Source organism: Microcebus murinus, chromosome 5 (assembly GCF_040939455.1).
Source record: "Microcebus murinus isolate Inina chromosome 5, M.murinus_Inina_mat1.0, whole genome shotgun sequence".
In the NCBI taxonomy this organism is placed as follows: Eukaryota; Metazoa; Chordata; class Mammalia; order Primates; family Cheirogaleidae; genus Microcebus; species Microcebus murinus.
Window position 1 is genome coordinate 28,373,803 of NC_134108.1, and position 144,179 is coordinate 28,517,981.

Here is a 144,179-nt window from a genome sequence, read left to right on the forward strand (position 1 = left end):
TGGCCTTTAGGGCCCAAGGACACCTGGGAAGACATAGATACAGTATGAATACGCAGCTAACAAGGGCCACAAAAACTGCACAGAGAATTGATAAGAGAAACTTCCACGATTCAAGTGGCTCCCTCTCTCCTTCCAACAGACCTGGAAGCAACTCCTATGGTTTCCCTCCTCTGTCCATTGCAACCGTAAACCTGCTTTTCCTTCCATCTATCGAAAGGGGGCAGCAGAGAAGAGAAAATTCAAGTTCGTGGCTTGAGCAAAACCACCCTACTCCCACGGATATCTTAATGCAGATTACTCAAACTGTGTCCTTTTAAAAGTTAATTTTTTGTGCGTGGGGAAATTAAGGATCCAAAATTCAATAGTGTGAGGAACTCTACGTTAGAACTGTTTACACATCTATAATGCAAGATTTCTTAGACATAAAATGTTTTTATGATGTCCCAAGAACAGCATAGAATTTCTCAAGCTTTTTGGACAATGAAGCAGCCCCTTCATTATTTAATTCCTCAAAATACCTATTAACATCTTGAGGGGCATGCAAGCTCTGCAGAAGACAAGTCCAGAGGGGCTGTCCTAGCAAATCCATTGCCATTTTTATGCTGAAATTGATTCTCTCAGTTTTCAGGTATCAACTCTGTTTGCCAACAGGGATAGGAGGATTGCACATTTGATCAGTACTGTTTCATTGAGTAGACTGTCCAAAGATGGAGCTTGAAAATGTAGCGATACCCCAATCCTTTACACTTGCCCTTTCCCTTCCTTTCTCTTCCTCACCAATCCTGGGAGGTAAGGCCAGCCCCCACATTTTTACCTGAGAGTTAAAGATGTTACCAGGGTCCTCCCCCTTGGGTATGCGGCTCTACGTCAGTTCATGCTATTGTAAAGACTGGAGATTCGTGGACCTTTCTGGTTTTTCACCACTGTATCTGTTGCCAGTCTACTGTCACATGCTGAGGACATCCTTATTTAGAAAGAGAGCATGGTTTGAATGGATAAACCGATAGACTAAGCATTAACTCGATTCTCTTCTACAGTTGCTATACTGCTGTTGCCTTGGTGAACGAACAGTTTATATTTATAAACTATCTCAACAGTTTTTAAGATGTTTTCAAATACTTTAAGTGATTATATATTAACTAAAATCCTTTGAGATTTTATGTTAGGGGATCTTTGGACTTTGGGTAGCACTAGCCAAAAATGAATGTGTTTCTTGGCCTTAGGGTGGTTCATAGAACTAAAGGGAAAAAATAGAAAGGACAAAGTCTTGGAAAGAACCAGGATAGTTCAGGAGAAACAGGTAATAAAAACTAGTAGATGGTCTTTTCTGAGTTCTGCCATTGGGAATGACTGTTCCACTCAGGTGTAGCCTTGTCCCACCTCAACACTCACATTTCAGAGACAGAATATCTAATTGTCATAGCAGGCAGGCACAAGCCTACCCCTTGGCTAGGAAGTGGTGTATTAATACATTCATTAGGTCTGTGATATGGGCACACAATTCCTCCAAACACACCACACACACACACATACACACACACACAATATTACAAAAATATTGCCAAAAGGAGAGAATTTGGCTTTTGGGCAAGCAGTTAGTAACTTTACTGAAGGCAAGTATATGTTTCCCTGTCTTAAGAGATAAAGAAACTGAGGTCGAGCGTGGTGACTCACGCCTGTAATCCTATCACTCTGGGAGGCCGAGGCAGGAGGATCGCTTGAGGTCAGGAGTTCAAGACCAGCCTGAATAAGAGCCAGATCCCATCTCTACTAAAAATAGAAAGAAATTAATTGGACAACTAAAACACACACACACACACACACACACACACACACACATATATATATATACAATTAGCCAGGCATGGTGGTGCATGCCTGTAGTCCCAGCTACTTGGGAGGCTGGGGCAGGAGGATCACCTGAGCCCAGAAGTTTGAGGTTGTTGTGAGCTAGGCTGACGCCACGGCACTCTAGCCTGGGCAACAGAGCAAGACTGTCTAAAAAAAAAAAAGGAAAGAAAAGAAACTGAACCTAGAGGGATTATTAGACTTGCCCAAAGCCATGTGGATTATAAAGATCCAACATTAGAATTTATATTCTCTTACTCCTGAACCAATATTTTTTCTATTATTACTTTATACTTCTATGGAGTCTCTTGGATGCAACAACAGCAGCTATCATTTATTAGGATGACTGTGGTCAGATACTTTTTAAAATGCTTTTTGTGCATTAATTCGTTTAATCCTCACAGAACCCCATGAGATGGGTGCTATTGTTATTTCATTTCAGAGATAAGGAAACTGGGGCACCAAGAGCTTCCAAAGCTGGTAAGTGGTACAGCCATAATTAAAACCAACGAGTACTAGAACCTACTTTCAAAATGCTGCTGCAATGAAACAGCACAAGATTGATGTGAAGCTCTGTGATTTATACCCTCTTCTCCTCCACCTTTTCCCCTTGTATTTCTTTCAGTAAATATTTAGTGAGCAATTCAAGATTTCAGACGTCGTGCCAGACTCTGGAGGAGTGTGAACAAGGTGGCTGTGACCTTGCCCTCACAGTGTTTACAGGCGAATGGGGAAAACAGATTGGTAAATTACTACCGCACTCTCTGCTTAATGCTCTGTCAGCCCTGGCAGGGTGTGTTCTGGAAGCAGAGAGGACCTACCTGGCCCAGCCCCGGGGAAGGGAGGCCAGAGAGGACCAAAGTGCCTGGCGAATGGGCCCGGGTAGGGAGTGGGGAGGGATGGAAAAGAGGAGCTCACCCAGACCCTCAAGTGTAGAAGGGCAGGTGTACAACCCAGTGGGCCTCCTAGGAAACCCAAAGCCAAGACCATTGTCATGGGGCCATGGAGTCCCACCTCTGTGCTTCAGTCTGTGAGTTTCCATTCTCCTGCTCTCTCTTCACGCACCTTTCTCTTATTTTGCATGTCTCCTTTGCTTCCACTGTTGCAATTCTGGCTTGCACAAGCTTTGTCCTGCCTTAGCCTTGACGTCAGGCCCTGCTTCACATGATCTATTAACCCAAACATTCACTGTTATGGTGGATACGGCGGAGAGCTCTCCACTTCCCTGCCACTGGAGAGATTAGAGAGCTACATTTCCCAGACTCCCTTGCAAAATGGGGCTATAGATATCAGTTAGGTGCATGTACATGAAGGTGGATATGATGGGAGGCTATTTTCTTTGCCTGTTTGGGGAGTTTCTGCAAGTCTAGAGGGTCAGGCAGATGTGAGATTTTCCTGAGGCGGCATTCTAGCATCTACAGCTTCCTAGACAATGCAGTTATGGGGGCAGAAATAGTCTGAGACCTGGATCTAAACAATGCATTCTTGAATTCATCGCTCCATTGGGCAGATGTCGGAGCTCAGCTGATGACTCAGCTCTGTATTATTCTGGGAGTCATCCCTGAATGCTTGGAATCTGATCTTTCAGGCCTTCCAATGATATTATAAGCACTCCATTCCTTGTGTTAAATTCCTTCTTGCTTAAAGTTTCTGCGCTGAACTCTGATGCATACATCCATTCCCTAACCTGATTCAGAGAGGAAGATCAGAAAGAGAGGTTCCTGGCCTATCCTGGTGGCTCCCTGAGCATGTGACACCTACCCCTGGTGTATTTAGTAGTGCTGGGTGCAGGAGGATGGGAGACAATGAGAAGTGAGACAAGAGTGTCTAAAGGGGATCGGGTTGAGAAGGCAATGGTTGGCTGGTCCACCATTAGTCCTTGATGGGACTGGATTGCAGAGTTCAAGTCACACAGTGGCGAGAGATGGGTCTGGAGGGGTCATCCATGCCAGACCATGCAGGGCATTTTAAGCCTCATTAAGGAATTCAGACCAATCCAAAGAACAATTGAAAGCTGGTGAAAGGTTTAAAACAACTGGAAACCATGTAAGGATCTATTTTTCAGAAAAAAATTCTTGGCAGCAGTATGGCAAATGGGCTTTGGGGAGCAAGATTGCAGGTGGCAAGACCTGTTCGAGGCGGTTGCAGCTGTCCATGTGGGAGGTGGTGAGGTCACCTGGATTTAGGGAGTGGCAGTGGGGATAGGGAGAAGGGAATGGACGTGAAAGGTTTTGGTAAATACAATCATCTGGAAAGAACTATATTTTTCCAATATATTAATAAAGTCAGATCCAAGTTTTATGGGGACTGAAGTTTATAAAATTTGAAAGATCGTGTTTTTTAAAAATATATAAAATTAAATATGAGAGTGAATATTTATTTAGATAAATTACAAATGTTAAAAAGCTGCCAAGGGTTACAAACATTGTCTAAACCAGAAATTGCCTGATACACCTATGCAATGCTTTTCCCCCTCATTTTTTTGTTTGTACATCTTTTGGTCTCCTTTTAATAACATATGTTTCTTGTGATGTTACTTTTTATAGAGAAAGTGGCCCTCTACCCTGGCCCTGGGAGCCACAGGACAGGTTGACATGGAGAGACAATATCTAACTCTGTTTCTCTTCATCTTTTTGCCACATAAGTGACAATGTGGGACATGTGCCGTATGAGATGGCACCGTGGAGAGCAGTTGAACTCCTGGAAGGAAATCCTTCCTCCACCAGGAGAGCTAGTAGGAGCTTAACTAGACACGGAAGTGCCTGTGAGCCATCTGTCAGACACCAAAACCAAATATTTTCCCAACTTAACTGACCTTAAGTCAGATTCCAAATAGTCCATGGCCACCCCTATGTCACATGATGTAAAAGAAATGTGACAAAGGAGATGCCTCCAGCAAGGTGCAAAGAGTTAGTGGACTTAACTGCAATTAAATATTTTACTTTTGCAAATTCTACAAAACCATATAACCATATGAATGCATTGTCAGGTGCCTCTCAGGGCCTGGGAAAGGCCAATGTGAGCAAGGGACTTTGAAGCTTGAACTTCATTAGCTTCTTGATTCTTCTGCCTCTGCACACATTAAAAGGGGGCTTTGCTAGTTGAGTTTGGCGTCATTCATGGTTTTTGGTTTAATGCAACAGAAACCAACTCCAGATTAGAGACTCCATGGTCAAGATTAACTCCCAGGGCCGGGCGCGGTGGCTCACGCCTGTAATCCTAGCACTCTGGGAGGCCGAGGCGGGCGGATTGCTGGAGGTCAGGAGTTCAAAACCAGCCTGAGCAAGACCCCGTCTCTACCAAAATATAGAAAGAAATTAATTGACCAACTAAAAATATATATACAAAAAAAATTAGCCGGGCATGGGGGCGCATGCCTATAGTCCCAGCTACTCGGGAGGCTGAGGCAGTAGGATCACTGAGCCCAGGAGATTGAGGTTGCTGTGAGCCAGGCTGACGCCACGGCACTCACTCTAGCCTGGGCAACAGAGTGAGACTCTGTCTCAAAAAAAAAAAAAAAAAAGAATAACTCCCAGAGCTGTGATTTGAGCTGGTCCAGCCGCCCATAAGCACATACCCCACAGCGTGTATCCAATAACCTGACACTGAATATTTTGGCCAGAGACACTGCCACCACCCTCACCAGAATGGCGCCTGCAGACCCTGCCACTTCATGCCACCAGCTTCTGATGTAAAATCTTCTTGGCAGAGCCAGGCCCTAAGTGTGAAAGGAATGAGAAAAGAGAGCATCAGCCCTCTCCAGCTTCTACCTGGAAGACAGTTTCTTCCATACAGAGGGAGGAATCCCCCAGACAGGAAGTGCCTTCAGGTGCTGGGCAGCCTAGAAGCAAGAGAGAAGTCCATGACATTGTCAAAGATATCCACCAGTGCTGAGATTTAGCAAGTTCATGTTAAGAAGCTGAGGATGATGTTTCACATTTCAGGAAGCTTTCTGCTCCTGAATTTCCTCAAGTTATTAAGTTTGGAAAATAGTCATTTCCTATGCAGTGCCCTCCTCATTAACCAGCAAATGAGAAGAGACATGAAACAAAAGTGGAGCAGAGCCCTCAAGCCAGTAACTGCTGCCTGTATGATTAAGTAACTTTTTCTGAATTCATGGTATAAAAGGAAGGTTAATCTCAAGAGAAAGGTTAATCATTGAACAGCTTTTTGTGGATAGCCTCCATCCAAGGAACATGGGAATAGTACTGAGAGAGATTTTAAAAGTTAAAAATAATTTATTTGGAAAAATAGCTAATCAAAGGGGAAGGGTGCTCATTCTATGTAGCTAAGCAGTAAAAAAGCAGATGTAGCCCAAACTAATAGATAAGACACTGCTGTGATTTAAAGGGAGATTATAATTTGAAGAGATTATAATTGGTTGCCCAAACACAACTTTGTGTAAATTAGAAAAAACTACCCCTTCATCAAGATGTTTTTATTGTCCTATTCTGGAAAATTTGTTTATGAATAAGCAAACCTCTGCTGTCTGCAAATGAGAGTGGGGCCCATTTAGATTTTGCAGTGTACAAATTGCACGACAGTCTATGGCAGCCCTAAATAGGAAGAAATTTTCTTCAGATTTATATTTATTACATATACAATATTATAACATCATTAAGCAAACTATTTTTCAGAAAGTACTTTTTACACATGATTTACCACCTCGACATATCAGTTATTTTTAAATTTTCCAAGTTTCTTTCTAGTCTCAACCAATGTGCACATATATATATATATATTTTTATTTCAACATATTATGGGGGTACAAATGTTAAGGTTACGTACATTGCCCATGGCCTCCCTCCCCCCTTGAGTCAGATCTTCAAGTGTGACCATCCCCCAAACGTTGCATATATTTTTAAAAAGTATTGCAATGGCAATGAGTATGGAACTTTCTACTTTGATTTTCCCACTTAAAATAACAGAAATAACATTTTTTTGCATTGCCATATTGTCTTTTTAAAAATGATTTGTTATATATCAAGTGAACATACCATAATGAATTTAACCATACTTATTTTGTAATTTGAGGAACTTTAATCAACATGTTATGATTGATAATATTCTATACATAAGGGGAAAAGTTACATTGAAAACTTTTGGAAAGAGGAGTTGTTTATATGGTAGAAACAGGTGAAATAATATATATTCTTCCAAACAATCATACCAGGATGAATATTTTATTGGAATATGGCTCATAAAGAACTGAATTTGTATCTGGAATTTTTGGGGGGTCTGCATAGATTATATTTCCTCATTTGTGTTTACACTGTAATGATCCACTGTAGGATGAATCTTCTGGAGTTACATTCCACATCGACACAGTGCAACAGGCTACACTGCAGGGAAGCAATGGGGTGCAGTGGAAAGCATGTGGGTTTTGGAACCAAACAGACTTGGACTGCTGTGCTTTGAAAGGTTGTGTTCCACGGAAAGACATGTTCAAGAATGCTCATAACAGTTTTATTTATAATAGCCCAAAGTAGGAAACAGCTCAGATGTCCATCAATAGGAAAATGGATACATAAACTGTGTTATATTCATGGAACACTATTCAGCAATAAACATATTGAACTGGGCCGGGTGCAGTGGCTCACACCTGTACTCCTAGCACTCTGGGAGGCCGAGGAGGGTGGATTGCTCAAGGTCAGGAGTTCGAAACCAGCCTGAGCAAGAGCGAGACCTCGTCTCTACTACAAATAGAAAGAAATTAACTGGCAAACTAAAAATATATAGAAAAAAATTAGCCGGGCATGGTGGCGTATGCCTGTAGTCCCAGCTATTCGGGAGGCTGAGGCAGGAGGATCACTTCAGCCCAGGGGTTTGAAGTTGCTGTGAGCTAGGCTGATGCCATGGCACTCTAGCCCGGGCAACAGAGTGAGATTCAAAAAAAAAACAACCAAAAAAACTAGATTGAACTACTTATACACACTAAAACATAGATGAATCTCAAAATTATGCTCAATGAAAGAAGCCTTACACAAGAGTGCATACACTATGGTTCCATTCTCTAAAGATTTAGAACAAGCAAAGGTAATCTATGTTGGAAAATATCAGAACATTGGTTGTGTCCAGAAGTTGGGGTGGGAATTTACTCAGAAGAGAAATGAAGGAACTTTTTGGGATGATGGTCATGTTCTATAACTTGATAGGGGTTTGGGCTGGACATGCTTATGTGTTTTTCTGAACACATCTAATGGTACATTTAGAATTTGTGCACTGCATTGTATGTAAAATTTGCCTCAAAGAAAAAAAAAAGAATATAAATATGTATTGAACTCTACTTAATGATATGTATGCTGGAGTATTTCAAATTACTTTGAAATGCATAAAAACTAACATGGATCAATGGATGGATAGAGGGATTGGTATATAGATAGATGAACAAACAAGTATCGAAAAATGTTGATTATAGAATACCAGGTTTTCCTGTATGGCTCAAATTTTTCATAATATTGGAAAATGTTTTTTCATCTTGGATATGTTTCATAAACTTCTCAGTTTCAATTCTGCAAAATGGAGGTAATAGTATTTACTCCACAAAGTTGTAAAATTTAAAAAAGATTGCCATAAAAATAAGCTTGTTATGTGGTAGATGTTCACATGCCTTGTGATGCTGTTCGTCTTCCCTTTCATACCCTCTTCCCTGCTTTGTCAGCTTATAAGGCATGATGGGTATTTTGGATTTGGTAGCATTGCCGATGAGCCGTGGTCTAAAATGGTATGTAGCAAAATTATTTGGGTTATGAAAAATGAACTATGTGTTGTCTGCCGATTATACATTCCTTGAGTGGAGGGACAGCTATTAATAGTGGTAGTGGCTCAAACTCCAGGGGGGAAGGACAGCCTGTGGTGATATTTGCTCTAAAGAGATTGGCAGAAAGCAGAGAGGAAGGAGAAAATATTATAGGTGATCATCACATGGGTTTTGATATAGAAAAATGAAATAATTATTTAGCTTAGTAGAAGGTCAATGTGTGAGCCCTTGTTTATTTAACAAATATTTATTGTCTGCTGCTGGTATACAGAGCTGATGATACAGAGATGGACAAATGTACAAGACTGACATAGGTGCATGTCCTGTTGGAGCGTATGTTCTAGTAATGCTAAAGTTTATTGGATTTATAGGGATCGGCCTGTTATCCAGAAAATATTTACTGAATATTTACTTGAAATTCTGTAATAACCCAAATGAACATGGTCGACATTCTCCTGGAGCTTATAATCCATCAGAAAAGGCAGATTTAATCAAATCACTGCACCTAATTATAGTCAATGCATTCTAAGTGTGCAAAACACTGGGAAGGAGAAGCACAGCATTAATGGAAACTGGGGCGGAGAGAATATCTCCCTCTAGTTGGATGAAAAGAATTTCCCCCTAAACTTTTCTCTGGGCTAAGAAAATGCAATGAACACAGACAGAGCTTGAGATAGCCAGTGGCCCATGTCAGGTTGACAATGGAACAAAGAACAGAATTAGGTGCAGCAGGGGGCGATGTGGTCAGTTGCATTGTTTGCTTATTGTTTTTGACTTCTGGTTGACTTATGATGCCCACGGAGCTCCTGTACAGTCCGGTTACAGAAAGCAAAGTGAGAATTGTTGAATTGCTTGTAACCATAGTAAAGTATTCTCGAGTCAGGTTTATCTACCGCCTAGTCAAATGCTATTGCAGACACCCTAACACTCCTCTGGTGCCAAGAAGCTGCTAGAGACACAGATCCTGGGATCACAAAACAAAGCAATTATACATGTGACCCACTGCAGGAACATTTCCCCCACTAAGGCATTGATTCTGAGCAGAAAGAAGATAGAAGCCAAGCGAATATGGAGAACAGATGAGAAATATGTGTGTTTCACAGATAAAAACTACCACTCCTTCAATCATAGCGCACACCCTGGGAACAAATTTACTCAGTTGCCTAAGCCATCATTGCATTACACATTCTTTAGTGGGGACAAGCTGATCTGTGGGATTCTGAACTTCTCACCCTCTTAATCAGAAGGGAGCTGAGCTACAGTTGGAGGAATTCCATTTTCCAGCACTATCAGCAGACATACAACAGGTGCATAATAAATACTACTTGAATTATTATAGGGTTGTTTCCATGTGCTACCCAATTCCCTGAAGGGTAAGAAAAATATAGAAATATGTAGTGATGAGCAAAGGAAACATATTGTGATCCCATCAAAATGCTGAAAGTGAAGTTCAGCTTCTGTCTACACAAGCACAAATTCGCTTCATTGTCCAGAGCTAAAAGCCATATTTCATGGCATATTCTTAAGGTCAAGAAGGGCTGAAAGTGGAGGAAGCTGAGAAAATCAGAGAAGCACAGGCTGGGAAGTTAGAAGACAACAGAACTCTGACATTAGATCTCCTGGCTTCATAATCTCAGCATCGCCACTGACTAGCCGGGAAACTTCAGGCAAGTTACCCAGACTCCATTTCCTCTTCTGGAAAATTGGTACCCGCCTCACAAGTTTTTTCACAAGAATCATTTGAGTTAATGCCTTTAGCACAATTCCTGACACATAAAAAGTGCTCCATAAATGTTCATTTTTGCTGAGTGATTTTCTAAGATGATCTCAATTTCCTCTACGAGGTTTTTCATTACATAACTGAAGGTAAAATGTCATAATACTGTAAGACTTTTTATATAAATATATTTAAAAATCAGGAAAAAAAATCTTCTGTCTGATGCCCTGCTTTTGTTTCAGATTATATGACCCCCACACACCCACAATGGGTCATTTAGTCTGGTCTCTTTGAATTGGGAGTGTCCTCCTTCCAACCAGGCAAACATGCAGCCTGCCAGAAGATTCAGGGTTAGTTCTTCTCTTGAAGATAATTATGCCTTATGAAATGGATTACTTTGCTATAATCTCAGGCTATAAAAAGTCTACAGAATCTATATATTATGAATTTGTATGTTTGGTCTCAGGCCTCGGAGAGAGAGGTAAAGAAAGTGTTTACTTAGATCAAAATTAGGTTGAAACACTAAAGATATTTTATGCTTTGTGTAAGTTGGCAAATGCCATGACTCTCGGAATACCAGTCCTGCTGAAAAATTGACACACTTTCCCTCCTGGTATGTCTTTGCATAAATTGTTCCTCTCTCTGCAAGATTAACTGATACCATCTATGAGTATTCTATCCCCACTCTCGGCTTGCATTTAAATCTGCATGTTTCTTTTCTCTGCCTCTTTTCAAAGGTGCAGGAATACAAGAGCTACCCTTAGCTAACGGCCAAATGCTCCGGCCTGAGCTCCTGTTCCCAAGTCTTTTAACCCCTTGTTTCCCAACCCTGCATCTAAAGGCAAAAACAATCCTCCGACACACGGCCCTCCCCCTGCCTGTGATAGGCTGCTGGGAATAGCAACAGCCTGTGTCACTGAAAAGGGCAAAGCCTTCGGAAATAGAAACAAAGTTGGTCACAAATCACACTGGCTTTGCCCGAAGTTTTTCCCCCCACTCTGCTTTAGCATGCTGTCATGGGGAAAGTGACCGCTCCGGCCGGCGGGGGAGGTCGGGGTGGTTTTCTGGCCAGGGAGAGCCTGTAACTTAACTTCTACGTGACCATGGTACCTGTTGAAAACACAGAGGGCCCCAATCTGCTGGACCAGAAGGGGACAGCGGCGGTGGCGAAGGGCGCCTACCCAGCCAGCGGCGGCCGGCATCCTCCCTGGGCGAGAGGTAAAGTGAGACTGCGTGGCTCGGGTGACCCGCTAGGGGAGCACGCTGTACTCGTGTCTCCCTGGGGTGTGCTTGTGCGTGTGTGTGTGTGTGTGTGTGTGTGTGTGTGTGCATGCGCGTGTGCATGGGAGCGCGCTGGGTGCGTGCAGGGAAGGCACAGTCTGGTGGGACGTGGGGTGCCTCGGAGCTGTAGTGTTGGGAAGACCGAAGTCTTGCTGGGACCCTCTGTGCTCAGAAAACCTGAGTTACGTACCCGCACTGGTAGGATGGGTCCCGCGGATTGTGTTTACATAATGCAATGTAGGAACCTTTTCCATTTCAGAAAGGTCGACCAAGATAGTAAACACTCACAGGCATGCACAAACACACGGACAACACACACACTCACACACATTTCCATTTATTGTCACCAGTGGATACTATGTAATAAGTAGACGTTGTAACCACCGTTTTTTTTTTTAATCAGTATTTTGAGTAGGCTTCATAAAAATTATTAGTTATGTAATCAATGGACACAACTTCCTTTTGAAATTCCCAGCACGTTTGTAACGAATTTGGGTGTTATTCAGAGCCTGAAATGCCTGCCTTGCTGGCTCCTGCATTCTTTAAAATTGGATTTTTGAACTGAGGTTTGTTTAATACCTTTTCCTTCCGGAAGTGAGATTTGGAAAAGTTTCAATTCATTTCTGTTATCTTTGCTAACTTGTCTTCACTTCCACATTTACAATTTCCACAAACACGTTGCACATGTTTTGCTGCTTCTTTCTGTTCATTTAGTTTGTTCTCAAAGGAATAGAAACTAAGTAATATGAAATGACATCAAACACAAATCATCCTCTCCTTCCAATGACTGTCCTCAGCTCTGCTCCTCCTAACCAGATACTACATCCTCAAGCTATGTATTGGGATTTCATGAGAAATCCAACTCACTAAATGATACAAAAGGCATTGGCCTTTCCCCTGAAACTGAAACCTTGGAACTGATCTTGGAACTGAACCCACGACCATTCACACCGAGGCATGAAGCATCCGCTGCTCAGAAGGGGAGAAGGCCTTGTCCGCCCCTGTCCTGCATCAGTCTTCTCTTGCTTTCTCATTTCCCATCAAGAATGAGTATCTGGGGCCATTTTTCAACATGGCCTGCCCTGTCTAAACCAGAGCTGCCCCTTTCCCTAAGTGCTTGCTTCCTCACTAGCTCCCATGTTCCCTAAGAGCAGGCAAGGGAAACTTGTATTTGGGGATAAAGGGGAAGTTGCAAAGTTCTTTTCTCCCAATTCCTGGGAAAGTGAGCTGCAGTGTAGACTGCAGAGCAAGCTGTCAACAAAAGACTTAACTAAAGAGAGTCAGTGATTATGTCAGAAGGAAGATGAAAAGAGACTATCCAGGAAGGGCCTTTGCAGTGACCATTAAAAGTTGACCATTGAATTTGGATGTGGCTTTGAAAGCACAATGTACTCTTAGTAAACTTATGTTGTACAAGTTCACAATTACCCTGAATGAAGCTAATGTGTATTTATGTTTGTAAAAGTTGAAGACACCCACAAAATTCAACTTAAAGTACAACTGTGTTGTTGTAAAGAAATGATAAATGAACAAGTATAAATTATCTTTCAAATTTAATTTTAAATTTTATTATGTAGAAGAGGAAGCCTAAATGTTTCCCTAAAATCTCAGATGAATACAACTTTGATTTGTGCTACATAGAGTTTGCATTTAGATGAAAAGCGTTTAAACTTTTTGTTATTATTTTTATAAATTTTCCTATCTTGTCTTAAATATCTCTTGACACTCAAAAGCAAGTATACATATATATGTAAAAATGCACGCTGTGTAGTTTTGACAAGTTACTTAAGATCTCCACTCATTAACATTGGCATTGTATCTTAGTCTGTTTTATGAAGATGTTGAGGTTTAATGAAATATTTTTCACATATTACTTTTGGCTTCTTTATACTTTAAACTTCTGTAGTTGCTTTCATCCAAGAAATTTAGGGTATTTAAAATATGCTCAATAATTATAATCTTTCTGCATTTGAAGGTAGCAAGCTTTTCTATATTCTTAGATGGAAGAATCAAAATACAAAGAGGAATGAGTTATGTAACCCAGGACAAGGTAATTAAATCATGTGAGATACTGAAAAACAAAACAAAACAAAGCCCCTAAGCTCTGAGATTGAACTCCCTTAATGCAATTGTGCACAATGAAAATTTTTGGCAGGTTTTTCTTGGCTAACCCCTCTTTAACTGAAAAGAATGTTTTGTTCCAATGACTAGAAGCTAATGAACTTAATTCATTTTCAATAAGCTAGGACTCAAAGTGGGTACATTTTAGTAAATTTTTTCAGTGTTCATGGACATGTTCTAATAGATCTTATAGGGCAGGACTGAGCTTGCTTTGAAATCCTGATGCCTAGAGCTGATAGCAGATGAAAGTGTAGTAAGAAACTAGACTGCTGGGGCACCTCACACAGGGGAACTTGAGGTCATAACATGTGTGGTTGGCCCAAGGTCACACGGAGTCTGGTGCAGAACTGACCCTGAAGGCCTGCTCCTTCACCCTCAGCTCTCTGGCTTTTCTTATTTCACGATCTGAACAATTGTCTAGGGAGAGAGTATGTCTCCCTTTGCTCCTGCCAGCACCGCTTTTTTGCGCCAGCACTGCTCTTTCCTCTCCCATCCGCCCCAAAGGTCAGAAACCAAGAACAATATTTCCCGTGTTGAGTGCATGTTCTCAGCCCTGCAGAGAATGCCCCGGGACCCAGAACACGAAGAACCAGACTCACACCCAGCCCAAAGCGCTGTACTTCATCCCCTCTGAGGATGCCAGGCTGGGATTTAAGAGATACATACTTCTGCTAATCAGGTGAACCCCCTAAAGCAGTTGTTCTCAAACATTTTTAAAGCTGTGAGCTCCTTTTTCAGATGGAGGCCGAGCAGGCGTGGTCGGTATGTAAGTTGTCACTGTCGATATGCTTCTCCTGAGTGTCATTCTCCCAGGTTGAGCCTACGCTAGGCCCCTGGAATTCAGTCAGGCCTAGCTTTCCCAGGCTTCCCTGGGCAGCCTGAAGGGCAGTTCGCTTGTAAGAGATGGAGGAGAATTGTGGGAACAAACCCATCTCCAGGGAAAAGAAAATCAGGCAACCAGCTTGACCCGATGACAGCTTTGGTTCTGTGAAGAGAGATTCTAACAGGCAGGCCCAGGCCCAGGCACTAGGATCTCAGGGTTTGGGAGATGTATTCCATTTTTCTATTCTCTCTCTTTCTTTCTTTCTTTCTTTCTTTCTTTCTTTCTTTCTTTCTTTCTTTCTTTCTTTCTTTCTTTCTTTCTTTCTTTCTTTCTTTCTTTCTTTCTCTTTCTTTCTTTCTTTCTTTCTTTCTTTCTTTCTTTCTTTCTTTCTTTCTTTCTTTCTTTCTTTTCTTTCTTTCTTTCTTTCTTTCTTTCTTTCTTTCTTTCTTTCTTTCTTTCTTTCTTTCTTTCTTTCTTTCTTTCTTTCTTTCTTTCTTTCTTTCTTTTCTTTCTTGAAACGGAGGTCTTGCTCTTGCTTAGGCTGGTCTTGAACTCCTGAGCTCAAACTATCCTCCCACCTCAGCCTCCTAGAGTGCTAGGATTACAGGCGTGAGCCACAGTACCCAGCCCACACCTTCTATATGTTAAAAAATCAAATATAGAACCCTGTGACACTTGTGCTTTAAAATGACATGTATTTAACAAATCAATGGTTGATAGCAACAACAACAAATTGTTGTGTGTATTATGATAGGTGTGACAGGATTTATAGACATGTTAATTTATGAAGGACCATGGGCTCTTATGTCTGGTCACAGGACCAGATTTAAAGATAAACATCCCCCCTCTCAGTCCAGTCAGCCTATCACTGTAGCTGCACATCTAACCTCACTTGGAAATCACAGCAAAAGTCTAAATTTGAGGTTTTCGTGACTGTGTGTCTTGGGCAAATGGCTCCTCTGGAATCTCCGGAGAAGCGAGAAGGCTCTAAACAAACATGGTGGGTGGTGTTTGTCACTGGCAGCAGTGCTCTTGTTCCTCTCTAAGGACATGTCACCCAGAGAGGGCAGGTTGCCACTTGCCACAGACCCCTTCCTGGGCAGTGCAGCGGCCGCAGACACACGCTGCTGGGAGCCTGCCATGCCAAGTCCTGGCAGACACGGACGAAGCCAGTCCCAGAGCAGCCAGCCAAGTGGTGGGGCGCACCTGGGTAGGCCGAGATTAGCTGGCGTCCACCAGCATGCCTGAACTGGTTTTTGCAGCCATTCTGATAGGTCGGTGCCTCTGTCCCAGTTGTTAAATATTTTCGACATCGCCAGGTTGCCAGCAGTTATGAGACAGACAGCTGCAATCCCAGGAACATGTCTGGCTGTAGCTGATAGAATCCATCTTATTAAAAGGATTTGTTCTGTAAAATTTGGTTTTAGTCAAAAGGCCGCACTCAAAGATCCAGAAAGCTGTATGTGGCCCCAAGGCCACAGGTTCCCCACCCCTGGTATATTCCTTGTGAATTCTCAAGGGGGTACTTTTTAGGGGTCTAGATCTTACACTAGCTGGTAGAAACAGAACTCAAAATACAATGAATCTACCCTAGAGCGGCCTAAGGAAACTCAGATTAGCCTGTGTGTATGAAAGATGAATCAGCTAATTTTTTTTTTTTTTTTTTTTTTTTTTTGAGACAGAGTCTCGCTTTGTTGTCCAGGCTAGAGTGAGTGCCGTGGCGTCAGCCTAGCTCACAGCAACCTCAAACTCCTGGGCTTGAGTGATCCTTCTGCCTCAGCCTCCCGAGTAGCTGGGACTACAGGCATGCGCCACCATGCCCGGCTAATTTTTTTATATATATATCAGTTGGCCAATTAATTTCTTTCTATTTATAGTAGAGACGGGGTCTCGCTCTTGCTCAGGCTGGTTTTGAACTCCTGACCTTGAGCAATCCGCCCGCCTCGGCCTCCCAAGAGCTAGGATTACAGGCGTGAGCCACAGCGCCCGGCCTGAATCAGCTAATTTTAAAACACAATTTTTAATTGCTGGATGTGTGTGGGATTTTATTTTTCATTCAAGAACAGTTCATTTTTGAATCATAGTTTCCTAGGTAGCATTGTCACAAGGAAGAACTCAAAGACTATTTAGCCTTGGGGTTAAAAGAGTTCTGAGAGGTCCCAAAGGCCTTCTATTAGTGTGCAGTTAGCTTCTGCTTTTAAGAGTTGAAGCAGCTATTTACTCAGAGTGTATGAACAAGAACTGGTTTTATAAGATTTTTAAATTGAACAGAGTCAGAGTTCCCTAGTTCATTTTTTTCTCATGACCAATCTTCCCCAGAAGGGTGAGTTATTGAATAAAATAACACAATGGAAGCCACTTAAAAGACTCTAAGTTATGGTGGTGAGAAAGGAAAAAGTTGGAAGTGGCTTCTTCCCAAGGGGCTATTTGAGCAAAAACCAAATGAGGACAGTTTTTCATCCTTTCCTCCTGTAAAAAGTTACCCAAGCTCAGTTAAATCACAGAACCCCAAATCTCTTGAAATACTTCCCAGCTGATACTGAATCCTATATATTACTGTCATAACAAATTATAAATTCATATGGCTTTTTTCTGTGTTATTTTGTTTTGTTTTTGCTCATTGGTATAATTTTTCTCCCTCTGTCGAGCTCTCTCATTTATGCATTTGCTAAATGGCTGTGCCTCAATAATATACACATTATTCTATACAATTTACACAGAAGTAATAAGACTAAAATAATTTATCACATCATTCTAAATTTAGAAGCTTTCATTATTTTTGAACAATGATTCATTTTATGCTGTTCTGCCAAAACAGGGAGAAAAATGTAGTCCTTTGTTTGACTTATAGGAATATTTTTTTCTTAAGTAAATCAAGTCTATTTTAATTTTAAACTGTTACCTTGTGATTACCTTGGAAGTAGTTTCTCAGACAACTCATGACTCAGGTCTGCTCGGCGATGCCCAGTGTTACTGGACTCTAGTGCTGGGGCTATGGGCTATTAGTGACGTCCATTGTTATTTTACACAAAATGTCTCACTCCTGCAAGCACCTGTCGCCCCAATTTATGGAAGTTGGAGTTGGAAGCTATGTGCAATGCTAACTTAAAAACCTGCCTGAAATGACATCTCAGCTTCAGATGTGCAAGGCTTTTTAAGAATAGGGAGGAAAAGTTGTGATTAGGATCCGTTTGTATGGTGAGAGAGCACCCCCACACTAATAAAACATTTCATTTCCATGGGGAAACTCAGCTGTAGAAACCTGAAGGCAAAAATCTCAGGAAGAAATTTTCATGATGGAAGCCCAATTATGTAGGTACTGCCAATTTTGAAAACAAAGCAATTCAAGAATTTATGAAAGGCACAGTTGTTATTGCTGGAAACAAGATCTTATTTTATTTCTATTACTGTCAGTAAAAGAGCCTACTTCAAAGATTTTTACCTCTGTTATTAGGAAGTTTTTACCTCACAGATTCCAATGAAATGAACTTTTGTTGGATGATTATTGTTGGCCAAGAACTTCTATTGCTATTACCCCTTCTGATCTTTACAGCAACCCAATGAGGGAATATTGCCCTTAGCTCACAGATAAGGAAACGGAGGCTAAGAGAACAACTGAAATTTACCAAGCACTTACTGTCATGCACTAGATGCTCTTCTATCTCATTTATTCTCACAACTCTGTGAAGTAGGTAATATTGTCATCTTTTCTTATGAATGTGTACACAGAGGAACAGAAAGGTTAAAGACTTGTCGAAGTCTAGCTGGCAACTGATCAGCCACTCTGATTTCAGTCTGTCCCTTTACCATTAAGTCCAGGTTTCTCCTGGAGAGAAGAAAAGTGACTTCCTCTGGGTAGCAGAGATAATAGGTGGTGGCCAGCACAGGGATTGCAACCTTGCTTTCCTAAATCCTGTCCAGATTTGCTCTCCTGACAAGCAATAACAGCCAGCATTGATGTTTCTACTTTCTGATCTGTCTGATCTGGGAATTTAGGTAGCAGTTACACTTGTTTCAGAGCTTGGTTGCATCCTATTTTAGCTAGTTCCCTAATTTTTCATGTAACAGGAAACATGTCCTTTTCTATAAGATTATAAGATAAATTATATATTCTTGCATGTATTAGAGCTCTGAGTTGACTGACAGGGCTTGGAAAGTTCTGTGCAATTCATAATAGGTAGGAATTAAGCGCTTTTCTCTGTATTTACAGCCTATATATCAGGGATCACATACATGTGGCACAAGTACCACCATCTCGTACCATCAGATTCAGATGTAACCTGGGAAGCATCTCAACAGGGTGCTCACAAGACCCACCCAGGCCAATTGCACTGATCATCTGGATGAACTCTGAATGCCAGACAGTGCTGGCTGTGGGCACATAGTACATACTTAATTGGTAAATGAGTAAATGAGTGAAGAAGTGTTTGTTGAACTGAACTAAAGAATGTTTTGTTTTGTTTTAGAGACCAGATTTTGCTTTGTTGCCCAGGCTGGATTACAGTGGTGTGATCATAGCTCACTGCAAACTCGAACTCCTGGGCTCAAGGGATTCTCTTGCCTCAGCCTCCTGAGTAGCTGGGACTACAGGCATGCACCACCATGCCCAACTAATTTTTTTTTAAATTTTCTGTAGAGATGGGGTCTTTCTATGTTGCCCAAGCTGATCTCAAACTCCTGGCCTAAGTGATCCTTCTGCCTTGGCCTCCCAAAGTGCTGGGTATACAGGTGTGAGCCACTGCCCCCAGCCTAAAGAGCAAATTAATTCAGCAAATACTTATGAGCAGCTACCAAATGAGGGGCACAGTACTGGATGTGTCAGGGTTATCCTGTCTGTAGGCTTTACCAACTCATCAGAAAGATAAGAATCTAAATAACTACAAAATAATCATTCAGCAAATATGGAGTGTCTACTGGGAATCAGATATGATGCTAGCCCTGGTGTCCGATGGTAAACAAGATGCATCCATACAGTGCAGATGCTTATTGCCAATTTGGGGAGAGAGGCAAGGGATCAGGAAAAAGATGAGGTGGTAAGATACATGATACTATGATAGTGCACAAGGCAAAGTTCAGCTAGTTTTTGAAGACTCTTGGAAGACAAGATAGCTAAATTGAGTCAAGAAGGTATAACTGAGGCCAGTAGTTTATAAAGCATTCTAAGCAGAGAAAACAGCTTGCATATAAGTTTGGAGAAGAGAGAATGGCATATTCAGAGAACTTCCAATATGATGAAATGATAGGAGCACAGAGTTCAAGCTGAGGAAGAGGATGACACAGGAACCTGAAGCTGTAAGCAGGGACCATGTCATGAAATCTTTGTGAGTAAAGCAACATGAAAGCAGGAATTTTGGGGAAGGAGACCGTATTAGTTTAGAGAAATCAAGAAAGTTCCTGAAAATGATGGTAGTGGTGATAGAATTAGGGAGTTTTAGAAAAACTCCACTTGCATGTCTCCAAATTCTCCAGCTTTATGGAGTCACCATTCTTTTAATATTAAAATAGCAAGAGTTCCAGCCCCCATGTGGTTAAATCTGCCTGCCTCCCTACTCCCTACCCCTTCGTCCATCCTCAAACACACAGCGCACCTCAGGAACCTGGGGTTCATCTGATCACTTCCTGCACCAACTCCCTGTTTTCCCTGGATTCTTGACCTTCACTTCCAACAACTGGTCTTTTCTCTTATCCCTGCTCCAGTCCATACATAGATGACAGCCCTTTTTCCTTCACATTCTCAAATCCCATTCATATAAGCTCTTTGAGAAGGCTGTCATGCAACTGAATATTAAGTGGGCCCATTCTTAAAATTCTCTTGTCACAGCCACCATAAGGAGGCTCCTGTAAATCAACTTTTCTAAACTCTGCAGGCCTCTTGCCATATTTCTCCCTTGGCCTCTCTCCCCATTCCCATCCCCCACAACTTGACAACTTATCCTGACCTTTTCTTCCATTTCTCCTATTTCTGGGCTCTCTTAGCCTTTTATTCTCTCTCATCAGAATTCTCCCTTTATGTTAGATAAAGCACTGCAGCCTTTTCTCCCTCCCTCTCCTTCTCTCCCATAATCCACTGTCTATTATTACTATGCACTGTGAGCTTCCTCCTTAATGCCCAGGCGGTCATTCAGGCATGAATCATGGTAAATAAGGTGCTCTTCCTAAAAGGACTTCCATCCACGGCCTTTATAATAATATTTGTGTTCTTCCCATTTCATTTTTCCAATTGAGGAATTTAATTTAATCACCATGGATGATTCCAACCATTATTGAGTATATGGACTCCTTTTTAAGTATAAAAACAACTTCAAATCCTCACATAATAGTCTTCAGAGTTTTATATTTATTGATTAGAAAATGTAGAATGACAGAGAGTTGCTATGCATTCACTAGCACGTTGAATTTTTTAAAAAAATCCATCACATTTATATTCATTCAAAGTCTTGAAGTACAAATATGTATATTTTTAGTATTTTTTCAATATTAAATCATCGTTCGAGAGATGGGGATCCTTTTTAAGATGTCAGTTTTCAAATGTCCTCAGCTCACCGGCTCACACACATTGAGAATCTTCCTCCTAGAGACATCAGAGGTCTCTAGGTCAGAAAGCTGCCAATTTGTTTTCCTGATTCGCCTTCTATTAACTGTCTATTAAAAATCTCTGTGAAAACATGGACAGGGGTGCCAAATAGGAACAGCATTGAAAACTGGAAACATTTGTCAATGAGCTAGGATTTAAGAGTAACTAAAATGCGGATGGGAGCCTAGCGGGGAAGGCTGGGCAGCACGGTGCTTGATTCCCGCAACTCCCACTGTGCGTCCCGTTTGACAGACGCAGAACTTTCACCAAGCAGGGAAAGGAAAGACAGCTCCACAGACCCCGAGAGCTATTTCCTTAAGGTTAGAAAGTTTTTGCCCTACAGCCCAATTCTTCCTACCCCATCTTGCCGTTATCACTTCTCTATCTCACTGCCGGGGCTCCAAGTTCCAGGAGCAACTCTGGCCTGGGTAGGAAAGACAGTGGCTCATTGCGTTTTGAAATACAAAATCAGTGTTAAGACAGGACAAAGCCTAGAAGATCCACGGGAGCAGTGCATTCTAGAAGTTGCAGTTCTGCATGTGCTGTTTTTGACAAGCAAAGAACTACACAGACTGTTTTAAATAACCCAGAAATTATATCCCTTATTCATAATCAAAGGACCTGAAAGTAGAAGTCTAAGTCCGCACCAGGAAAATAACTTCCAGACATTAGAAATTTGGCTAGAGACTGTGTCATCAGTGCACCTCTGGTTTAAGACCTGATATGAGTTTCTAACTGCGACAAGGTGGCCAGAGTGTGTCAGACACTGAGTATGCATCTGCTGTTCCAACTCCCCTCTGATTTCTTGCCTTTCCTATCGGGGTAAATAAAAGTTTCAGATACTCACTGGCCAGTCTCTCTTGCCCCCAAGTTTGACTAGTGACCCACTGATTTTGGTCAAGAGATGTTATGGTAAGTCTTCAGAATGCTTCTGGAAGTCCCTGCCATGAAAAAAGGAGGGAGGATAAACTCTTGTCCTAAGCCTTCTTCCATTGTCTCTTACCTGTGGATCTGGTTGCACAAGCCATGGGACAAAACGATGGGTTGAGTGTGAATCCTTGGAGACACCAAACCCAACCTGGTCTTGTTAACTAAACAATGAATGCCACTGTTTTAAACCCCTGTTTTTAAGAGTTTGGGGTTCTTACAGTCAAAAATATCATAACTGATTTGGGGGCTAGGTAAATAGAAGGCAGCAAATCTGGTTCTTGGCAAGTGCATTTCAAGTACAAAGGGAAAAGTTGCATTTTAAGATTTCTTTTTTTTTTTTTTTTTTGAGACAGAGTCTTGCTTTGTTGCCCAGGCTAGAGTGAGTGCCGTGGTGTCAGCCTAGCTCACAGCAACCTCAAACTCTTGGGCTCAAGCGATACTAGTGCCTCAGCTTCCCGAGTAGCTGGGACTACAGGCATGTGCCACCATGCTCGGCTGGTATTTTTCTATATATATTAGTTGGCCAATTAATTTCTTTCTATTTATAGTAGAGACGGGGTCTCACTCTTGCTCAGGCTGGTTTCGAACTCCTGACCTTGAGCAATCTGCCCGCCTCGGCCTCCCAGAGTGCTAGGATTACAGGTGTGAGCCACCACGCCCAGCCAAGATTTCTTAGTCTGGGAAACATAAATATTATAAATTTTGGAAATCATTCATGTATATGCTGAATATAATTAAAAAATAGACTCTGTGAAAAAAGATATAAAACAACATTTGATGATAAAAGTAAACTATAGTGAAGAACTGAGATGTGAACAGAACTTTATAAGACATGCAAAAAATGGAAAAGAATAAAGCTGTACCAGTCTGAAATCTGTGATGTGGAAGATGAATATGAGAAGCTCTTCTAGGACACAGATAAAAAAGACAAGAAGACAGAGATGAAAGAGGAAATTAATTTATATAACTAACATATACATAATTATGCCTAAACAAATAGGACAAAAAATACTAGAAAAAACTTTTCTGAGCAGAAAGATAACTCAACAAGTAGCAGAAAAATTTAGAGTAAACAAGCACCCAGACTTATCCTGGTGAAAGTTTGGAATTGAAGAAAGGAAGAGAGGAAGAAAAGAAAGGAAAAGAGGAAGAAAAAAAGAGAGGAAGAAAAGAAAGAAGAGAATGAAAGTCAGATATGTAATCAGGCAGAAAAAGTGAACAACAAAGCAAAACACAGAAAATTACTAATATGTAAATGTACACAATGTCTCTCCTTTTAATACTTCCCCAGCCAAAAGAATTGGAATAATATTAGTTTCAGGAAAGTATGCCTGTGAAAGTGCTACTAAATCAAACCTGGGATTGGAAAACTGAAAAAGAAAGAACATGAAGTTTCTATTTTTTTCCCCTCAGAAGGTGTTGAGGAAGGCCAGACTTTCTGTTCGTCTGAGTTCCATTATGTGCTAAAGACAGGACTGGGGTGCAGGGAGGGGTGGGAGACAGTGGCTACACAAAGGCTATTTGCAGTATGTACCACGACAGGGCCACCACACATGGTCCAAGGCCAAGAGGCAGCGTCTTGGACCTTTGGTGGGTGGAAACACCTCACCTTGAGTCTGCCCAGGACGTGCCCTCTGGGGGTCTGTGTGAGGCGAGCCTTCTGGATAGGGAGCAGCATGATGAGAAGCCCAAGTCTGGGAAAGAGCATGGAAGTTTCTGGAAACAGCAAGTGGTGCAGATGGGCTGGAGCATGGGTGCCTGGAGAGTGCCATGGAATCTGAAAACCTGGTTCCCTGAAAGGGGACTGCTCAACACTGAGTCTGAACAGCTAGAGAACATTCCATGCAGGGGGCTAAAGTTTCATAAAATACAAATAGACACATGACAATAAAATGGTCCCTACAATGGCACTATATTAACTAGCTAGTAATAGCGCCCAAAGCATCAGAGAGATGCTAATAGCAGGCTATTCAAATGCTGAACACTTATATGAATATGAAGTTCTATATGCTGCCCATTCCATGGCACTACATATCAACCGTAGGCTGGCGACACAACTGTGGGAGGAGAGGACCAAGGATCAGTATTCTAGAGTGTTGTGTACACTCATTCATTTATTCATTCACTCAACAAACATTGATTCTTTGTCTTGTGCCAAAAGACTAGAGGTGAGAAGACAGACAGGACTAAAGCCGCGTCTCGCCTTCAGGGGACTTTCAGTCTAATAGTAACAGCAAACAGGTCAATGAGTGAGTGTGTTAAAATGGGGCAGGGCTTTGCACACTCGCATTCTGTGCCCAGGGAGCGCACAGGGCCTGGGGCGGGGTGAGGATGCGACTGAAGGGCGGTCTTCAGGGCGCAAAGTGATGGTTGAGATGACTGTTGAGAGATGAGTTGGGATTAACATTATTCCAGGAGAAAGGGCGGGCTGCAGAGGCAGGGCCATTTTGGGGCACCTGCACGTTTTTCTTGAACAAAACATGAAGTAGGAGGTCTTTTAAATTTGTGATGCATTCACAGTTGGTCAAGCTGCATAATGACCTGGCTGCCTGCCAAAAACAAACCTGTGTGTGCAGACTTTCCAGCCCGCTGCCAGGATTTAGTCAGCCGGCAAGCGTTCATTGTGTGCCCATTCTGTACAGACGCCGTCATAGGCACATGGGGAAGAAAGGGAAGAAGAAAGCGGGCAGAAACTCAAATATTGTGAAAACCCGAGTGTTTGGTGTTGCATGCCAGTTGCAGTTGTGGTTTCATCTGACCCAGCCTGAGCGGCAGACAATGCAGCCATTGTTGTGGCCAGCGCTGCGGTCTCCTAGCGCCTGGGTGCCCTTGTGCTGTGGGTCTCAGCAGCCATTTGCATAAAGCCATTTAATGGTGATCACAGCTTTGATAGGAGCAGTTTTACTTTACTACCTCAATAAAGAATCACCATTGCATCCAAAGGCAAATTGGAAATCTTACCGTTGCTGCTGGTCTTCTAGCAAAGCAGTATGGGGTGGAAAAGTGTAACCCATTATAAGGGTCAGGGGCCAGCACTCCTATAACAAAAGGCAGGGCAACAAGAGAAAAGCATAACAAATTTATGTAATCAAAATGTGTTCGTTTGTTTTAGAGACGGGATCTGCTATGTTGCCCAGGCTGGTTTTGAACTCCTGGCCTCAAGTGATCCTCTCATCCCAAGTAGCTGGGATTACAGGTGTGACCCACTGCACCTGGCTATTTAATCAAAGTTTTATGTGACAAGGGAGGCTTCAGAAATGAAGACCTAAAGGCCCAGGGGGAAACATTTGCTTTTATGCTTAGGTTTGATGAAGAAGGGGCAGCCCTGTAGAAATGTGACCGGAGAAAAGGCTGTGATCTAGTGGTAACAGACTCAAGGGGAAACCCAGCAAGGCCCGTCCGTTCAGATTCCTCAGCGCCTCTCAGTGTAGTTTCTTCCTTCCTGGTGTGGGGCAGGACCCCCAGGGAATAAGTGTTCGCAAGGGAGAAGGGAGAGAGTGACCTTTCTAGGTGTTATGGCCTACTTTGGGGCAGAGTGGTTCCAGTTTCTATGACCTGCTTTGGGGAAGAGGAATTCTGGTTTCTCCCACTCGGTTTGAGGGAGCAAGGGGCGAGGGACAGGAAGAGGGGAGAAGGTCAGAGAGCCCTCACTTCTGAGGTCTTTCCGGTGTCCAGTTCTAAGTCCTCAGCACACCAAGGCGCCATACTTGGAGGTATCGTGTTCTGAGCCCCAATAGCAGCAAGAAGACACAGAGGACAGACATAACCACACAGCCTGTGGGTGCTGGTTACAAGTCTCCAGGTAGTTTCCACTTCCGTGGTGTCCACAGAAAGCTGAGAATTCCCCTGTGGCCCTTTTTGGGGAAACAAGGAGGTCAAGGGCCATGAACAAAATGGCGCACATGGTCAACGTCATTGTTAAGGGCAGACTGACTTTGGGGCTGGGTATTTTCTGAAAAAGCACTCATGGAGAATCCTCATCTTGCCCTCCCTGTCAGCACTGGCGGCCTCACCTCAGTCCACCCGGCTGTCCCGGACTCTTGCATCCATGTGTAGACAAACACAAACCCTACCTTCCTGCCATCGCCTCAAACCGCATTCCAATCTCTTGCTTCCTGCTCATGGCCGGATTTCTTAGAAAAGTTTATCTCTACTTTCTGGCATCCCTAGAATAACATGTTGTTTCTGTCATTATCACTAAGTAAAATGCAGGGAAAATTCCCACTCTTTATGTTTCTTTTCATTGTTATTATATGGTAAAATAGCACGGGGAAAGTTTCTGACTATGGCAAGTCTTGAGGTGTCACTGATCTGCAATCCTGGAAGCATTAGGGGCCAGCCTGAAACGCTGAATTAGAATTCAGAACCCCAAATGGGCAGCCTGAGGGTTGGCGTGGAGCTTCGTCAGTAATAAGGTGAGTGGGGAAGCTAGTTTGGGGCAGTCCCCTTAATGCAGTTAATAGGAGACAGAAACAAAATTCAGACCACTGAGACCGTAGCTTGATTCAGCAGCATAAAACCCCATGTTGGTAAGGCCTTTTTGCAGGACTAGGATCACAGACTGTCCTAGTGCAGAATTTCAACCTTTTAAAGACAAATTGCCTAGAGACAGATAGATAGAGAGAATAGAAAGATGGATAACGAGAAGGAGATACATGCTGTAAGATATGAAATTTAAAGTGAAATGTTTTTTATCAATTTATGTGGAAATGATTTTATAATGTCTCTGAAGAATTACACTCAGTGTTAGGGGCTGGGTCTGGAGAGGGACACTGAGTAACTGGGCTGGCTTCCAGGCCCTTTGCACACATGCCCGCTCGTCAGTGTGCCGTGAGCCCTGGCTAAAGGAACTAGGTAAATGATCTAAGTCCAGAAAGTTCTGTCCCCTGCACTAGAAGAAGCTAGTGGCACGCCTCCCCATTTAATGCACCACCTCAACTCTAAAATAGGATAATAGAGCATCAAAAGAAGGGATTCTTGTATTTCAAAGAATCTTCTTGTAGGGAAACAGTATTTTCTATCTAATGAAGAGGGAAACAAGGAAGGGAAGGGAGAAGCACAAGGTGGCAAGGACAGTCATCTGCTACTCAAACAGTTCCTGCCTCAATTTCCCTACATCCTTAACTCAGTGCATCCAGGTGCCCTCTGTTGCCCTAAAGGCCCTTGGGGAGGCCTCAAAAAATCTGCCTCCCAAGTGTTTCATTCTCCAAAGTCACTTATTTCTCCAGTCAGAATGTCAGGGATCCATTGCCAGAACACACACAATAATCAACACATCCAGGCCAGGTGCAGTGGCTCACGCCTGTAATCCTAGCACCCTGGGAGGCCAAAAAGGGCGTATTGTTTGAGTCCAGGAGTTCGAGTCCAGCCTGAGCAAGAGCAAGACCCTGTCTCTACTAAAAATAGAAAGAAATTAATCAGCCAACTAAAAATATATAGAAAAACTTAGCCGGGCATGGTGGCACATGCCTGTAGTCCCAGCTACTCGGGAGGCTGAGGCAGCAGGATTGCTTGAGCCCAGGAGTTTGAGGTTGCTGTGAGCTAGGCTGATGCCACGGCACTCTAGCCAGGGCAACAAGAGTGAGACTCTGTCTAAAAAAAAAAAAAAATCAACACATCCAACGTAGATAAAATGAGCAACCACAAGTAGAGATAAGAAGAATACAATATCCTCATCCAAATGTAAGCATTTGACCTAATTCTCCTTGTGGCAGAGGAACCTATTGTTAAGGATTTTAAGATTATATGGGAAAAGGAACGTGTGGAAACTGAGGACATGAATGAACTTATAAGAGGGTACTTTAAAGTCATTTTGCATGTAAGAAAAATAAAACAGTACATAATACATAATAGATAATAGATGTATTACCAGAATGTCTTGTATGCAAGGACCACATTTTATTCATATATATTTTATTTTATTTATTCATATATCCATTTTATTTCATATATATATATATATATATATATATATATATATATATATATATATCCTCCTGTACCTAGGAAAGTGCCTGTCACGTAATGGTGCTAAATATTTGTTTTCTTATTAGCTAGATAAATTGTTGATTCAATTTCAATTTGATGGTTTTTGTTCAAACTGCTCATAAATTAGTTTTATTTCTTGTGGATTATTGTATTTTTTTTTTTTTGCTCCTTCATCTAAATATTCAATGCTTTTTGATTTTATTTTTGGGAGTCTCCCACTTTCCCCATCCCACCAAGATCGCCAAGATAGAAAAATGCCTTGGATATTTGTGATGGGAAGGGATTTAGATCACCTTTATTTGACCTGTTTCTTTCACTGGAGCTGAACAGCGTTTTAGAACTGCACCCTACACCCACTCAAGGCAGGCCTGCAATGATTGTGTGCCCAAGCGCGTGTTTCTAGCCCATTGAACTTACACTTCAGTTCTGCTTCTCCAGCGCCTGAGCTGTGCCTCCTCTTTTAAACGTTGGAGCTCCCCAGGTCCCAGTGCTAATGTTGTTTCTCCTTTTCCTCTATTCCGTCTTCCTAAGTGATCTCACCCATTCCCATGGTTTTAAATACCAAGCACATGTTGCTAACTCCCAATACCTATCTCCAGCCTTGACCTACCTCTCAAATTCCAAATCTGTATACCCACTTGACATTTCCACCTGGATGTCTTACAGGTAAAACAAATAAAACACTTCACTAAGTCCGAAATGGAACTTCTGATTTCCACCCCTCCTCTTATTGCCACCCACAGCCAGTTCCATTTCTGATCTTCCCCATGTCGGTACATTGCACCGCAGTGTGTAGTACTGTATATGATCTATCAACAATTGTAAAATCATCCACCCACCTGCTCAAGCCTCCACAGAGCCATCTTGGGTTCTGACCCACTTCTTACCCTCCACCTCCGATTCTTGAGCAAGCGTAGTCATTTTTAGCCCCAAAATAAGTTTTGAATCCGCCTACCTGTCTCCCACAGGTTCCTCTCTTAACACCCAAGTCTAAACTATAACCCTTATCTCCTGTCCAAACCAAGGCAACAAACTCCTCTCTGCTACCAGTCTTGCCCCTTGAGGAACTAGTCTCTACACAGCAGCGATAGTGGCCTTTACAAACAAGAAACCGCATACTCTGGTTTCTCTTCAGATCGCGTAAATCTTTCGACTTTTACAAATAAGGAATCGATAGTGCCAATGTCGTCTACACCATTCAATAGGTGTCAACCCCATTATACTTGGAACACAATGAAAAGTCATCCCTGTGCCCTGCCAGGCCCTGCATGAAGTGCCTCCTCCGTACCTGGCCAAATTCACTTTGCGCCTCTCCCACCTCCTTCTGTGGACTCACGCTGTGCCCCACACACATGTGCTGGCCCTGTGACAGTTCCTAATGCATGGCAGGAGCTCTCCTGTCCCAGGGCCTTAGAAATTGTTGTCTCCTGGGCCTGCAACACTCTGCTTTTAGTTACTTTTTGTCTATTTTGACAAGTTACAAACATATAATAAACATATATGTGTACCTACTACCCCAAATTAATAACTTTATAATATATATAATATAAATAATATAATATAATAAACATATATGTGTACCTACTACCCCAAATTAAACTCTTGACATTTTTCCTTGGATTTTTTTTTTTTTTTTTTTGAGACAGGGTCTCCTCACTCTGTCACCTAGGCTAGATAGAGTGCAGTGGCATCATCATAGCTCACTGCAACCTCCAACTCCTGGGCTCAAGCAATCCTCCTGCCTCAGCCTCCCCAGTAGTGAGAACTGCAGGTGTGTGCCACCATGCCTGGCTAATTTTTGTATTTTTCTGTACAGACGGAGTCTTGCTCATGCTCATACTAGTCTTGAACTCCTGACCTCAAGTGATCCTCCCGCCTCAGCCTCCCAACGTGCTAGGATTAGAAGTGGGAGCCACCACACCAGGACTTTCCTTGGATTTTAACATGAACAATACAATATAAACTTAAAATCTCCTTTGTTCTCCACATGATCCTTCCTCCTCTCTCCTTACACAGTGAGGAAGGGATATTGCTGATCTCCTAGCCTGCATCCATTTCTCACTTCCTCTGTCCAACGCGACCTTGACTTAGTTAAGTCATTCACAACCACCACTCCCACCCCAACCTTCCACCCCAGCATGTGCTTTGGCGGAGGCCAACTGGGCTCCAGTTGTGGCCAAGGAGACATGAGGGCAAATTTCCCGGGACTCCGTGGATGGCCCAGCCCATCCAGCAGGGAGCCTGTAGCACTTCTAGAAGCTCCTCCCCCCCTCTCCTGCCCTCAAAGGTTTGCCTTTAGCAAACTGGAATGGGACCAGAAGGGCCAGGCTTTCTGAATTTCTGATCTGATGCCAAGGCAGAAACTAAACAGTATGCTTGTTTGCTCAGTCTTTATCCTCTGTCATCTGCTTGTCTCGTGTGGCCATCTGATCTAAACTAAAAACGACATCAACATCACAAAGAAAAGGGAAACTGGACTTCCTAAATGTCTCCATGCCTCTGCTCCCAACAAAGAAAGAAAAATGATTTTTCCTTCTGTATCTGGTCATTTTTTGGATAATGTGTTATTTGATGATAGTTGTGTGCATGTTTGAACTCAGAGCTCTGAAAGACACACAAAGTGAAGTCTCTGTTCGGATAGAAAATGTGTAAAATCTCAGTTCCCCTGTCTGTCTCCCCTCTCTGTTTATAGGCTGCGGCATGTTCACCTTCCTGTCGTCTGTCACTGCCGCTGTCAGTGGCCTCCTGGTGGGTTATGAACTTGGGCTCATCTCTGGGGCTCTTCTTCAGATCAAAACCCTATTGGCCCTGACCTGCCACGAGCAGGAGATGGTGGTGAGCTCCCTCCTCATCGGGGCCTTCCTGGCGTCGCTCACCGGAGGGGTCCTGATAGACAGGTATGGACGGAGGACAACGATCATCTTGTCGTCCTGCCTGCTGGGACTCGGGAGCCTGGTGTTGATACTCAGCCTGTCTTACACGCTTCTCATCGTAGGGCGCATGGCCATAGGGGTTTCCATCTCCCTCTCTTCCATCGCCACCTGTGTTTACATCGCAGAGATTGCTCCTCAGCACAGGAGAGGCCTTCTGGTGTCCCTGAATGAGCTCATGATCGTCACCGGCATTCTTTGTGCCTATATTTCGAATTATGCCTTTGCCAACGTTTCCCAGGGCTGGAAGTATATGTTCGGTCTTGTTATTCCCCTGGGAGTTTTGCAGGCAGTCGCGATGCACTTTCTCCCCCCGAGCCCTCGGTTTCTGGTGATGAAAGGACAAGAGGAAGCTGCCAGCAAGGTTCTTGGAAGGTTAAGAGCCATCTCGGACACCACCGAGGAACTCACTTTGATAAAGTCCTCCCTGAAAGATGAGTATCAGTATAGCTTTTGGGATCTGTTTCGTTCGAAGGACAACATGAGGACCCGAATAATGATAGGCCTGACATTGGTATTTTTTGTCCAAACCACCGGCCAGCCAAACATATTATTCTATGCATCGACTGTCTTGAAGTCTGTTGGCTTTCAGAGCAATGAGGCGGCCAGCCTTGCCTCCACTGGGGTTGGAGTGGTCAAGGTCATCAGCACTGTCCCAGCCACTCTTTTCGTCGACCATGTCGGCAGCAAAACCTTCCTCTGCGTGGGCTCCTCCGTGATGGCGGCTTCGTTGGTGACCATGGGTATCGTGAATCTCAACATCCACATGAACTTCACCCATATCTGCAGCAGCCATAGTCCTGTCAACCGGTCCTTGGATGAGTCTGCGTTTTATGGACCAGGAAACCTGTCGGCCAGCAACAGCACTCTGAGAGAGCACTTTAAAGGCATCGCTTCCCAGAGCAGAAGCTCACTCATGCCCACGAGGACTGGCGTGGATAGGGGAGGGGAGACGACCTCAGCATCCTTACTCAACGCTGGACTCAGCCACACTGAATACCAGATAGTCACGGACTCTACGGATGTCCCAGCTTTTCTGAAGTGGCTGTCCTTAGCCAGCTTGCTTGTTTATGTTGCTGCTTTTTCAATTGGTCTAGGACCAAGTAAGTACTTTATTCTTTATTCCTTCCCTCTCTCCCCTTATGAATGTTAATGCAGTGCTTTTGACCACTCAGAGCATCCTACTGCCATAGTACCTAGCACGAGTAAGCACTAGAAGCAAGACGAGGATAATATTAGTGATCAGAAAGTATTCTTGGCTTATATGCGATTCTGAAAAGTGGAGGGCTAGTATTCAACTGAAAGATAAATTTCCCTTTATCTGTCATGTGAGGATACTTTAACTCCATCTGACAGGGGGTGAACCAGACCTGAAAAGATATTTATTGCCCAAGGGAATTACATCGTTTTATGAAAGTAAAGTTTACTGCGGTAACATTTACCTCTATCTTATCCATGAGTTTCTTTGTAGGTGGAAGAAAAAAACAATCAAGTGTTTAGATTTTCTTAAAGACACAATAGTGGATGCATTCCAGTAATAGAGAAGGAGAAGGGAATTATGAGTTGAGAAGGAGGATGCATTTTTTTTTTTTTTTAGTAAATTTTATTCACTAGAGTCACCTCCCAGGGCACTTTATTCTCACCCATTACACAGGAGAATGGCAGTCTAGTTCCTCCCATTCAACACAAGGCAAATAATTCACTGGGAGATAGCTACAGTGCTGTTTTGTATTTTATATAGCCAGTCTGCTCCAATGACAAAGTTTAAATAGTCTTCTTGAGCTAACTCTCTCAGAGATGGATTTAGTAGAATAAGTAGTTTGTTGCAGGCTCTAGTCTTTTAGCCTCATACCCCTAGTCCGAACCTCTCTGTAGGTAGGTGGTGAAGGGTCTTTTGTACACCGGAAAACAAAGGGCTTAAAAATCAAAGGTAGTCTCTCTCTACCACTCCTGCCTCGTACTCCCATTCCAACCCCTCTCTTTCATTCTTCTCCCTTCCTTTTCCATTCTTTCTCAGTCCCTCCCTCTCTATTACAGAGTTGGTTTTGGAACTTGTTGGCAAGGTTCAAGGAGGCAAACAAATTGGCTCAAATAAAGGGAAGCACTGGAGGCTCAGGGCCAATAAGAAGCCATAGGCTGTGTTGAAGAAGGAATTGCACAGAAAAATGGAGGGCTCTGGTGCCAGGTACCTAGAGTTTCTAACAGAAGGCCATGTGAGAATTTGCTGTAGCCAACCATTGCTAACTCATTCACCTGTCATTCAGGTGGTACACACCGCATAACTAAGTCTTTAATAACCAAGAATTATACTAAATGCTGGGGAAACAGTAATGAGCAAGATGGACATTGTCCCTGTCTTCAAGGAGATTGCAGTTGAATGGACTGAGCTGCATTCTCTGCCTCTTTCTGGTTGGCAACCAGCAGGTTTGGCTTCCTTCGTCTCAGCCCATTAACAACTAGACTTGCACGTGGCTGATACGGCCCCTCCTGCTCCAGCTCTGCCTCCTCATTTTTTAGCTTCTATTCCTGCTTTGAAGTGAGCTCAGTTCTTAGATACTGACTTGTTAAAATTCCAGAGAGAGAGGAGTTGGGGGTGGAGGGAACTGATCAACCCTGCTCTTTGCTGTGCCCAGTCAGAGGTAGAAGTTCAGGCCTAATCGGCTGTGGCAAGATGGGGTTCCATGTCCCCCAACATGGATGACCAAAAGCCCGCACGAGGAGTAGACATAGTTCCCTGTGTAAGACTGGGCACGGGCAGAGAGTAAACATCACAATACCACAGGACTTTGTTCCTGAACCTTGCCCTGCTTTTTAAGACTTAACAATGATAACTATCACTAATAAACAGTTTCCTGGAAACAGGTTTCTATCATTATTTCAGGATTCAATTATCTTTGTTGTGTACCTAGGAGATACTTATGTGGTTACTGTGATACTTTGAGCTAATGAAATTTGAGCTAGCTTCTTTTTTTTTTTTTTTTTTTTTTTTTTTTTTTTTTTTTGAGACAGAGTCTCACTTTGTTGTCCAGGCTAGAGTGAGTGCCGTGGCGTCAGCCTAGCTCACAGCAACCTCAAACTCCTGGGCTTGAGTGATCCTTCTGCCTCAGCCTCCCAAGTAGCTGGGACTACAGGCATGCGCCACCATGCCCGGCTAATTTTTTATATATATATCAGTTGGCCAATTAATTTCTTTCTATTTATAGTAGAGACGGGGTCTCGCTCTTGCTCAGGCTGGTTTTGAACTCCTGACCTTGAGCAATCCGCCCGCCTCGGCCTCCCAAGAGCTAGGATTACAGGCGTGAGCCACCGCGCCCGGCCTGAGCTAGCTTCTTATTTACATTTTTATTTCAAGAAACTCTTCAAAGTCTATCAGAGGGCAAGATATGGGTGCCATCTTGCACCAAGGAACAACAACCTTGCTTGTGAACGTTTCTATATGAATAAGTACAGTAAGTTGTCCTCATTTGCTAAGCTGCAGGTGGTAGTTATTGTTCCATTGCTTTCCTTTGCCAGCATCTTTTTTCCCTATATTCGTCATAAAACTAAAAATATTTCCTTTTTCCATCAATTTTCTTAATCCAATCTTTTGAAATATCAAAAATTAACTAAGAATCAAAGAAAAGCTTAGCAAAAGAAAAGGATGCTCTCTTCGTTTTAATTCAGAGAACCTCTCAGGTGAGAAGAGTTTACGTCGTGGCACATACTATAATATGAAGATGTTGATCTTAAACTTCCTGAACCGATCCATTCATGCTTAGAGTCCATTCAACCTCTACACCTTCTCTCTTTAGATTTTGGGTAATTTTGAAAAATATGGCAAATCCTTCAGTCTCTAATATATCATTTGATATCTTACTGTACTAGAGCAAGATTTCCCCTTTTTGGGAAACCCAATTTGATTTTAGAAGAAATTACTAGAGGCTGATTGGTATTTACCTTCTAGAAGTTATCTTAAACAGCATTCTACACTAACTCTTTTAATATGTAATTTAATCTTTAGATTCCACTAATATTTATTGACACCCATTATGTCAAATATTGTGGTAGGCAGTTTTTACATACTTTGGAGTACTTCATTTTACCTTTAGCAGGCCTTTGAAGAAAGGATATGCACCGAATTTTACAAATGAAGACAATGAATCTCAGAGAGTTTGAGTGAGTTGCTGAAATAGATGAAAACATCTCTTGTCTTCTGAAATTCAGTGTTAGTCCCTAGTCCAAGACAAGAATAGGTACCCTGTGTTGGTTTTGATGGGAAATGTTCATTATTTTCAGTTCAGTCCTCTCCTTGAAGATACATCAGAAGTAAGAATGAATGCAAGTAGTGTGTTATTGTCCATCCACCCGGCTGTTAAATGAACCACTCTGCATTTTTGCAAGATAGAGACCTAGCCTTTCTTCTTCTGAAGCTCTGTTAAGTTAGTGAGCATGTACTTTTTATAAGGCTGAGCTCCAGGATAAAAGAGAAGGATGGTAATGATCAGAAGAGAGTTTCTGATGTGCGTGTACTTAAATAACTGAACTTGATTAAGAAAATATTGAGTGTGTGCAATGGTTAGAAGTCAAGCTCAGCTGAAATAACAAAGACCAAAATAACAATGGCTTTAGCAAGTTAGAAGTTTCTTTCTCTCTTACTTAACAGCCAGAGTTGGGTAGTTTTGGATGCTCAGAGTCAGGCACCTACAGCCTATATTTTCCCCAGACCTTATTTTAGCCAGGACTTTAATGTTGGTTTCTAGTCTATCATGGTGACTATTTAAAGAAATTAAGATGCATTTTAAAATTTCATCATCCGTTACTGATAGCCAATGGTCCCTTAAGAATAAGTAAAATACACAAAATGCAATTACAGGGAGATCAGGTATAGAAAGGCCTTGGCTAATCTGCAGACAGCATGAGCAGTTGCACCAGGGAAGCAGAACCCCCGTGAGTGACATGGCCATGGAATTTCTTACAGGGATTGGACATCACACAATTGTGACAGAAGCTGAGAAAGCAAAGGGCTGAAGAGGATGACCAGGGGGGAGGGAGGAGGAAAAATGTACTAATCAGGGTGACAAAGGGAAGCTGGCGAAGTCTGTGGACAGCTGCCGGCCTAAAGCCCGGGCAGCAGGGCAGCAGGGCAGCCAGGAGGGAAGGCTGGACTCCAGGCAGAGGGAAGCAAAGACAACGGAATCTGCTAGGACAAACCGCAGCGTGCAGGCCTCTCGACCGCGTCGCTCCAGTGATGCAGGCCACCTGCAGAAACGATGCTGCCTTCTCCAAGCGCTCTGACAAGGCTCCTGGCCTAGGACTTAGGGAAGTTGTAGGAGATCTGACCACACTTGCTGCACCCCCAGCCGGACAAGGTGAACCGGTGATGAGCAAGGAGGTGCACAAGCTACTGTGGTGGCTAAGGTGTCACTTAGGCTTTCTAAATCTCATGCATATTTTTCTTCCTGCCAACCCTAATCCAGAACTGCAGGGGGAAGGAGATTCTGGGAAATGTAGTTCTAGCTTAGCTAAGTGACACAGTACAAACCACCACAGTACTCAGCTCTGGACTAAGAGAGAATAAAATGAATATGGAAAAAAAATATTTCAAAAGGTCAAGGGCTCTGAATTCAGTCTTCAATTGCTGCAATAGGCTTTTTTTTTTTAAGCAATTAAAAAGTTGATTCTTGGCCCGGCGTGGTGGCTCACGCCTGTAATCCTAGCACTCTGGGAAGCTGAGGCGGGCAGATCGCTCAAGGTCAGGAGTTTGAAACCAGCCTGAGCAAGAGCGAGACCCCGTCTCTACTATAAATAGAAAGAAATTAATTGGCCAACTAATATATATATAGAAAAAATTAGCCGGGCATGGTGACGCATGTCTGTAGTCCCAGCTACTCAGGAGGCTGAGGGAGCAGGATTGCTTGAGCCCAGGAGTTTGAGGTTGCTGTGAGCTAGGCTGACACCACGGCACTCACTCTAGCCTGGGCGACAAAGCGAGACTTTGTCTCAAAAAACAAAAAAAAGTTGATTATTAAAATATTTAACTAGCTTCCATGTCCTCTACTTCTATAAAAAGAGCTGAGGTCATTTCATAAATGTCTCTTGGACTTTTGTTTCTTTAGCTATAACACTGAAAAACACTCTTTTGCTAATGGCATTAGAAAGGCTTTCATGTTTGTTTTCTCAGGAACTTTAAGTGTCTGCCTGGAGCTGATGACTGCCACTTATCTCTAGTTCTATCTTCTCACATGACTCCTGGTTCCTTATTTTCCCAATGAGCACTAGACTTTCCCACTTTGATTCTTCACAACCAGCCAAATACAACAAGCCCAGTGCTGAATTCTTTTCCCCCAGTGTTCCAAGGTCCTTTACCACTTCTCTCCCTTTTCTAGGTGGTGGTCACTCTTCTGGCCACTCAGGGCTGATGCTCTTGGGCTTTCCTCCAATTCAGTCAATGACCAAAGGCTCTTGGGTTTTCTCTCACAGATGGCTCCTGTGTTTATTGTTTCCTTCCTATTCCTGCCATCCCAGTCTACCCCTGGTGATCTCATTCCTGCATTACTGGGAGACCCGTCCGGTGGCCCTTGTCCTTTCCATGTCCTCTGATGCCCCTGTGTCCCCCAGACTTGTGTCAACCTAAAATGAGCGGCAGAGACTGACTCTCCAAAGCAAAGAGTTCAATCGGGAATACTGGGCGGTGGCAAACCCAGGATATGTGGGCTATGAGGGATCGTTGGCATGTCTGGGGAGTCAGGGCAAAGGGGAAGCTTTTAAAGACAAAAAGAAGTCCACATAAGCTGTAACCAAGGGTTACAAAGACCAAAGGTTACAGCCGTTTGTTACAGGAGTTAGTGTTAGTTGATTGACCGAGACAGCCCTTTGCCAGGCAATGTCCTTGTGTAAACAGATTATCTGGAATACTGCAGTCTTGAGGGATTTCCTTGAAATAAGTTCTGTTACAGGCAAAACATGTAGGACATGCAGAAATCTCTTGTGATAAGGCAGGTTTCAGCTGTATGCGAGAGAGCTCCTTCTTTCATGCCCTCCTGACTCCAGTCTGTTAGGGTTTTGACATAAGTGACTCCATTTTGGTACTGGCAACTTTCACACCAGTGTTCTTTAAATACGGTTTTCCACATGTCATCAACGTTCACAAATCTTCCATACCTTCCTATTTCCTACCACATCATAGAGGTCAAATGCCTTTCAAGATACAAAGGAGGTTAGGGATTATCTAGTCCAACTTTTTTTTTTTTTTTTTTTTTTTTTGAGGCAGAGTCTCGCTTTGTTGTCCAGGCTAGAGTGAGTGCCATGGCGTCAGCCTAGCTCACAGCAACCTCAAACTCCTAGGCTCCAGCGATCCTTCTGCTTCAGCCTCCCGAGTAGCTGGGACTACAGGCATGCGCCACCATGCCCGGCTAATTTTTTTTTATATATATATCAGTTGGCCAATTAATTTCTTTCTATTTATAGTAGAGACGGGGTCTCGCTCTTGCTCAGGCTGGTTTTGAACTCCTGACCTTGAGCAGTCCGCCCGCCTCGGCCTCCCAAGAGCTAGGATTACAGGCGTGAGCCACCGCGCCCGGCCTGAACTTTTTTTTTTTTTTTTATAGAAAAGAAATAAGAAGCTCCTAGAGATTGAGGTCACATAGATTTAGGTCTAGTGCCCCAGGCACCTGCAAGCTAATTCCATGTTTTTTCTACTCCTATATCACGCATCTTCGAGGAAATAACTCTGCCTGGTTTTCAAGGCCCTCCATCAACTCACCCAACTTTCCAGGGCATACGCACGACTCCAGGGATACTATTTACTTTGTAGTTTATGGCGGTGTGCTCCAGAGCCACCATTCCCATAGACTTACATAGTGATTCTACAAAGAGAATGGCGCCCCCTGCGTTTTGCACTGAGGCAATACTTTACTCATCTGGGCTTCTTCATTTCCCACTGCTCTATACCCGTCAATAAATACAAAGCACTTCCCTCTTTATCTGAATTCTTCCTATCTTTGAAGCTTAATGAAAAGTTTTATTTCTTCCATGAATTCACTCCATTTTTTAGAGGTCTTTATTTGTATGAACTGCTAGTGTGTTTCTAGGGCAGAGTAATTCAATTCTGGGCTACAAAGAGCCTAAATTTAAAATCAGGAAACCCAGATTCTAATCCCAGCTCTCTTACTGGCTGTGTGATCTTGAAGTCATTTCTCTTCTCTAAGCAGTTTTTTTTGTTTTTGTTTTTTTTTTGAGACAGAGTCTCACTTTGTTGCCCAGGCTAGAGTGAGTCCCCCGGCGTCAGCCTAGCTCACAGCAACCTCAAACTCCTGGGCTCAAGCAATCCTCCTGCCTCAGCCTCCTGAGTAGCTGGGACTACAGGCATGCGCCACCATGCCTGGCTAATTTTTTCTATATATATATTAGGTGGCCAATTAATTTCTTTCTATTTATAGTAGAGACAGGGTCTCGCTCTTGCTCAGGCTGGTTTCGAACTCCTGACCTCAAGCAATCTGCCTGCCTCAGCCTCCCAGAGAGCTAGGATTACAGGCGAGAGCCATGGTGCCCGGCCTCTAAGCAGTTTTTAATCTCTGAAATGGATGTGATAATACCTGTCCTGTCTCTCAGAGTACAGGCACACGTTGAATGAGCTAACGCATCTGAGAGTGCTTTGGATGCTATAGAATACCACATCAATGTAAATTACAGTGTGATAACACATCTAGTCCTTAGCAATAGTGTCTTGCTTCTGTATGTTTGTTTTAGCCTGAATTTAGTTACTAGATTATAAGCATTTTGGAGGAAGAAACATCTCATATTTTTTCTTTCTGTCCTTTAAAGTGAGCACTGCATCAGTCTGTTTAAAAATACATTTGTATTTCTAAGTGGGGAGGGGGAAAAGGACTTAAAAATATGATGCAGTCATAGGAAAGATCTCCAAGTGGGGCTTCTTTACTCGTGTCAAGCTATCCAGTGGGCAGGCGAGGGACTGAGAAAGCTAGAAATACTGGGCTGCCAAGGAAGCTCCTGGTTCCTGCCAGACACCATCATGAGGCTTTTTGCAGAACAATCCATCACTTGGACATGATTTTTTAAAATCTCCTTTTGCTTTTGCCTGTAAGAAAATATGCCAGAGATTTAGTAGTGTTCAGAAAGAACTAGTAGGAGGCATTTAGGGTATTTCTTTGTTGAATTATAAATAGTTATTAGGGTATTTTGGACATAGATTATCTAAAAGTAGTTTTGGATTTTTTTTTTTTTTTTGGACACCTCTCTTGTTTGCTACAACATAGAGAAGAGGGTCTTTTTGAGAACGTCTTAGACCAAAAGCAATGCTAGTGATGTGGAGAATCTCACTGTTGAAGGAGGTTTGGGTATGGGGCAAGGGGAATAACTCTTCCATCTCTTGGTTTGTCCAACTTTTAATTGCAGTTCCGAGGACTGACCTGGATATTCACACATGAGGCTGGGAGGCATCAGTCAGAGGCAGAAACCCAAATCGTGCTCTCCCCATCACTGTCATTTCACATCTGGAGCTTGGGGCTGTGGATTCTCCTACTGTTTGTAGGAGAGATCTGAATAATTATCCTTTTTCTTCTTGCTAAGAGGCAATCATTGGGCCGGGCACAGTGGCTCACGCCTGTAATCCTAGCACTCTGGGAGGCCGAGGGGGGGGGATTGCTCGAGGTCAGGAGTTCCAAACCAACCTGAGCAAGACCCCATCTTTATTATAAATAGAAATAAATTAATTGGCCAACTAATATATATAGAAAAATTTAGCCAGGCATGGTGGTGCATGCCTGTAGTCTCAGCTACTCTGGAGGCTGAGGCAGAAGGATTGCTTGAGCCAGGAGTTTGAGGTTGCTGTGAGCTAGGCTGACACCATGGCACTCACTCTAGCCTGGGCAACAAAGCGAGACTCTGTCTCAAAAAAAAAAAAAAAAAAAAAAAAGAAGTCAATCATTTATGTTCATATTCACATTGTACTTTCTTTTTTGTTTCTAAAGAAAAAAATATCATAGTAACTCCATTTCAATCCTCAAATTTGTTTTCTAGGGCATTTGTATAAACTGCATAAACTAGGTTGCAGTTTAAAGGAGACCATTATTAGGAGCAAGCTTTTTATAAAAGACCTTGAGTGCATTATAAGACTTATTAACCTGATGTGATTATTGCTCAGGTATTTCATTTAGAGAGTTTATTGCTTGGATAACAAGCAAATCCTTTGTGTAAATAGAAGCATAAAGGAAAAAGTACTTGCTGTTCTAAAGTAAAATTGAAAGTAAGATTAAGCCATCCTTATTAGACCTTCTTAAATATGGATTGGCTTAGAACAACATTCCTTAATTGTGTTAGATCACAGCATGATTTTCTTCTGCCAGGAAAATGTTTCTATTCTTAGGTTACAGTGTGCGCCCTACATCATTTTACTTTCTGGTCCTCTGTTTCCCTAACTATTAATATAAAATGGTAGGGTTGCCCTAGAATCTAGAATTCACGAGAGATAAATTGTGTACCAAGTAATCTTATATGCTTCATTTTATACATTTAAAATATTATTCTAAAGAGGAGTCTATAGGATTCACCAGCCTACTGAAGGGGTTCATGGCCCCAAATAGGTTAATAACCCCTGCCCTCCATTTCTCTGTAACTAATATTAAAACTCTTTCATCAAATAAACTTAGGATATACACTCCACTGCCATTACTATAGACTTTTACTAAGCATGCTGCTGCCCATATCTTATCTTGCACTTCAAGATATGTTAAAAATCTTAACTGACCCTCCACTGTGTTTCTGGAGTGGTCCTGATCATTACTTTAGCTCCTTTTAATAACAGAGAATTTTTCCATTGTGGTTCAAGCTTGAGCAGCATAGAATCACAGATTCTTTTTTTTTTTTTTTCACTTTGCAAACTCCATTTTTATTTGGATTAAAAAGCTTTAGATGAACAAACATATGATACATACATGCTATAAGACTAGTTACCACTTAAACCTCAGATGATATGATACAGAAATTAGAATAAACCAAATTTTAATCAGGTCTGAAAACCTCCAAGCTGAAAAGTCATCAATACCAATTTGGGGATTTTATACAGATAAGTGTCCCCCCTCAATTCTTCCTCATAGGAAGGGAAGGGTGGGTTAAAAAAACAAAGGCCTTTTAAAATCAGTTGGCTGACAAACATACTATTTTAAACCTATAGGTTTTCCCTCCATATAAACAGAATTCTCCACAGGAACTTACATTTTGAAAACACTTAGGCCATTACACTTTCTAAGCCACATCACTACAGTTCCTAAAACTCATGAAAAAAAGATGTATAGTTACTTGTACTTTCTTCAGTCAGGACTTTTATTTTTTATTTATTTATTTTTTAGCTTTTCTTTTTTTGAAGATGGCTGGCCTCAAATCTTATATCCTAAATATTAACTGGTATTTTCCAAGTTAATATACAGAGAGACATGAGAATCACAGATTCTTGACATCGTGAGAACATAGAGCCATGTGAAGATTTCTCTTCTACTCATGCTTCACAGATAAAGTCAAGATAAGCTAAAACCCAAGACGTAATGTTATTATCTCATGGGTTCATTCGAGGCAACACTGTGCAGAAACTCGGTTCTTCTTAAAATAGCCACTGTAGCTCAGAAAAACGTATGTGACTGTTTTTTTTTCACACTATTTATTAGAGCTTTTTAAACCCCAAACTTTATGTGTTCATAAGTCCATTAATTAACCTCATCTTCTATCTCATGATTAATATCTTTTCATTTTGATGAGGTGGAAGGAATTTTTTCCAAGGTCACATATCAAGCTAGGTAATGGGGCTGTGACTGTCACCCTTTGGCTACCTTTGTGCTCACACATTCAAGTGGAACCTCAACAGGTGACACCAACTAAGCTCCCCTGATCTCTTGCACAAACTCTGAAGATTCAGGCAGGCAGGAATTCCAGCAAGAAAGCACCTTGGAGTGACCAAGAGGAGAAGACTGAGGGAGGAAGCGATGGGGATTCCTCAGTTCACCCACTCACCCAGCAAGCGTGTCTTGCTCACCCACAGCATACGGGCACAGTGCCGCGTGCTGGAGATCAGGAAAGGACGAGAAAGATCCACACCTCACCCTCATGCAGCTAGTGACGGAGACAGGCAAGAAGCAAAAGAATGAACACATGTGTAACGCAGTTTCAGGAGAGAGAAGTATTCAAGTTTAGTTGGAAGTAAGAGTGATAAAAAGAAGTTAAGGAGGGTAAGTGAAAGAGCATGCTTGGAGGAGCGTTATTTCAGTTCTGACGGTCACAGAAGGTATTTCTGCAGTGGTGCATGTGGGCCAAGGCTTGTAGAAGAAAAGCAGTGTGAAGATCTGAGGGGGGGGGGCTTAAGCAGGGGTAACTGCATGTCAGAGGACCTTGAGGAGAACTGCAAGAAAGCTGTAGTGTTTGAATTTGGACCAGGCTTTGGCACTAGACTGCCTGGCCTTGAATCTTAGCTACACAATGTAGGACTTTGGGCAAGTCAATTAATCTCTTCAGGCTTCAGTTTTCTTATCTAAAAAAAATGGGGCAGTAGTGTATCTACCTCAGAGTGTAATTGTGGAGCTAAATGAAGCAGCCTGTGTGAAGTGTCCCCAGTTCAGTGCCTGGTGTGCAGTGTGGACTCAGTACACTTAGTCATTACTGTTATTAAATGTCTGGCTGTGGTATAGACACGAGGTGAATAGTCCTGATAAAGCCAGCACTGACCTCATGAGACATTTCGCTTAAGCCACTCTGGGACACACAGGAAGTGCTTCAAGCCTTGTGTTGATTTGTGACGCCATGGCCACCCTCTCCTCCCTCTAGATGCCAGTCCAGCTGTGTCAAGACCAGAGAGACTAGATTTGTGGCTTTGGGAAGTATGGCTTAATCCTGGGTCACCTACAGTCAACAGGGCTTCCTAGGAAACCAGACAGGTTTTGCAAAAAATCATGAAGTTTTGAAAGGTGAAAGGTGTGATTTAGGCTGAGAAACACCCAAATGTCCACTCTTTTATTAATAAGTTGGTGCAACTAATTTAAACTATATGTTCTATGTGAACATAAACTCTGTCCTGTTCACTGTGGCTTCCTCAAAACTCACATATGGGTGCAATAAATATTTGTTGGATGAATCAAAAAATTCTTTCTAGAACTCTCTCAGCTTCTATGATTGAGGGGAAGCTCTCTAGTCTGAGGCTGATACATCCTGATCTCCTCTAGTACGAATTTGACCCAATATCTGGGGAACAAAAGGTGAATGTGGGTTGTGTGGAACCCTGTGCACATTTGGCCAAAAATTACATATCCTTCAATATTTGATAACTAAGGAAGGTTTGTGTTTTAAGTTTACTAAAATTAAAGCCATTTAAAAATATTTACAGGGTTAGATAAAAATGTTCATTTCTACATCTTCTCATTTTTTTTTCTTGAAATATGAGACCCAGCCTCCCCTGGAAAAAAAGATTGAGATTAGCCACACAATGGGATAATTATTCTTATGTTGGTTTAATAATTGAATGTATTTAAACTCCTTACAAAATAGATTTGAGGCAATTCCTTCACATTGTCCTAAGAGAAATATGTGAAAATGTAAACCTGGAATTTTGGAGGGAGTGTTTTTGCTTACCTAAATAGCATTAGAGTTTATAAAAATATTTCCATGGATTAGTTTAGGCTTAAGAATCAAAATAAATCCCTCGGATGTGAATGGGCAATCCAAAGTTAGTAATAATAATAAACGATTTTGTGGACAAATCACATCATAAGCTGCAAGTAATCAAACTGTCAATAACTGTAAAAGGGCTGAGATTTTTACCCCACTTGCAAGCTAACAAGGTAGCCCGTTGCAGTTTCATGGATGATGACAAAAGATATGAGACTCTTTTTGGTCAGAGACAATGGAAAGTTCCCAATTTAGGGAACCCAAATCTTTTATAATAGTAAGCCAGCTGATTTCTTCCCTGGAGGGGGATGTTATCTTTATTGGTCAGTAAACAAACTTGCCTTTAGCTCCAGAAGAAGACACTTATTTCTATCTACCAAGACTGTTTGTTATACAAACCTCTTTGAAAAAAACAGCCTGGCACAAAGATTGTGCCTTTTTTCTCACAAGACATGAAGAAATGGGAGAGACCCGATGGAGAATTGTCTCCCAACCCATCTATCCTAAAACTCAAATATCTCCTTTTCTGTCGTAAACAAGAAACTAGAATGTTTAAAAACTCTAGACCGTGTAGCCTAGCTTTTCATTTTGTTTCATTTTATGGAGTTGAACTAGCCTTTTGAAGGGTGAGTATCAGTTGGAAGCTATCAGTTATCACCAATATTCACACAAACACTGCTCCTTTCCCCCAGTTAATGAAGTTAAAGATAATTTTTGATTGATTGAAACGGTGAATTATTTGGTCCTCTGGTGTTAGCCATTAAAATAATACAAAGTATATGAAAAGTGGTATCCACATGGTTCTATAATAACTTTGTGTCCAGAAACCAGAGGAAAAATTTAAAGAAATGTGTACACTTAGCTGATTAAATCCCATTTTCCTCTTGGGAGTTAGATGATGCAGCAGTAGTCCCCAACAGAACCCAGGGGTTTAAAACTGCATTTTTGTAGCATGAGCACGGCTAAAAACAGTGAAATGGCAGCATCAATTTTGTGACCATCAGCAACTGCTCACATAATACATCAGTGTTTAATTTACCTCTCAGTCTAGTACTCTAATTATAGTTCTATGTTCTTGAAAATTATAAATAATAATAAATAATATAAGACATTAAAGAGACAGGCTAAGGTTTTAACATTATCTTAATAAACACAAGTATTCATTTGTTACTTTATTGTTTTCCAGAACACAGTGTTAAGAATTTTTCCAAGGAACATTTACAACATTAAAAGCTATAATACTTTCCTAAATGAATCATGAATAATGAAAAAAGTACAACATAAAATATTACACCTGAAGCTATGACATTAAAATTATAGTTCAAACTATAAAGGACTAATTTTTTATTGTGCCTTTCCTTTTTGGTTTTGTATTTTGAACTCTAGCTCAGTGGTCTGCAAATTCAGGTATGCATACTCTAGGGAGTTAACTTTCCAAAAAGTCCTCCTTCAATGATAATTCAAAGGAAATCAATTTCCAGAGCTTCAAGATAAAAAAAAAATCTGTTTTAAAAAATTTCTCCTCCCCATCTCCCCAGTTATAACTGCTCTCCCACTTAAAAGAAAGCACATTTATTACTCATCTAAAATCTTATTTTGATACATGTCTCAAATTGCAAAAACCTAAGAACACTAATCAAAAACCAGTTGGAAATATTGTTGTAGGTGTTGAAAAATGACTCTAATGACTAGATAATTTGTCTTTCATGAATCAAGATATTTCCAATAATTTGCTTTCAACAAAAAATGAAGGATCGCCTAATTGTTATTAGATGACATACCATTATAAGTAACTTTTGTCGTTAATTCAAAGAATTGAGTGACACTGGTATCATGAAATTTCTTCTACTGCTCATCTATTTTAATTATTCTTAAGGACAATACAATTTATCTATTTAAAAAGTAGAAATGTATCATGTTATGCTTGAAATAAGTGACATTCAGCCACAGATACATAATAAAGGAAAACCTCCCCATCCATCTCATTAAGAGAGTTATTTCCAATAAATTTTCACTTTTCATATTTAATAATTATTTCTTCAATGCTCTGTATGGAAACTTGGAAAAATAATTACTTCTAAAATTTGTAAAATATCTCCATAATTTTAATACATTTAGTATTATTATGTTAATAACTTAATTCAAGAAAATTTTTAGAAGATGTTAAAGAAACCGTAAAATTGCAATTTAAGGTCATTTTTTTTTCAGGTATATACGATGCGGTGATCAATAAAAGATTTTCAAGCTTAAAAATGCATTACAGTAGAATAAAATACTAAGTTCAAATGAAAAAGAAACCAGGTAACATTTGTTAATCCTTTGTTCCTATTATTAATAAATATATTTTTTACACATATGATAATGGGCATCAAATAAGTATGCTATTTGAATTTCACCAGCAATATTTAAAAGAGTAATATACCTAATCTATTTTAAATATTTAAAGTTTAAATACATTAGAAATTGTATCCTTTGCTATTATTGAAATTTATGGTAAAAAAGTTAGATGTTGGCTTATAAATGAAAGAAACTACTCAGTTTATCTAAATATTTAGTTTTTAAATTATATGAAAGGCTACACAAATAAGAAAGTTTGAAGACCACTGCCCTAGTTCTTTCGTATTCCCAATTGGTACCTGCTCTCAAAAGGTTTCCATTTTTAACTCTGGCATTCTTTATCAAGGGTTGCTTCATTTAGTCCAATTTCCCCTTATATATTTTTTTTGAAAAATCATTTCAGTTGGATATGACTAGAAATCATCAGGACAGAAAGAATGGAGAACATCAAGGCTTTATTTCATTGCCTTTCTTTTTTTTTTTTTTTTTTTTTTTTTGAGACAGAGTCTCGCTTTGTTGCCCAGGCTAGTGTGAGTGCCGTGGCGTCAGCCTAGCTCACAGCAACCTCAATCTCCTGGGCTCGAGCGATCCTTCTGCCTCAGCCTCCCGAGTAGCTGGGACTACAGGCATGTGCCACCATGCCCGGCTAATTTTTTATATATATATCAGTTGGCCAATTAGTTTCTTTCTATTTATAGTAGAGACGGGGTCTCGCTCTTGCTCAGGCTAGTTTCGAACTCCTGACCTCGAGCAATCCGCCCGCCTCGGCCTCCCAGAGAGCTAGGATTACAGGCGTGAGCCACCGCGCCCGGCCTCATTACCTTTCTTTTAGTTTGTAATTTAAGTAATCCAAGGTAATATTCTTGAATAAAGTATTTCTTTTACAGAAGGCCATGAGTGGGCACAACTCAGGGAGACCAAGATAAGTGAGAATACAAAAAAGAAAAAGAAAAAGAACTTAAAGCTACCACGTCATTGCTGGTGTTGGAGATGGTAGCCTATAGTGGAGTATATTTATATTTTAAAGAACGTAATTATTCCACTTAGGGAACTTAAGGAGGCCAGAATGTAAACATCTGGTCAGAAGGGATGGGCACAGTCCTTCTCAAACTCATGTTTTAAATACTCCTTTGCAGTCAGAGAGGTAGGGGCGCTGCATGCTACTTGCAAAGGCAATAAAAACCTAGGACTTGGCTTCCCTCCTACAAAGTATGGATCCTTGGCAAATCAAGTTGTTGAAAACTCCGCGGCCTGATGTGGAACTTCCTCCAGAGTTGCTAGGAGTTCTCTGAAAGACTTTAAAGGCCTCTGTGAGCCTTTCAGACCCTGGGCTAGCATGCCAGGTAGTTCAGGAAGACTTCGAGCCAAACAAGAAGTGTGGCTGGAGAGTTTCAGAGTTTAAATCTGAAAACGTAGGGGGGTAAATGACAGTTTCTGTGGGGAAAAACCGGAGCAGTGGCCAGAAATAAGTGGGAGGGAGGAAATAAATATGCGTGATAACTTATATGTTATCTGTATATGTAAGGCTGCCATGTCCACTGAGTAACGCCTTTCATCCAAGTCCCTGTCTTCCACTGAACACAGACAGATTTCAACATATTTGTCCTTCATGGTATTTTTATGACACTGTGTAGCCACAAAACACCCTGTGATTTCATCTGGATCTGGCAAGTTCTAGTGGGCAGCCCTGATGATTTAATACCATGTGAAATATGAGTTCCAAATCCATGAACAGTCGCCACTCTCCCATCCCCTGCAAGTCCAAAATTTCCTCAATCACTGCAGTACAGAGAAGACCTTAAAGACTTAGAGACTCAGATATTTATAGGGGTACAATTGCAGAGGTAGCCCTGGAACGACAGGGTTGAAGGTGGAATAATAGGAGTCAAGGAGGATTGTTTCGGGCCTGCTGAGGTGGATGGCTGCGCTCGCTGTGGAAGGGTTTGCTGTTGTCTGTTATGAGAGCTCCCTGGCTTGCTCACAAGCAAATAGGACAATGCATCCCCTGCTGGCCTGTCCTGGGAGGAAGGAATAAAGAGAATGACCAGAGGGAGCCGCCACTTCTTTGCGGTGACAGTGAAAGGGAGCCCTCCCCTGTGGCAATCACTCGATTTTCCTTGGGGAGAAATTGGGCCATCTCATTGGGAAAAACATCAGTGATTTTAAGAAAACTTCCACCTTATACTGTGTTTTTCGAAAATAAGACCTACCCATAAAATAAGCCCTAGCAGGATTTCTAAGCATTTGCCCCATATAAGCCCTACCCCGAAAAGAAGACCTAGTGATGGACGTGGCTAAACAGCGTATCTGCACAACCCAGGCATTTCATCGTGGAGCGGTAAAGAAGACGAGCAGCCCTTCTCATCTGCCCCAGGAGAGCTCTACTGCTCCACGTGAGAGATTGGGGCCAATGGTTCTAAAGGAAATAGAGTGGGAAGAAACTCAGGATGGAATTCGGGGTTTGGAGAGTTATGACGATGTTCCAGAAAAAGATGACTTAACTATATTTGAATAAATGTAGATTGTTGTGCCGTAGTTAAAAAAAATAACCCATCTCCTGAAAATAAGCCCTACAGTGTCTTCTTGAGAAAAAATAAATATAAGACCCTGTCTTATTTTCGGGGAAACACGGTATTATAAATATCAACATATTAAATCTCCATGTAGTGGTTTATGCCTCTGTGCTCTGTGCTTATGAGCTGAAACTGAGCTCCTTCATTGCCTCAGCTCTGGGCATTCACAGCGTCTTTCCAGAGAACATAGAGGCGGTAAGCTGCTTACACAGTCTTGCTCCTGAGCCTTCCCTCAGGGAAGGGAACACTCTCACCCTTTCAGTAAATTCCATCTTGCTGAACATGCCACCTTCAGATTTTTATTGTTCTCTCTCTGGATCTGAAAATCTGTGATTTTACAGTTCTGAAATCATTGTTAAAATAATATTTTCCTTTGTTTTAACTTGACAGGCTCCATATTGGGAGGTTGAACCATTCTTGTCAAAACACTTGTCAATGGCTGCAACACCCAGTTTGTCAATATTAGATAAACCAAGGCATCAGTTCCTGAATTCCTTCCATTAGATAAGAAAAGAAGTAGAAGCTGACCAGCCTGAGCAAGAGTGGGACCCTGTCTCTACTAAAAATAGAAAGATTAGTCAGGTGTCCTGGCACGTACCTGTAGTCCCAGCTACTCGGGAGGATGAGGCAGATGACACCACTGCACTCTATCTGGGGCAACAGAGAGACTCTATCTCAAAAAAAGAAAAAAGAAACCCTGAAGAAGTCAAAGCTTTAAGCAATGATGCGGTTATTTTTGGAAACATCCGGTGCAGGGCTTGCCTGACAAGTTTTCATCACAACAGAGGCTGAGGCTTCCTTTTTCCTCCCTTCTTCCCTCCCCTCCCCTCCCCTGCCCTCCCCTTCCCTTAACTTCCCTCCCCTTACCATCTTCCCCTTTCCCTTTCCCTCCCTCCCTCCCTCCCTCCCTCCCTCCCTCCCTCCCTCCCCCCTCCCTCCCTCCCTCCCTCCCTCCCTCCCTCCCTCCCTCCCTCCCTCCCTTCCTTCCTTCCTTCCTTCCTTCCTTCCTTCCTTCCTTCCTTCCTTCCTTCCTTCCTTCCTTCCTTCCTTCCTTCCTTCCTTCCTTCCTTCCTTCCTTCTTCCTTTTTCTTAGACAGAATCTCACTCTGTTGCTCCAGGCAGAGTGCCATGGCATCATTATAGCTCACTGCAGCCTCGAACTCCTGGGCTCAAGCAATCCTGCTTCAGCCTCTGGAGGAGCTGGGACTACAGGTATCTGCTGTGTCACCTGGCTAATTTTTTTTCTATTTTTTAGTAGAGACAAAATCTTGCTCTTGCTCAAGCTGGTCTCTTTTTCAATGCTCACAGTTCACTGCTCACTGACTGGTTAAACTGCCCAGGGCCTTGGCTCGGCTGCCGCAGTGCATGTACGCCTAGGCTGGGCTTGCACTGTGCATCCTGGATTTTTCTAGGCAAGCTCCCAGCAGTTCAGACTGAGCACATGTAATTAGAACTTTGTGCAACTGTCCTGTCTTCTAACTGATGAGGTTCACCACTTTTGATAAAAGCAGGATCATCTTGTTCTCATCTGAGGCCCGTGGGGCTCTAACGAGCTCAGCAATGATTCTCCCAACCCCCCATCCAATAATTCCAAGAGGCCACCATGATGAAAGGTGGGAAGGAGAAGAAGGGGGTTTGAGAGGTGATGAGGTAGATCAAGAAAACATGAGCTAATTTCTCTACTGAAGGAAAATGAAAGGGTACCTTTCCCCCTCCTCCTATGGCTACTAAATCAAAAGGCCATAAGGGATTCTCAGCTCCATCTGACCATGTCAAAGGCCCATGGCAGGAAGGGGAATTGGGGGGTTGGTCTATGGCATAGATTATTTAGTTTAAAAATGGGATTTGTGTAACTTTTTCTTGAATTTGCCCAAGGACAGGTCTTCATTACAAAGGCTTCACCAGAATTACACAGATATCATTCTACTGAGAGCTGGACCTCAGTCATGCAAGGGTCAAGGCAGGGTCACCTGAGCACCAAACTTGTCTTCTTAAGAGAAAGTGATTCCTCCAAGGATTTAATCTGCAAGAACCTAGTGGAGGCCTCTTGGGGTGGAGAAGGGTGGGAGAAGAGAGGTGAGGTGAGAAGGTGGGACATTTGGAATTCAATTTTTGAATTCCCCATTAATTAGAATAATAATGATTGTTATATGTTGCTTTTGTCTTCCATGCCTTAAAGGTAACCTTGTATAGATTCACTTGGAGAAGATAATCAAGAAAAACAATATTTTTGCAGTCTTCTTCTACACCTCAATTTATCTGTTCTTACTTTAAAACAGCAAGTTTCCTCCATGCAGATGTTCTCTCTGTGGAGTGTGATCCTTTCACGAGAGGCAAACTGTTAAGTTAGAGGCCCCACTGACTTCTGGGTTCCGACATAGGCAATCCAAGTGGTTGCTGGCCAGAGGGGCCCTCGCTGGCTTCTAGTGCCTTTTTCCCGTTCCCTCTTCTGGGCTAGGATTAGGTCGTTGGTTGGCATATAAACAATGGCTTCCCAAATTAGTCAGCAGGGCTACAGCAGGTCCTAAGACCTTCTTTCCGTAGAATCAAAGGTGTTTACACTCCACATTTATTTATTAATTAACAAATATTTACTGAGCCACTATCAAGAGAACACAGTGATTAAAAAGCATGAGTTCCAGAGACCGATTGCCATGGAGAATGCCACCTTTGTCACTTATGATCACTGTGACCTTGGCAAGTTGTAACTCCTCTAAGCTCAGTTTCCTCTTCTATCAAAGAGCGACAGTAATAGTTCCTGCCTTGTAGGGGTTTGTAAGGATCCAGTAAGAGAATGCAGTAAGGATGTCTGTGAAGTCAGCCTACAGTAAGAACTCGGAGCTGTTTTATCAGGCAAACTGGGTTTGACAGGCTGTGAGCAGGAGACAAGTTAATTTGTTCCTCTACTGCCCTTCCTAATCCCATCAGGCAGGCCCCATAATGTTCCTTGTCACTCTCAGATAATAAAAAGTCCTCGGATCAATTTTGGTGCCAAGAAGACTCTCCTTCCAGAAATTCAAAAGTCTAGTCTGGTACCGTAATCAAATCTTGGAGCTCTATTTAATTTCGAACTTCTCTCCACTCAGCTTGCTTCAGGCTAGAAACCCAAGTGGAAGAAGGAAGAGTAGCTGGCTTCCTGTCCCCACCCTAGCTCTATTTCCTACCCACTCATTAGCTATGATTTCTGACTTCTCCAAGGTCAGGGGGAGAGGAAGTTACAGGACAAGGCACAGCTGGCTCTGGCACTGAGGCTCCTGTGCTTGGCAGTTGCCCAAAGCTCATTCTCTTCTTGTTGCCAGGCAGGTAGCCTCAGCCACTGCCCCTGCTGTTGGCATCTCTCAGGCCGGTGTCAGATACCAGGACTTCATGGCCCTCCCCCTACGAGTGGGGACCTTGGTCAGCCCCTCCTAGTGCTTCTCCTGAATCCTTTCTCCCTGGGCTGGAGGTGCAGAGGAAGCACATCCCTTCTCTCCCATCCGAGTACTAACCAGGCCTGACCCTGCCTAGCTTCTGAGATCAGATGAGATCAGGTGCATTCAGGGTGGTGTGGCAGTAGACAGCCCATCCCTCTTCTGTCCTGTCCTGCTCAGGTGGGAAGTGGCCCTGCGCCCCAGCCACAAGTCCAGCCAGAACAAGGCGGAGAGAGATCAGAGCGTGTCCCTCAGATTCTAAGGGTTTTGGCTAATTTGGCTGTCCCTCCCCCCACTCTCCCCTTTCTTCCAGTGCCCTGGCTGGTGCTCAGCGAGATCTTCCCCGGTGGCATTAGAGGACGAGCCATGGCTTTAACTTCTAGCATGAACTGGGGCATCAATCTCCTCATCTCTCTGACGTTTTTGACTGTAACCGGTAAGATCTCTTTGTCTTCCTCTAATGTCTTTTGCCCTCATAGGACAAATGTCAGGGAAGCATGCCCATGGAGAAACCATTTTACTGCGGAAAGTGTCAAACACACTCAGAAGGGAGGAAGGTGGCCACGCCCCTCATGTGCCTGTCACTGAACCTGAGCCGTTCTCAACCTTATTTACAACCCCACCTGCTCTGCCCTCTACCAGTTTGTTTTACACCACGTCCCACACTTAACATCACTTTGTCTATAAAATTTCAGGGCGGACCTTTAAAAGAGAAGACATTTAAACAAATATAACACAACATCATTATCATACTTAAAATATTCATAATCATCCCTTAGTATCAAATATATCATCTCTGTTCACATTCTTCCAATTGTCTCAGAATTATTTTGTATACATCGTTTGTTTGAATCACGACCCAAATACATAATTTACAATTGATTGACATGTCTCATAATTGGTAGGTTTCAGCTCCATTCCCCCCACCGTCCCCACCCCACCTTATGTTTTTAGTGAAGTTGAAAATAATTCGCTTCATAGAATTTTCCAGTCTGGATTTTGTTGACTGTAGTCAGGTTGCACGTCCTTTGTGTTTCCTGTTAATGGCTGTTTAGATCTGGGTAGGGGCTTGAGGAGACTTTTTGTTTGTTGGCAAACTCCTTTGCAGGTGACGGTGGTGTGTCCCACCACTGGGAGGCACGTCGGGTCCGGCTGCCTGTCACTTTGTCATGTTGGCCTCCTTTCATGATCATTTCTCAGACCCAGCCCTTTCCTTATGTCACTCCTTCTAAATTTTTATCTGAAATACCTCCCCAGAGAGAAATTTCTTCTCATTAGCTATTTGGCTACCCTGAAGTGTGGGTCATATAAGAAAGGCAAGATAAGTGCTTGAAGCTTTCTCTTTACGTTCTAGTCTTCAAAATGTTGAGGCGGTCCTCTAGCATCCTCCAAAATCGACCAGTGAGTTGGGTTTTCCTTTTTTTCACATAAATATGAGGGACATGTGTCATGACTACAATCTACAAAATCCAGACTGTGGAGAAGGCTATGAAACAAATGACCCAGTTCCTTCATTCATATATATATTCTTCATATATCTAATTTTCAAAAGTAGATGTTTACTCAAACACATGTGCACATATACACCCACACACATATATACACACATATATACATATATACACACATACGCATACATATGTATAGTTAGTATATCTACTTTAGGAAATGAACTTTTTGAGTTGCTAATTAAGCATGGTTTGGGTTTTTATATAAAATTTTCAAATGTTTATGTCCTACATTTTTAGAAATAGCCCAAGATTGAAGGAAGCAATAATTGTTAGCATTGTCCATACCTCTGTTACTCAGATCACACACACAGACATGTGCCCTTCCTCTTCTCTCTTTCTCTCTCTCTCTCTCTCTCTCTCTCTCACACCCTCCATCTGTCGTTTGGCATGGAGAAAGAGATATAAAAGAATGGAAATGAAGAGGCATGAAAAAAGATGACACAGATCTCCGGGAAGGCCAGCTAATATATTGGATGAGCTCATGAAAATTCAGAAGTTCTTCTGCAAGGGGTTTTAGAACAAATGTTAGGCAAAGAGATCCACTTTAAAAAAAAACAAAAAACCTTGGAATGATCTAAAAATATTCAGATGACATTTAATTGGAATGCTTGAAATTTTCGACTTATTTTCAAAGATCAATTTTCCAAGTGTGGGAGAGACTCAGAGGATGTGAGGTTCTACTTGGCAGCAAACCCTTGGACACCGATATTTCAATGCAGTTTCAGCTGTATCAATACAAGCGGACGGTGGCAGATAGACAGATGTCCTCTGCAGCGGTCACGACACAGCTGCAGTGTTGTGTTCTGCTCTGAGTAGATTATTTTGAGAGGGTTGTTTAAAGATTGCAGTGTTCACCGAAGGAGGGCAGTAACCTGTGGGCTGTGAAGAATGGTTGGGAGAGTTCAGAATGTTTGATCAGACAAGAGGATACTCAGAGAAGGGATGAGGTACATCCAAATATTTGAATGGCTGTCATGGAGAAGGGGTGGGGAGAGCTGATTCAATGTGTGTTGTACCAGAGGACAAAGCAGAACTCTGAAAGGCAGATTTGGGAAAACTAAGCAAAAAATAACTTTTTAACACGTAGAGCTGTCTCACGAGGCAGTGAGAGACTTTAAGAAGCGGTGCGCTCCCTGTGACTGAAAGTGCTCACACAGAACTGGGGACCAGTTTGATGAGATGACCTTTGGGAGTTTTTACAATTCCTATCTTCTGGTTCTTTATGCTTCAGAGAGAAAAGAAGGCCCAATTCTACAAGCACTTTATTAAGCAATCAGTTGAGCAAAACCCTGTGCCAGCAGCAAGAAAAGCAGAGAGAGATGGGAGTTTAATTAAAATTGCCAAAAGAACTGCAGCGCTGTTCCTTCTCCCTGCTTCTCCCCACCCCAGCACAACTCACTGGCCAGTGGTCACTGTGCTTCCATCCATCCCCCGTGCATTTACAAACACTGCCTCAGTACCCAACTGCTCGGTCAGTTTTCCTGCCTGACCAGCTGTGATGTGTGGTAGCAGCTGTTAAGGGTTATTTGCAAATATTGTTTGCAGTTGCTCTGAGCCTATGTTCAAAAAGAGCCAGCTTCTCTCTCACACTCCCTGACACACTGCACCTTCTGCAGCGAAGGCAGGGGCTGGCACAGTGCCAACGGCAGACTCAAGTGCATTGAAGGCCACTGCTTGCCAGTTCCTGCACCTTGACCTTGCTTTGTGAGTACAAAGGGACTGTATTTTTGGCCAGAGGTGGTCAGAGGAAAAACTAAGCTGACACGTGAGATCCATCAGAATCTTGAAGATCCTGCTTCTTGAGGATGCATCTTGGCAAGTTGACGTCTTTCATTGGACCTGCGATGAGTTTTTTGTCTGATCCCAGGAGGAAGCCCTACAAACACAATGCCAGCTATTAAAAATGATGAAATATTGCCAGCATGGAATGAGTTACTCAAATCAGAGTAAGGAAGGATGAGTTCATTCCAAGAAAAGTCCATCTGTACAAATATGCCATTAAAAATGTCCACCAAATAGAAACCAAACTGCTAACAGTGGTGATTCCCAAGAGGGAAACGATGGAGGGTGACAAGAGATACTTTACCTTCTGCATCATGTGCTTTGTGTTGTTTGAGGCTCTCTTTTGCAGTGAGCATGTGCTTTTTTATGTTAATAGAGACACATTGCCATTTTGAAAAAGACATGCCCACCAAGAAGATTGCATTGGGTTTAAATCGTGATACTTGCAAGGCTGCTATTTACTTTACCAGAGAAAGCTGAGGTAGTTTGTAAAAATAAATCTTTCAGAGCTTGCTACATTTTAAACTTTGTGATTCCTACTTTCCTAGATACTACTGGCACATCTGAAAATATGTAAAGCTTTATATATGCCCTAAGAAGCGGCTGTTCACAAATGGGATCAGAGCAACACAAAACACATTTCTAATCAATTTCTTTTGTTCTTTATAGATATTATTGGCCTGCCTTGGGTGTGCTTCATATACACAATCATGAGTCTAGCATCCCTGGTTTTTGTTATTGTGTTTATACCTGAGACAAAGGGATGTTCTTTGGAGCAAATATCAATGGAGCTAGCAAAAACGTAAGTATTCTGTATTCTTTGCCTTGGTTTCCCAACAATACTCCTTGGTCAAAAGTGCAGCTGTTACATACAACTAAGTGATAATATTTGAAATTACTTTAGGATATTCCCTTTGGTGCAAAATGCAGCAGTTTCCAACCTTTGTGGCACCAGGGACGGGTTTCATGAAAGACAATTTTTCCATCCACTGGGTTGGGGAGTGGGGGAGGAGGCAGAGCTCAGATGGTGATGGGAGCTACGGGGAGCTGCTATAAATATAGATGAAGCTCCCCTTGCTCAATCTTTGGCCCAGGGATTGAGGACTGCAGTCTCAATGCATAATTCTGACTTCCCTGCCTTGTCTTTAATTTGGGTGATTCGGCTAAAGAAATTGAATAACCATTGCTTTCCAACAAGTGACCTTTTTTTTCTTTCTTTCTTTCTTTTTTTGCGATAGTCTCTCTCTGTTGCCTGGCTAGAGGGCAGTGTGGCATCATCACAACTCACTGCAACCTCGAACTCCTGGGCTCACGTGATTCTCCTGCCTCAGGCTTCAGAGTAGCTGGGACTGCAGGCATGTGCTACCATGCCTGGCTAATCTTTCTATTTTTTGTAGAGACCCGGGTCTTGCTTTTGCTCAGTCTGGTCTTGACCTCCTGACCTCAAGCAATCATCCCACATCAGCCTCTCAGAGTGCTAGGATTACAGGCATAAGCCACTGTGGCTAGCCCAGACTTTCAAAGCTCTGTTTAGTAACAACCATCGCAGAACCTCTTCCATCTCTCTGGCTCCTCCACACAGGAGGTTTCTTTGGGGTTTTGAGTAGGTCTGGGACACCCTGGGCTAGGGCGTTGGGCCTCAGCTCTTCCATGTCTATCAGACTTATAGGTCTCTGAGCCCTAAACACTTGCTAAAGCTAAGATTAGCAGAAACATTCTGGGGTTTAACCATCGACAACTGTATTAAATATTGCATGTTCAAGGTAATGTTAAGAAAGATAAAATTTCTTATATGAATAGACATTTAGAAAACAGTTAAATAAATTTCACATGGAGAGGTATTTAAACAACGTAACTTAAAAGTGAAACAATTTAACTTAGAGGTGGGCCCTGAAAACTCCTTTTTCTTTTAGTAGATTTAGCTGCCAAAGCCATGGCCTGGGGGAAAAGGTGACAGAAGGGGCTAGGAATGAAGGAGAACTTGTTACCCTTCCTAGGATTAAAACATTTCACTGAGGAATGTAGGGATACTTGTTCTTGAGTTTTAATATAATGGGAGCAAACTACATTTTTACGTTTGTGGTTTTCTTGTAAAAATACTTTCAAAAGACTGGAGAGAAATGTGTGATTACAGATACTGTGGACATAGTGATTATTTGGCTTTTATCTGAAGGAAAAGTAACGCTGACAGGTGAATTAATGGTAGGCATATGTGTGCATATATATTTATATTGGCCAAATTGTTAATCTTGGTAGGGGGTGTAATAAGTATATATAAAACATTATATAATTGTATTTTTATATTATTTAATTAATATATCACTTTATTATTTAATTTTATAATTAATAAATTATAAAATTATATTTTAAATATAATATACATTTAAAATATATTTATATATTTATGTTCACCAAATATTACACTCCTGGTAGGGGGTGTAATAAGTACATAAATATAAGTATGTGTAAAATATATAAAATATAAAAATAAGTATATAAATATATATTTATATTGGCCAAATTGTTAATCCTGGTAGGGGGTGTAATTAGTAGGATTGTGAAAATTTTTCACTTTGTGTTCTACTCACTTATAAATGGCTTAAATTTTAAAAATATTTTACTCTATGAAAAGCAGGGAAAAAGTCTCTCGATTTAAGCCATAAGGTAAATATCAAATTGTAGGTTTAATTTTTGATACAGATGAGGCCATTTTTAAAAAAATATAAAAATAAAATGCAAATGATTCATTTACAATGAGAAATATAATTGCCAGTAAGGCTGGATGCGCCGTTGGCCTGACCGCGCATTGCCGGCTCTATGCAAGCTGCAGCCCAATGACTGGATTTCTTGGCGAACATAGAGTCTGAATGAAACTACCAATTAAAAGTATATGATTTAAATCATTAATGGCCTCAGACCTTGATAACTGCAATGCATCCATCTGTAAATTGGTAACATTGCTGATAGATTCAGGTCTTTTCCAGAACTGAGATGGCAGGACACCAACGACTTCCAAGTCTATGAATCTTCCTTCATTTCTCATCCTTCTTTTTGCCTGTGTCACATCAGTTACCTATCGCTGCATGACACAGCCTCCCGATTGTAGCGGTTTACAACAACTTACTATGTCCTGCGCTTCTTTGGTTTGGCTGAGTGGTGCCTCTGCTTGCTTCACTGGGGCTCACTTGTGCGGCTACACGGGCAGGAGGGCGGGCGGATGTGACCACGCAGGTGGCAGCAGGTGCTGGCTGCGGTGGGGAGCTTCAGTTCTCCTGCAGGACACTGTGTGGCTCCCGCACATGTCACACTCGGGCAGCAGCCCCAGGGACTGAAGGCAGGAGCTGCACGGTCTTGTGGGGTTGACATTCTGGAGCTCACACATCACTTCCACCACTTCCTACTGTCAGTACAAGTCCAAGGCCAGCCCAGATTCAAGGGCTGAAGAAACAGACCTAACCTCTTGATGGGATGAAGAGCAAAGAATGGCCACATTTAATCTATCACACCTATGCATTCTTTCTTGAAATTCTCTTTTAGCTCCTGTGAAACAGTCTTCTTCCCTGGCTCCCCTCCTACCTTACTGACTCTTCTCTCCTTATTTCTCCCTCTGTTTATCCGGTATAGTCATCTTTGAAGATTTGGCCCCATGTTCTTAGGCCTTAAGACTCAATGCAAATCCTGGTCCTCGAATCCCTGAGTAACTCCAGCCCTGGAAAGCACTTCTTTTTCCTGGATTTGCAGTATCTTCTAGTCCCTTTTCTTCTATACTGCCGTAGCTAGCACCCTTGTGGTTTTGCCTCCCTTTCATAACTAGGTTATGAAGTTTTAGTTTCCAGGGAAGCTTTTTGCCCATCGTCTTTCTTATGTAACCTCTACAATGCCTACCTTCATATTGGCTCCTAGATGATAAAACAGTACCCACTGTTTGATTTGGTAACTTGTTTCACTGGCTTCACAGTAAAGTGTACGTGCACTTTAAACTGTCCATCTCATAACTCAGGGAACAAAATTCCTTTAAAAGTAAAGTTTTCTTAAAATTCTTAACCAAAAGTCAAGGAGAGAGCAGTGATTTAATTGAATGAAACTAAGAGCCTACTTTACTATCATTCCCTACTGTTCTTACTCACTTAAGAAAGTCTAACTTGAAAGCAGAATGTTCTGTATGAGTTAAGATTCAGGAACTTTCAAATCTATTTTTTCATATAGGGTTATTAAAATGTATCAAATCGCAAATCGGAAGCCGGGAGTGGTGGCTCATGTGTGTAATCCCAGGGACTGGGGAGGCTGAGTGAGGCAGGAGGATTGCTCGATGCCAGGAGTTTGAGACTAGCCTGGGCAACAGAGAGAGACCCGCTCTCTTAAAAATAAAAAATAAATTGCAAACTCAATGAAAATTTTGAAGACAGAACTAGGCCTGGTGCGGTGGCTTATGCCTGTAATCCTAGCACTTTGGGAAAGCAAGGTGGGAGGATTGTTTGAACCCAGGAGTTCGAGACCAGCCTGGGCAATAGCAAGACCACATCTCTAGAAAAAATTAAAAAAATAAAAAAATTAGCAGGGCACAGTGGTACATGCCTGTGGTCCCAGCTACGCAGGAGGCTGAGGCAGGAGGATTGCTTGAGACCAGGAGTTTGAGGCTACAGTGAGCTATGATGATGCCAGTACACTCTAAGCCTGGGCAACAGAGTGAGATCCTGTCTAAAAACAGAAAAAGAAACTTTAAAGACAGAATTTACGAAAATCTAATCTTTTCATCTAATGGGCTTCCAGAGTAAGACATTTCTTTTAAGAACATTATGATGTGGGTATCTAAAACTCAACAAAGCTTACTAATTCAGAATTTGGGGTGGGGAAAGAATCTAAATTAGTAAAATTCTGCCTTATGAAATGTATTTGAAAGAATCACATTTCTGTTACTTTTGAGTCATGCAATATTCAATAAAACCAGACCCTCTCCAACAAAGTTATACATTGCATATTAGGAGAGGACCAGAAGCTAAAGGTACGGTGAACCCCTAGAGAGACTACACGGATACTGCAAGGTTTGCACTGAAGAACAAACTGGTGCAGACTATTATAAAAGGTGAGGTGGCAAAGCAGTTCTGCACTTTAAAGTCATTATAGCAGCAGTAGTATCAGCTAGGTGTGTTGTGGGGAAGCCCAGTACTGAGGACAGAAAAGTTGCTTTTAGAAATCTTGGTTAACTCCTATTTATGCAATATTAGCCAGCTAGCTGAAGCAGCAGGTTGGCAAAGGCTTTTTTTTTTTTTTTTTAATTTTTTTACTTTTTTTGAGACAGAGTCTCACTTTGTTGCCCAGGCTAGAGTGAGTGCCATGGCGGCAGCCTAGCTCACAGCAACCTCAAACTCCTGGGCTCAAGCGATCCTGCTGCCTCAGCCTCCTGAGTAGCTGGGACTACAGGCATGCGCCACCATGCCCGGCTGATTTTTTCTATATGTATTAGTTGGCCAATTAATTTCTTTCTATTTATAGTAGAGACGGGGTCTCGCTCTTGCTCAGGCTGGTTTCGAACTCCTGACCTCGAGCAATCCACCCGCCTCGGCCTCCCAGAGAGCTAGGATTACAGGCGTGAGCCAACGCGCCCGGCCAGCAAAGGCTTTTAAAAATGGAAATGTCAGCAGTCTGACTTATGTAAGTTGACCAAAGTATATCTGAAGTATGTATGTTAAACAAAAGACAAAAAAATAAACAAGTTATCAAATTAGTTAAGAAAATGTGAGGTGGCAGAAAGCCCATGGAACTTGCTAGTATGCAGAAGCCAAAGTGAACTTGAAGACTAATGAAAGACACTGCCCAGGAAAGGAAATCCTTATGAATTTAGAAATTAATAAAACAGTGAATCAACTTTTGTCACCAGGGTAACAGTCCTGATGTATAAATCTCAATGACTGTTTCTAAGAAGAAGGGAAACTATTTATAATATCAAATTAACTTCAAACTGGATACTACACATTGCTTAACATTTTCCTCTGTCATATTTGGAATTGGGCTCTTTTACCCTCTATTTCTACAAAGCTGAGAAAACAAATACTCTTCCAAGGATGTTAAGTTTCTTATAAAATAAACAGTGACTCAGCTGAGAGGTCAGAAAAGATTTCTGCAGTAATGTGATTTGAAAGGATTTTATTTTGAACTTCTGCCTGGCCAGCTACAAACTCCAAATGGGATGTTCACCACGGTTGCTGTTTCAGCTGTGATTTTCTTTACTCTTTCCCCCAGTTTAAGTGGGCACAAATGGAGAGAATAATAAACAAGTTAATGTCTTGTAAATATTTTAGTTCTGAGGCTTAAATTACTTTTCACTTTTAGTAGTTAATTTGGTGTGGCCATTTCTTCACTCATTCATCTGTATTCATTTTTTCAGTAAATATTTACTGAGCATCTATTACGTGCCAGGCACTGATTTAGGTTCTAAACATTATCATTGAGTACAACCAGCAGGGGAGTTCAAACGCCCTGATTAGATAGTGACTAGTGGAGGAGGTGGCACTTTTAACTGGGTGACCTGGGAAGGTTATTCTGGGCTGTAACATTTAAGATCCAGTCTGGGTGATAATAAAGTGCCAACCCTGAGAAGACAGGGGGAAAAAGAATTCAGGCAGAGAGAACAGTTAGTGGATGGCTACATCAGAAACACACTTGACCTGTTCCAGGAATGGAAAAAAAGTCCAGGAAGCTGTGATCACTGAGACTGAGTTAGCAAGTAGGTAAAGACTAGTGCACAGGGCTTTGCAGGCTGAGTGAAGAGTTGGGTTTCCTTCTAAATGGGGTGGGAGTGACTGCAGGATTTTAACCAGGTGGGGACATGATCTGATGTACACTTCAAGGCATGCCCCAGTGAGCATCTGTGGCCACTCAGCTGCAGGAGGCTGAGAAAGCATGTCAGCATAGTGCTACGTCTCATTTTCTGTCATCGAGTGGCCCTGATGCTGCCTGGCAGTCACACATGTCCTAGCCCATTACCTCTGCCTCTCTCCTGGACAACTGCTCAATATCATCTTCTTTCTCTGGAAACTTCTACACCTTCTCACTCCTCACCACTGGCCTTGCTTCTGATTTCAGAAAAAATGGACACAGTCACAAGGGAACTTTCACCACCTTGCATGTCAACGTGCACATCGTAATTGCATCCAAATACACCATCTCCCTCCGGGGCCAGGCATGAGCTCCGCCATTCCCATGCGAGGCCAACTGCTTCCCGCCCTCTCCCCCGTCTCCAGCACCTTCTACAGCAGCTCTCCCTGCATCATCCATATTTTTACTTCTACCTCTTATCAGCATAGAAACCTGCTGTGATTCTTTCCCCAGCTTTTTTTTTTTTTTAAAAGAGGTCGTTTGGTGCCATTTTTCTGTCCAGTTTTTGCCCTATTTTTCCGTTACTGTTTATAGCAAAGTTTTTTGAAAGAGCTGTCTGGATTCACTGTCATCAGTGCCTCTTCTGCTCTTCCCAGGTTCTCTCATGAACCTGCTCCAGTGAGAATTTCAGGGCCACCACTCTCCTGAAGTTGCTTCTCAATGTCCCAGTTACTTCATGTTGTCAAGTCCTGTGGTCAACTCTCATTCCTCACCTTAGACCAGGGGTTCTCAAACTTTTTAAACAGGGGGCAAGTTCACTGTCCCTCAGACTGTTGGAGGGCCAGACTATAGTTAAAAAAAAAAAAAAACTATGAACAAATTCCTATGCACACTGCACATATCTTATTTTGAAGTAAAAAAACAAATGGGCAAAAACACCCGCATGTGGCCCGCAAGCCATAGTTTGAGGACGCCTGTCTTAGACCATCCAAGACTATCCTCACCATCTGCCCTTCCTTCCCAAATATTAATACGTCACTGCCTCTAGAGACCCACCTCCTGGTTGTCTCCAGCCGCAAAGTTGGCAAGCCCCAGGGCCCGGTCCTCTGACCACTTCTGTGTCACGCTCACCAGCTTTTATGTCATCTATATGCCAGTGACTCTGAAGTTTACATCTCAAGCTTAGGTATCTCTCCTGAGTTGGAGGCTTGTCTTTCTCTATGTCTCTTTTCAAATGTCTAATAGATATCTCAAGCTCAGCATGTTCTCAATGGAACCCGTGATGTCCCCAAACCTACTCTACTCGCAGTCTTACCCACCTCAGTGGATGTCAACATTATCCTTCCATTTACCCTGGAGTCTTCCCCGACCCTCTTTCTCTCACACCCACTTTCAGTCTATCAGGAAGGTATGTGGGCTCTTACTTGCAATTACATCCAGAGCCTGGTCACCTTCGTGGCTACCCTGACCTGAGTCATCATGATCTCTCTCCTGTGTTACTGCAGTAGCCACCTACCTGGTCCCCGTTCCACCCTTGTACCCCGCTAGTCTATTTTCTACACAGCAGCCAGGTGATCCCTTTAAATGAGATCAAGGCATTCCTTTGCTCACTCCCTCCAGTGGCTCTCTATCCGGCGCGTGATGTCCCTGCAGCCCTGCACATCCCACTGCTCTCCCCATCCATGCTCACTGCCACACCGGCCCAAAGCCGCATCCCAGACACAGCGGGCACGCTCAGGACTCGGTCTTGGCACTTGTTTTCTCTGTCTGACATTCTCTTCCCCTATACAGCAACCTGTCTCACGCCTTCATCTCCTTCAGACTCTTCATATCACCCTATTTTTAAAATTTTTATTATTATTATTTTTAGAGACAGAGTCTCACTCTGTTGCCCAGGCTGGAGTGCAGTGGCATGCTTTTAGCCCACTACAGCCTCAACTCCTGGGCTCAAGCAATCCTCCCACCTCAGCCTCAAGAGTAGCTGGAACTACAGGTGCTTGTCACCATGCCCAGCTAATTTTTTTAAAAAAATTTATTATTAGGCTGGGTGTGGTGGCTCAAGCCTGTAATCCTAGTACTCTGGGAGGCCGAGGTGGGAGGATCATTTGAGGTCAGGAGTTCGAGACCAGCCTGGCCAGAGTGAGACCCCGTCTCTACTAAAAATAGAAAGAAATTAGCTAGACAACTAAAAATATATAGAAAAATTAGCCGGGCATGGTGGTGCATGGCTGTAGTCCCAGCTATTTGGGAGGCTAAGCCAGAAAGATTGCTTAAGCCCAGGAGTTTGAGGTTGCTGTGAGCTAGGCTGACACCATGGCACTCTAGCCTGGGCAACAGAGTGAGACTATCTCCAAAAAAAAAATTTTTTTTTGTTAGAGACAGGGTCTCACTTGTGTTGCCCAGGCTGGTCTGGAACTCCTGGGCTCAAGCCTCAGCCTCCCAAAGTGCTGGGATTACAGGCATGAACCACTGCACCCAAACCTATGTCACACTATTTAAAATCACAACCTCAGGCCATTTTGTTATTAATAAAAAATAAAAAATCACAACCAATGTACCCAACTCTGCACCCACTTTCCGATCCTTCATTTTAACCAAAGCCTGAAACACCATTATTTTACTTTGTTTACTGTCTGTCTCTTCCTACAACATTTGAATTCCTTGAAAGCAGGGAATTTTGTTGTTTCCCAACAGTTCTTGGCACTGTTGAATGGATGAATACACAAATGAACTGGATACAAAAGCAAGGCAATGAAGTAGTCAGGATGACACCAAGAGTTTTAGCTTGACAAACTGGATGGATGGTAAGAGGTAGACACTTGAAAGAGGACTAGGTTTCAGGGCTTGAGAGGTAACAGAGCTCTGTTCTGGAGATATTCATTTTGAGGTGCCCTTTAGACATCGAAATTAACACATTATTAGTAGGCAGTTGTATATGGAAGTCTGAAATTGTGGAGACTCTCTCAGGGTTACAGTGAAATGCACGCAGGTGGCCAGCAGCTTGTAAGTGGTTAACTCATGGAGCCAGATGGGGTCATATGGCCAGACAGCAGAGAGATGGGGCTGAGGTCCAGGGCCTGGATATGCCAACATTTAGAGATCAAGCAGAGGAGAGAAAGTGTCAAAAAGGACTGAAAAGGAGCCAACAGTGAGGCTGAGGAGAAGCCAGGAGAAGTGCTGCAGGAAGGTGGGAGGTGACCGTAGTCGTGGCCGACTTGGTTTTAGTGGAGAGGACAGACTGATGAAGTCTGAGAGAATGGAAGTGAAGACATCAGCTACAGTCCTCAAAGAAGCTGTGCTGTGAAGGGGAGCAGACAGATGGGATGGTCACACCCTAGACTGCTGCCACCAATCACTGCTTTGTTCGAAAGCATCCCATTCACCCTCTGACCACTGTTCTCTCCGACCCACTTTCCGAGTACCTGCACGTCAACAAATCTTCAGCCCCATCAGGCCCTGAAAGCCACTGAGTATGGGTCACCCACATTCTCACTTCCTTTCTTAACCTGGCTAGATTCCATGGACCACCACCAAGTCCACTCCTTTCCTGGCCCCTTTTCCCTTCACACCCTGCCCACTCAACATTCAGCAAACCAAAACTCTGACCAAACCAACTCTTAGCTTATTTTATCCCTGTATCTGTAGAGCTAAATGCAGTTGAAGAAAACATGCAACTATGCTGAGCAGTCGTTTAAAATTTATGAACATAAATCTCAAGTAGGTCTGTAGGAATGCCCTGTAATTGACAAGGTCCCTGGTGAGTTGATGTTCTTACTTTCCAGGATGATTACTTCCCATCTATACTTGCTACGAGCCTCCAGCGCTCCCTGCCCCCACTTCCTCACTGTCAATAATTTTGCTTTTTATAGTTCACTGAGAAACAGAAATTAAGAGACCATCTTATCCTCCCGCCACAAGATCTACTAACCTATGTACATCTATGCCCACATACTCCGCCTTGTTGTGAAGGCCAAGGTTCCCATTTGTGTACCATCAATCTCCCCCTCCTATGGGTGTAATTATAACACACACACACACACACAGAATTGCAGTATTTTCCACTCTAAAAAGAAATATCTCCCCAAACCTCAAATTCCCTCCAGGGACCAATCCATTTCCCTACCCCACTTCTCTGAAATTCTTCAAATGGCTCCTTCCCTAACTTCATTCCTGTTTCTGATCAAATAGAACCTCTTTAGCCACCTGTATGATACAGTCCCCCTACACCCAATTAAATCATTTCCCCCACTTTCCTGTTTACTTTCTCATTAGCACTTTCACCACTTCAAATTCTGTGCTTATGTGGTTGTCTCCTCCACTAAAATGTAACTAAACGCCCTGAAAGCTGAGTCTTTATCTGTTCAACCTACACCATATACACATGCAATTCATTGGTTTTAAATTACAGAAAAACCGTATCTAAGAAGGTGGCCTTCTCTTTGTAAAATCAAGGTAAAATACCATAGCATACTTTGATGCTGATGGGAATAATCCCGAAGAAGAGAATTTGTTGATGCAGGAGCGAGGGGCTAGTGCAAAAGGCAGAACATGTAGATGTAAATAGAGGCATCCTGGTAGAGTTGAAAAATGGAAACAAATAAAATAGGATCTGGGATAAAATCTCCACTAGCTCTCTGTATGTAATACTGTCCTTGGAATCCTTGCCCACAGAGGACTGCTGTGACTGTGTTCTGAGAGGACACCCCACCTCACCCTTTGCATGAGATTGCCCAAAGTTCTGCGGCATACTGAGTTTCATCAGACATCAGGCTTCGCGATAAAAGTCGTTGTTCTATAGCTAAAACATTAAAACCCCAGGGAGATTTAAAAAATAATAGCCTGCACATTTTTTTTTCAAGAACTGTAAACTAAGAATGACATTCTCATTAGTGCTTTTTTCTCTTTCAGGAACTATGTGAAGAACAACATTTGTTTTATGAGTCATCACCAAGAAGAATTAGTGCCCACACAGCTTCAAAAAGGAAAAGCCCAAGAGCAGCTCCTGGAGTGCAACAAGCTGTGTGCTGGGGAACAACCCAGGCAGCTCTCTCCAGAGACCTAACAGCCTCAGCACCTTATGGGCATGGATACAGTGTCACAACACTTAGTAGGGTGTCTTTGGACCAATGCATAGTTGCTACTCCTGTGTTTTCTCATTGGTGTCATGGAGTTAGTTTTTAAAGGACACCCTGAAATTATATAAACAAAAACTCTTTAACCTTTTCTTCCCCAAAAGGAATCTCAAAAGGTAGATGAGCTATGCAAGGTCTTAAGTGATCTCTTTTGGATTCTGAGCAAGTTATTGGGTTAAAAAAAAAAAGATACTGGCTGGTTCAATACTTTCTACCTTTTTTCTTTTCACAGAGCAGCCTTTGAAAAGACTTAAGTCCTAGTGGTGAGATCAACCTTTGCCTTGAGCTAGTATGTATGGGGGCCAGTTGCTGCTTTATTATTCAGACATAAGTTGTCTGGACACAGGCTTATAGTTTGTGCCTACTAAGACACTACTTGGACTGGGTCTTGTGTAAAAAAGAACCAGGACACACAGTGTGGACAATTTAATTGCACAGATTTTCTACCTAGATTAGAAGCAGATACTGTCTAGGATTTCAGTGATCATTCCTAGTTATAGATCAACAAACAAAGATTATACAGCTTATTTTATGAATTATGATCTAGAATTTAATGCAAAATATCCTTTTATGAGTTTCATATTAATATTATAAAATATTTTTAAAAACCGACTTTGCAATAGTTGAGAAAAATAAGCATTTTTCCAGTTTTTAAATGAATATCAAAGACAATTTAAAAATCCTGGGACCATATTTATTTAGAAATAGTTGTTAGTAAAACATTAGAAAAGAAGTCAGTCAGGCCATTAGGTTATTTATCCAAATCTCTAAGCAATCAGGTTTAAGTTGTTAAGTCAAGCCTATCAAAGTCCTCTCCTTGTAAGGTTTTCATGACAACTTATAGTAATTCATAATTTCCTGCAATTTTTCACACTCCTCAGGAATATCACTACCTCAGGTTATGGCACACAGGCTATAATCGATGCTGACTTTCAGATGACTGCAGACATAATAAATGACATTCACACATAAAGACAATTTCCTATGTTCTTCTCTGTGATGAAACATATTGATGGACACCTGTACAAGCAACACGGATTTTCACCCACATGAAGATGGATTGTTCTCTTCCATATTTCTCCAGTTGATTTTTAAGACTTGGTAAGACATTTTACCCATAGAATTTGGATATGATGATAGAAAATCCACAATAAAGAATCTTAAAGCACTTAAGTAGTAACCCATTAAATTACTAATATTACAAGCTATGAAAGACACACAAAAAACATAAAGCATAACTTGAAAAAGAATTTTAAAAAATGATTAACTTGAAGAAAAGAGGATCCTAAGGGCAAAAACTCCATTTTATTTAGCTTAGAATTTTCCTACTGTTCCCTAACAAAATGTCCCAGTTTGAAATAAGGGTACAAGATCCATGACATTCCCTTATAACAAAGTGAAAAGACTGTATAAATCTTCAGGAGAATGACTAAAAGTCCTTATTCTGAAATGTACTATCTAAGTTAAAATTGGCAGGGGGAAGCTAAAGGCAAAGGAGATTTGGATCTTAATTCTATCATGGTATATTTTATATGCAAGTTAGAACATGCATTGTTGTTTTGTTTTGGAAAGAGAAGGGAAAATGTAAAATGTGTTCTGCAGAGAATCAATTTAAAAAATTTATCATGATCCTTTTGTAGTTCGTAAGTGTAATAATTGGGTTTTCAGGCTCTTGCATGAGATGTGCCTTCTTGAAACCCTGTTACGGCATGGGAAAAAAAAGAAATTTATCACGAATCTTTGGTGAATTACAGGCCAAGATTTTTTTAAAAAAAATCAAGACAAGGTATCAAAAATGAAGGTTATCAATGAACTGTTTTTCTTTGCCAAACATCACAGATTGTACGATATTTAACAAAACTGTTCCGTGTTTCCTCTGAAGTTCAAACAGCTATTTCTTGGGTTAGCCATTCACTGTAAAAGGGCAGGAAATTGTTTATCAACCTAGCTGGTTTATTACCAGTGACCTCAACTTCAGTATTTTAAATCACATTCTTGTATTTTTCTTTTATTATCCTGAGTCTGTAACTAAACAATTTTGTCTTCAAACTAATTTTTACCCAATTCCCATCGCCCCATACCAATTCAAGCTTTTTGGTTTTCAAAAATAAAAAGGGGGGATACTTATTATTTGTATGTATATATTCACAGTTTTTATTTATAAAAAAAATTTACAGTACTTGTGGAAAGCCAGCAGAAGACATCAGACATGCTCATTTCTTCCCAGCTTTGTTAAGTTTAGTGGATTACCCATGGACACTTTGCCAGGTGGGGCTCACTTGGCAGCCCCGAAAACAGACCTGGTCAGACTGTCTTTCCCCTAACCTTTTTGGACAAAACACTTCAATGAGCTATTGATCTGCTCAGTTTTCAAGTCATTCAAATACTGAAAATGTTATATCATCTGTATCTGCACCTTGGCTATATAACCATGTTTCCCCCCATAGTCTTTCTTTGTGAACACTGTAAAACAAGAGGTCACTTATTACTATTAATCAAAACTAAGTGAAAAATCTCCAATTTTTACAAAAGTCTGCCTATAATTCTTTCATCTAATTTTTATTCTCTGTATTTATGAGTTTAGCTATCCTACTAGATCTTAAAATGAATCAAATAAACACAAATTAAAAAAAGAAAAATGAAAATCTAAAAATCACAATTAAATCTTTCATAAGAAAGAAAATACAAACGTTAGCCTCTGCCACCTACTTTGGAGGGAGTGAGAGGCAGGGTAAGGGAAGGCATTGAGAAGAAGATAAACATAAAACAATATATACAGTTCAGTGCAGTGCTTAAGCTAGGTTTTCAAGGTTTTATAAGGAAAAATGTACTATATATAGAGGTTAAGATGTTGCAATTTTTCACAAAGGTTTCAAAACCTTTTGGAAATTTATGTTTCCATGGAAAATGGTGTTGGAATATTGTTTCTCTTAAGTTTCTCCTGAGAAGCTAATTTGACTCTCCACTCAGCTTTACTTCTAGGTAAAATCACTGTTGGTTACACTAAACTCCTAAGCCTAAGTGGTAGAGCACGACTGGAGCTTGATCCTGTGTTACCATTCCCAGGCTCCAGGGTGAGCCACAGATACTGTTTCATAAATATAGATTTATTATAACTGTAAGAGTAGCAATTCCATATACTGAATACTCTTTAGCTCCATTAAATAAGACATAGCAAGGGGAAAGACATATCTCACAAAATGGCTTTCAAGTTCAAGTGGAACTGTATTATAATTCTACTGTGGCACAGAGGCAACTTGTGGGCACTTCTTGTTAAAACAGCACAATGTTATCAACTTCTGACAAGACTCTTAGTATAGCCTTGAGCACCAATCTAAGATGAATGAGTCAAGAACCTCAACCACTTCTCTACAACTATAGTTGTTGAGTCTTTCCAGAATAACAAAGGTCCAAATGAGGCACAAGCCATCACTGCTTCTTTCTCACGTCCATCTAGCGGGTAAGAGGATTCTCTTTTTAAAACTACAATTTCTTCACTTTTAAAAGTGATTTAACAATTTCTATCATATTAAATTAGCAACATAAAACATTACTCTTTATAAAGTTCTACTCTGTTTCCCTAGAATTTATATACACTTTTTATTTCTAATCTGCATGAAAAAAATTCCTATTTGATATTTGGTAACAGAGCATTAAAAGATACTATACACATGTGGCGCATATATGTATGTATATATATATATACACACAAAATACACTTCAAAAAGAAACCAACCCACTTTAGCCAAAGTCTAAGCTTGCATAGATTAAAAAAAAGAATTACAAATACAATTTTTGTTAAAATAGAAAATGGGGAATAAAAGTTATAGAATTGATATGAAGAGAGATCTTTTCCAAACTTTTATTTGTGCACATTCAATTGAAAAAGATAACTTTTACAGGTTCTTTGGTGCCCATATTCAGCATACAAAAATGTAAAAGACTATTCACAAATAAAACACATTAGCTCAAACTGGAAAAAAATAACAATGACAACAATAAAACAATCTAAGGTAGTGCACACTGTGACAGCTCTGCTTATGGGGACATGAGAATTACTGCGAAAATAAATAGAATGTCCTTTTGTAAAAGCAGCAATGTCATGTCTTGTAAACTTCCTTTTTATATTACAGCAAGGTTTGGAATAAAATCCAAAGGGACTGGAGCTTACACTGTAGCCGTGAATGAATAAAAGAGTCTATTTCCTCAATTACCGTTGGTCCAGTTTTCCTTTTGTTTTGAGTCCAATGTGCAGCAGGTTTTAAAAGGTGCTCAGTTAGAGATTCTAACCAATTAAGTGATGAATTATAAAATTTCTTTCCTGCTTTCAAACACAAATGGGTATATCTGTTCCACAGCAGTAGCAACAGCCTTTACGTTGGGCCCTGTAACAAACACAATGGAGGAAGGCGTGAGAAGAGTTGAGAAGGGGAGTGCTAGGAAAAACTGATTACCCAGAATTACAAATATTCAGGTAGTTTAGAATATCAAGTTAATTGTTTAAAAAATTCTACGCTTACGTAATTGTACACATAGTCATAATAAGAACCAAAAGAATATAAAATTTTTCTAGACAAGGGAAATCTGGAAGACCAAAAATAATGTTATTCATTTTGTTTTAGGGCACCAGTCTGAAAAGAGAGTGTAAGAAACTGCACACAAACTCTTATGAGGAGAATAAAAAGCACTGTAATATAATATGTATGAAAGGAAGGAGTAAGAAATGGGACTAGTCGATCACTGTCGTTTTGGTCACTGTTGTCCGGCTTTCGGTTAGGCTACAACCAAGGCTTGCAGGGGTCTAGAGGAACCCAGAAGAGTGAAACAAAGCTGCTGCCCAAACACTGGGAAACCAGAGGGCTGTTTTAAACTACATGGTCTAAAAATCCCCACAGATCTATTACCTCTTAGTATCCACATGTTTATTTCTAATCTGGTCATTTCACCCTCAGAGCTTACCCAAGTCAATAGGGGGAGAAAAAGGTAAAAGACAGTAAGTAAGGTGGCTTTACATTTGAATTAATCCACTTAACTCCAGAACAACTTTTTTTTTTTTTTTTTTGAGACAGAGTCTCGCTTTGTTGCCCAGGCTAGAGTGAGTGCCGTGGCGTCAGCCTAGCTCACAGCAACCTCAAACTCCTGGGCTCGAGTGATCCTTCTGCCTCAGCCTCCCGGGTAGCTGGGACTACAGGCATGCGCCACCATGCCCGGCTAATTTTTTATATATATATCAGTTGGCCAATTAATTTCTTTCTATTTATAGTAGAGACGGGGTCTCGCTCTTGCTCAGGCTGGTTTTGAACTCCTGACCTTGAGCAATCCGCCCGCCTCGGCCTCCCAAGAGCTAGGATTACAGGCGTGAGCCACAGCGCCCGGCCCTCCAGAACAACTTTTTAAAAGTGTAATCTTTCATTTAAATAGCTAAGAAGAAACATAAGAAAGGGCAATGAAAAATATTTGCAAAAACTTTATTTTGAATATAAATGGTTTCATTAATACACACATCTTTTGAAAGATCCTGAAAACGTACATATCCACCCACTGTGAATGCTTTGAAGGAGCCCAGTCGGCTCCTTCCTGACTCACCTTACCCCTCTCCACAAAGGAGAGTGCTTACTCATGGGAACTACTCAGTATGTGCTCATTGAATTGTTAACATTTTCTAGGATATTCCAGATATAAATAATGTATTCTACTTGACCAGGTCAATTATTTTCAGTTTTTTATTGTGTTGTTTAATTATCTATTAATTCAATAAATACAGATTTTTGCATATGTACCATTTTATTCTACACTTATCAGGGACTAGTCAATAGACTCTGGGGCCTCTCAGATGTTCAAGCTCCAAGGTATGGAATTAGACAGTTGAAAGAAGGGAACAAATAGACTTGCTTTCCACTACCCCATTTTTAAGAGTTAGGTGGGCTCCTGGCAATAGGCTTTGAAAGTTTCCAAGGAAGATGGAAAAATCCATGGGATGAGTCAAAACTAAAGCTTATTTGTTGAGAGTCTAAAGGTTCTCAAAAATTATTTTCCTCCTCTAAGGACTGAACAAATAAAAAGCAAAACACAAGGACACTAAAGAAACTTCCCCTAACTCAGTTTTGCCCAAGGTTGCGTTTGACTCCCAAACAATGCCTCTGCACAATTTATAATCACAGTACCTTTAAAAATCAAACTGAAGGCTAATGATACCCTTTGACATATATGCCCAGTCTTTGAAACCACCCCTTCCAAATACTTAAAGATTCAAAAGATATAACAAAATACACATAGAACATAACAATTAGGTACCAATTATATTTGAATATTTTTTAATGTAAAACCTCTGTGAAGCTCATAAACTAAGTTTCTTATGGGTATTTTAAATGTCAGATATCATAAATTAAAAAAATCATATGATGGATATGTAGAATTTTCTTAATAGCTTCAAACTGGAAACTACTCAAATGCCTTTGGACAGTACACTCACATACTAGACACTATACAGCAATGAGAATGAATGATCTACATATAACTACATGGAACAATATGAATGAATCTCACTAAGATAATGATGAGTAAAAGACAGACACAAAATAGTATATGTAAGACATAAAAATAGTACAAAAACAAGTAAAAGTAATCTACAGTGGTAAAAGTCAGGAGACTGGTTCCCCTTTAAAGGGCAGAAGAAGTGACTAAAACAGACAGATTAGACCTTATTTCTATCTTGCTATGGCCATTTCTTATATTGTTCAATCTGTAACTGCCAAGTTTTGTTTTGATCATAGAATACCTGTTACTGTGATACTTCCCGTTGAAAAAATCTGTAATGTAGCTCTTAGAGACTTTATCCGATAGCACACAGCAGGATGAAGTTCAGGTTCATAACTACACAAAAAAAGCCACAATTAATATAAATAGTTATAGCCTGACTAATAATTTTAAATTTGCTATAAGTTATCTTGATTCTTCAAATACCTACCTGGCATGAGGTCTATTGTTCTTTGTGAATTCTGGCAAACGGATTTCAAACGGCATGTTACACACTGCCAAAACGTTAACAACCTTAAAATCTGTAAATATTACCTTTAGGAAAGAAGTAAAGCCCAATGAATTTATTTTGAAACAAAAAAATCTGCTCATCATAGCAATCCTTAATAATTTAGTGGAAACAAGATAAAACAGAAACATCTTAAGAGTGGATTTAGTACTGTTTTTTAAAATTATTTTTTATTTTAATTATTATGGGCCCATAACAGTTGTGTATCTTTAGAAGTTGCTTAGTATTAAAAGCTATAATTGAATTGAAGAAAAAAGTTCAAAAACTTCATTAAAAAATTAAAACCTGAGATGTTTGCATGATTAAAACGGTACATTCAGGGTCTTTTGAATCTTTAGTTTACCTTTTTGATACTTTAAATGAGATATTGAAAACTACTGGGAAAGGAGCGAGAATAGTGCAGAAAAAAAAATTAAAGCAGCGCTCTCCTTCTAAAGAATCAAAATGGAAAAGATGTCACCTTAAAAAGTCAACAGAGTGTACATTAGGCTCCAAAGGTCAGATGTTTTTCTCACATATATTAATAAAATGACATTTCTGTGAATTTAGTTAGATGTTTATTTTCTCTTGGGGAACAGAGTGATAAAATTGTGTTTTTAACTAATTGCGATTTCTCTCACTTCTAATTAGTTATGCTGAGAAAAGAAGCACCAAGGTCCAAAATAATGTTCTCTTAATTACTTCACCCACTCCCACCATTTTGAATCATTTCATTTCATTATCTTTTCAAACAGTCCTCCTAAAATCACAATTGCAGATGAGCTAACTATCCTCCAACTCAGTACTTGCATAATGCAGCTGTGGGAACTGCAAAGTAGCACTACCAAATCCAGGTACAGGTCAAGGCTCCCTGTACTGCCACTCTCCTCAAGCACCAAATCTCATGCTCCAAGAGCAGTTCAGTGGTTCGTATCACCTTCGACTTCAGAGACTGAGTCATCAGAGAGAAACTCAACCTCCCACCGTTTCCACAAACTCACCTAAATCCCAAATAGTCTCAACCCTCCTCTTCAGGGACCACATCTCATCTTTATCTTTCATTTACTCATCGTTTTTTCTAGTGGCCCAGCAATTCTGTAATATGTAATCAATTTATTCGAAGGTATACTTCTATAGAATTATATGTGATAAAGCTGACATGCCTGACAGTCACTTTACAAGTGGGAGAGCCTGCCAACCGGTGTGTCCAAGTCAACAGGACTCTGCAGCTCTCTACTCATACATCCTGACTTGGCATTTGTGACATGATCAAAAACTTTTTTTTTTATTGGTGAGAAGTGAAAAACTAATAGTTGAAAAGGAAATTAATCTGTAAGGAAACAAGTCTCTCTATGGGAAAGGAATTTGGGACAAAGCAAGGATCTTTTACAAATACCTACAGGCAAGTTTTGCTACTCCTTTTCATACTGAAAGCCAGCATATAAAAAAAAAAAAAAACTAGAAAAAGTTCAACGATTAAGAAGAGTTTCTGTGGTGATTTCTTTAGTCTATTACATTAAAATGTTTTAATTTCACAAAAATAAAAATCCTTGAATATTTGCAGTTTGGATAATTTTTGGAATTTACCTGAAAACCTAGTTTCTGCAGACTGCGGGCTAAACGTCTGGCACCAAATTTAGCTTCTTCTTCACTATAGTTTTAAGGAAAGAAAAAGATTATCAGTTACACAGGAAATAAATTTTATACTAAGGAACATAATAAACTTTACAAATGATTTTTCATGTAAGTCTAGGAAAACTGTCCTTTCCATGAGTGAATAGGTAAAATATAAAAATTAAAAACTCAAGTAATATTTACCTTGTTGCTCCAGTGCAAATAATTTTTCCTGAGGACCAAATTGTAGCAGTAATTCTAGGTTTTCTAAGCTTCATTAATACTTTCTGAAAAAAAAAAAATCTGATTACCTAATGAGTATTAATTTTTACATATGGTTCTGTTCTATGTAGCTATGTTAATGTCCAAATACTCCACGTTTATCTAAGACTGAAATAACTGTTCTCCAAGTCACTCATTCTGAAATTAAGTACAACAATGAACACACAGAACATATAACCCCAAAATAACATTTAATTAACTAAAAACATAAGATCTATATAAATCTCTTACTATACTATATACATGAAATCAATGTACCACAAATACATAAACATTTCAACTCTCATTCCACTCCACTCCAGTCACTTAACTGGAATTTGCTTGGATCCTTCACACATTGCCAAACTTGTTCATGCCTCAGGAGCTTCGCAATAAGCTGCTACTTTCATTGGGAATATTCCTTCCTCAGTATTCTCATTCCATTCAGGTCTCTCATCAGATGTTACCTCCATAAAGAGGCCTTCCTTGACCATTCCACTGAAACATCCACCCCTATTGCTCTCCAATTCCTAACACTGCTTTGTTCTGCTTCATGGCACCCAACACTACTTTATATTATATTGTATCTTACAGTTGAAATGCTTATTACATACTCAAATTTAACATGGAAATCTTGAGGGAAGGACAAATGTTGAAGCTGGAGATATAATTTGAGATACCTTAGATGTGAAAGGCATTTAAAGCTATGGGTTGGAATAAAATAACCTACCGAGTGATATAAACAGATCAAGGACTAAGCTCTAAAATAATATGTAAACTTAAATTTTCATTGCAACTTTTCATTTTTGGAAATGTTTATTATATGCCCATTATATGTAAGAAAGAGGTATTTATTGAATAATGTAACATATAAACGAATTGGCATTTCTCCTTAAAACTTTTGTCACATTTTGAGTTCTTCCTTTTCTCAGTTTCTTATTGTGTTGTTTAATTATCCATTAACTCAATAAATACAGATTTTTACATATACCATTTTATTCTACACTTATCAGGGACTAGTCAATAGCCTTTGGGGAATCTCAGATGTTCAAGCTCCAAAGTGTGGAATCAGATAGTTGAAAGAAGAGAACAGGCTATATAGTACACATACAAAAGTTAAGATACTTACTCCAACATCACGCTTATAAATTACATTTGCTCCCTCCAAAGCTATCTTCCTTAAGTTCAAATGGCATCTTGTTCTAAAAACACAGACTACATTTGTGATTAGAATGTCCAATGCAACATCACTGTCTGCATCCATTGGGGTAGTTTAAAAACTTAGCTTCCCACCACGAAGATCACATCCTGAGAAATAAAACAAAATAAAGTCATTAAATTTAAATGGTCTGTTAATTTATTTCCCATAATCTTGAAATTAAAATGTAAGAAATGAATCTGTATTATTTATTTTTCAAATGTTACTAGAATCAAATCATGTCCCTTCTTCTCCCCCACTAAAAATGTTATTTTTAAAAAGATAACATGTCATATAATATCCTACAAAACCCAGAACTAACTTTCATTCCTTAAATTAATAAGTAACTTTTACATGCCAGGACCTTGCCATACTTATCTCCTGCTACTCTCCTTTACAACCACTACGTTCCAGGTGTACCACAGTTACGACGATTCCCCAGACATACCATATTCAAGGGCTGGACTTTATGGTCCCAGTGTTCAACCATTATGGTATATAATCTACCTTATCCAACCTGCTGGCACTATAAAAATGATGATCTACTTTTTTCCATTTTGGGCAACTAAATTGACTTAAGTTTAAAGAAGTGGAAATATTAATTATAACTTTTATTAACATAAACTTTTCTTATTTATAATATAACAAACTTTTCTTACTAGCCACTCATTTACTATTCACTTTCTGAACACCTTCTATACACTGAGGCTACCAGAGAGGAAAAATGAATAAGACAAAGTCTTTTGTCCTTAAGGAGCTCACAAACCTGTGGAAGGGGGCTGTCTAACAAATAGCTAGCAAAACACCATTTTTATCAAGATCAAAATCTTCTGATACATATTTTCCAAGATTCCTATGATAAGAGCATTTATATAAACAAACAAACAAGCCCTGGTTTTTACTAAGCACGTGACCTATATCTAGCTAAAAATTCTCCCTTTGCATTTTCACACCTTAAAAAATAAATAATAGCAATTTGGCTTACTAACCTCACAAAAATAAAATCAGAAAACAGTAAAAATACACCACAATTAAGACTCATTGCAGTCACGATGTGAAAAACTAGTATTCTTTATAAGGATTCAAGATTATCATGACTAAAACAATGAAGGTGCCAAGATTCCAAATAAAGAAAATTTAGTCTTGTTTTTCCTTTAGCTTCTGACAGAACACAGGCAAAACACAGACCAAGACTTTTAACACCTCTATAGGACCATATAGCATTCAATTCTGTGTATCAATTATAACCCAACTTCACTATATTTTCTCACTCTTACATTCCCATATTCCCTTCAATCTGTGTGTCCTTTTGTTTTTCTGTTCTTTGTGTATGTTTGAGCTACCTCAAATCATTTTTTATGTACAATAGGTGGGGCAGGGGTGACGATGGGCACTGCAGGCAGATTAATAAGCAGAGGCACGCAGGCAGTTTATTACCATTGCTCTCATGCAGCATGCTCAACCTCTGATTCACCACTTACTAGCTGCAAGAACTTGGACAAGTTATGTAATCTAACTGTGCCTCAGTGTTCTCAACTGTACCATGGAATAGTGTCCACCATAGTGTAATGTTGTAAGAATTAGATAATGCATAAAAAGTGCTTAGCACATATAGCTGGAAAATAACACAATGAATGACAGTGGTTATTGATGAAACAAGGTAAAATTAACAGGCAGATCAGAGATTTCTTAGTATCATTTCCCTTGCATACTTTAGAGCCGTTATTGAGCCATCTGGACACCACCAGGTTTTCTGCTAGGTTCCTACCGTGTTTCCCCGAAAATAGGACAGGGTCTTATATTTATTTTTCCTCAAGACACGCTATGGTTTATTTTCAGGGGATGGTTTTTTTTTTTGTTTTTTTTTTTTTTTAAGTACGGTACAACAGTCTACATTTATTCAAATATAGTTAAGTCGTCTTCTTCTGGAACATCATCATAACTCTCCAAACCCCGAATTCCATCCTGAATTTCTTGCAACTCTATTTCCTTTAGAACCATTGGCCCCAATCTCTCATGTGGAGCAATAGAGCTCTCATGGGACAGATGACAAGGGCTGCTCGTCTTCTTTACCACTCCGTGACAAAATGCATGGGTTGTGCAGATACTCTGCATAGCCACGCCCATCACTAGGTCTTATTTTTGGGGTAGGGCTTATATTGGGCAAATGCTTAGAAATCCTGCTAGGGCTTATTTTATGGGTAGGTCTTATTTTCGGGGAAACATGATAGTTACTTATCCCAACATCCATTCCACCCTTCCCTTCATAATGACCAGAACCCAGATGTCTAGCTGGGTACACTGTGATGGAAATAAAATATTCATACTACAGTTTTCAGACTCCCTGGCAACAGGTATAGCCAAGTGGCCACATGACTATATTCTGGTCAATCAACGTTGCTTATAGGAACCAACTAAACCAGCAAGGACTCCTTTTGCCTTTCTGCTCTTCTTCATTTTTGCTGCCTAGAATTTGGATGTGAGAGCTGGAGCTCAAGCAGCCAATTTTGGACCACTATACAATGAGGATGAGGATGATAGAACAGTAAGTGGCTGAAGTCTTTGAGATGCTGTGAACATCTTTATCCTGCATTCTTAATTCCAGACCTCATGAGTGGGAGAGAAAAATCAATTGCTCTCATGTTGGATTTTTGTCATATACTGCCAAACCTAATCCTAACTGCTACACAAACCTGAGGATAAGCTACAAAAAGCAACTACATAGGGAGATACTTCATATGAAGAAACTATATCAAATTTACTGTTTCACAAATTTTTTTTTTTTAACATCAAACAGGCTAAAACAAATTGACTCAGATTTACTAATTTGAGTTCTACTAAACTACTAAACTGCCTGAGGGGTCAACACAGGATAATATATAGGGTGAAAATAAGTCAAGAAGGAAGGAGTAAAGCAAATCTTTGTGAACGCAAAGCCTTGAAATAATTCAAAATTGACAACTGTTTCCAACATTCCATCCAGCAACTTAAATTTTAAAAATGAGGACATGGCAATAGTCCATTATAAGTGTTAATATTTTAGATAAGTAGCCTGGCAAGCAGGCTCAGAAAATAATTGTTTTAATAAAAAGTTTCCTATTAAAATTATAATATGAAAAAGTTAGTACTTTAAAAAAAAAAAGAACATGAAGCTCATATTGTTTTAAAAGTATTAAAAAAGACCCATTTGCAATCAGTTTATCTACCTTGCAGAACAAGAGAATAGTACTGCATATTAACAAAGATTCACTTTTTAGATAGGATAACTAGATGACAGCCCTGTGAAATAGATAAATCTCAATTTCTACAAAGCATCTATCATATCCCTTATAGTTTTAAGGTAGTTAAATAATTTATCAATGGGTAAAAAAAAATAGGTCTACCTGGGTAAACAGTAGTAGTTCAAAAGGCTTAGGTTAGTCCTGAAAATACACACACATTAACTTTGTTTAAATTAAAATAACACCACCACAACAGCTACAGGAAAGATAGTGTAAACTAATTCCCACTAGGAAAGAAATATTCCAAATTGTTTATTATTATGGTATCTATATAGTTAAACATCAGGATCATCTATTTCCCCTTAAAAATAGCTTTTTGAGGTCAAGGCAATGTCTCAAAGGTCTACACATTCTCATGGCTCAACACCATATCTGACATATAGTAAAATATTCAATTATTATTCAGTGAATAAATGCTATAAAATCCAACATTTCAATCTCCTATCTATATTAAATTTCTCATCTACCTAGAGTTCTAAAGTATTTAATTCTAGGCATTGAAACTTGTTAGCAAGGCTGAAATTTAACTTCCAAAGGTACCTAATAGGTAGTATACTTTATATTTCATGGTGGTTTACACATAAATTTTTGTTGTTGTTGTTTACTGGTTTGTAGTGCTCCAAAGAGAATGTGTTTAAGCAACTCCACAAAACATACAGTATTTGAAAGTGACATTTAAACTCACAAGGCTGTTAATCCTGCTAGCCATAGCACTATAAGTATAACATACTGAAGATATACAAAAGGGCAAAAAGAATACTATAGTGAACATCTATGTACCCACTATTCAGCTTAAAAAATAAAACTTACGATACAACTGATGTCTCCCCACGCACTTCTCCCAAATCACATCCTCATCCTTCCCCTCCAGAGAAAACCTCTACCCTCAACTGGTGTCTTATCACTCTCAAATATTACTCTTAAACGTATTACACATATACAGTATATCTCTAAACCCAATTAAGTCACGATTTATAAAAAATATTTTGATGGATTTAGTTTGCTAATACTCATTTAGGATTGATACAGCTATGTTAATAAGTAGAATTAGTCTATAATATCAATTTCTTGTATTGTCCTTATCTGATTTGAGTATTAAGGTTACTCAGACCTGTGGTCCCCAACCCCCGGCCATAGACTGGTACTGGTCCCTGGCCTGTTAGGAACTGGGCCGCATAGGAGGAGGTGAGTGGCAGGTGAGCAAGTGAAGCTTCATCCATACTTGCAGCTGTTCCCCATCACGTGCATCACCATATAAGCTCTGCCTCCTGTCAGATCAGTTGTGGCATTAGATTCTCATTGGAGCGTAAACCCTACTGTAAACTGTGCATTTGCGGCATTTAGGTTGCATGTTCCTCATGAGAATCTAATGCCTGATGACTTGAGGTGGAGCTGAGGCAGTGATGCTAGCTAGCAGTGGGGACTGGCTGCAAATACAGATTATCATTAGCAGAGTTTGACCCCCTACCCCCAACTCCAGCCCAGGTCCATGGAAAAACTGTTTTCCATGAAACTGGTCTCTAGTGCCAAAATGGTTGGGGACCACTGTACTAGACTCATTATATGAGTTAGAATGGTTTCTTTTCTTTTTAATTCTGTGGAAGATAGTGTAGAAAACTTTATCCAAAATTGTTTAGACTTGTTTCTTGTTTGTTTGATGAATTTTAAAAGATGAATTCAATTTTTAAGAGTTTTAAGACAATTAATGCTTTCTATTTTCTTCTTGAGTCAGTTTTGTTAAATTTGCCTGGGAAATTTTCCATTTCTTCTAAATTTTAAAATTTACTGGACATATAATTCTTCATGGTGTTCTCAATAATCTTTTAAAATCTCTGCTGTAGCACAGTTATCCCTTTCTCATCCTAGTATCACTTATCCCTGCTTTTCATTCCCCTCATCAATCTTAACAAAAAAGGCTTTTCTATCATACTTCAGTAACTTTCTTCAAAGAACAAACTATCAGCAGTTGATCCTCTTTTAAATGTTTTTGCCTATGTGCATCATTTCCTTCCTTCTGCAGATTTATCCTATTCTTTTTCTAATTTCTTATATTGGAAAAAATGTAAGTTGAACGTTTAATACTTCAGTTTTTAACCCTTTCTCTTTTCTTATATGAACCTTTTAGGCAATTATAACCCAGAGCCTTAGGTGTGACTAAAGTTGGATGTATAATATTTTTCATTATCCCTTGATTTCAACACTATTTACCTAATAGTTATTATTTTTCTTGGACTATTTATTTACTTAGAAGTTCTTTGCCATTCAGAAATACTTGTTTTAAAAGAATGAGATACCACTTACTTATACTGGCAAACATCAAACAGTGTCAATGAAGGTGTGAGCAAACCAGCATTCTCTCATAACTTGGCATAAAAACTTTTTACAGGAGACAGATAATCTGGCAGTGTATATCCAGATAATTTGAAATGTGCATGTACGTGGAATTGTAGTCAACTGGTAAGAATGCATCTTGAGAAATATTTGGATTGAGCAAAGTACAAATAAAGATTATACACTGCAATTTTGTTAAGAACAGAGACAACCTACATGTCCATCTAAAAGAGACTGCTTAAATAAAGTATAGCATAGTCTTACATAACAGACTACTAAACAGATTTTATTATATAAATTACAAAACGACATGGATGTAGACAGAGGTCCATAATGTTTGTTAGAGTAGAAAAAAATATGTCTGATAATGAGCTCATTTTGGTTTATATAGCTATATTTGAATTTATATACTTAAAACTGCCAAAATGTTAACAATTACTCTACTCAGAAAATTGGCATATTGGAGTGAGTTTTCTTTTTGATTTTTTCTTTTATTTTTCTGTGGAGTCTGGATTTTTAGAAAACAATAAATACATACTAGGTTTATCATAAGAAAATAAAGTTACTTCCACTTTGATTTAACTATAAATATCAAGAATTTGCCCACTGCCCAAGTCCTAATATTAAGACATAGTGTGATCAGGTATTTTGTCCTTTTTCTCAAGTAAATGGCTGGTATGAGTTTGATTTGTCAAATATCTCCTCCAAAGTTCAAATCTGTGGCTGTCCTACCTTCAGGAAATGTGGCATTTCTAGGTTTCTATTAAAATGCATCACAGAAGTTAAAGCAGCTTCTTCTTTGCTCAATGACTTTACTGACAAGAACACATCTGTATTTTAGGTCCTCTGACTTTCTAGAGGTGTTCAAAACTATTTCTGCTGCAACTATAACAAACAGCAACCTTAAATCATCACCTATAAAACACTGCCACCTCCTGGCTTTTAAGACAAATTGCATAAAAGACTACTACATTTTATTAATAAATTTCCTACACGAGAAAAGATATTTAAACTGAAAGACCACAATAAACAGTGTCATAAAAACAAAGCAAAAATAACCCTAAAACCTAACTGAAAGCCAAAAATTAAAACTAAATAAACCTGAGGTTATAGAAAAGTAGAATCTAGCTACTTTAAATGTATTCAAGTTGGAATTGAGGATACAGAGGGAGGAGTCTCAAAGGTTTAACCACAAAATTACCATCTTATGGCTTGAAAAAAATGGCAAAAGCAGGAGAAGACTGCTAACAGACCAATTTGCAAACACAACAGGAACCTATGCAGTCTTCTAGATAAAGCTCTTTTCTAAAAGTAAGATATACCATCCAAACTAATCTCATATTCTTTATAAAGCTCCTGAAATAGCAGATTAGGAAATAGACATTTTGTGCCCTGATTCTGACACATTACTTGAAGATGGAGAAAAACTAACATTTTGCCTTTGGAAAGAGGAATGTTCTCTCACATTTATTTGATAGTACAGCATAAACTTTACAAAAGTGGGCTCTGACGTAGTGTTTACGTTTAGCTATGTGACACTGTCAACTACCTAACCTCTCTCTAAATCTTCATTTTCTCTTCTATAAATTGATGATAATGTCACCTGCACCTCCCAGGATGCTTTTAAGGATTACATATGATTATCTATGTCAAGTACACAGCATACAGCATGTGTTCATTAAATGGTAGCTATTACTGTTTGATGGATTCAGAGGTAGTTGAATATTGTAAACAAATGGTATTATTTAATGAATTGATGCAAAATTTGCTAACAGTCAGTTACAGATAAAAAAAAAAGGATCATAATAGGTTAGGCAAAGGTGAGCACACTACAGCCAATGGGGGTATTTAATGAGCTGATGCAAAATCTGAGAACTGTCACAGTTACAGATTAAAAAAAAGTATCATAATAGGTTAGGCAAAGGTCAGCACACTATAGCCAATGGGCCAATGCTTATTTTGTAAAAGTTTTATTGGAACACAGCCCTGCTCATGTGTTTCTGCAATGACATGGCAAAGCTGAGTAGTTGTGACAAAAAGACTGAATGAACCACAGCCTAAAATACTTACTACCTGGCCATTTAAGAAAAAGTTTGCTAATTACTGGGCTAGCCCAATGAGGCACTATCACCAAAATAAAATTTAACATTGATAACAAAAGCCCATATTTTTTACTAAAATGAATAAAATCTCTGCATAACACACAGTCCTTGATTGGATCCCGGTTTGAATAAACCAGTATAAGAGACATTTGAGGGAAATGTGAGTGACCTGAATGGATCTGCATGATAGATATTAGGGAGTAACTGTCAATTTTGTTAGATGAGAACAGAACAGTTATGTAGACAACATTTATTTTTTAAGAGATGTATACAAAATATTCAGGGGCGAATGTCATGTCTGTAATCTATTTTAACTTTAAAATACAGGTTATCATTCACTATCTGAACTCAGTAACAAAGAGACTTAGATGACTACTTTGATGTCTGGAATCTTGCCACAGGAACCAAACAAATTCGGACAATATATTCTGAGATACAGCATAGACTTGGATAGTAGTTATAAGAGTATTTTAGAACCAAAAATACTGTATTATTGCTTCATCTCTTAATAATTCTTAAATCTAGGTGACAGAAATCACATCCAACTAAGAGACAACCTACAGAATGGGAGAAAATATTTGCAAACTATACATCTGGACAAGGGGTTAATATCCAGAATATATAAGAAATATAAAGAATTCAGCAAAAAAGTAAGATGACTATGGTTAATAGTAAAGTATTATGTATTACAAAACAGCTAGAAGAGAGCCTTGTCACTGTTCTCACTACAAAGAAATGATAAATGCACAGGGAGATAGATAAACTACCCTGATTTGATTATTAAACAGCATATATATCAAAACAAAATTATATCCCATAAATATGTACAATTACAATGTGTCAATTAAAAATAAAAATCTTGGTGACATACATATGAGTGTTCGTTACATACTCTCCCTACATTTGTCTAAAAATTTCCACAGTAATTTCTAAAAGCTGTTTAAGATAAAGACTTTCCTTCACAATAGGTTATACTAAGACAACATGGGAAGCCGAATGTGGTGGCTCAGGCCTGTAATCCTAGGCTGAGGTGGGAGGATTGCTTGAGCTTAGGAGTTCCGGACCAGGCTGACCAAGAACTAGACCCGTCTCTACTATAAATAGAAAGAAATTAGCCAAACAACTAATAATAGAAAAATCAGCCAGGCATGGTGGCGCCTGTCTGTAGTCCCAGCTCCCCGGGAGGCTGAGGCAGGAGGATCGCTTGAGCCCAGGAGTTTGAGGTTGCTGTGAGCTAGGCTGATGCCACAGCACTCTAGCCCAGGCAAGAGAGTGAAACTCTGTCTCAAAAAAAAAAAAAAGACAACATGGGGTTTTAAATATACTGTATTGTATTAATTAAAAAAAAAAAGCCACAAACCTAGGTTAGACAGGAGTGTCCAGATCAAAGGAAGTAATAACCTCTGCTATTGAAACACCTAGAATATCCTCAACTTATTTAAAGCAGGTGCTGATATCCAGAGGCAAGTAGGATGGTATGGAATACAAAAACAGCTAGCTAGCAGGGTCAGGAAAATCTCAGGATATTTAGCATAAGAAAGGAAAGACAGTTGTTGTTCTCAAATATCTGAATAAAAAAGGGAAACTGATAGGGTCAAAGTCACATGGAAGATCTCATGAAGCCACACACACAAGAAACACATGCTTCCACTGCAAAGTAGTGAGCTCCACAGCAGATAAAGTGTCAAAAAAAGGGGGAGGTTAAGGCCGGTGTAGTGGCTTGTGTCAGTAGTCCCAGTTACTTGGGAGGCTCAGGCGGGAGGATCACTTGAGCCCAGGAATTTGAGGCTGCAGTGAGCTATGATCTTGCCACGGCACTCCAGCTGGGGTGACAGAGAGAGACCTCGTCATAAAAAAATAAATAAATAAAATTTTGGAAAAAAATTTTAAAAGAAAGGTAGAGCTAGATAATTAACCAACACTTAGGAGTGTTCTGAGTCTTCTGTTAGATGAGACTAGACTGATGGTTTTAAAGATCCCATCTAATTGTAAAATCCCAGGAGTCTAACATATTAGATGAAGACACAGATAAATTTAGGAATTACACACTAAATTTCCATTTTAATTCTAGAACTATTCTGTTACCTTAGAAAATTTATCATCACAATACTGAACTTCCCAGTTTCCCTTCAACACGCATTTGTGTTCAAAGAGGCAGTAAAGGGAGAGAGTCAGATAACGCTAAGAGGAAATAGCACAGGCAGAAGAACAAAACCGAAAATTTTTAACTTGTTTGACAGGTGACATTTTATCAGGAGAACATTTTCGTGCCTGGCCCAAAAGCTTATACTTTAGGAGTCAGTCGGTAGGGCTAGCATTTTTGTAGTCTAGCCACATGAAGAGAATTTTACTAACAGAATGGCTGGCCACAAAAAACGCTGTATTTTCCAAGAAAAAGATTATATATTACACTACTGGTAAAACATTTAACAAATGCTTAAGTAAAAAGCAAAAGTATTTAATGGACAAAATCATCATTACATTAAGTTAAACAGAAAATTAAATTATCTTCCTCTCATATGTCTCCTCTTACTGTCTATTAGACCCAATCTAATACCAAGTCTGAAGACTGGTAAGCAGATAGCATTTATGCGAATAACTTGCATCAAAATGAATTGCTATGACTTCAAAAAATCTACATTGAGGAACCAACAAAGATACTAATTAATTAACAACTGAGATTGCTCGCAACTACTTAAAAAAAAAAACAATAAAGAGGAGTATATTTTAAGCTTCAGTCAATGACAATATTTGTAATGGTTCCTAAGAGGTGGTAGGGAAAGATTTGAATACTGCTGATTTTCTGTATGAGTGCTTACGGAAAGACATATTCAATGATTTATACTCTCTTGCAAAAGCTCTGGTTAAAGAAATGAAATATCTTGCAATGTAAGAATACATAATCTAATAATACCTGCCCCATCTTAATGTTTAAACCATACCCTACTTAAGAATTTCACTGTTTCAACATATACTTAAAATATATCTATAAAGTAAGAAAATTTGGATGTTAAGATAGTAGACATGGATTCTAATGTAAACTATGTGACAGGTGACTAGTTCTGAACTGCCCCTACTCTCATTTGTAAAATACAAACAATACCATTTACTTCCCATGATTGTTTTCAAGAATGAGCATCTCACAAATTATAATATACTCTATTAAAGTAATGCCATATTAGTCAATGCTAACATTAATTTTAACTAATATATTATTGTGTATAACAAGGAAAAGTGTATTTTACTGAATATAACTTTAAATTTGGGGATTCAAACTCATAGATGAGAAATTTGGCATATTGATTCCTTATTATATGAAAGAAAAATTTCTTTTGAATAAATTCCTTAGTATTTCAAATAAATGGTGTTAATACACAATTTTTAAAGAAGACAGCATGTTATTTTCTGATTACATAAGAAACAGTCACACATAACCCTAATCATAGTGATAATTATTGCTTTCTTCTATCCTCATTTGGGCACATGTTTTCAGGCTGCTAAATCTATATATTTATCTGAATATATTAAAATTGGGAGCATATACATATGGTACACTAAAAGATTTTGTAAAGATCTTTGTCAACCTGAGATATGAGAAGCAGAAATACTGAATTAATTGATTTCCCTTGAATACTAATGAGGGTGAACTTTTCAAATACAGTCATGTGCTGCATAACAACGTTTCAGTCATTGACAGACTGCATAAAAGACAGTGGTCCCAATAAGATTATAATACTATTAATATAATTTTTACTGTACCCGTTTCTATGTTTAGATACACAAATACTTAGCCTTGTATTACAACTGCCTACAGTTTTCAGTACAGTAACATGCTGTACAAGTTTATAGCTGAGGATTGATAGCTCATACCCTATAGCCTAGGTGAATAATAGGCCATACCATCTAGGTTTATGTAAGTACTCTGATATTCACCTAATAACATATTTCTCGGAATGCACCATGCCTCCCTGTCTTTAAGTGATGCAAGACTGTATTATTAATACTAACCATTTGTATTTCCTTGAAGTCAACTGTCTCGTATCCTTTTTCATTTTCATTCTATGATTTCTTATTGACTTACAAAAGCTCTTATATTTAAAGAATATCAACCTTTTGCCAACTTAATCTATTCCTTCTGCTGAAAATGATTTATCCCCACTTCTACATGTGGCTCACTCTGACTTTTAGAGCTCAGCATCACCTTCATTCGATCAATTCTTTAACAATGAACGGGAAATCTAAGTGTTAGGCCCCATGCCAGGGTATAGGGATCTGGCAGTGAACACATCTAATAGAGGAATGGCAGGTGTTCTTAGCTATGAGTTAACAGCATGAATTGTTCAGACCTGAAGGAGGAGCAGCATGGCAGGGTGGAAAGAGTGAAAGGAAAAATGGCATAAGACGAGGCTGGAGATATAGGGAGGGATCAACTCATGCCTTCTATGCCATGTTAAGGATTTTCAATTTATCCCAAGAGCAATGGTAAACTAAAAGAGAAGCAAGATGGGAGGCTGAAGCGGGTGGATTGCTTGAGGCCCAGAGTTCAAGACCAGCCTGAGCAACCCAGTGAGACCCTGTCTTTACAAAAAATTAAAAAATTAGCCCGGTGTGGTGTCATGCACCTGTAGTCCCAGCTACTCGGGAGGCTGAGGCAGAAGGATTGATCACTTGAGCCCAGCAGTGAGCTATGATGATGCTACTGCTCTCTAGCTCAGGTGACAGAGTGAGATCCTGTCTCAAAAAAAACAAAACAAACAAACAAACAAAAAAAACAGAGAGAGAGAGAGAAAGAAGAAATGACATCATGTATTTGCATTCTAAAAATACATCACCACCACTTTTGCAATGGGAAAATGGACTAGAAGAAAAGAATGGGTAAGGAAACCCAGTCAGGGTCTAATGCATTAGTCCACATGAGAGATTACTGTACTGTAGTGTGGACCAGAGTGGTAGTACTGGTTAGAAATGAATAGCAGTAGAGAGGAGAGACATTTTTAGGAAAGAACATCAACAGAGCTTTGTGATTGATACGGAGATGGGTAAAAAAGAGATGGAAGATTATTCCAGGTTTGTGGCCTAAGATACTATTTACTGATATAGGAAAACAATGGAGGAAGGGCAGGTTTGAAGGAGAGATGGAAGAAGGAGAAGGAGTTAACAATTCCCTTTTGGACATTTTGAACTGAAGCAACTTTTGAGACATCCAAGAGAAGATATACAGCAGATATTCAGCTAAGAGTCCATTGCTCAGGGTAGGTAGGTCTAGGTCTAGATTGGAAATCCTAGTATAGAAGAGAATGAAAATCATCAGGGGTAAAAAAAAAAAAAAAAAAAAACAGGCCGGGCGAGGTGGCTCACGCTTGTAATCCTAGCCCTCTGGGAGGCCAAGGCGGGCAGATTGCTCAAGGTCAGGAGTTCAAAACCAGCCTGAGCGAGACCCCGTCTCTACTATAAAAATAGAAAGAAATCAATTGGCCAACTAATATATATATATATAAAAAAATTAGCCGGGCATGGTGGCTCGTGCCTGTAGTCCCAGCAACTCGGGAGGCTGAGGCAGTAGGATTGCTTGGGCCCAGGAGTTTGAGGTTGCTGTGAGCTAGGCTCTACGCCGCCACGGCACTCACTCTAGCCTAGGCAAGAAAGCGAGAGAGACTCTGTCTCAAAAACAAAACAAAACAAAACAAAACAAAACAACAAAGGAACTAAGAAATCTGACCCCAGAGACTAAGCCAGAGTGTCCCTATTCTGAGTCCCCATACTATGCATACCTGTATCAGGGCAGTTTCCACACTACAGTGGAACTATGGTGAAATATTTCCTATTTATATTTATTTCTCCTTGGTAAATAATAAGCTCCTCAGAAGCATGATCAAATCTTATTTATTTCATACCTCAGGCTTGGCATAGTTCCCAAGGCACTAAACACACATTCAGTAAAATGTAGAGCTTATCAACCATAACTATTAGCTTTAGGCTATTAAAAAACAATGCTTACAAACATACACACAACACAAACACATACACATAAAAGTTTAAGAACTCAGCAGATTGCTTGGGTTAAATCCAGGCTGTGCCTCCTAGGAGTCCTATGACCATGGGTAAGTTACTTAACATATTTGTGCCTCAATATCCTCATCTGTAAGATAAGGCAGATAACAGAACCCACCACAGTGTTATGAAAATTAAGTGAAATGTCATGCAAAGGGCCTAGCACAGTACTTGCATACAGTAAGCATTCAAATTTAGCTATTCTCATTGCTACTATTATTATCTCCTTTCTTCATATTTCATGACAGAGAAATGTTCAAAAATGGAAAGGATTTCTAGTTATTCATTGCAGTCCTCTAACTTTGGAACACAAAAACAGATCATGTTCCTTGAAGTTTAAAAGCATGAGGTAAAAATAAAGACTATAATGTTGATATATCTGGAAAGTGAAATATTGGAAAAAAAACTAAATTTAACAGTGAATTAAAAAAAACTCTCTAATAATAACAAAACCATTTCAAACCAAACAAATAATTGTCGACTGTGGGGTTTTTTAAGGAGGGGGCAGGGAAGGTAGTGAGAGAAATAGGAACATACAGGGAGGAAGACTGACCAAGCCTACTACATATTGTAAAATATATTTTGCTAAATTTTACTTAGTTAGGTACCTGCAAAAGCAGGAAAATTAGAAGCAGAACAGGTTTGGATAGCCAACTGCAACAAGTTTGTTGTGATTTAAATTGTGAGGTATCAGTTTTCTTGAGTAGGACTTATATGTGTCCCTATTACTGCAATATGGACTACTATTTTAAAAACTGGGAACTTTTATCTCTTTACAGAGAAGGTTGGTATCTGTCCTAAGTTACCCATAGTAAGTAACTAAAATCTGTGAGCTTAATTTAGCCATTAAATTAATGCTAATAAAACAGCATAATTTTTTAAAGGTTATTTTCATTTACAAGTATAAATGTCAATTTACTAGGAGGCTAAAAGACCAAATAAACCCTCTTTTAGCTCCTGGTTGGTGTCACGGTTGGCTTACATCCAGATCAAACTCCTCTGCATTCTAATTTTTTTTTTTTTTTTTTTGAGACAGAGTCTCACTTTGTTGTCCAGGCTAGAGTGAGTGCCATGGCGTCAGCCTGGCTCACAGCAACCTCAAACTCCTGGGCTCGAGTGATCCTTCTGCCTCAGCCTCCCGAGTAGCTGGGACTACAGGCATGTGCCACTATGCCCGGCTAATTTTTTATATATATATATCAGTTGGCCAATTAATTTCTTTCTGTTTATAGTAGAGACGGGGTCTCGCTCTTGCTCAGGCTGGTTTTGAACTCCTGACCTTGAGCAATCCGCCCGCCTCGGCCTCCCAAGAGCTAGGATTACAGGCGTGAGCCACAGCGCCCGGCCTCTAATTTTTATTTTAAGGATGTGAATGCAGGGTTCAAACTTGAATCACTGATAATTCATCAAGAATTTAATCAAGAGAAAATATTGAAAGGGGAAAACATGACAGGTGAAATTTCCTATTTTGATAGTTTCCTTTCAATTGCTTTTGCAGGCTAACCCTTCATATAAAATGCTCTATCTAGTGTAGGCAACCTGTTTAAGGTCTACATTGTCCACCAATGGCATTATATTTTATTTCAGAATTTTACAGGGGTACATACATTGTGATTACATAATTTGCTTTTGTACAGTTTGAGTCAAAGTTGTAAGTGTGCACCTCAGCATGAATGCCATTTTTTAAAAAAAGGAAGGAAAGATTATGAAATTGGCTACTTGGGAAAATGGTATAGAGTTCAAACTTTTCTGGTTTACAAAACAGTAAAAACAGAAATAAAACACACAAACAAAACACACATGATTACAGGATGAATACTCTTTCCACGGGTAAGCATCATTAAGAATTTATTTTACTCAGGCTGGGCTCAGTCTCAGCTACTGGGGAGGCTGGGGCAGGAGGATCGCTTGAGCCCAGGAGTTTGAGGTTGCTGTGAGCTAGGCAGATGCCATGGCACTCTAGCCCAGGCAACAGAGTGAGACTCTGTCTCAAAAAAAAAAAAAAGAACTTCTTATTTTACTCAGAACTCATCAGATCTGAGTAACTGATTGAAGATTATATCTCTCAAAAAAGATAAATATGAAGAATTTTACTAGAAAGTAAAAGAAAGCCACACTTTTTTTTTTTTTAATTTGAAAGGAAAGTCTGTGAGAAAGAACACTAGCACAACAGTAATGTGGGTAATGTGATGATAACATACAAGTAAACGAAAGGGTTTTTACATAGAACACACAACGAGAGTTATCAGGAAGCTTTCTGATTGGAACATTGGTTCCTAATTATTAAGAAAAAGACAAAAGAAATAAAAACTATGAAGAAGCTCACCCCCCAAACATATTGATTTAATTGACCTGGGTAGAGCCCTCGTTTTTAAAACATTTCCAAGATGTTTCTAGTGAGTAGCTAGTTGAGAACCACTGGGCTGAAACATCTTAATAAGTAATGAAAATAATGAAATTTCCATTTCAGTAAATCCCAAAAATGGGCTATATTTTTATATATTAGTACTGTTTATCATGGAGAACATCAAGATTTCTACACTTTGTTTACCATGGCTTGTTTCCTGGACTTCGTTTCATGCTCTAAACCTGCACAATCTGCCGTTTGCTTCTAAACAGTACAAAACATTACAAACGAATGGCTCAGTTGAAACTCTGAATCCAATGGTGCAGTTGAAACTCTCTCCTACTGGACCTCAGCAGAGCATAAAGTACCAGGAATCTCCGATCCTCCAAATTCTCCCTCACCATGCCCTACCCCTGAGGCTTCTGAGGCACCTTTCCTTAGTTCTCCCATCTCAAATACTTCAGTCTGCTTCTTAAATCAGAAGTTCCTAACTGAAGTCCACATCAGTCCCTGAAAAGCTCAACAATAGGTTCCAGAGGTTAGGAACCCCTTGAAACTGTATACACACAAATCTGTGCACCTGAGGAGGCCATTATTTTCTTCACATTCTCAAAGGAGTTTAAGAACTCTGAAGGTTATAAACTACCGCCTTAAATCCTTTTTCTCTTTAAGCTTTCCAGGCTTCTATTGCTATCTATGAGCTTACAGCTGGGCTCCTACATCAATCCTGACCCATCAGAGACCTGAATCCATATTTTCCACCATCTATTAGGCAAATCTACTAAATTAAACAACACATCCAAAACAAAACTCATTAATCCCCTCAGAAGATCTTGCTCTGTCTCTTGTTAATTTCAGTGACTGGAGTTACCATTCAACACTCATTCACCTGAATTAGAAATTTCAGACTCATCCTTCATCTCTCATTTTGCTTCTATACCCAGTTAACTTCTAATCTAGCTTCTTTTCTGCATCCAAAACAACAATATTTTAGTCCCTCTCTCATGTCATCATGGCTACAGTATTTGAAAGGACTTCTCTGCTTGCAGTCTCTGTGATCTAGTCCATCTACCAAATAGCTACCAGAATCATCTTCCTAACTGTGCCACATTTCTACTTAAACATCTCTTGGCTCTCTTAGATAGACAACATAGAACCTCATCTGCTTATCTTGGAATGCAGTGCACTTCTCACCTCCAATCTTCCTCGTATAACCTCATATTCCACTTCTAACACACCGTAACATTCTCAACTTTATATTAAACACCATTCCCCTTGCACTACTAGCAGACTCCTTCATGATCTTGTAGCTGCCTAAAAATGCCCTTTCCCTACTCCTTCAACTAACAAACTCTTATTCATAATTGCACATTGCAACTGATATGTATCAAGCCCTGTGGGGAGACAATGGGAATATAGCTCAGAATAAAATAGTCCGGCAAGGAACCATCATGGCAGTTACATACCAGTGGAAGAAACAGACAACTAGGCTGCCAATTAAAATAATCAGAAAATGTGATTTATGGTATAAAGGAAATAAACAAGATGCCAAAAGAGAAACTTTAGGAGGAATGATCTAGGGAAGGCCTCTCGACTTTCTTTGAAATGAGAAATGATTCTTAAAATGAGATCGTAGAGGCAAAAACACCAGAAGAGCACATCAGCAGAGGGCACAGCAAATGAAAGCTACTGTTATTGTAACTGTGTACTAGAGTGCAGGTACCAAACTCCTTGAAGAGAACTGTTTAACTTAAATGTGTGTCTTTAGAACTTGACTCAGTAGGCAGTACTTAATCCTAAACTCAATAAATAGTTGATGAATTAACTGAATACGTTAAGAATCACCAAAAGAAAGAATTGTGGGGATGGAGTATAAGTGGAAAGAGCAGACATTTCTCACTATAGCAGTAAGAATCTCAGTAGTCTCAAACCACTAAAGTTCTCCAACAGGATCCTATTATTTCCTTATTTCATTTTCTGGTATGTTCCACTTAGTGCTCCCCTTTGGTTTTAGGTCAGATCCCAAAATCCTGAAGGGCAACTGTGTTCCAGAAGCTTTTACAAATACAGAAATATAATTCTGATGGAAGAAAAATATTATTGTACTTAAAGAACACATAGAGACCTTCAGCACTTTTTATATTCTTTCCTCTCTCCTAAGGTATTTTCTCCTTTACTTCACTCCCAAGGGTTCTAAAACTCATCCACGTCCTAACAATATTCCATAGCTGCTCATCACAGAATGGCTACCCTGCCAGGCTATCACCCATTCAATTAAACAGAGTTTGATGATAAAGCCATTATTCCTCTATTTACAGAAAGAGTGAAAATATTAATATATAACAAGACAATTCAGAATATAGTTTCAGACATTGGAAACTCTTCTAATTTTAACAGGCCCAAACAAAAGCCTAGAAAGAGTACATAAAGAGGCATGCATTCTAAATGTACACACAAATTAAACAATTATCCAAGTAGTTGTGCACTGTGCACTAAAGTAGAAGTTTCGAGATTATTGGCCAAAATTTTCTCTGCTGTATGAATATAAAGATTTGCATTAGCAATATGCTGCTGAGATGACAGAATTATTATTCATATAGCATTTTAATCTGTCGAGCCATGTAGCATCCCTTACCTTAGCCCTCTCTCCCTCCTCCGTTCCCAAAGAAGAGAACAGAGTACCTTTGAGATTAGCACACCAAATTTGTGTTGAGAAATATCTAATAAATTGGTCATTGTGCCTTCAACGTGATTGTGTCTCTTGCAACCACTCTAATCTGTGATCAACAAAGATCTTGGAATGTGGTCAACCTACAAGCAATCAGGGGATGCTCATTACAACCTCACTTGATTGTACATGCATACTAATAACTGAAGATGCCTAAGAAACTCATTACAGCAAGAAGCAGGTGAAGGAAAAAAGGTGTTGTGGCTCAATAAAAGTATATGACAAATTAAAAATACGAGGTGATTCTTGTTCCACAAAAGCTTCTGGTTCACCAAGAGTCTTAGCTGAGGTTCAAACAATGACAGGCTCTGTAAATGTTGATCATAGTCATAAATCAAATTCCCATCTTCATATTTGCACTTTGGGGTTACACATTGGCTTTATTACCTTCATATCTGAAAGACAGTAACATCTGTCCCTGAAAAACTATGGTAGAAAGAACACTAGGGAAACATTAACAATGCATTAGACCTTTGTCTCTAAACAGGCAAGTGGACAACAGTATTGACACCTTGGAGACCTGTTTTCCTAAACATTTTCTAACACAGTCTTCAGAATATTTAAAATAAAAGGAGATATATATCTATATCTGTATCTATCTGATGAAATAGTCATGATAGTTTCCTCTCTTATCTCAGTATTTTTTAGATACAGAATCCATGATGGCTACGAGAATGTGAACGATATCTCAATATCTGTTCTGGCCAATCTAGTAGCTCAACTAAATTAACAGTATCAGCTAGATTTCACTTTCTTTTAACAGGAAAACAAAAATCACACCTCTAAATACATGCATATTTACCAACATCTTTAGTGTGTAGAGGTTTATAATAACCAACTAAAACAAAGCCAGTGCAACATGAAAGAAGACATTATAAACTATACTCCTGTACATTTCACTCACAATGTTTTTAATAATATATTTTATATAAATGTCTATTACTATAATATATATTTTATAAAAATATTTCAACTAAAAACCAAGACTTGGATATTAGCCAAAATAGGAAAGAACAGTTTGCAATTCATTTTGTTTAAGAAGAAATATTTATTTTTCAGTTAGCAGCTTCAAATGTCCATACAACTAAACCATTTGGACTTAGTTTTAAAAAGTTAGCTATTTCAATAAGAGTCTAAACAAAGCTGTAATTATCAAATTATTTCCTTGATTAGGTAGCCTCAGTATTTGGTTTTAGCCTTACCATAAATAATTCTGCAATCCTATGTAGTCATTCTTGAGCTACTTAAATTATTGGAGCAGGGTAGCAATTTCAGCTACTTCTAAAATTACAGAAAGCCTACTATTTAGAACATTTATACTGACACAGAAAACTCAAGTTAAATGGCTTGACACTGACACTAACAAGTTTCAAGTTTACCATCAATTAAGGTCATACAAGTAAAAAATAATGTCTTCTAAAAAAAATACTAGTTCTGTTAAATGAAACCATTGGGGTCTATTCCTTTTATTCATAAGTACCACACAGCTAAACAAGCAGTCAAGTCCACAGGGAAATAACATTTCAATAGCTGCAACACTGCGCCAGGCCAGGCTTTGTTGGCTTTCCTTTTCCAAGAAACAGAGATGTCTCTCTTTACTTAGTCCATCTGCCATAAGTGATAACCAGATGCCTGTGTGACAATTCAAATTTTTTAAAAAAGCACTTCCCCCTCCCAAAACCTAACAGCAGAGATGAGTCCAATAGTCAGTGATCACAAAGAAAGAATTTCAACACTTTAGCAGAAAGCCTCTAAACAAAAGAAACAAAGCATTTAAGTGCTCTAATAGTTCACCTTTAATATACTACCTAGTACCACTGCTAGTATCACCTGCTAATATTAACCCCATAGTGCAGATGAGGAAACTGGGACTCAGGGCAATGGAAAAACTTATTCAAGCCTATACCACTGATAAAAAGTACAGCCATGATGCTGAACACAGACAGCTTGTATTCAAAGTACAAATTTAAGTGTTATACCAATCCTAATCCCAAGAAAATGTAACTGATTCTGATCAAAACTGTTCTGTCTCACAACGAAAATACTTGGAATTTATCAGGAGGAGGACGTTAACATCTGATTTTTTGGAACCATTTAATTAATGGAAACACATTTTTACTTCTTTTAAGATGCCGTTAAGTCCTCACGAAAACATGCCACGGGCCAATCTACAGACACCTGTCTATAGTGCTAAGCATGATTTGATACTAAAATCATCCACACATGTCCTGAGAAATTCTGTCCTTAACATACCATCTGATTTTCAGTATTCCTTATTAATAGGTGAATACTGTATGGTGAAAGTAATCAACAGCCAAACTTTCATGTTACATTTTTTGGTGAAATTTTAAATGGTTTCATTGTTGACTCCCATCTGAAAGCAAATCTCAACTGCCCCAGAAATCACCTTGGTGTGTTTTTTAACATTTAATGGGATCCCTAGCAGTATGCTTCCCAGCACAAAACTAGACACTTAAAACAAATTTCCAACTTCATCACCCTTTAGTCACAGATAAGACCAGATGAACAGAATTTCTAATGTGACTTGATTCCTTTCCACTAATGACATACTTCTGGAATCTTACTGCTTTTTCACAACTATACAAACACACATCCTCCGTCTCTCTCCTAACGAAAAGATTGGATAACAATACAAAAATCAAATTTGTCTATGTGGCTTGGAAAAACCTCAGGGAAATATATATATAGTTTCTCGCCCTTTTGAAATTTCCCAAAATGGTAGCCACGTGACAAGAGCAAACACCATATCTACTCAAGTCAAGGCAGCCAACCATTACTTTTATAGTTTGAATTGATTAAAACAAAGTCTTAAGTTTTGTTGCTTATAACCAGCATCTCCGCAGCCAGAATAAAAAGTTAAAATTTTAGGCGTCAAGAATTAGATTTCGGCTGGGCGAGGTGGCTTATGCCTGTAATCCTAGCACTCTGGGAGGCCAAGGCGGGCGGATTGCTCCAGGTCAGGAGTTCGAAACCAGCCTGAGCAAAAGTGAGACCCCATCTCTACTATGAATAGAAAGAAATTAATTGGCCAACTAATATATATAGAAAAAATTAGCCGGGCATAGTGGCGCATGCCTGTAGTCCCAGCTACTCGGGAGGCTGAGGCAGCAGGATTGCTTGAGCCCAGGAGTTTGAGGTTGCTGTGAGCTAGGCTGATACCACAGCATTCACTCTAGCCTGGGTAACAAAGCGAGACTCTGTCTCAAAAAAAAAAAAAAAAAGAATTAGATTTCAAAAAAGTTCCCCATATTCACTAGATAAGTCCCTGAAGTGAAATAAAAATAAACATTTATCTCCCTCTAATAAACCAGCTAATCTTCAAAATATACATATACAAGACAAAAACCTACAATATGATCGCAACTCATACTCTTGATCCTCAAGAAACTTCTAATTTAGCAGGCATGATGAAATCCATACACCAATAGGTACAGTGCCAGACAGTATGTAATAAAGGATTTAAAATTCAAATTTTTGGCTGTGTGTGATGGCTCACACCTGTAATCCTAGCACTCTTAGAGGCAGAGGAGGGCAGATCGCTCAAGGTCAGGAGTTTGAAACCAGCCTGAGCAAGAGTGAGACCCCATCTCTACTAAAAATAGAAAGAACTTAATTGACCAACTAAAAATATACAGAAAAAATTAGCCGGGGCATGGTGGCGCATGCCTGCAGTCCCAGTTACTCCGGAGGCTGAGGCAAGAGGATCATTTGAGCCCAGGAGTTTGAAGTTGATGTGAGCTAAGTTGATGCCATGGCACTCTAGCCCGGGCAACAAAGTTGAGACTCTGTCTCAAAAATAAATAAATAAATAAAATAAAATTCAAATTTTTGTCTGACATGTTTTGTTACCCACATATGTCATTTCTCTGCTACCTCTAAGTACACAAAAAGCATCTGAACATTTCTTTCATCCAGCTTTGCACATTTGACATGGCACCAGGCACATCAAAGGTACAACAAAATGGATATAAATTTGGGAAATCTTTATTAGTGTAACTAAAATTTCAAAGCACGACAAGTTTTGACTCAGAGATATGACATAAACATTCTACTATAAATTCTTCTAAAATCAATTTAAACTTTATATTTCACAGCAATAATTTCATCACATGGTCTATGATGCAAGAGAAAGAAATAAATTACCCAGGTTATTACTGGCCTTCTTTACCTAAAAAGTCTTCATACCCACTCAACTAGATTATACAGTGTCTGCTGATTTTTAAATAATGTGCCACATTCATGATAAGAAATGACACTCCAAAAATATTCAGCTATATGTTTCATATGTATTTGTTCTATTTTATAACAAATTCTGTACATTTGATCCACACAAATTTTGATGTGACAATTTTCCGTGTGAAAAAAATTTGTGGAAATCACATAGTTCTCTTAAATTCGGCAGAATGCAGTTTTAGTCACAACTGATTTTAGGAATAATTTTTTAAGTATAAGAATTAGGAAAACCTAAGGTTCAATTTAAAACATACAGCAGGCTCTACAATACTATCTTACCTTTAAAAAAGTGGCTGTCTATAATTACAGTATACCACTTTGATGTCTAAAGGCTTTTATTCTGAAAAGTTAAAAAATATTCACATGCCTTATTTCAATATAATCTTTTGATTCTCAGCATCAAGGTTTTACCTGTTATATTCACAACCAACAGTTGTTCAGAATGAATACAGAACATCTGACATGACCACCCCAATTTTCCAAATAAAGGGGAGGCATACAGAAGGAAAAGGCTGTAACATTAATGAAAAGCACATATAGGCCAAGGACATATGTTGAAAACATTGTGTAAATGACAGAAATAATACAAACAGCATAAAAATAATTTTCGATTGGGACATGATTAAGTAAAAAGAGGAACTAAGACAACACCAGACATTGGGAGTGCTGGGGCAATGAACAGAAAAAGCAGAAAATGTATTGTTAATAAAGGTGGAAGCTAGGGCTTGACCCCCACTCAAACACAGAAGGGACAGAGGCAATAGCAAATAAGGTCTAGGTGATGTGAGTTTGATGGCAGCCCTGAGGGTGAGCGAGTTCACTGAGACTCACATGCACTATGAAAATCCCAGTTTCAACATCTACAGCCTCAGGTGCAGTCATCTCAGCATATCCTTCTCAAAAGAACAACTACATGAAAAGATTAAGCAACAGCCCTCAATTCATTAAAGATAATACTACTACCCTTCTCTTCTTAGAGTATTAAAATGCAATTTAAGTTTCCTAATATTCACACTTCCCATTCTTGTTAAAGGAAACTGCCCACCTGTTTGGGCATATATGAAATGCCTTTAACAAGAGACACTGGACCTCGATTCCAAATTAAAAACCTAAAATGAAAATGCCCGAGTTAAAAACTGTATTCTGGTTAGCACTCATTCAGTAATTAGGCAACCCATCAAGGGCACACAGTAGCAGGTCAATACAGTTTCTGGTACTGATTTTGAGGGCAGTGAGTATGAAAAGATGGGGCTGGGGATAAGGATGACACCTATTTGCTTAAGAGAAGACAGGCTTAGCAAAAGAGGTGGGGGACAAACAGAAGCTGTGGTTGACATAACTGGATCTATCAATTAGCAATTTTATTTTCATCTTTAATCTTCAGCTTTATAAAAAGAGCTTTGTTCCCACTAGCCACAAAAATAGTGTTACTGCGATATGTATATGTGGCCTTTTCAGTGTGCCACAGGAAAACCTTTTTTACTGACATAAAATGATTTTGGAAAGGATAAAATCATCAAATAGTTTGTGATGTAAGGCTAAAGAGACAACATACACTGATGGGTATTTAAATGGGTATATCAAACTGTGAATAATTCTTTCAACCAAACAGTGCTAAATGTCACTTCTTGATTTCAATGAACTGCCATTTTCTCAAACTTTAAAAGAGACTGCAAAATTACGCCAGGATGGCTGAACCTTCTTAAATTTCTCTTTTTCAATTTCCCCAGGGAATCTGTCATTGCTTGTTCACACACACAGAAAACCACACCAAGCTTGTTCCTTCCTTGGGCCACGGTTTTAAAGCACTGCTCTTAAACCTAAATACAGAAAGCTCATGCTTGTTACTGCCAGTGTTGCTTTGGAACTGCAGGTGACAGATGCAGTCAGAAAGCTCACAGATGTAGACTGGCTGCAGTTTAAGCCTTAACGCAATGAGCACACTGACAGAGCGTGCAGATGCACATCTTGGCAGTAGGATTTTTTAAAACCGTCATTCCCTACTAGATTTACTTTTAGGGCTCTTATTAGCTATTTTTAAGCACTTATCCCGACTCTCATCCCTGCTTATCTCTACCCACAATTCATTTTCTCTTCCTCGTTTCCACATCATTCTTCGTCAAGCCTAATTTTAGTCAAAAATAATAATAATAGAATAAAGCGGGGCCGTTGGCATTGTCAGAACCAGCAGCCGACGAAGCCGCTGTTTGGGAGCCTTCCCGCCGCGGCATTGAGGCCGCTGAAGTTTTCTGGGAAGCAACGGACCCCTAGCACCTCTGTACGGTCCCCTTTCCCTGGGTGATGGCTCCACAGACAGTTGGGGACTCTCCGCTGTATTTATTTCCCAGCGGTGGCTTACACGAAAGCTAACCCCTCTTTTCTTACCCTACCGCCCGGCTGGATAACGCTCCCAGGCAGAGACGCCCCACCCCCACCCCGTTATCCCTAGTGGGATCCCCAACTATCACCGTGTCCTCCTAAGAAATGAACCCATCCTCGGCCACCGGACCAGGTTCCCCCACCTCAGCTCCAGTCCTCCCGTCACCCGCCCCCGCACCGCCCACACCTAGCACAGCCCCGGCTCCGCACACGCCTGCCCCGCGCCCAGAAGCCCGCACCCGGCACTCAGGCCGCTTAGTCGCCAGCGCTCCCCCTGCCCAGGTCGCCTACGGGGTTACCGTGGGAAGAGGCGACGGCGGCAGAGGACGCGGCGGCAGCGCGGCTGCCGGTGGCGTCGGAAGCGAAGGATAAGCTGGAGGAAAAGGATGATGATGAGGCGGGTGCGCTCCCCAGTATCCATGGAACTCCCGCCCCGGGCCGTTGCTAGGAGCCCCCGAGGCTCGGGCTCCGTCTTTCGTGCTTTGTTGTTCCGGGTACGAGGCTGCCGCTGCTTCCCGGCGACAATAAATAGACAAGACGCGGGGGACCATAGAGACAGCGCGCGGGGGCTAGAGCGCCGCCGGACAGGACGCTCCTGGGTTCCTCGCTAGCCACTCACTTCCGGCTCTCACTGCTCCCACCACTTGCCCCGCCCCCACACTACCCCTCTAACCCCTTCCTGGTCCCCAAGGCAGGCCCCCCGTGCCTACCAGCTTGGCCGGGCTGGTGTGAGTAGGCAGGGGTGGCGCCAAAGGGGTGGCGTTGGGCTAGATTTTTTTTTGCTTGAGAACCGCTTGAAAATGTTCTGGAAAAACCGTGTGTCCCTTGTATATTTTTAGTTGATATCTAAGCATGTGTACGTAATTTCTGGCGCACAGAATGCAAATGGACTTTTAATTTTTTTTTTGTCGAAACCTTAGAACTTTCTCTGTAGCTCATTCAATTTGTACGAAAGGTCCCCCATACAATATAATTGGTAAATCTAGTCCTTAACGACTTAATGAGACTTATTTTTTCTGCCTGAAAAAGTCCTACTTTGCTTTTTCAGTCAAAATAAATAGGTCCATTTGCGGTGTCGCGATAAAACTCTAAGGAATTCGAATGCTAGTCTTAGAGCAAAGGGGGATAATAGATGACGGTTGGGAGGAGGGGTGGGTGGTGGGGTAGGCAACGTGCGGACGATAGACGGGTGGACAACGCAGGGAGCTTGGGTCACTTCTGTCGTTTGACCCCTTGATATTCCTTACTCAACTTGGGTCTGCGGTGGGGACTGTCCCTCGGGGGCCGGGAGGCACTTCAGAGGCTTTTACGCCGGGTAGGCGGGTCCGGCAGGGTGCACGGCGGAGGAGGGCGGCTGCGGTCCAGCACTGGGGCTCCGGGCAGGAGAAGCGGCGGCTCGGCGGAGCGGGGCGCTCCCAGGGAAGCTGGGCGTCTGGGGACTGCGACCAGGCAGCGCTGGAATGATCCGGGGACCCCGAGGGGCGCCCCCTCGCCAGTTTGAACTGCTGCGCTGGGGCCCTCGGGACCCCTCGGGGATGGCCTGGGAGGCGCCGCCCGCGGGGCTGGAGTAACGGCCCGGGGAGCGCCACGCCGCGCGGAACCCCGCGGCGCCCCCGACCCCTGCGCCCGGGCCCGCGCCGGCCTCAGCTCCGGAGCTCGGCGGCAGCCAGAAGCCTCTGGCCCTGGTTGAGGTTAATGGCAGCCCCGATTTAATTATTAAAAGACCACGCGCGGGGCAGGGCATAGGTGCCTGGCATCTGATTGGTGTGAATCGAGGATGAAAAATGAAAATGCCGCTGCCCTTTTGAAAATAAAGGCATGGGCTGGATTCTTGGGGATTTGGGAGTGCACAACCCTTTGGGTGTTTAATTATTAATATTTACAGGGTCTTCAGGGATGCCTCTGGATCTTTCACTTCCCTCTCTGAGCATTTCGGAGAAATACAGAAGCATTTGAAAGCTCTGTAGAATGATAGAATTTGTTTCCTTTTCTATACTAATTTATTTTTCAAGAAATGTTAAATAATTATAGTTGTGTCAGGTGTAATGAAGAAAATGAACAAGAAGCTGGGTTAATGTCTGTGTGGTAGTGAGAAGAGGGCATTTAAAAGGTAACATTTCAGCTTATCTCTAAAAGGAATGTGAGTGGGAAGGGTGTGCAATAGAGTGTTCCAGGCAGAGGGGACAGGATATGCTGAGTGCTTGCTGTGCTGGGGTGTTAACATGACTAGGGCATCAGGAAACAGCAAGGGAAGAGTGACAGGAGCTGAAGTTGGAGAAAAATTAAGGCCTTGAAACTCCGTGTCTTGTAGACCATAGAAGGAGTTTGGATTTTCTTCCAAGTGTTAGGGAAAGTGGAATTTCAAGCTGGAGAGTTACATGGTCTGATTTACCAAGGAAATGGCAGGGGAAATGCTCTTTCTAGTGGCTACTGCTGCTGCTAAAAAATCAATTTTATAGCAAGGGTGACCAATTCTAAGGTCGTTATTAGGCAAGATACCTGGAATCAAGCATGTCAGTTACTTTGTACTCCTTTTTTTCATGCGTCATTCAATAGTTTACCTCACTGCAATATTCTTCATTCTGGAATTGAATTTGGTTTTGCTGCAAGCACCATTCTCCATTAAAAATAGACTTGTTGATTGCTTATACACTATCACATTATCCCTAGGAATACACTATTCCCCTGACCAAGGAATTCACTTCACATTGAAAGAAGATGGTGAGACAAGTCCATGGGCTTCACTGCTGTTGTAATGTACCCAATCATTCAGGTGTCAGCTAAGATTAGAATATGCAGTATGTGTCATGAACCAAGATTCTTGACTAATACAGAAATTGACACCTAGAAATGGGGACTGGCAATTGTTGACCCTAAAATGTAGTCAAGATGTGGTAGGGACAGTGAGGAGCCATCCAACCCAGGCTGGGAAAATAGTAAGCTTTCTTGGTTATGTCAGTGCTACTGAAAATGTCATGTACAGACCAAAGCCAGCCTGCCAGCTGTACTAGTCAGCAGTGAAATAGATACAGAAATTGAGAGGAGCATTTCGTAACTTTTAATAATTTGATATCACAATGACATCTAAGCATGTGCTTTTTTATTTATGAAGACATTTGTCTGTGATGGGTTGGTAACTAAAAACAAACAAACAAAAAAATTGATCCTTCACCAAAGAGAGTTTGAAAGACGCTGGTAGATTATTTGTTGTCAAACAAGGTTCTAGCTAGGAAACTGGGCTAAAAAATAAAATAGGCTATAGGAATATGTTGGCTACTTCTTGCTTCCCTTAGTACTATGAGAAAGACAAACTGTAGTTCAGCATGGCCTTTCTGAAAGAGATAAGCAATGATGGGGTGTAAATTATACAGCATTGTTAAGAGGAGTCCTTTCTGCAAGTGGTTTAGTTATCCTATACTACTAAGGATCACATAATGTCTACCCTGCCAATTGAAATAATCACATTTTCTGTCCCACATAAAGTTAATATACTAACTAGGAATGCAGAGCCCCAGGAAATCAGTGGAGTCAGGGATGTTTAATTCTTCATAACTTTTCCTAAATAGCTTCTGTTATACCCCCTTACCAACTGAAAAAGGTAATACCCCCCATTACCCCAATTTAGTGGTGTGTAACCCAAGGAATGGAGTCTGATGCTACAACCTGGCTTCATACCCCAGCCTGTTCTCACCCCACCCTCAGAGAGAATCTATGACTAAAGCCATTGAACTAAGATCTAGGGAGATTGATGAAGTTGCCAGGCTAGTTTCCAAGAGATAGGAACAGGAAGGGCAGGGTCCATATTCAAAGCTTATATCGCAGTGAGATTTCTGATACCAAGCTAATGGATTTCCCCAAATGCCATTGACTGGCAGCCAAGCAAAGTTTTAAGGTATTGCCAGAAATTCCTCAACCTAGCAAAAGGTACCTACTGTTGTGCTATCTAAAAGGTAATGTCCCAGTCTCCAATCCTGGTAGGAAGATGAATTAGGCGGCCAGGATAGTCCGCAGAGATTTCTTCTCACTACACCTCTAGGCAGGATCTTTGAGAAAAGGGAAATCTTGGTCCTTTGATTGGCTGATCTTGATTCTGTGCTGGAGAAATACAATCCTTCTTACTTCTATTACTCTTGTCCAGCAGGATATGGCATGTGCTCACAACCATTGTATGTTGCTTTTCCTTTTTGCCTTTTCTCTTTAATGTTGATTATCCCATTTCCTGCTCATTTATTGTATATTTGTGCATTGGGGATAAATTCATTATTCATTATTTAGTCACATCGGGACCTGACCAAGCTTGAGAGCATTCAAACATCCTGAACTTAGGGCTGGATTCAGTAGCTGGATGTGACATTGAGTTTTCTCCTCCCACTGGGGAGAGATTGAGTACATGTGCAGTTGCATATGGGATAGCTGATTTGTGCTAAGAAGAACTATAGATACAAAGAAAACAGTGTGTGTTCATGTGTGTGTATGTGTATGTGTTTGTATGCGTTCAAATTCAATCGGCAGTCAAAGAGTGAAATATGGGGAATAACTTTATTTTGTTAGCCTACTTCTCTCTTCTTTTGGGAAGAGTGCTTTTCTCCTTTATTTTGGAGAACGACTCCTCTCTGCCTACCCCTAATCTAATGAGGGTCCAAATGAGAGGTTCAATAGCCACAGTGATTGATAGGAAGGTGGGTCTCTCACCTGAGCTAGGCCAACTGTATGGTACCTGTGCTGTAATTGATCTGTTACCTCTCAGTTCCAAATTCACTCTTTATGCCTGCTCTGGGAAGATGGATCTGCCTTTTTAAATAGTCGTCTTTCGCTAGCTATCACAATGTTAAGTTCTGTCAATACAGAATTCGAGAGAAACATCCAAATAGGAAAAGGTTTTCTTCCAGGTTCCAGTGTGCTTCCCTGACAGTCTCCTGTAGCATGGGAGCCTCTCTAGAATGCACATTTTGCACACAGCTGGATTTCCAAGCTCTTCTCAGGGTCTGAAGGAGAGTGGTGAAGGAAACTTCTCCAAATGGGCATTATTAAGACACTGTATTTGTCTGCCATGTCTGGAGTGAGAGATGATCAGAATGACCAGTCACTAATGACTAATGGTTTGTCTAGATGGTCAGTGACTTGGAAGGAACGGGATTGGCAAATAGATGACAAGGAAGTGTGGGAAAGAGGCATATGTTGGACATCTCTAAATGTGTACAAACTGTGAAGATAGTTGTGTCTTATCTGAATACATCTGATATATTAAAGGTATATACTGCAGGAGAGACTCGATAGTCAGGTGGACAAAATGGCACACTCAGTGGATATCAGTCAGCATCTTTGCCCAGCCATGCAGGTGCTTGCTCAATGGACCCATGAGCAAAGTGGCTATGATGGTAGGGATGGAGGCTATGCCTATGCTCACCAATGTAGATTTCGCCTTACCCAGGCTTACTTTGCTGACACTACTGCCAAGTGTTTAATCTGTCAAGAGCAGAGAACAACTTTAAGTCCCCGACATGGCACCACTCCCAGGGCCAATGAACCAGCCATCTGGTGGAAGGTTGATTACATTGGACTTCTTCCATCATAAAGGGAGCAAAGATTCGTCTTCGTTAGAATAATTGCATATTTTGGAGATGGATTTGCCTTGATTACTTATAATGCTTCTGCCAGCACCACTATGTGTGAACTCACAAAATGCCTTATCTACCATCAGTGCATTCTACTCAACGTTGCATCTGATCGGGGAACTCATGTCACTGCAAAGGAAGTGCAGCAAGGGACCTACGCCAGTAGAATTAACTGGGCTTGCCACATACAACATCATTTGGAAGCAGCTGGCTTAACTGAATGGTGAAATGCTTACTGAAGACTCAGTTATGGTCCCAGCTGGGAGACAATACCCTGGAAAAATGGGATTCTGTCTTACTTGATATGTTTGAATCAGAAATCATTGTATGTTACTGTCTTTTCCATAGCCAAAATACTTAATACATTTGAATAAAAATGTGGCAGTGAGAGTGGCTCCTCTCACAATATCACCTAGTAACCTACTCTCAGAATTTTTCCTTCCTTACCTGGACACTTGGCTGTTCATTTAGAGAACTTGTCCCTAAGGGGAGAGTGCTTCCATTAGAACATGGAATGATGGTTCCACTAAATCGTACAATGAGTCTACCACCAGGCCATTTTGGGTTCTTTATACCACTGAAGCAAAAGTCAAAAACAGGAACTAATCTACTGACTTGAGTAATTGATCCTGATTACCAAGAGGTAATTGGCTATTGGCTTGCTTCTATACAATTGCAAGGTAAGGAGGACAGCCTGGAACCCAGGGGATTCTCTTGGGATCCTCTTAGTACTTCCATGTCCAATATTAAGGTTAATGAAAAATGACAGCAACTGAAAAAAAGGTAGGGCATTTGAGGACTTGGACCCTTTGGAAATAAAGGGTTGGGTTACTCCACCAAATAAAGAAGCCCAACTAGCTGAGGTTCTGGCTGAGGGCAGGGGAAACAGAGTGAGTAGAGGAAAAGGAAGCCATAAATATCAGCTATAGCCTTGTGAACAATGACAGAAATGAGGGCTGAAGTATCTTTGCATATTTTTAATTGGCTTGTTATATGCGTGTGTTTATATGCATTTACTAACCACTTTCTTCTTTTCACAACTTCCCATTTTTATTTTAGATTCATGTTGTTGGCAGTTGTACTAGTTTCCTAGGGCTGCTACAACAAAGTACTACAAACTTGGTGGCTTAAAACAACAGAAACATATTCTCTCTCAGTTCTAGAGGCTGTAAGTCTGGAATTACGTTAGCAGGGTTGGTTCCTTTCAGAAGCTCTGAGGGAGGAAAGGATGTTCTATGCCTTTCTCCTAGGTTCTGGTGGTTGCCAGAAATCCTTGGCATTGCTTGGCTTATGATGCATCACTACAATCTCTGCCTCCGTCTGTACATCATTTTCTCTTCTGGGTGTCCATGTGTCTCACGTCCCCCTCTTCTTTCTCTTATGGGGACACCAGGCATTGGATTCAGGGTCAACCCTTAATCCATGATGATTTCATCTCAAGATTTAATTACATCTGCAAAGACCCTATTTTTAAATAAGGTCCCAATCACAGGTCCTGGGGGTTGGGACTTACGAAGATCTTTTTTAGGCCACAATGCAACTCTTCACAGAAATTAACTTTACAATTATTTTTTAGGTAACAGAATATTTTGTGCAATTATGAATTAATTTGAGGTTTGGTTTCTATAGCCAATGATGAATACAATGACTCTCAGGGCTTTCTGTCTCCTCATTTTGGGGAAAGGGTGAACTTCACTTGTAAGAAAGCTGTATCTTACTACCTGGAGAGAAAGCAGTGCTTTGTTGCAGAAAGGTGCACATGAAGCTGAGTGGTCAGGTGGGTTCCTGAAGTGCATGTGGCTGCTGCATTATGGGCAGCTTCTCTAGCGTCTGACTCCTGCAACACACGCAGCTCCTCCAGTTCTCAACTACTGCAGCAATGCCCCCAGCCTCCACCTGGTTAGGTGAGAGAGCCTCCAGCGGGACACCCCCCTGTGAACTGCTTTCCCCTGCACCTAGAGAGTGAATCTGCAGTGAATTCTGTCTGTGAAGCATCATGGATTCGATATCATTCATTGAGCCCTGGCTCGCCCTCTCCAATAAGGTCTGGAGCTTAGCCATGGAGGGAGGGCAGATGGAGAGAAGCTTTTCCTTGGGTGCTCCATCTCAGCCCGAGGGGTAGTGCCTGCTGGTTATATGTGCTATCCCTATATTCTGTGGAGTTTTCTTTTTTTCTTCCTAGTCATTCTCTCAATATTCCAATTCCCTGTTATAGTTTAATATTCTTTACATTACTGTCTTTTCCCAAATTACTGTGTGGTTTATCTCTTCTAATTGGGCTCATTACCCCACCTTCCTGGCCACTGCAATTGGTTAGGAAGAAAGTGTGAGACCAAGACAGACCAAAGAATATCCTACCCCAGGATTTATTGAGGTGCAGCTGGGAAAAAGAGCAATTTCCTTTTCTGGTAGCGAAACTGGTAGGATGTGAATGGAAAGCGGTATCTGATATAGCATAGTGAGGAAAAGGACAACACTCACTAGCAGATAGCAAAGCGGACATGGAGAGAGAAGCAGAGACAAAACATGGAGGGAAAAGAGAAGCAAGTGTGAAACTAATTAGATGGAAAGTCTCAATAGTATAAACATATCAATTCTCAAATGTATCGATAAATTTAATGTTATACAATTAATAGCCAATGATAATTTTTATGAAATCATTCAGATTCTAAATTTAATCTGGAAAAGAAAATGCAAGAGCATAACATAAAAACTTTTGCAAAAAAAGAACAATAACATTGTCAGATATAAAAATACACTGAAAAATATTAATAATTAGTACAATATAGTATTGGGACAGTAATGGACAAAAATATGAGTAGAAAAGAACAGAAAATACAGATCCATATATTTAAGGGAATCCAGCAGATGATAAAGGTAATATTTCAATTCTGTTGGAAAGAGATAAGCTATCAATAAATGGTATGGTCAATTTGCAATATATATATATATATATAATCAGATCTTTATTTCATACCAAAAATAAATTCCACATGGGTTACAGATCCCAACTGTCTTTGATCTTAGCTCCCTTTTGGAGAAGTTCTTTATGAGATTTGTCAAATGTATGGGTTTCAAGATTCTTAGTTCTGTTAGGTTTTATTGTGAAATCTCTATCCATTAGCCATATAATTACTTTAGAAATGATTATATATGAATATATTTTCTTTGTAGAAATTCAGATTCTGCCCCCCACACACAAGGTGAAGTCTCCTTTAACCCTCTTATTCCTGCCAATGTACTTCCTTCCTTAGAATTATACTTTATGTGACATATATTTTGTAGATCAAGAAATTCTCTCCACTGTTCTAATCTTCTGGTGGCCCTACAGACTGGTTTTAATTGCTGCTGTGAATTAATTTTTATGTTTATATTTCCTCTGTTAATCTGAGTTTTGAAAGGTTAAGGAGGTAAATATGTATTTTTAGGCTACTTTCATGAAACAAAAATTCAGTTGATCATTTAAAAAAATAATTCAATTTATAACTAAGATAAAACAAGGGTAAATGTTAACATTATTTTGAAATATATAAAATATAAAAGGGTTTTGAACATTGTTCCATGCATGCCTGTAATCCTGGCCACTCAGGAGGCTGAGGTGGGATGATCACATGAACTCAGGAGTTGGACACTACCCTGGACAACATTAGGAGACCTCATCTCAGGAAAAAACAACAACAACAACAAAGAAAAAGAAAATGCCTTTCACTCTCTAGTGGTGGGAAAGTTATCCACTTAATTTCTACTCTGGAGATATCATGCACACATACTCAACAACTCAATTGGGTTGGAGGAAGAGGGTGGAGGTCTATGTAAGTGTCCTTAAGACTTGGATTATTTGAAAGAGGAGTTAAGATATGATTCATTTTAGATCTAGTTGTTAAATAAGAGTTCTAAGACTGCTATTAATACTATCACAAGAAAATAAAAATAGAATGTATTAATTTCCATCTTGTAGAAGGCAAAAAAGGAAATAAAAAACAAATAAATGATTAACAAAGACTATATCAAGTCAAGAAAGGATAAAAAAGAAACATAAGAAAGGTAGGATGAATAGAAGAAACACAAATTAAGAGAGTAGAAACAATTTCTATATTTCTAGTAACCATAATACAAGTAAGTGGATTAAATTCACCCTCAGACAGACAGAAAATGCAATAATGGATGAAAGTAATTCAACTGTATTTTGTGTACAAGTATACTGAGCTTACCAGTTAAAAGACAAAAATTTTTCTGATGGGCCAAAAAAAAATTAAACAAAAAGAAACTCTATTATATCCAAAAGCGTCTTTATATTTAAAGAATGGAAAGATGGAAAGTTTAAAAAATGGAAAAGATTCCAGGAAAATACTAACCATAAAAATTAATAGCCATATTAATATCAGACCAAATGAAAGCAAAAATTAATAGCTACAGAATGAGAAACTGACAAATTTATATCAGAGTGGATATGCTAATAAATCTCTCTGAATAAAGCACATAAAAGTTAGCAGAGATAGAGAAGATTTAATTAACACAATTAATAAGCTTGTTATTTGCTTTAAAGAGGAAAGTCTGAAAATTCATGGGTTAAATATTCAATTTAAGAAGGTAGAAGAAAAAAGAGCAGAAGAAACTCCAAGAAAGCAGAAAAACTACATGATGAAGACAGAAATTAATGAAATAGAAAGATAGAAAATAGGAAGGATTTTATTAATATTTTTTAAAAAGTAATAAAATATTAATAGATAACTCTTGGGTGAGTCTAACCAAGAAAAACAAGAAATAAAGCCCAAACAAAACCAATTAGGAATGAAAAAAGGGAGTCCTAACTTCAGATGTAGCAAAGACTGAAAAGATAAAAAAAGAGAACACTGTGAACAACTTTGTGCGGAAATATTTGAACATCTTCAGGAAATGGAAAATTTCTTTTAAAAAATGAGTTAGCAAAATTGACTCAGGAAGAAAGGAATGGACCCTGGATTATGATAATTTACCAACCCTCCTGATGAAAATTAAAATGCTGAGACAAAGTCAAAAAGCCTTTCTTAGAAGCAAATACTGAAAAGAGAATGAGAACTATTATATAAAACCAAAATTAAGAACAAAGAAGAACCAAGAAAGGTCAATGAGCTTTAGAAGATGTTTATGCTCTGAGGGCATTTGCCAGTGCTGGGAATTCAAACTTTCATTTTGATGTCTTCACTAAGTGAAGGGTACCGCAATCGTCCAGGGATGGCACAAAGTGGGAAGTTGAACAGGAGGCCCTCCTGACAATACGGTGCAACATAAAAGGGCTATATCCTGGGAGTAAGAATGTTCCTGAAGTAAACAAGTCTTGTGATTCTCTCCATCATACTGGTGGACCATGGAATTTGAAGCTTTGAACTTAGATTAAGGTGTGCTCAGACTGATAGAGTCACTAGCTACGGAGCAGAAACAAAGAAATCTCCCTGTGGGAAAGTAGATTCCTATTAGGCTAGGCTAATTAGGATTCAAATTATTCCTATAAATACACTATCAAGTACTATTACCTACACGTATGTAGTGAAATTTATTTATTTATTTCACCATGGGAGGCCAAGGCAGGGAGGATTGCTTGACTTGAGGCCAGGAGTTGCTGACCAGCCTGGGAGTGAGACCCCCATCTCTACAAAAATTTTTAAAAAATTAGCCAGGTGTGATGGCTTCTGTCTGTAATCTCAGCTGCTCTGGAAGCTGCAGTGAGCTATGATGGTGCTGCTGCATTTCAGCCTGGGTGACAGAGCAAGACCCTGTTTCTTTAAAAAAAAAAAAAAAAAAAGTAAAAAAAGGGAAGATATTATAAACACAAAGTTCAGGATGGTTTTACCTTTGGTGGGATGTAGGGGGATGCAATAGGTAAGAAGTTACACTTTCATCATTTGTGATCTCTTCTCTGTTGTATTATTTGTTAAGCCTGTGCTAGCAGTACATTCATTAAAGTAAAACCAAGACAAAAATTTCATTTATCACCATTATTTTTTCTTGTTTGTTGTAGCAATTGTAGCTAATATAGTGAGATAAGTAAAAAAGAAAGAACAGTAATAAAGGCAGAGTTAAATGATTTTTATTTGTAGACGATGGTATTGTTTGGAAAACTCAGTAAAATCAATTTAAAATATCTGTCAAAACTAATGAAACTTCAACAGTGATTGGTTATTGGTAGCAATAGCTGCCATTTGTTTGGTATCTATCACATGCCAGAAACTCTGCTCACACTTTCTATTCACTGTCTCAATTGATCTTCAGAAACAACGGTGTGTTGTTAGTATTTCTACAAAGATGAGCAAAAATTTTAGGTTGAGTAATTTGTCTAAGTGGCAGGACAATAATTTGAACTTCCATTGTCTAATTCCAAATTGAGCAGGTTATTCAACCTAAAATTTTTGCTCATCTTTGTAGAGATACTAACAACACATACAGTTGCTTCTGAAGATCAATTGAGACAGTGAATAGAAAGTGTTGAGCAGAGTTTTTTTCTTTTTAAAGTACATACACTTCAAATGGACCAAATCTATATGCAAAGTGAACAAGACTTTCTCTCCTAAACAGTGCTGAAGACAAATAAATACAATTCTTTTTCTTTGTCTTGCCTTTTTTAGACACCATGCAGACTGGTACCTTTTCTGTTAACATTTTTTTCTTCAGAGAAGTTACAATATTACTAATTAGTACTGGTTTTTCAACCTGAAACTATGCCCCAGTTGACTGGGGGTGGTTTTGTACTTTTCCTCTAAGCAGCTGTTAGAGTTGCTTTCATTAGGAGTTGTTTCTTTCTATTAATAGTTCTTTCTGTTAATAGTCTTCCTCTGAGATGGTAGTTTTATACATAAAGGATTGATTTTAGCACATTTTCTGGGGTATGGAAATTAAACATACATAACGCATAACCAGTGTTTTCTAACTCATTTATAACTTGTCATAATCTTTCTTAATTCTTTTTGTCTTTAAGACCTTCACACTTTCAAAGAGGTTTGCTGAGCTTGTTATTTTCCTACCTTGCATTTGGAAAGTGCTGGGAACATCCTGACCTCACGCCATCCCTTACCACTCCGCTATCAGTGCTCGTTGGGCTTGTTCATGAAGGCTTTGTCCCACCAGCCTCTTCTCACTTCTAAACCCAATCTTAGTAGGTTCAGGTGCAGTTCAAGTCAGCTTTGAAATCATAAATTACAGCTAGAAGGGACTTTAGAGATTATCTGATTCTGATTGAGAAATAGGGAAACAAAAGCCCACACTATTTTTCTTGTTAGATTCCTCCAGAATGTAGTTCTCCACCCATTGGTTGCTGAGGTTTTTGCTTTTCTTTCTTCCCAAACCCGATGCCTACTCATTAACAATACAGATCCCAACTGTGAAACTGCTAAAGAGGAAATGAAAACCAAGGCTGCCACCGTGTGGTGTGGTACAGAAAGGAGGGGGTTATGCAGAGAAGTGAAGTGTGAGAATTGGGAAAATGATGCAGGGTAAATTTCTATTCATTGTAACAGAAATTGCCAACTTTTTGTAGTTGTTATCACGACTCAGTGAAATTTACAAGAACACGAAATCCTCTTTAAGCTACATTAGGATTTTCTGGCACAGCTATTAGACTTAGCCGTGAAGCTGTCTTAAACTGCAGGAAGATTTTATCATTGACAGATGTCCACAGATTGAGAGGTCTATAGAAGGCCCTTAAGAATATATTTTTATCTAAAAATAGGGCTATGCCACATAGCCATTGAGTGCCATGAAAAATACATAAATAAAAATAAAAATAGGCCTAGATATAGGATAATTTTTTTAATAAAATAAACTTAAGTAAAATAATAGTAAAGGATATGAAATTCTTAAAATTTATTTTTTGTTCCTATCTTTTTTCACAGATAGTTTTGGCATGATAGCCATGTGATATAAATGAGATGATTTAACTAAACAGAATTTAATAGATGCTAAGTGAAACAAATATTTAAGTATTAAATACCTAAATAGACTCTTCTTTCAGAGGTTACATAAGTCCTATTCTAGTTTGCATGTCACAGAAATGCACACTGAGATCTATTTTTGGGCACAAAGGACTTCACTGCTTGAGTTTCATAAAGGCCACTCTGCGGATGTGCTGCTTCTAGCAAGTGGACCAAGGGAAGAATCAAGGCGATGAAAAATAAGTCCACTAAAAATACTGTATCAGCTACCATCCTTATCCTACAAGATTACAGATTTCTCATGGCATGTGCCCACATGCCTGCCCTACTCCACATGTAATCAATGAAAATGGGCAGGGGGCACCACATCAGTGGCTTTTCCCCTGATAATCTGAAAGGGTTACAAATAGGCTGCTCCCAAGAAAGCAGCTTAACATTCTTAAAACAGCCTAATAATCTCAAGGGAGCATTTTCCTTTATTAATTGAAAGCAGCTGAAAAAATATATAGCTTATATAGTCTCATTTTAGTATATATTTTATTTTATTTTTTAAGAGATGGGGTCTTGCTATGTTGCCCATGCTGACCTAGAACTCTTAGGCTCAAGTACTACTATCCAAGCAGTTGAGACTATGATGCGGAAAATGGCGGGTGCCGGGACGCGGCCGCTTGCTACCGCCACGTAGCTCCGCATCTCCACGGGCCAGTGCTGTGTGTGACCAGTTGGAGGGCACGCTGCTGAGGCAGGGCCCCACAGCACATTGCTGCCAGGGGGCCCGTATGCTGGAATGCCCCCAGGCCCATGTGCTGCTGCCTGTTTCCGGCCACGCTTCTTGCGTGATCCTGATTGGGTAATTTTTGAATCCCACTGTTTTTGATTGGATGTTAAAGCTTGTTGCTGATTGGATGTTAAAGCTTGTAGTTGATTGGACGCTTCTTGAGCCCTACCAAGGGTATAAAAGCAGGGGCAGAAGGGCAGGAAGGGCAGAAGATGGGAAGACACGAAGAGAGCTGTAAGACTAGGTGTGCTGAGCTTGCTGTGGAAGAATAAAGGCTGTTCTCCGACTCTGTGTGCTGCTGGGTTCTCTCCCCAGTCAAATGAATAAGAGCTGTAACTCTAGCTGTATGCACTGCCGCAACAACTACAACTACATACCATCATGCCCGGCTGTTTTATATATATATATATATATATATATATATATATATATATATATATATATGTGTGTGTATATATATATACATATATATATATTTTTTATTATATATTTATTATAATATATATATATATATTTTTTTTTTTTGAGGCAGAGTCTCACTTGTTGTCCAGGCTAGAGTGAGTGCCGTGGCGTCAGCCTAGCTCACAGCAACCTCAAACTCCTGGGCTCAAGCAATCCTTCTGCCTCAGCCTCCCGAGTAGCTGGGACTACAGGCATGCGCCACCATGCCCGGCTAATTTTTTCTATATATATTTTAGTTGGCCAATTAATTTCTTTCTATTTATAGTAGAGACAAGATCTCGCTCTTGCTCAGGCTGGTTTTGAACTCCTGACCTTGAGCAATCCGCCCGTCTCGGCCTCCCAGAGTGCTAGGATTACAGGCGTGAGCCACTGCACCTGGCCTCTGTTTTATATTTTTAAAGCTTAAAAATCTAGAATATTTGCAACAAAGAAAATTATACAACAGAGGAGAAGCTAAGGGTGACCATGGGCCCTGGCCTCATGGCACATCATGAAGCCGAGTCAGAACTATTTAGATTCAAACCCCAGTGCCACCACTCAGATGATGACTTTGGTCAAATTATTTAATCTCTCTCGTCTTCAGTTTCCTCATCTGGAAAATAGGATAAAAATGTCTATTCACTGGGTTGTGACAAGGATTACACAGGAAATGGCATGCATAGCACTTAGCCCAGTGCCTGGCACTCACTCAGTACTTCACAAATGTTAGGCTACTAGAATCACCCAGCATTGGAGATGTGTACACAACCAGACTCTAAGCATTCTCACAAGGAAACTATCAACTGTCATAAAGAAAAACTTAACTTCTATCGTATTTTACAGACACTCACAGAAAAGACCTGTCATCCAAAAAGTAACAATTGACTGCCAGCAGGATTTCTCAAAGGTAGGACCTTAGTTGAGTCACCTCATTGTCAGCCTAGAACCTGGAATTTATCACATCATTAACAAAATCAGTCTCTTGGTGAGAAATTCAGCCTGAGTTAGTGAATACAGCACCGACTTTCCAGGCAAATGGTCCTGAGTTGAGGTGTTTAGATTCATCACTTGCTAGCTGTGTGTCTTTGAGCTTCAGTTTCCTCCTATGGAAAATACGAACAAGAATAGTAGCAAGTGCTTTTACCTCGCTTACCAAAAGTGCAGTGCTCATTATGTTATCCTACTCAGGAGGGTAAAATATGTAAACACCCATCCTAGAGCAGGTTTCAATGAATGTCGTTTGTTTCCTTGGAATTCTTTGATGATGATGATGGTGGTAGTGATGGTAAGTAGTGGTGTCTAGAGAAACTCTGGGATTTAGGAACCTGGGAAGTTGATTGAAAAATCCATTTTGTTTGATGAATATAAAAATAAAAGCACCGGAAGAAAATGGTCCGGTAGTGTTCCAATAATCAATTCGTTGTCTCTCAGCTCCAAATCCACACTTGATTGCCTGTTCAGCTGAAAATCCACAGGATTGGACCCTATGACGCATCTTTCCTTTGCAGTTGGCATGATGCTAAGCTTTATCAGTAGAGGGCGCCGGAGGGACACCGCAAGAGGAAGGGTTTCCTCTTCCTAATTCACCCACTGTGCTCTTCTCCGGGGGCTTTTGCAGACCCGGCTCCTGCAGCAGGTGTGGCAGCCAGCGGCATCTGGTGGCCGGACCGCAGCGCCTCTCCTGTGGAGATCACCCAGCGTCTCCTCGGGCAGCTTGACAACGACTTCTTAGGTATGGCGCCTCTCGTGGGTGGCTTTCCCTTAAATCTAAGAGGGCAAATTCTGAGCCGTGGTTCCCAGCTGGTCGGCCTCTAGCTGCCTGCACCCAGAAGGGTGTTTTCTGCTTGCCAGTTCCCGCCGAAATTCCCAGTTTGCTGGCCTTTGCTGGGAGCAGCTGCGGGCCAGCTCTGGCCTGAATCAGCCCAGGAACCTCCTCGCTGTCCAGCGGACTTCCTCAATGAGGTTCGAATCCCAGCCTGGTGAAGGGGGCGTCACTTCCAAGTTTGTTTCCTTGGTGGCTAGACTTGATCAGCCCTATAAAGTTCTCCCTTTATAGTTAATCTTCTGCTGTCCTTAGCTTTTAAATTAAACTTGTTCAAATTATAGTATGGTTTCTCCCTTGGATTGGGCAGTAACTACGAAGGTGAAAACCCAGTGAATTCCATTATACCATTAAAGTACCTTTCTTGTGACCAAATTTCCTGTTTCTCATCTTTCTGGGAAATTCTGTATACATAATGAAGATTTTGTTTCTTTAAGTGAATCATGTCCCCTTTGTCAATCCATCGGCTCAGATGTCGAAATTTCACTGAACAGTCAAATCGATATTGATGGGAGCTTGCAAATGTTATGCCTCTTCCAGTTGTGGGTTGATTTAATCAGCTGATTTGTGCCGTCCTAGAATCCACTTTGCTCACAGGGCAGCTTACACCTTCCCACTGAGGTGATCGTGCAAACCTCAGTGGAGGAGTTGGCATTTGAGTTGGACCCTGAAGGAAGGATGGGAATTTACAAAACTGAAATATAGCCACAATCATGGGAATATTCCAGGCAGAAGGAAAAGATACAGAGGTGTAACCAAGTATCTGGAACAAATGTATCGGATAGGGAAAAAGTAGGAATAGTGTTGGCAAGGAAGTAGAATCAGGTCATAGAAGGCCTTGAAGGCCAGACAAAGAGACATGCACAGGTGTCATGTTTTCATGAACATTTGGCCTTGGTGGAAAACAGATGGAATTGGGGCATGACCCTAAGATCTAAGCAAAAACACTAATGAGAAAGATTTTATAGTAACCAAGATGGGAGGCAGTTTGGACCTATGATAAAGCCACTAGGGTTGGGGAAATGGAAAGGAAGGAATGGATGTATAAAACAACGTGAAGGAAGAATACATGCGATACTGCATGGGTGGATAGAATAGAGGAGACCAATTTGCGTGTGGTAACAGAGATGGAGGATCGTGTAGGGAGAAGGTGTTAGTGTTGATTTTCCAGTCCAACTGGAATGTGCTGTGAGGATAGGAAAGCCCCTGTAAAATAATAAATATAACTGGGAGTCTGATGTAATTCAAACATTTATTTATCGCCTATTGCTTCTTTAAAAAGAGTTCAGTGGGAAAAGATATTCTTATTACCCTAAATGAAAATTTGGCAGGTACCATGCTTTTTGTGCTGATTTTTAGAGAGTAGACAATTCTAAGTGTCACAGAGTCTGAATTCAGTAATTAGAAAGTGCCACCCAAGATACTAATAGAAATTCCAAACTATTAATATATTATGTGTTAAACTTCAATTCACCAGCGAAGATTTGCTGAGGCTGGAAGAAGAAAAGGAACGTGTAGCTGGCTTCATCTCAGGCTCTCTCCTCATTTTTTCTTCTTCTCTACCCCTCAGTCTGCCAGTTTCTGATCCCCAAAAGTTGATGCAGGAAGGGGCGGGTCTGAAGACTTACAAGGGGAAAGGAAAGATCTTATAAGAAGAGAATATCTCCACATGTTCTGGACCTGAGGGTGTTTAGAGCCAACCTTTCTCTTGTGGGCACTGTCCCTTGTCCCAATCAGATGCATCTCTACTTCAGGTAGCCACTGGAGGCTCTATCTGTGGACTTTAATATTCTGCTTGGGTCTCTCTACCTCTCCAGGTAGTCTGCTTGGACTGGGCCCAGGGTGACCTGGTGCTGCCTCTCCCTCTTGTGGGTGACAAGCTCTGGGAATATGTAGTCATGCATTGCTTAATGATGGGGATCCATTCTGAGAAATGTGTCGTTAAGCAATTTTGTCATTGTGCTATCATAGCACTTACGGAAGACCTAGATGGTACAGCCTACTGTATACCTAGGCTATATGGTATAACTTATTGCTCCCAGGCTACAAACCTGTATAGTATATTACTGTACAGAATACCATAGGCAATTGTAACACAATGGTCAGTAATTGTGTACAGTAAAAATATGGCATTATAATCTTATGGGACCATTGTCATATATGCAGTCCATCTTTGACTGAAATGTCATTATTTGGCCCCTGGCTGTAGATCCCAGCACAGTATCCCTCTCCTGGCTCTGCCACAGAGGAAGTGAGCCTCTGCAGCCTCAGGGAGGAGTCAACCCAGGGGAGCCTCCCCTTCCCCATGAGATGGCAGGTCCTTGGGGTGGGACTGGGATGGGACTCAGCTCAGCCCCGTACCACACACGATATCTTCTTCCAAAGACATTCTTCTCACAAAAATCTTTTTTCTCTCCACACTTACTGGTTCCTTTTATATTCTTGATTTGGTTGAGAAGCTCAAAGGTCATGCAACCCATTTTTGAAACATTTTCTCTATAAATTCTTCGTAAGGGGCTCTGTCTTAAATCTTACATCTGTTATAGTGTGCTGAAACTTCAATATGAACATTCTCTTACACAAAGGCTAATCCCAATGGTAATTTTTTCCCCTGAATTTCTTTTATAAAGCATAAATGAAGACAATGCCATAATTTTTATATTAAAATGTATGTATAAGTTTATATATTTTTATAAACTAAATTTATATATTTACTTAAATACATATAAACTATATATATTTATATACCATATGTATTTTTTTCCTTCTTATATTCTAAGAAAATTTTAAGACAGCTTTCCTGGATTTGGTATATTAACCTCCTATTGCTGATGTTACAAATCGCCACATACTTAGTGGTTCAAAATAATACAAATTTATTTTACCTTACAGTTCTGAAAGTCAGAAGTTTGAAATTAGTCTGTTTCCGTCTTGTCCAGCTCCTAAAGGTTGCCAGCATTTTGGCCTGTGGCCTCATTCTGTCTTCAAAGCCAGCAGTGGCTGATTGGCTGAGGTTTTTCGTGCTGTATCACTCTGACAGATTCTTCTGCCTCCCCCCTCCACATCCCAGCACCCTTGTGATTGCACTGGGCCCGCCTGGCTGGTCCAGGACAATTGCTCTATCCTAAAGTCAGCTACAGCTGATTTGTAAGCTTAAATCTGTCTGCAGCTTTAATTCTCTTCTGCCTTGTACATCAGTCAAGGTTCAGCCAGAGAAGCAGAACCAGTAGGAGAAATACATTAAGAGATTTATTGCAAGGAGTTGGCTTATGTGATTATGGGGGCTGGTTAGGCAGGTCTGAAATGCAGGCTTTTATGGTCATTCGAGGACATGCAAAGAGCAGAAAAAAAAATTGAGTCAACTGCTGCAGGGCCTGTCCCAGCAGAGGTTATGAACAAGGAGATGTTCTGCCTTCTTGTCTCAGTTTTCATACAGAGATATCCAGAGGGTGGAGCCAGTGGGGGGCAGTGCAGTATAGTGCAAGAAGCTCCAGGTTTGGGGCCAGTCTGATGAGGTTTGAATTCCAATCCTGACACCTGTTAGTGGAGCAGCCTCAGGCAAGTCATTTAATACTTTTGAAGCTTCTTTTTGCTTTTTAAAGAAATAAACTTTTTGAGATAGTTGTAGCATTTTCACTTTTGTTAAATAGAACAGAATCTACTAAGATAAATTGTTTTTAGGATTTAAGATTATAATCTATGTGAAATATGTTTGTATAAATATGAAATATATGCACATGCCCCATAGGATTTTTAGGATCAATATTTGCTAATTTCATGTTTGCAACTACTTTATAGAACATAACTACCACAAATAATGAGCATTGGTTGTGCTAAGAAATGCACAAGTGTATCTTCTGTATATTCTTTACTTTTATGCATGATAACAATCTAGTTTCCCTTGGTAATCTGGACAAATCACTCCAGCCAATACAGCAACTGCTTCTTTGCCTGTGAGTGTTATATGAATAGAATCATACGTTATGTAAACTTTAGGGATTGTATTTTTCACTTAGCATAATTCCCTATAGATTTATCTAGGTTGTTACATGTACTAATAGTTTGTTCCTTTTTATTGCTCAGTAGTATCTCATGATATGGATGTACCAGAGTTCATTTAACTATTCATCTGTTAAAAGATCTGGGTGTTTCCAGTTTGAGGCCATTATGAATAAAGCTTCTATGAGCATTCATGGATCGGTTTTTGTGTGAACATAAGTCTTTGCTTTCTGAGATAAATCCTGGCAATGTGTGCTAGTTGTGTGTTTAGTTTTTAAAGAAATGACCAAGCTGTTTTCCAGAGTGGTTACATTTTATAGTCTCACCAGGAGTGTATGAGTGATTCATTTTTCTGCCTATTCACTGGCATTTGATGTCACTATTTTTTACTTTAGCCATTCTGAGAGGTGTGTAGTGATAGCTCATGTGGTTTCAATTTGCATTTCTCAAATGACTAATGTTGAAAATCTCTTCTTCTGCATATTTTCCATCTGTATATCTTTGATTACATTTCTCTTCTTACATTGTCTGTGTTTTAATTGAAGTATTGGCTGTTTAAAGTTTAGTTTTGAGAGTTCTTTATAAATTTCAGATACTAATCTTTTGTTGGATACATAGTTTAAATACAGTCATCCCTTGGTATCTGCAGGGATTGGCTCTAGGACCATTCCTGAAACCAAAATCCTCACCTACTTAAGTCCCTGAGTATCCCTGTGAACCTGCCCCTTTAATACAAAAATCAGTCCTCTGTATCTGGGGGTTTCAAGTCTTGCAAATACTCTATTTTTAATATGCATTTGTTTGTGTTTTCAGAATGTATTAAAAAATAAATATATATGGCTGACTGTATTTATTTTAAAAATCCACATATAAGAGGACCTGTGAAGTTCAAATCTTTGTTGTTCATGGGTCAGTTGTATTTTATTCCACTCTGTGGCTTGTATTTTCATCTTTTTCACAGGGTCATTCAAAGAGCAAAAGATTTTACTTTTGATAAGGGATAATTTATTAATGTTTCCTTTAATCGATCATGCTTTTGATGCTGTGTTAGCCCATTCAGGCTGCTATAACAAAAATCCCATAGACTGAGTGGCTTAGCAACAGAAACTTATTTCTCACTGTTCTGAAAGCTGGGAAGTTATTAGTTAGTTATTAGTTATTAGTTCTATAAATTTTGTTTATTTATAGATTGTTTGGGATTTTATACATAGACAATCGTGTCATCTGTAAATAGGAATAGTTTTACTTTGTCCTTTCCAATCTGTATGAAGTTTCTTTCTTTTTCTTGCCTTATTGCACTGGCTAGCACTTCTAGCACTATGTTGAATGGTGATATCTGACATCCTAGTCTTTTACCTGATATTAGGAGGGAAACCATTCAGTCTTTCACCATTTCATCCAAGTTGTCAAATTTATGTGTCTATAGAGTTGAGCATAATATTCCCCATTTTATTCTTTTGATCTCTGCAAAATCTGTAGGTATATTCCCTACTTAATTCATAGTATTGGTAATTTGTGTCTTCTCTATTTTTTTATTGTCACTTTGCTAGAAATTTGTTAATTATATTGATCTTTTCAAAGAACTAGCTCTTTGTTTCATTGATTTTTCTCTTGCTTTTCTGCTTTAAATTTTATTGATTTCTATTCTTGTCTTATTATTTTCTTCCTTCTGCTTGCTGTGGGTTTATTTTTCTCTTCTTTTTCTAGGTTCTTGAGGTGGAGCTTAGACTTTTGATTTGAGACATTTCTTTTTTCTAATGTATGAATTTAATGCTACAAGTTTTTCTTTCACAGAGATAAAAACTCTGTGTTTTTGTTTTATACATTACCATGTGCCAATGTCTCTACCATGTGCCAATGTCTGTCTTTTAATTGGTATATTTAGACCACTTATATTTACTGTAATTACTGACATGTAACTGACTTAAGTCTACCATTTTATTTTTTTGTTTTTTGTTTGTTTTGTCTTTTGTTTCTCTTTTCTTTTTCCTGCCTTTCTATAGGTTACTTGATATTTTAGAATTCGATCTTGTTATTGATAGTGTTTTTGGTGCATCTCTTTGTATAGCTTTATTAGTGGTTTCTCTAAGCATTATCATATATATACATAATTATTGAAGTCTACTGGCATTATTTATCAGTCCAAATGAAGTATAGAAATCTCACTTCTCCTAAGCATTATACAAGGTACCCATGTAGCAAAAACAACTATATCCTCTAAAATTAAAAAAAGGTCTCACTGATCTTTATGTTCATTTACCCTTTCCTATCTGCAATATGATGTCTATATTTTCTTTCTTTTTTTATTTTTTTTTATTTTTATTTATTTATTTATTTATTTATTTTTTTTGAGACAGAGTCTCGCTTGTTGCCCAGGCTAGAGTGAGTGCCGTGGCGTCAGCCTAGCTCACAGCAACCTCAAACTCCTGGGCTCAAGCAATCCTGCTGCCTCAGCCTCCCAAGTAGCTGGGACTACAGGCATGCGCCACCATGCCCGGCTAATTTTCTATATATATTAGTTGGCCAATTAATTTCTTTCTATTTATAGTAGAGACGGGGTCTCGCTCTTGCTCAGGCTGGTTTCGAACTCCTGACCTCGAGCAATCCGCCCGCCTCAGCCTCCCAGAGAGCTAGGATTACAGGCGTGAGCCACCGCGCCCGGCTTTTTTTATTTTTTGAGACAAGAGTCTCACTCTGTTGCCTGGACTAGAGTGCCGTGGCATCAGTTTAGCTCACAGCAACCTCAAACTCCTGGGCTCAAGCAATCCTTCTGCCTCAGCCTCCTAAATAGCTGGGACTACAGGCATGTGCCACCATGCCCAGATAATTTTTTCTCTATATTTTTTAGTTATCCAGCTAATTTTCTTTATATTTTTAGTAGAGAAAGAGTCTCACTCATTCCCAGGCTGGTCTTGAATTCCTGAGCTCAAATAATCCTCACACCTCAGCCTCCCAGAGTGCTAGGATTACAAGTGTGAGCCACCGGTGCTCGGCCTGATATCTGTCTTAAACATTCTTTTGCCTATATTTAGAACCATGTCTGACAGTGTTATAATAATTTTTGCTTCAACTGTCAAATATAATTTAGAAAACTCGAGAGGAGAATGAAATTCTCCTGTATTTACCCATATTTTTCCTTACCTTGTTCCAAAGTTTCTTCTTTTCTTTCTTTCTTTCTTTCCTTCCTTCCTTCCTTCCTTCCTCCCTCCCTCCCTCCCTCCCTCCCTCCCTCCCTCCCTCCCTTCCTTCCTTCCTTCCTTCCTTCCTTCCTTCCTTCCTTCCTTCCTTCCTCCCTCCCTTCCCCCCTCCTCCTCCTCCTCCTCCTCCTCCTCCTCCTCCTTCTTCTTCTTCTTCTTCTTCTTCTTTTCTCTCTCTCTCTCTCTCTCTCTCTCTCTCTCTCTCTCTCTTTTTGACATAGTCTTGCCCTGTTGCCTGGGCTGGAGTGCCGTGGCATCAGCCTAGCTCACAGCAACCTCACACTTATGGGCTCAAGCAATCCTATTGCCTCAGCCTCCCGAGTAGCTGAGACTACAGGCACGTGCCACCATGCCCAGCTAATTTTTTAAAAATATTTTTTAGTAGAGATAGGGGTCTAGCTGTTGCTCAGGTTGGTCTCATACTCCTGACCTCAAGTAATCCTCCCACCTTGGCCTCCCAGAGTGCTAGGATTATAGGCTTGAGCCACTCTACCCGACTGTCATTTTCTTTCTATTTAAAAACCTTCTTTTTTAAGGGTATGTGTGCTGGAAACTGCTAGTTAAAAATTTAATTCTCTTAGTTTTCCTTCATCTGAAATTATCTTGACTTACCCTTTATTATTGAAGGAAATTTTTCTGATTATAGGATTCTGCCTTAACATTTTTTTTTTCTTTCAGCACCTAAAAATTATTGTGTCACTTTTTCTGGCTTCCATTGTTTCTGATGATAAATTCATTGTTATTTGAATTGTTTTACCCACACAGGTAAGGTATTATTTTTCTCTGACTGCTTTCAAGGTATTTTGTCTTTAGTCTTCAGAATTCTAATTATAATATATCTCAGCCTGGATTTCTTCCAATTCACTGATTCTTTTTTCTGTTCCCTCCATTCTGCCATTAAGCTCATCCACTGAGATTTTTATTTTGGTTACTGTATTTTTCAGTTCTAAAATTCCCATTTAGTTCTTCTTAATAGCTTTTTCCTCCCCTCTTCCTTCCTCTCCCCCTCCTCCTTCTCCTCTCTTTTGTTCTTCTTGGTTGAGAATTTCTGATTCTTTGTTGAGGCTTTATATTGTCTTCTTTTGTTTCAAGCATATTTATAACTGCTTGTTGAAACACTTTTTTTATGGTTGCTTTAAAATATTTGCTAGGTAATTAGAATAGCTCTATCATCTCAGTGTTGACATCTATTGCTTATCTTTTTTCACTCACTTTGAGATCTTCCTGGTTCTTGGTATAGCAATTTTTTATTTTAACTTGAACATTTTTGTATTATGAAATGTTGTAGTGTATCCTATTTAAACCTTCTGTTTTAGCTGTCTTTCTCTAACACTATTCTGGCAGGATAAACGGGTAGCCACCTTATTACTTCCAGGCAGAGGTAAAAGTCCAGGTGTCCTACTTGGCTTCCAGTGATACCTGGGGGTGGCATGTTTCTTGTTACTGCTGGACAGGGGTGGGAGTTCGTGTTCCTGTGTGGTCTCTGCTGACAGTACAGTAAGGGCAGCCTTGTTATTGCTCACTGATGGTGAGAGCCTTAACTCTCCCCAAACCTCCTCTAATACCACCCAGCAGAGAGGGAGAAGCTGCCTTGTTACTGCTGGGTGGGGGTGGGATTTCAGTCTCCCCACTTGGCCTCCCCTGACACTGCAGGGGAATTGTTCCATATTGTCCCTTGGGTCCTGCTCTCCCTGGCTGATTTCATAGTATTATGTTTGCTTTATATATAATGTCCAGAATTTTTAGTTGTACTTAGCAGTCAGCATAGAGAAAAATACACCTGCTTCATCTTCCTGGAAGCAGAAGTCTCAGCAAAAGTTTTTAAAATTCAATAACACTGAAAATTGTCAAGGGTGTGAATTGGTACTGGGAGTATAAACTTTTTCAAATTTAGGGGAGAGCAATTTGATAGTAGCAATTCAAAAATTTTAAAACTATCAGTAATCTAATTTGTAAAAATTCATTCTACACAAATACTAACATCAGTACATTAAGAATAAAGATGTTTATTTTAGAATTATTTGTAATAGGAAAATTATAAGAAATAATTTATCTATAAATAATATGTAAAAATAATATGTATATATATTTTATAAACAGAGAAATGGCTAATATATTTTATATATTATCTTTTAATATATTAAATGTATTATGGTATCCATACAATAAAACTATATGTGATCAAGCCTATTCAAAAAGCAGTACAAAGTATGATTTATAGCACCTTCCCAGTTTTTTATACAAAAATTATTGAATAGGGCTTTTCGTGTTGCTTAGAATTGGCAAATAAGGCTATAAACTGGACAAAGGGGTGTCAAGTATCCTATTGTAAGCAAGCTAAACATTTTTGGACTGACAGCCTTATTGGAGCTTACAAACAACTGGTATAATTAACTCTTCCCCCTCCACTCTTCATCCCAGTATGTCCTCCTTCCTCCAACCCCAATCATCACCCCAGGGCTCCCCAGCAGTCCTATAAATAGAAGTCCCCAAGTAGGTAAGGTAGGGAAAAAAATATTTGGAGTCAGATGTTCTTGGCTTGTGTGGAAGACTTGCGAGTTCTCCATTGACTTCCTATGGAAAAAGAAAAGTGGGATACTTGCTCCCCACCACAAGTTGAGTAAGGGAGAGTAGGTCATGATAATTGCTTATCGATGTTGAGGGCGCTTAGGCGGAGACCGGCATCTTTTCCTCAAAGGAATTTTGGGGACTTCAGCCTAAGTAGTTGGTTCATAAACTATGACCCTGTGTGAACAGATGAAGACAGAACTGGAGACATATGGCAGGCAGAGGAGAGCTGACCACTGGGGGTGAAGAGACCGCAGTGGCAAAAGCACAGAGGCTGAAGGGGTTGGGGAAACTAGACACAAAAACGTACAGACACACCCCACTCCAGGGAGTTGTGCAGAAGGGTGGCTTCAAAGCTTCTGCTCCCTGACCAATGCACCCCATTCTCTCTGGAAAAGACCCTGCAGAACTTACTCTTGAGCCCAAGTGAGAGGAAATATTTGGAACTTTACTATATAGAGGGCAGCCAGGGCAAGGGAGAAGCAGCGGCAACCACTAGAGGCCCACAGCAGTGGGCAGCTAATAAGGAAAGATCTCTCTCACACTCCCTTTCAACCCTCAACACCAGAGAAATAACACCTTGAGTTAAGGTAGAGGAGGTGATAAGCCAGACTCCTCCCTTCCTTAAATTTGTCTTTAATAACAAGTGTTAGAAATTCTGTAGCATCAGCACAAGATATTATTAGAATTTGCTCCCCACAAAGGAAAGAAGATTTGACATAGCACAGTAATACAGAAAAATGAAACTGCTCTATGAAATTGAAACTGTTAATCAACATGTGACATACACATGTATATATTGTATGTATGTTTGTATATATATATATGTATATATATACACATATATATGTTTATATTTTCTCTAGGGAAAGAAAACTATTTGGAAGGGTCTGCACTCCATTATTAACAGTAGGTATAAACTGGCATATATCAAGATGGAATTTATAATGACCAATAAGTTTTTAATTTGAGAAATAAAAAGATTTTCTTTATAAACAGTAAGATGTACATGCTATAAGTTCCAGCCAGATAAGAGCATGTCCACAAGTTTCATAAAGGTGAAAAGGGCTTCACCAATTGATAAGAATAAAGATTTCATATTTGCAACCCACAAACCTCAATGCTCTCAGCCCCTACTGGATTGACCAGCAAGCTTTAGTCTTTTGCTTAATGAATTTCTAGGAGTATGACCCTGTCTGGGGCCATTTTAAATGTAGGACTCTCTGGAGGATTGGTTGCAAGGAGCAAGAGATGGGTTGAGGCTTGTGGGCTGCACCCTGAGGTGATCAGAGTGGCAGCCTCTGGCCCCACTGGGTCAGTGTTGGTGCCTCTTAACTTCTTGCTTTGTTGACAGCTTTCACTCTTCTGCATGAAGCAATGTCAACTCCCTCCCCTCTCATGGGTTCCTGCACCCATCTCTGCTGATTTGGGGACAGTTTCCTGCTGTTCTTTTCACACTGGCTATAGGAAATCTCCTAGGTCTGGGTGACTGACTCTTTAAAAGAGCGTTCTCACAGCACAACAGTTTGCTCTCCTGGGACACTGTTCTTGCAGCTCTCCATGGCTAGTTCAGGGGATGGCTGGGTCTAGTTCCTCATTCTCCCTGGAGCTGGAGATCCAGCTATCTTTCCTATCCAAGCCCTGCTGTGCAGTTTGGCCCATTCTCCTCCATTCTTGTTCACTCACGGTGGTGTTTTGCTCGAGGCTGTCACTGTCCTCCCTCCACTCCAGATTCCTTTGGGGACTCACAGGTTACCAGCTGTATATATCACTTACCTTCAGTTGTAAACAGAGTTCAAGCTATTTCTCATAGGACTTCTCAGTCCTTGCAAATCAAGGGCTATGACTGGGCATCTGTTCTTCATGTTTCTCAACATTTCAGAACAGCAAAGTTAATCAAGAGGCAAATGTGACCAGACTATAGGGGTGGGGGTGCCCAACTCCATTTGACAACGTAAGGCAACAGCTACTCAACGCAAATGCTACAAAGGGAAGTGACTTGCCTTTCAGAGCAATCCTTGGACAATTCTGGGAGTAGAAATTCTCTCTCTCTCTCTCTCTCTCTCTCTCTCTCTCTCTGTAAAAGCTGTATAAGTAAAATTACTAAAATCTGGTTTGAAAGCAACTAGGAAAAATAACAATGTCGTATCGTTGATAAATATTTAGGAGAAAAATATTTGGTATTTGTAAGAGTTCATTATAGTGGGCATTCTTATATACTGCTGGTGAGAGTTTGAATGGGTACAGCCTCTCAGCAAAGCAATTTTGTAACACTTATCCATAAAGAATCACTTCTAGGAATCTGTCATATGGAAAATAATGTGAGCGATAATCAAAGATGTAAGGATGTTTAATGCTGTATTAATTATCATAGGAAAAATTGGGAACAACTTAATTGTTCAAAAAGTGATTTATGCATTAAGTGTAACATTGCCAAATCTTTAAAAATCATGTTTCCCAAAATAGTTGTATGATGTGACAACAGGCTTATTCTGTAATGGTAGATGATCAAAATTGCATATAAAATATTAACCTAGTTTTGTTACATTTATCCCCTATGTCTCTGGAAGTAAACCTTTTCTTTCTAAATGCTTTAAAAATGATCATAATTATTTTTATAATCAGAAAAACAAATTAATTTATAGAATCTGTTTTAAATTGTTTTAGGGATTTCTGATTTGGGGGTAAAAGCCTTTCATGTGAGGCATGCAAGGTGGACTTTTTTTTCCTTTTTTTTTTTCTTTTGGCATATTATAGGGTGGACTTTTTTTTAAAGGGTCTTAGAGATGGAGTAGAAAGACAAAAAACTGGAAGCCAGCTTACTTACTCCCCCAACAGATGCACAATTTTAACAGTTTTCACCGTTTCATGTTCTCTTTAAGCCTTTGTCCAAGAACATTTTTTTAAGTTGTGCATTGATCCAAAAGGAGTAATGGCATGAATTAGTGGAGAAGAGAGAAACTTCTCCATTTCAGCCCATCATTCTCTTCATCTGTGCAATAGTTAGACTTCCCAAGTGGCGAGAGAAAAAACAGTTAAATTTAACATTCAATCCAAGTAGTGAACTAGGCAATTGCTGGTAGGGTGTAATATGAGAAGCAATTTGGCAATATGTATTAGGACCCTAAAATTTGTCATGCTATTTAGCCTAAAATTCTACTTCTGAAAGATGCAGACAAAGATCTGAGATAGGCATAACAGCCTAAAGTGAACAGTGCCAAGTCAGACAACCTAAGTATCTACAAAGCATGGAATGATTAGGTCAACTGCTTATGGGACATGTAAAATATGATAAAATATTAAACCTTTTGAGGGTCTAATAAGTGCTCAGTGGAAATGGTATTGAGTTCTTGATTTGACTCTCAGCTTGACTGTTAACTAGTATATACAAATTTTACTGATTTGTGTACATTGATTTTGTAACCTGAGACTTTATTGAATTTATTTATCAATTCTAGGAGTCTTTTGGTTGAGTTTTTAGGGTTTTCTAAATATATAATCATATCATCAGCAAACAGGGATAATATGACCTCCTCTTTCTCTATTTGGATGTCCTTTATTTCTTTCTCTTGCCTGATTACTCTTGTTAGGACTTCCAGTACTATATTGAATACAAGTGGTGACAGGTAACATCCTTGTCCCTGTTCTTAGGGGGAATGTTTTCAACTTTCCCCCATTCAGTATGATGTTGGCTATGGGTTTGTTATATACGGCTTTTATTATTTTGAGGTATGTTCCTTCTATACCCAGTTTGTTGAGGGTTTTTATCATGAAGAGGTGCTGGATTTTATCAAATCCTTTTTCTGTGTCTATTGAGATAATCATAGGGTTTTTGTTTTTAATTCTGCTTATGTGAATCACATTTATCAATTCGTGTAATTCTGTCTTCACATCCTCTTTCCTCTCCTATGCATTGAAACTCCTTCTCCCCCCCCCCTTTTTTTATAATAACACTTGTGATGGCATTTAGAGTCCACCCAGATAATCAAGGATAATCTCTCCATCTCAACATCATTAACTTAATCATGTCCACAAAGACTATTTTCCAAATAAGGCAACATTTACAATTTCCAGGGATTAGGATCTCATTTCTTTGGGGCCACAACTTAGCCCACTACACATGCCAAACAATTCAACTAGGGTCAGAGAAACCTCCAAATTTATAAGAATAAGCAAAAGAAAGCTTAGTGTAACAAATTTATGTTGCTACTTTCTTTATGCTCCCTTCTGAGAAAATTAAGAAAGGGTCAGCATTGAAACCATAGATTGGGTATCAGAGGCTTGGGAGAAAAATCACAGCAATAATAGAGAATAACTCTTTTAATAAATGTTCTTAATAAACCAGAGTACATAATTGGGTGGTAAATCACTAGATATTGATGATTCAAAGTGGAAAATTAGAGTTCATAAGGGCTGAACTCTAAATGTGAAGAAATTTTTTAAATACCATAGTATGGTAGATTAATTATAAAAATGGTCCCAAATTTCCACCCTTCTCTGTCTCCATACTTTATGCAGTGTGACTTTGCAGCTATTCCCATCAAGAGATAGAATCTATTTCCCGGTCCTTTGAATCTGGGATGCCCTTGTGCCTGACTTTAGCTAATAGAACACAGCAGAAGTGGCACTATGCCTGTTCTGAACATAGGCCCAGGAAGTCTTGTGAGTTTCTGTTCCCTCCCCAGTGACTATGAGAAAAAATACAAACTAGCCTACAGGATGATGAGAGACCCATGGTTCAGTTAACCTCAGTTCTTAGCCAATAACCAACCAGCCACCAGACATCTGAGTGAGGCCATCCTTGACCAGCTAGCTCCCAGCCAAATTGCCAGCCAGCCATAGATATATGGGCAAGCCCAGCAAGAATGGTAGAGCCCAGCCCAGATTAGCAGAGCCTCCTAACTCACTTGACTTGTGAATATTAACAAAAGCTTATTGCTTTGAGCCATTGGGTTTGGGGTTGGTTTATTATATGACAAAATTGATACATAATTAATGGAAAATCAACACATTTTAATGACCAGGAGTAAGTAAATGATTCAGAATGAGTTAGACTCTGAATACAAAATGGTTTTTGGAATATATTTTAACTAGTTTATTTTGTTTATAATTTCTTTTTATGTATCCTTAATGGTGATACAAAGATATAATATACTTATAAATATATAAAGATATACTTATAAATATGTCTAAGGAAAATCTTTAAATAAGTATAAAAACATTTTAATTAAAAAAAAGACATATCATGCTTTTATTAGAAGTACTTCTTTTCTTTGTAGAGTTACTTTTTAAAAAATTTATTTTATTCTGAGACCCTCCCACATTCAAGGCAGGAGCCCATTTCAGTTTCAATGAAATACAATAATTCTATACTCAGCTTTCTGCCACTTATTCATTATATGACTTTTGGTGATTTATTTCCCCTCTTTGTGTTTCAGTTGTCCTATGTGAAAATTGAGGACAATAATATTTCCTGATCAGGGTTGTTTTGAAGATGAAATATGATAGCATATATGAATGTGCTTTGTGAAATACAAATGCATGAAGAAAATTAAGAAAGCTGAATCTATGCCATTATTTCTTAAATATACCCAACCATAGCATTTTATTGGCTAAAGAGTAGTTGTGATTTTCTGAACAAAATTGTTGTATTCCATAAAGTGGGTCATTTAGGTTATATGAATATGTTTTCTTATTGTTGTTATCCCTATACCTTCCTTACATCATAGACATACTAGATCTGGCCACTAGAACATGACCATTTCCCCAAAGCCTGTTGCTCCCCATTCTGTATAACAGAATAAAATCAGTGGTCCATATGCAGACATCCTGGCCCTGATTGAATTATATTACATTTGTAGCAAATAGATTTGGGATTCTTGTTTCACCCAAAGTCTCCATCTCAAAAAATCTTCCCCAGCCAATAGCCAACCCATCTCCAGCCAACCACAGCAAAGCCTCCTAGAACAAGTCAGTAGTGGTACCTATCTTGAAAATTCAAATTCAAGAAATGTGGAGATAGGCTAGATTCTGTGGCTCACACTTGTAGTAACCCTAGAACTTTAGGAGGCTGAGGCAGGAGGATCACTTGAGTCCAGAAGTTTGAGACCAGCCTGGGCAACATAGCAAGATCCCATTTCCCCCCCAAATTAAAAAATTAGCCAGGTGTAATGGCACTCACTTGTAGTCCCAGCTACTCAGGAGGCTGAGGTAAGAGGATTACTTTAGCCCAGGAGTGTGAGGTGGCAGTGAGCTATGATGACACTACTGCACTCCAACCTGGGCAACAGAGTGAGACCCTGTCTAAAAAAATAAATAAATAAATAAAAAGAGATTGGAGATGTTAATTTTGGATAATGGAGTCTACAACTGAATGTTCTTGTAGAATTGGGGTCATAGCAACTTAAAACTAAACCTATATGAAATAGAAAATTCAGGAGCAGTAAAAAGTGAACCAGCATAGAAAATTAGATTGTGGAGGAGAATGTGCAGAAGACTGGCAGAGAAAGCAGAGATAAGGGCCCAGAGAGCCCCCGAGAGGAGAGAGTTTCACTCCTGACTTTTCAGTTTCCCAGATTTTCCCTAAGTTCTGGTTGCTATTTCTTTTCTACCAGAAGATGTGAGCTAGATTCCTTGGACTATCTTTATAACAGCCCATTCTCCTTTTTATTTGAGCCAGTTTGAATAGATCTTTGTTCTTTATATCCAAATGACCCGTTAGTTTGAAAAATTCTCCTGGGTTTAGAGACATCTAAGATTTCTTTTATTCTTTGTTGGGAAATGTAATTTTGTGATGTGATATGAAATATATATTTGGTTTTGTCACAGTTCTTGGCACAAGATCTTCTAAGACCTTTGGCATCTCCTGAATGATAAGTGTCTTTTTGTATACTAATAAGATGACCGGCAGCCAGAGTCCCTAGATAGCTACAGGATCAGGCTGGTTGCCAAAGGAACCAACCATGTGATTAGAGGGTTGGGACTTTCAGCCCCACCTTACCTCCATGGAGGAGAGAAGGGCTGGGGATTTGAGTTCAATCAATGGCCAATTCTTTAATCAATCGTGACTATGTAATGGAATCTCTATAAAGACCCTAAACAACAAGATTCAGAGAGCTTTCAGGTTGGTGAACACATCCACGTGCTGGGAGGGTGGCATGCCCTAACTCCATGTGGACAGAAGCTCTTGTGCTCAGGACCCTTTCAGACCTCTCCCTATGTATGTCTTTATCTATACCCTTTGTAATGTCCTTTGTAAAAAAAACTAGTAAATGTAAATAAGTGTATCCTTGAGTTTCATGAGCTATTATAGCAAATTATCAAATATGAGGAGAAAGACATGGGAACCCTCAGTTTATAGCTGGTTGGTCAGTAGTCTAGCATCTGAAGTAGAGGCAGTCCTGTGGAGGGGAGGCCTTAACCGGTGAGGTCTGATGCTAACTCCAGGTAGACAGCATCAGAATTGAATCGAATGTCAGGTGTCCATAGAGAGTTGGTGAATTGGTTGGTATGGGGGAAAAACCCACACATTTGGTGTCGGAGTGTTGTGAATATATAGAAAAGGAGAGTTTTTCTTGTAGGCTTGTTAAGAAAAAAATGGTAGGGAAAAAAGCTACTGATGGATGCCTGAAAGCAAGAGATTTGATGACAGCAAAACATGGTGATATTAACGTAAACTACAAAAGAAAAATAATTCTAAATGCAACTTGTTAGTAAATGACCCCAAAACTAAGCAGAAAATTTTAGAGATGACTGCTCCTCATCATGAATGATCAGATTGCTGGAAGAAGACACATTGTTTTGAAAGACACAGAGCTTTATTGTGGACACTTGCCTGGGATTTAGTGCTAAGAAAAGAATCCATGTGTTATATGATGTGGTCCAATGTTTCAGGTTAATGCCCCTTCAACAGAATTAACAGTGATATTTTTCATTATAGATTTATTTTTATTATAGAATGTTTGTTAAATGCTATGGCATGTTATCATATTCTGAAATTAAAATCAAAGAATGTATTTGAGCTAGTCTGAGGTCCTAGAAGTACAACATGACCTTACTCAGCAGACAGGTATCTCTAAGAATCTGCTTATCACTAAGCTTTATACATTCATCTTTGAGTACTTATTACCATGTGCCTAATACTGTACTAGGTGCTAAGAAAACCAAGGGAATCAGCCAGACATGGCCTCTGCTCTCATGGAGATAATTGAGATAGAAACAAAGTAAGTAAACAGAGAAATGAAAGAATATGATAATTACCTATTATTGATAAGGGGTCAATGTTGAATTATAAATGAAGGGCAGAACCCCACTGCAGATAAGGTGGTAAGACCTTACTAAAGAAGGAATAGATATGAATGATAACGTTTTAATCACACTCAAGGTGAATGGATGCATTTGGATTATTACAAGGATTTACTAATTGTTTACTATTGTCTAGATAACTATGTAGGGAAAATGCATATCATCCTTTCAGGCACTATTGTACTTAATGACCAGAAGAAGGTAGGAAATCAAGATTAATTAGTGTCCATCATGTTTCAGGCATTGTCCACATATACATTATCTTACAGAGTAGTCATTATTATACCCACTTTAGAGAGGAAAGAACCAAGGTCCTGAAAGGTCTAGTATCTTGGCCAAAGATTCAGTCAAAAGCTCTTTTCATTGTACCAGGATCTAACCTACATCTATAAAAGCCAACAAATTATTTTATCATCACTAGCTGGATTAATTTTAAAATAAGGTCATGTGAACATTTTACTCTTATAAAGTATCTCAAATTATTTTCATTATTAAAGCAGCTTTTAAGCTAATGATTCTAGGCTAAGGGCCATATGAAATTAAAAGCTAATAATATATTCTAACCACACCCTTATTTTTTTTATTGGCCCCTGCTACTGTCTATATCTACACCCTTCTCCTAACCTCAAAGAATTAATGATGCCTTCATGATTCAATCTTTATTGAGGTGTGTCAGGCACTACGCAGGGTCTTGGGTACAAAAGACCATGTGACATGACTCTTGTGAAGTCTGGTCTCAGAACTGGGAGATATTCTAAACTGTTGTTCTCTCCGACTTTTCCCACCCTTTCTGCTTTCTCAGTCCTTGGCGGGGTTCTTAAACTAGACCTTAATCCTTTTGTGGACCGGGAAGAGGGTGGACCGGCGAAGCCTGCCCAGATCTGAAGATCAAAGGCACGTTGAGCCCAGACGCCTGGAGGAAGCCAGACGGACTCTCAGGAATGCTCCTGGCACCCAGCGAGTTTCCACGCGCAGAGCCAGCATCTGCAGGGGAGGATGCAAAGCTAAGAAAGGATGCGGGGCGGGCCAACCGTGCCCCACTCGCGCCTCTGTCCCCGCCGCGTGCTGGTGTGACCGGAACCCTGCCCCGGGAGGCGTCTCTGAGCCAGGCTGGCCCGTGGCGGTGCAGCACCCGCAGCCCCAGAGAGCGCACCCGGGAAGGGACGGAAGGAGGCCGAGTAGGCGCCTGCTCGAGCTCGCAGCCTCCTTCCTCCTCCTCCTACTTCCACAAACTCTTCTCCCGGGCGGAAAAGCCGCGGAGGGCCCTTGCTCCTCCGCCGCAGCTCTCGGCTCCCCTGAGCTCCCCCGCGCTCCCCACCACCCTTCGGGACCCCGCGCCCCAACCCCAGGCCGCGGACCACAGCAAACCCAACTGCTCCCACTGCAGTGAACGGGAAATCTTTTCTGGCCAGAAATAAACAGACCAAGACCGAGGGACCCCCTTGAAGGGGACTTAAGTCCAGAGCACCCAGATTTCTCTCCCCCTTAGGCGTCGCAACGGAGCCAATGGCTGGCGGTCCGGCCCTGACCCACCTAGGACTTCAGTGCATGACCTGATAACTGAAATCTGTCTGAGCGCACACACGACCACACACCCGGGTGGAACAAATCTTTTTATTTTCTGAGGACAAGTGGCTTCTTGATTTCCACACTGGCAAATATTTTAAATAGTAAGAATCCAACACATGCCATCCTGGAGTGAAAAGAAAATTAAACCAAACTGGAGCCCAGAATACGCAGCCTCTTAAGAAAAACATACCCCTTTGCAATATTTTCTTTCCTTCTGCGTAAACTCCTTTGGTTCCCTAATGAGACAGCTGAAAACAGTCATTCTCAGAATGTGGTCCTTGGGCCAGCAACATCAGCATGACTTGGAAACTCGCTAGAAATACCAGTTCTCAGGTCCCACCCCAGACCTCTTGAATCAGTATCTCTGGGAGGAGGGTGGAGCAATCCAGGTGATTGTGATGCACACCTAAGAACTACTGTCTCAACAGCCTTGGGATAGCCTTGGAGCACTGGAGTGCTGTTCACTGCTTTTCTTTTTAGAATGAAGTCTCCTGTTTGACAGTGGGAAAGCCTGCTAGAAGCATACTTAGTTGGCTGTAAAATCATACAAGCAATGAGAGAGAAAGAGAGAACACTTCCCTGGCTACATTCCAGTTTGAATATCTGCCTGCTCCTCCTGAGAACTTGCAGACACACTTATTTGAAACACTTCATTCTCCTTTCAGCCATCTACAAGCTGCTTTGGTCCTTGGCTTTCTGAAAGCACCTTCTAAGATAGTTTTCATAAGCTAGAGGTCACAGACAGGATACTTCCCACCCTTCACCCCCAGTTATACTAGCTTGGGGCAAAGGGGGTCCCCCACTCCTTCTTTGCAGCTGCTTGCTTACCCCCTATTCAAATCCAGATACCAAGTACCTGGCTTGGGGATGGGGTAGGCTGGGAGTTGCACCCTGCTGGGAAGACGATAGTGGTGAGAGGCTTGGTGGGGTGGGCTGCTGCTGATCCCACATAGGAGAAGGGCCCTGGAGAGGGGACATGTTTGGACTGTTGATGTATGTTGGAAGAGTGGGGGTGGCGGAGAGTCATGTCACATTCCTGGTGCTAGTGGTAGCAACGACTCCATTCAGTGGACAATCACGGGACCAAAGAGAGTGTACGCAGGACTCTCCTTGGCTGAGACCACTGATGGCACTGGGCATCCTAATCACCAGATGGTAGTGTCATCCTGTTTGTAGGTCCCAGGTCCTGTCTTTGCTCTCTGAATTTTTCTAGATTTCTAGGAAAGAGTCACATCGGTAGAAAGCTCTGGATAAATTTGGAGAACAATGGAGAGAAGTAGAAGGTGAAAGAGAGAGTCAACATTGCATAGGAGAGAAATGTTTTAGTTTCTGTAATAAAAAGACCATCACCAGTACATTATGAAGGTACACCCTTTTGAACTTCCTGCCTGAGACACTTTCAATTTGGGTCTAGGCACAGATATTTCCCCAGCCACTTAGTAAAGTGACATTTGCATGGAGCCTTTCCTTTACCATGGGATTGCACAGATGTCATCTCATTTGAGCCCCCAGTAAAGTTTTGCGAGGTGAAAGGGAAAAGCATGAGTATGATGATTATTATCGTTATCATCACCTTTATCCCTATTTGCAGAGTTGAGAAAACTCAGGATCAGAGCTCTTTCAAGAAACAACTGGCTGGTTGCAGAACCAGGGCTGGATTTCACGCGTTCCCTATCCATAGCCACACGCCTCTTGCCTAAAGCAAAAAAAAATTATAGATAAGAGGCATGACAACTTTTTAAAAAATCGGTGTGCGGCTTGGGGTTGTCAGAGAATGAGCAAGCAGAAATTACTTTACGGGGGCGCCTGCGTGGAGTGCTCAGGATTCTGAGCATCTGGTTTGTAAAAAAGCGAGTGGGAGCTTGGAAAATTCGCTGAACGTGAAAGGGAAACAACGGAATGGCACTGGGACTCATCTCCGACTTGAACTCTGGGTAGGTCGAGGCGAGGGTCCTGTCCCTATGGCGTAAGGGATGGAACTTGTGAATGTGGGGAAGGTGGCGCTAGCCAGAGCTGGAAATGCGCTCTTGAAAGTCAAGTTGGGATGGGGGCTGGGAGGCTAGCCTGACACTTGGAAAAGTCCTCAGACGCGCAAAGCAAAGGATGGGGAAGTGGATGAAGAGTCGCCGAAGTTCCCAGCCCTGGGAGAACGGAGAATCGCTCTTGGTAACGTGGTAACTATCACTCACAGAGGACACACCCGGGCAGAGTGGCCTTCCAGTGGCGACAAGCGCAGCGGGATCCTTCCTTGAAGGCCAGGCTGGGGGATCCACCCGGTTAGCGGCCTTGGGGGTTGGTTGGAGATAAGCGTGGGAGGGGGCGGGGAGCTTTTACTCCAGGTACCAAACTGAGCAGGGGGAAAAAGGGGGAAAATCGAAAAGAATGAGCGAACGAAGCGGAAGTTTCAAGGCCCTCTGCGAGGAATAACAGTATAAATAACCGAAGACGTCTTGTAAACACTGCGGTCATAACCCCGAACATTAAACAGCCCCGGTGGCATCTGGCGCATCGGCCGCTCCGGGCTGCGCCGGGGCAGCGAGGGAGCCGGGTCCCAGGCTCCGCGGCCTCGCCTCTCTGTTTATCTCAACTTAATCTTCCCCTAGGAGCTGTTCCGTAGCCTGGAAGATGTTTAAATTAAAACCCAGTCCGCCGGAAGTCGTGGCGGGAGCTGAACGCGTCGGCTCACCGTGAGCAAGATGCAGGCATCCCCGTCTGTTGTTAGAATTAACTAACAGGTTGTTAATAAATTTATAACGCACGCCGCAGCACTTTGAAAATCATAAAACACATTCTAACGGTTACAGAATTTAAATCTTTCAGATAGCTGCCATGATTTCTAGTTTGCAGCCATGTCCACGCCTGGAAAGTTGCAAAATAACGGAGTTTACTTTCCTGCTCATGTCGGTAATTATACTGTGTAATACATGAAAGTTGGATTTTCTTTTTATGGTGTGTTTTTCTTCTTGAACTGTGTAACTGTGAATAACTTTAATTCTTCTCATTCTTTGTTTGGCGTTACACTATTTCTAATGGTTTTAAAAGTAGTTTGCAAAAGTTTCTTTTTAATGTTTCAGCATAAAATATCACCTGCACTTTCACAGTGGAATTAATATTTAATCCCTTTTCTATCTCTGGAAGTTTGAGTTGAGGTTTAAAAGAACCACTTTTATTATCAAACTTCCCCATAGTTCCCCTCTTTTCTATTCCAAATAATTTTTTAGAAAACAAATCACATCAGTGCTTTTAGCAATATAAAGAAAGATTTATTTTCAAAAGTAGCAAAACTTGTTTGAAAAAAAATATATATCTTTAAGTGAATTTTACTTTATAATTGTGACTGTCAAAGTCAGCTATTCTATGATCTACATTTTACAACGTTATTGTACAAAAGATACACATTGATAGGCTCTTATTATCTATTTATATATTTATAATTACATATTGCACTTGGACCAGCAAGGCTCGCAGAGTCATTGACGGTAAGAAATTAATAAAGTTAAATAGATGGGAATCTTTGTAAGGACGGTTGATCTCCTCTGGTTTGGAAACGAAATCTCCTCGTCGTTGTAAAGCGTTCTCGCCGCGGGGTGGGACAGAGAGAGGAGCGCTGCGTGGGGGAAGCGGAGGCAGGGAGCAGGGAGGGCAGGGGTCGCCCTCCCGGGCCCGCTCCCCCGGGGAGCGCGCCTTTCCCACACTCGCACCTCCAAGGTCAGGACGCCGTGGTTCCACATAGGCGGCTCGCGGTCACCACTTCCTTCAGGTCACTCTCGGGTTTCCCGGCCACCATAAAGGGCCACGTCTGCAGGAGAGAAGAGGGTGGAGGAAGTCAGTGACCGTGGCGGAAGGGGTGGGGTGGGCTCGGAGGCTGAGATGAAAGGCGGGGGCGCGGTGGGGGCAGGCAGGGAGCTGGGGAGACCGGTTATCTCTGCAATTTTCCCCTGTCCCAGTGCGCCCCGGGGCTGGATAAAGCAAAAAGCTGCCCCGGCGCCGAGTCGCGCTCGACGTGGTGGTGGCGGCGGTGGGCTTTTAGGATAAGAGCAAAAGGGGCTCATACCGGGTTGGAAGGAAAACCCGAGAGAGGAGGCCGTGGTGGGCAGCCCAGAGTGGCTGCGCTGCGTGGCACAGCCCGGAGGCGGATGCTGGCGACCCTGAGCGCGGAGGCTGACGAAGACCTCGTGTCTACTGGGCGCCGGGTTCGGGCCCAGCGCCCTCCTGTCCCCTTTCCGGGCCGCGGC

General features: G+C 40.4%; 3 protein-coding genes and 1 pseudogene across 6 annotated transcripts in view; 2 read left to right on the top strand and 2 right to left on the bottom strand.

Annotated features, from left to right (window-relative positions):
• Positions 1 to 11,259: 11,259 nt before the first annotated feature.
• On the top strand, positions 11,260 to 69,903 carry SLC2A12 (solute carrier family 2 member 12). The gene is made up of 5 exons (XM_012781621.2): positions 11,260 to 11,543; positions 30,735 to 32,075; positions 53,250 to 53,372; positions 56,899 to 57,031; positions 67,954 to 69,903. Exons 1-5 carry the CDS (start codon positions 11,429 to 11,431, stop codon positions 68,105 to 68,107), a joined length of 1,866 nt encoding a protein of 621 aa, XP_012637075.1. The 5' UTR covers positions 11,260 to 11,428; the 3' UTR covers positions 68,108 to 69,903.
• LOC142871324 (uncharacterized) lies at positions 69,806 to 69,903 on the top strand (annotated as a pseudogene).
• A 2,122-nt stretch (positions 69,904 to 72,025) lies between these two features.
• Positions 72,026 to 105,335, bottom strand: TBPL1 (TATA-box binding protein like 1). Of its 3 annotated transcripts, none has more exons than XM_012781654.3 (7): positions 104,999 to 105,335; positions 78,206 to 78,384; positions 77,020 to 77,102; positions 76,789 to 76,852; positions 75,145 to 75,248; positions 74,956 to 75,050; positions 72,026 to 72,562 (listed from the first exon to the last, which is right to left on the bottom strand). In XM_012781654.3, exons 2-7 carry the CDS (start codon positions 78,338 to 78,340, stop codon positions 72,483 to 72,485), a joined length of 561 nt encoding a protein of 186 aa, XP_012637108.1. In that variant the 5' UTR covers positions 78,341 to 78,384; positions 104,999 to 105,335; the 3' UTR covers positions 72,026 to 72,482. The 3 variants fall into 3 exon arrangements, with proteins under 3 accessions (XP_012637108.1, XP_012637115.1, XP_012637099.1); XM_012781661.3 differs by having other exon boundaries at positions 104,995 to 105,335; XM_012781645.3 differs by lacking the exon at positions 104,999 to 105,335 and adding an exon at positions 104,047 to 104,310.
• A 37,847-nt stretch (positions 105,336 to 143,182) lies between these two features.
• TCF21 (transcription factor 21) overlaps positions 143,183 to 144,179 on the bottom strand; it is a 3,058-nt gene continuing 2,061 nt past the window's right edge. The window contains exon 2 of one of the 2 annotated variants that reach the window (XM_012781674.3): positions 143,183 to 143,743. In XM_012781674.3, the coding sequence (XP_012637128.1) occupies positions 143,654 to 143,743 (90 nt within the window). In that variant the 3' untranslated portion in view covers positions 143,183 to 143,653. The remainder of the gene's footprint in view (positions 143,744 to 144,179) is intronic. The other variant, XM_076002936.1, reaches the window with a different exon arrangement.

Excerpts from the sequence above, each read along its gene's own strand:
- TBPL1 (XM_012781654.3), bottom strand. The coding sequence starts at position 78,340 with ATGGATGCAGACAGTGATGTTGCATTGGACATTCTAATCACAAATGTA. Across the intron at positions 76,853-77,019 it reads ATTTGCACTGGAGCAACAAG|TGAAGAAGAAGCTAAATTTG; the intron begins GTAAATATTACT and ends TTAAAACTATAG. Across the intron at positions 75,051-75,144 it reads AACAATAGACCTCATGCCAG|TTATGAACCTGAACTTCATC; the intron begins GTAGGTATTTGA and ends TTTTTTGTGTAG.
- SLC2A12 (XM_012781621.2), top strand. The coding sequence starts at position 11,429 with ATGGTACCTGTTGAAAACACAGAGGGCCCCAATCTGCTGGACCAGAAG. Across the intron at positions 53,373-56,898 it reads GACGTTTTTGACTGTAACCG|ATATTATTGGCCTGCCTTGG; the intron begins GTAAGATCTCTT and ends TGTTCTTTATAG. Across the intron at positions 57,032-67,953 it reads TCAATGGAGCTAGCAAAAAC|GAACTATGTGAAGAACAACA; the intron begins GTAAGTATTCTG and ends TTTCTCTTTCAG.